Below are 121,345 nucleotides of genomic sequence, written 5' to 3'. Positions count from 1 at the left end.
GTTTGGCAGTCAGCTTGATGGTTTTTGTATTGTATTGTATTGTACTGTGTTTTATTAATTATCTCCTGTTATCCCACGTCCACGGTGAGTGAGGTTAGGTTGGAGATCTTTTGATACTGAGTAAACTTATATGTGCATACACAGAGACAAACACAAAAGAGTGGACAAGAAGCGCAATCAACCATCTTTAGATGGTTGATTTAGGTAAGGAATCAACGGTACTAGTATTTCACGTAAATAATGTTAGCACTGAAGAACTTCCAGGGAAAGAAATGTATGGTATGTTAAAGTTTTAGTGGATTTTATTAAACTTTGCATTCTTAATTTAGTTACACGATTCATCTTTTGTCCTTTAATTTCGACATTATAGCATTTTACATTCAGTTTTATTAGGTGATATTAGTATACCAGCGATAAATGCTCATCGCTAAAACAAAATCCAGCTGAACGTGTAAAGCTTATTCACTAACTTCTATTCGTCCATTGACGAAGCTCGTTTGGTTTAATTGGAAGTCTTTTTTATTGGAAGCGCGCATTTGCAGCGAATGCAACTACCACGGTGGAAGAAACACATTCAGGTGATGACTCTCCGTCCGACCCGGCGGCCACATTATGTTCGGGCACCAAGCGCGCTTCACTCGCACGGGGATAGATGGCGCCCAAGTATGGGGTCCCTCCCAAACCGTGTTTCTTCTACCGTGCTCCAGGCTTCCCTCGCACGGGGATAGATGGCGCCCATGTATGGGGTCCCTCCCAAACCGTGTCTCTTCCGCCACTGCTCCAGGCGAGCGTCATTTGATGGAGCTTTAAACAAGGGCACTCGCTCTGCACAGTTCCAGTACCCCGCATTGCAGTTGGGAACGAAGCAGTTCTTTCCCATCCTTATTGCATGCCTTCTTCTTCGGGTTAAGGCTCACCTTCGTGCACGATGGTGGCACCTGTGATCGACAAAGTACCAAAGCAAAACACGAGGCCAGCCACTGGCCACACACCACCACCACACCACCATACCGCGAAAAATGCGAGCACGCTTGCCGCCGACACCGTGGCCGCCGAGGAGGGACTAGGGAGGCTCAAGTGAGGGTGGGTGCAACTGCTAGATCGGCGATCACGGGACATGGACGCCATTTAATTGCTAAATTTTGCTGGGAGTCTATGGGGCAAAGGGTCGTTTTCTTTCCTAACTCGGGTCATAAAAGCCCATTAAGGTGCTTGAATAATTTACACAAGGTATAAATGATTATGTTTCCATAGCCACCAGTTTTGTTGCGATAGGTTAAGTATTTTTTTAACGCGAAAAATGGTAAATTCCGCCATCTTGGACGTTGCTGCTTGTCTGGCAACTTTGCTTTCTCCGCTCGACGTTTGCAATTCTCGGAGCGAGAAGGAAGCGAGAGAGGCTGCGCCAAGGCGCTCGTTGCTTGCAATGGGAGGCGAGAGGAGGAAAGGCGCATGGAGCAACAGAGTTGCAACAGAGCGGGCGCCTGCTCTCGTGCAGGCAACACTGGCGCATATCCTTTCTCGAATCCTCTCCCTCAGGCGCCGCCATTAAATTGCAAACGCTCTCCGGGTTTTGAGTTGCGCCCACCCTCACTACAGCCTCCCTAGGAGGGACCCCTTACCGCAGCGCCCTCCGCGGCGGCGCGGTACTGACTACTCCTGGTTCGAGGCTAGCTCCGAACACGATCTGTTCGCCCTCCTTTTTGTCCTCATTTTTGTTAGCGCTTTTAAATGTTATAAGTAGGGTGTGTATTTTCCGGTTTTAACCGAAAAACACCGATAAACATCCGTCGGTGACAAAAATACAAAACCGGTTAAAACCGAAAAACACCGGTGGTTGGATATTTTCGCCCTGGTTAAAACCGAAAAACACCGGTCGTTGCACGTTTCCGACCTAGCGAAACCCTTTCCCCGTAGAGGTTCGTCAAACGTGTTATCTCGTGAATCCTGCATTCTTCCAGTGTTTATACATGGCTTGCAGGTGGCGTCAGTCCGCCCTCCTTTCTGGGGGTGAAAAGCGTCTAGTTAACGCAGTGAAATCTAAGCTCTCACACGCCTTTCCCCCATCGTGTCGCCCATGGCCCCCTTTTGTGGAAAAATTAACGCAGCGGAGGGTACGCTCTCACGTGCCTTTTCCCCATTGTGTCTGGCCAAGTAATGCCGGTGCAAGCCATGAATTCAGACGTTGCTGTGGTTCCTGGAAGACACTACCAACATCCGTGTCGTACAGGGCTACTGAGCTTTCAGAACTGAGATGCGTTCCTTGTTATCTGTTTAGTTTCCATGGGCTTTTGGGGAAACGGAAAAAAAAAAAGGGTTTTGTTGGCGAGGGAGTTTTTCGCTGTATATAAAAGGACCGTTCTGTAAAAAAAATTGTAGACGTTTACCATGATGGAACTTAACCCGAGACTGGGGTAGAAACAGAAACTTAAAAGTAGAAGGGACAGAGACAAGTGAAGAAGAGAACGTCTCAAAAACGTTCTCTTCTTCACTTGTACGTTCTCTTCTTCACTTGTCTCTTCTTCTGAGACGTTCTCAGAGAACGTCTCTTCTGAGACGTTCTCTGAGACGTTCTCTTCTTCACTTGTCTCTGTCCCTTCTACTTTTAAGTTTCTGTTTCTACCCCAGTCTCGGGTTAAGTTCCATCATGGTAAATATCCACCAGCTCGCCTGCACTTAAACCGTTTTTTCATTGTAGACGTGTTTGAGAAGGCGCGTCCGTCCCGCGTCTGCGGGTTTTCTCAACCTGAGACTTGCTTCCCTTCGTCGTCACGCGGAGTAGAAGGCCACCAGGATGGGAAGTAAGCGGAAAGCTCGGGATGACTACGCTACAGATTTCATGGATGAATCGTCGTTCTGGTTCCGCGTGCCAATTGTTAATCCGTGCATAAACGTGGAGCTGCCTGAGGGATTTATGCCTTATGAAAGTATCTATTGGCTGGTCCTCCGAGACGAGAGCTAGCTGAGTGACCTAGAATCAGAGTTTCTTTGTTACCGCCAGTATGCTGTGACTAGCACCGTTGATCCAGTGTTATTTTGGAAACTTCATTTACCTGACTGGCCACTACTGTCCCAAGCCTGGCTGGACATTTTGGGATTTAGTGTGTCCAGCGAAAATGTGGAGCGTGTGTTTTCAAAATTGCGGGTTGTGAACCGCAAGGAACGTGCTGCCATGACGGATGCAAGCCTCTCGAAGTATGCTTGCATCCACTATAATAACCAAGTGTGAGAAATATATGCTTCTTCGAGAAGTGTATGAAATGTGCGAATAAAATTAGAACTCTCTGTCTGTGATCAATCGCATTTTTTTCCACCGATAATCACCGATTTTAGCCTCGTCGTGAGACGTTCCACCGAAATACACCGGTGTTTCGGAAACAAATAAACACCGAAAAACATCCGCCGATTTTTCGCACAAATAAACACCGGAAAGTACACAGCCTAGTTATAAGCAATGAACCAACTCGCCCGCTTCGCCACTTTAGCCCCGCGAGAAGAGCGGCGAGTGGCACCACCTAAATGTGTTTCTTCCGCCGTGGCAACGACGCAGCACTATACCTGCAGCATGGCGGCTGGCGTTGGTTGCCGTTGCGTACGACAGATGGAGCTTTTTTTTTTCTGAGGAGTCAACTGTTCCGTTGACAAATTCACGGGCTACGGTTGCCCCCAAGTTTCGTTACTAATCAATGTCAGCTTACACGCCTTGCACTGACGTCCCATCATCCATTTCGCACCAAAAGGGAAGAAAAGGGAAACCTGCTTTTGTATGAATTTTGAGAGACGGGTTAACCCTCTGGAGGGAGAATAGCGATGTCTGGGCAAGTCTGGGACACACAAGGGAGAGTCCCGGTGAGAAAAGAATCCTTCCTTCCTCTCTTCTCTCGTGGTTGCCGGACAGCTGACGGGATGACGTCAGGTGCAAGTAGGGTGACCACCATCCTGCTAGCGAAATGCGGGACACGCTGACCGGATTTGGGGAGGGGGGGGGGGGGGTTGTAAGGGAAGGGCGGTATTATATTTCGACTGTAACAATTGCAAAAAAAAAAAAAAAAAACTTGTGTGCAGTCAAGTTGGTGGACGTTTACCATGATGTTTTTTAAACCATGACTGGGGCGGCAGGAGGAAACATTTTTTTCCTCCTTTGCACTAGTTTTAGGTTAAAAAGCGCCATAAAAAAGCTATTCGAGGGGATTTAACAACACACGCCACGAAATGCGGCTCTGCTAACACATTTAATATCCTGTCTTGTCTGAAAGCATGTTAAATATGTCCTATAACACCCGAGACTGTGCTGGAAGAAATTGGAAACTTTTTAGTAGGAGGAGCAAACACAGAAAGGGACGTATCTTTTTGTGTGTTCGCTCTACTGAAACGTTTCCCATTTCTTCCACCAGAGTCTCAGGTATTATATGACATGATTAGCTATCACCAGCTCGCCTGCACACTCACTGTCTTTCCACATACTATACAGCTGCAAATTACACTGCGGCAATTAGGCTCAAATAATTTTCACTCTGTTATATATTATATGTTTTAATGCCACATACGTTAATAAATGTGTCTTAAGTCGAAAACATCAAATCGACTGCAGCAGAACTCAATGCATTAAAAGGATAGCAGAAGCAGTAAATCTGGACTGATGAAGGCGAGCGGGTTGAATATGAATACACAAAATTGAAAGAATAGAACACGGAGGACAAGCACAGGTTGTCCTGTGCTTGTCCTGCGTGTTTTATTCTTTTAATTTTATGTGTAAAGTAAATCTTTTACGGCTTCTTGTTCCCCCCCCCCCCCACCCCCTTTGTGGATTCTTATTTTTACCACTACGCTCCTACACAAATTTTGAACCTTATGTTGTTGTTTTTTGACCGTTGTGAGTTGCAGTCGCTTTGCCTTGTGTGATCTTCACCAAAAAATAAATAAATAAAACTTTCCACAGCAACCTTTTTGCATTGACACAGCATGACTCGAAAGCAATGACAACAATTTATTTTTGAACTTTTTGCCGAGCAATTTTCTCTCGCAATATTTTGCCACCAAGGGAAGAGAGGCACAAGGGCGCATGCGCGTCAGTTCTGCGAGAACGACGGTCGTTCCCCGCAATGCTTTGATAGAAATTGGTGTACCACCGCGATTCACACGTTTACCAGTGTTAAGAATGGAACCTTCGGCGACCTTCTTCCGAGTTTCAACGCTGCGGAAACGAGTCAAGACGAGTCCGGGACCGTCGCCCGCTTGTCGGGGCCTGCGCGAAACGAGTCCCGACGAGTCCGGGACCGTCGCCTGCGTGACGGGGCCTGCGGCAACAAGTCTCAACGCGCCCGTGACGTTAGCGGGACGTGTGTGTGTGTGTGTGGTGGTTGGTGCGCTCGGGAAAGGGAGAGAGGCATGGCCTAACTGCGGAGAACTTTGGCTACGTCGCACTGGACGGCGGACTTTGCTGCATCGCACTTGACGGCGGGTTGCTGCATCGCACTGGCTGCCCTGGCGGGGAGTGAGGGAGAAACGGACCCTATATAAGGTGGAGCGCGAGGCTGCTCCGTTGTTCTCTCGGATTTGACGACTGTATCGCAACCATGTAATTAAACCGTTCGTTACGTTACCAAGTCTCCCACCTCCACTGAACCCCTGGGTTCTTCACTTCGGCGAATGGACGTCGTCTCGAGCCAGGAAGCTTCCGGACGTGCGGCCTAAACCCCGCCTCGAACAACTGGTTGGCAGCAGTTGGGATCGGACCATGCGACATCGTGCTACATCTGTGGGTGAGCGTTTGGACTTTGCTTTGAGATTCGCCAGGCTTCAGATTATGGGTAATTAATTTTGAACTGCTGGGAATCCTTAGTGTTTTACTCGTGCGCTAGGTTTTGGTAAAACCTCGCGACAAGTTTTAGAACAAAGCCAAAGCTAAGAAGCAGCGATCATGGATCTAATGAGGTTACTGAGAACAGATTTACTCTGTTTATGTGAAGAATTGGGTGTGGAGGTGGAGCAAAAGATGAAGAAATCTGAGATCAGTAAAGCAATTTCAGAGAGCGCGGAAGCAGAGGATATTAAAATTGCGTGGGAATTACTTCAGAACGCTAAAAGTGAGGCTGCAGCAAGAGAGGAACGAGCGCAGGCTGCAGCGAAAGAGGAACGAGCGCAGGCTGCAGCGAGAGAGGAACGAGCGCAGGCTGCAGCGGCAGAGGAACGAGCGCTAAAAAGGCTAGAGCTCGAAATTGAACAACAGCGATTAAACTCGCAGAACAGTAGAGTTGGGGCTCCGGTACGAGCAAGTGAGGCCGAGTCGTATCAAATGAAGAAGCTCCTGCAGCCGTTTAAAGTTGGGGAAGACGTGGGCCTATTCTTAGTTAACTTTGAGAGGACATGTGAGAAGTTGAGCTTCGCCCCAGAAACGTGGCCGCAACGGCTTTTGACTTTGTTGCCCTGTGAGGCTGCAGAGGTTGTCGCGCGCCTTAGTACTATAGACCGACACGCGGAGCGGCTCTGTTTACCAACACGGCCCGAAGGCCGCGCATGCGCGGTAGCTATGTGGGCAAAAGCAGCCCGGCTGTCCGTGTTTTCTCCATTGCGTTCTATGGCGTGCGCTCGTTGTTGACGTTGTAGGGACGCTTGTATCTTTATTTGTGCGTCGTATTTCCTCACAAGGTATGTCGTATGCTATGCCCGACTATTTTAGCTCGTGGCTTGAGCCTGAACGGAAGCGGTATCGAAACAAACTGTGCGTGGACGGCGTTGCCTACGAGGATCCGTACGCCGTAAACAAGGCCTGCTGGACTTCCGACGTAAAGTTTCTGCCACTGAAGTCGACGGCTCACGTCGTCGTATATTTAGTCTTTTCGCCAAGCCAGTTGACGGCCGACACGGTGCAGGCGTACAAGTCTCTCGAGGTCTACGATTATTTCGAGTCGGTTTCCGCACTGCCGGCGGGATCAGCAGACTCTGGGTCTGCGGCAGTGTGTGTATTCATTAATTGATTAAATACACAGAACGTCTTCAAGTTAAGGTATGATATTTTTCATATCCTCATGACCACAAGGCATGACAAGCAGTAACGGTTTATCTTTTCAGCAGTCTTGGCGGTAACAGGTCACAAGTGACGGCGTTGTTGGTAACGCGTTACTTTTCTCAGTAGCGTATAGTGACCTACTCGTTACGTTTTCGACACACTAACAGGTAACGTACTTATGTTACTGTTTCAAGTAATGTAGTTACGTTAGTCGTTAGTACTAAGTCTTAAAGAAATTACACTTAAATTTTTTTCCGTGTTTTAGGCGTCAAGCCATGTTTTTCTTTGCGTTTTTTCTCGTGAGTATTTAGGTGAAACCGTAAAAAGAGATAAAGTAATTATGTTCAGTTTCTGCTTGAACATAATGTTTCTTGATATATGACCTGCATCGTCAAAACCGTAAAATGTGTTAAATTATAATTTAAGAAAGTAACGCAGAAGTAACGGGCATTACTTTTTATCGGTAGCGGTAACGCGTTCCTTTTTTTTTTAGGTAACGTAGCTCAGTAACGCGTGCCTTTTATTTGCAAGTAACGAGTAACGTATTTCTTGACTTTTTTTCGGTAACGCCTACAACACTGCCGTTCTGTCGCCGATCCCCTTCTGCTGGGTAGCACGGGCGTAGCGAGCTTCCGACGAGCGCTTGGTCGGTGCTTTGTGCGCGAACACCGTGGGAACAAAATCCGGGTGGTCTCGATCAGACAATGGTTTCCCTGCACATAAGCAAGCCTCGGGAGGGAGATTGAAATGGAAGCCGCATTTGCCTTCAAGAAAGTGTTTGCCGCACAAACGGTCGTTCGCGCGAGGCGACTATTATTTTCGATCCACGGATATTATCCACCTTCTATGCCTTCCAGAGTCTGCCGGGAACTTGTGGAAACTCACTCCTCTGCTTTTCTTGTACATTTAGGTGCAATTGACGGCAACACAGCTTCGCGGCATGCTGAAATGCTATGACGCCCAGGCGAAACATGCGCGCTTTTGCCCACACACCCCGGCTCCGGCGCGATCCCAGCGCCGCCGCAGCTACGTGACGTCAAGCCCGCGTGTCGGTCTATAGACGCGGACGACTACGACAAGGTGAAGTCGAGCCTTTTGAAGCGGTATCGCCTTTCTGCCGAGGCGTTCCGTCAAAGGTTTAGAAACGCACCCAAAAAGAGCAGCGAGGGCTACTCGGAATTCGCGTACACGCTTAAAACCAACTTGATAGAATGGTTGAAGAGCGAGGAAGTGTACGAAAGCCGCGACAAGGTAGTCGAGTGTGTGTGCCTCGAACAGTTCTTTCGTAGCATTCCGCAGTCAGTCAAGCTCTGGGTGCAGGATAGGGTGGGAGTCGACTCTGTCGAAAGGGCCGCTGAGCTAGCCGAAGAGTACGCGACGCGTAGAAAGCTGAGCGGAGAGGAAAGCGAACCAGGCCGGAGCGATCGCGCTGTACGTAAGCCCTTCCAACACCAACAGGGAAACGGCTCGCGAGATAAAAAGTCCGAGAAGCCCGAAACAGAAAAAAAGGTCCCCGAAAAGAAAGCAGATCACTCGAACGGAGACGAGGCGCAGAAAAACCAAAGAAAGCAGTTCGAGGCAAGGAAGCCGCTCCTGTGCTACAACTGTCAGGAGCCGGGGCACATAGCGGCCAGATGTAACAAACCGCGGGTTGTGTTCTCGTACGTGAACGGTAGTGACGAGAACCTGAAGCTTCTTCGTCCCTATCTTCACGAGCTCCAGGTAAACGGAAAGCCGTGCAGGGTGCTTCGGGACAGTGCAGCGACGATGGACGTTGTTCATCCGTCGTATGTAACTGCATCCGACTTTACTGGAGAGGTAGCTTGGATCAAGCAGGTGCTCGAAGAGCACAGTGTCTGTCTGCCTATGGCGAGAGTAAAGATAACTGGCCCGTTCGGAGAACTAGAGACAGAGGCGGCTGTCTCGCAAACAGTCCCGTCGGAGTATCCCTATTTGTTCTCTAACCGGTCAGATTTCTTGCTGCGCGAAAGGGGTCAACAGCTGGGAGAAGGACTGGTTCAGGCGTTGACGAGGTCCAAATCGCGTCAGCTTGCCCCTTTGTTGACCAGTAAGCCAGAGCCAGAAGCAGCTAACGGGGTGCAAGCACTCCCAGAGTTGGAGGCAGAGAAACGGGATGAGGGGGACCAGGTTGTAGAACAGCCCGACCTCGTAGCACCAGAAAGCGTACGAGGCCCCAACGCGTCGGCGCAGGAGGCGGAGGAAGACGGGGTCGTTGAGGGGTCTCTCTTAGCTCCGACCTCACGTAATTTTGATCGTCTGTTGCGGGTGGACCGAGCGTCTCTGACAGCCGAGCAGAAGAGCGACCCTAGCCTGTCAAGATTGCACGATACAGCCAAGGAGGGTATTGCTAGGGCCAATGTAACGGTGCATGAAAAAGACGGATTGTTGTATCGGCACTACAAGGACCGCAAAGGTAGGGTCTTAGATCAGTTGGTTGTTCCGACAAAGTACCGTGATGACCTTCTGAGTCTTTGCCACGGAAATTGCTGGTCAGGTCATCTAGGTGTGAACAAAACGAAAGAAAGGTTGCTGGGAGAGTATTACTGGCCGGGGTGCTTCAAAGACGTAGAGCGCTACGTAAAGTCGTGTGATGCATGCCAGCGAGTCGGGAAACCGGGAGAGAAATGGAAAGCTCCATTAAAACTCGTCCCGCTGATCTCGGAGCCATTTCGTCGACTTGTGATCGACACAGTTGGCCCATTGCCCAGAACTAAGTCAGGCTATAAGTACCTGCTCACCATGATCTGCCCGGCAACCAAATTTCCAGAAGCGATTCCTCTGAAGGAACTCAGCTCGTCGGAAATAGTCGACGCTCTGTTGACGGTTTTCGCGCGGATCGGATTTCCCGCGGAAATTCAGGCTGACCAGGGCACAGTTTTCACAAGCGCATTAACGACCACGTTTTTGCAGAGGTGTGGGGTGAGGCTGATACACAGTTCCGTGTATCACCCTCAGTCCAACAGCGTGGAGAAATGGCACTCTGTGCTCAAGAGAGTGTTACGCGCGTTGTGTCACGAACACAAAGAGGACTGGGAAAGCTGTCTCCCAGCAACTATGTTCGCTCTGAGAACTGTGCCTCATGAAGCCACTGGTTTCACGCTGGCCGAGTTGGTCTACGGGAGAGCCCTTCGCTCTCCGCTTCGAATGCTGAGAGAAATGTGGGAAGGGACGGGAGAAAACCAAACGGTTGTAGACTATGTGTTGGAGTTGCTGGAACGGCTAAGTGTTACGCGTGAACTAGTGGACAAAAACATGAAAGCGGCTCAAGAAACCGCTAAAGTGTACTATGACAGGAACGCACGACTCCGAACCTTTGAGGTTGGTGATCGTGTAATGATTCTTAGAACGGCGCGAAAGAACAAACTTGAAGTTCACTGGGAGGGGCCCGTAGAGGTCATTGACAAGCTGTCGCAAACTAACTATGCGCTGAAAATGCCCGGACATCGAAAACAAGTGAAAATCTATCACTGCAACCTGATGAAACCGTTCGTTGAAAGACAGGGTGTCGTTAACCTAACGTTAAACATGCCCGAGGAGCTACCTACCGAAATTCCAGAATGGAACGGAATCAGCCCAGGCGCTGAAAGCAGTGTGGATGAAATCATGGCACGTTGCGTGAACGCAGAGCTTCTTGACCAAGCGCAGGTAGATGATCTAAAAGTACTCTTAAACGAGTTTAGCGACACTTTCAGTGATCGACCGGGAAGGACAGACCTCATGACTCATGAGATAGAGCTCATTTCAACCGAGCCAGTCAGGTCCAAGGCGTACAGGGTGTCGCCTCGACAGAAGGAGATCATCGAGGCTGAGATAAAGCACATGCTGGATCTTGGGGTAATCGAGCCCGCCGAAAGCGACTACGCGTCGCCCTTGATTCTCGTCGAGGCTCCCGGTAAAGACCCCCGGCCGTGTGTGGATTACAGGAAGCTAAACGCAATCACAAAGGACCAGCTATATCCTATTCCTAACATTGAGGAGAGGTTAGAAAGGGTAAGCGCCGCGAGGTACATTTCGACACTCGATCTCGTACGCGGTTATTGGCAGGTTCCTATGTCGGAAAGTGCGAGCCGGTACGCCGCGTTCATTTCTCCGGTGGGGACTTTCCGGCCTCTCGTACTGGGCTTCGGGCTCAAGAACGCGCCATTCAGCTTCTCGAAATTGATGGACAAAGTCCTGAAAGGTATGGACGGTTTTGCGCTTCCTTATTTAGATGATGTCGCGATATTTTCCGACACGTGGGAGGAGCATATCGTCCACCTAAGAAGCGTGTTCACTAGGTTGCGTGACGCGGGGCTAACCATGAAGGCCAAAAAGTGCAATCTTGGTTGTTCCCATGTGAGTTACCTGGGTCATGTTGTTGGCCAGGGAACGAGGCGGCCTTCGGAGCTCAAGATTGCTCCTATTGCCGACTTTCCGACACCCCGGACAAAGACTGACATTCGCTCGTTCCTGGGACTCGTCGGGTATTACCAGCGCTACATACCCAACTATTCCCAGGTAGCAAGCCCCTTGACTGATGCACTCCGAAAGGGAGAGCCGGGTAACGTAGTTTGGGACGAGGCGAAGGAAAGCGCGTTTCAAAGTTTAAAGGGGGCGCTGATTTCCGGTCCCGTGCTTCGTGCACCAGATTACGACAAAGAGTTCATAGTGCAATGTGACGCTAGTGACAGAGGGCTGGGGGTGGTGTTAAGTCAGCTGGGAGATGACCAGGAAGAACATCCAATTTTGTACGCTAGTCGTAAACTAACCGTGAGAGAGGAGGCTTACTGCGCCTCTGAAAAGGAGTGCGCTTGTTTGGTGTGGGCGGCACAGAAGTTGTCGTGCTACCTGTATGGGGCGAGGTTCACCTTCGAGACCGATCATTGTCCCCTTACGTGGCTTCGCCAAATGTCGCCCAAAAATGGCCGCTTGCTCCGATGGAGTCTCACTCTCCAGCAATATAACTTCAGCGTCAGGTACAAGAAAGGTAAATTGAACGGCAATGCCGATGGGTTGAGCAGATTTTTCTGATATCACCAAAAACAGTAGGGATATGATCTCAGAGGTTTTCGTCATCCACGGGAATGAGGATCTAAGTGGGGGCACTTCGTTAAAACCCCAAAATGACCTCACAAATTGCGAAGAGTTTTTGTCTTTTTGTATTTTGTTCATAGTGACCTCTTTGGAAAAATGAGTTTTGCTTTGGCGACAGCGGGTCTCGATACCCGAAATTGTCCTAAGGTTTTAAATTGCATTGTTTTGGCAAATTTTGGTAATCCGTAATCCAGTCTGGCGGGTCTCTGGCGGATTCCGAGCGTTTGACTGCGGTGTGGCGTGGTGTTGTGGGGGATGTTTCCGCTGATGCCTCCGTTGTGAGAGGTCTGGGAGTTTGCTTAGTGCTTGCAGCATCTTCTCAAGGCCTACTCCAAGCCCACCTCTTCAGGCCAGCGATAGTATCACCGGCCATTCGAGGTTTCCCTGGCCCCGGAGGGGCTGTTAAGAATGGAACCTTCGGCGACCTTCTTCCGAGTTTCAACGCTGCGGAAACGAGTCAAGACGAGTCCGGGACCGTCGCCCGCTTGTCGGGGCCTGCGCGAAACGAGTCCCGACGAGTCCGGGACCGTCGCCTGCGTGACGGGGCCTGCGGCAACAAGTCTCAACGCGCCCGTGACGTTAGCGGGACGTGTGTGTGTGTGTGTGGTGGTTGGTGCGCTCGGGAAAGGGAGAGAGGCATGGCCTAACTGCGGAGAACTTTGGCTACGTCGCACTGGACGGCGGACTTTGCTGCATCGCACTTGACGGCGGGTTGCTGCATCGCACTGGCTGCCCTGGCGGGGAGTGAGGGAGAAACGGACCCTATATAAGGCGGAGCGCGAGGCTGCTCCGTTGTTCTCTCGGATTTGACGACTGTATCGCAACCATGTAATTAAACCGTTCGTTACGTTACCAAGTCTCCCACCTCCACTGAACCCCTGGGTTCTTCACTTCGGGGAATGGACGTCGTCTCGAGCCAGGAAGCTTCCGGACGTGCGGCCTAAACCCCGCCTCGAACACCAGTGACCTCCGCGCTTCCCCGTGCCCCGTTGTTCGGCAGCGCCATGAGTGAATTTTACGTGAAATGCGGGACATTTGGAAGATTTTGATATATCTTGCGGGACGCGGGACACGAGCCCTCAATGCGGGACAGTCCCGCGAGTCGCGGGACGGGTGGTCACCCTACGGGAGCCAGAGTTGCGCGTCTGTTTTCCACGTGCCGCCGCGCCGCTATTCGCCGAGATTCGATCACGTGAGAAGCCGGATCAAGTGTCGTGCAGGAAAGTAGACGTCGCGGGCGCCCCGGCGTACGCTCCCCTGCTCTTGAGCGCGCCGCGCGCCTCGAACGCGCGGCGCTGCTATTCGCCGAATTCAGTCACGCGAGGAGCAGACTCCGCATGCCGTGCAGGAAAGCCGGCGCTAGGGGGGTGAACGCGCAACCCTGGCGGTAGCGCCATCTATCAATACGTGCGCCAAACGCGCCCCGCCACTCGACTTAAAACTCGGTTGTCTCCTCCGCCGTCCGCCGTTGACCCAAGCAAGTTTTTTGGCCCTATTTTAAAAAAAGGTGCTACACTTTGTCATTTTACAGGATAAAACTGACCTGTGAAATACACCTTTGATGAAAAGTTTAGGTTGCTACGTGCAGGCGCCGATTTTTACGGCCCATTTTAGATCGAGCCTAGATATTTCAGTCACCCTGTTATCCACTTTGGTACCCTACACACCCTAGAATTAATCACACCATAATGAACTAAACACAAATGATAAAAAAAAAAAAAACACGGGAAATATCTGATACCTTACCACCCAGCCAATGTTACTACAGGGTGAAACAAGGAGACGGCAGGCTCTTTAAATCGACCGGAAAATTCGGTTTCTTAACCTATCGCGCTACAACTTCGTGCAGCGTTGCCCACACATGGTGCATTTTTTTGGTAAAATTTGCAAAGAGCGAACTTACCTGAGGAAAAAGTAAAGAAAGAAAAAGGCTTAGCTCCTATACATGGCTTGCATTGACGTCACATCAGCCGCCATTGCTCCGTACCGTTCTCCTGTGCCCGTAAATTTTGCAGCCTACATTTGATACCATTGAATTTGTTTTTCTGGTCAAGGCTTGCCGAGAAGTGCAGATTCGATGGTGCCAAATGTATGCCGCAGAAGGCTCCGTACAGGAACCTGGTACGGAGCAATGGCAGCTGACACGGTGCCATATGACGTCACGTGCAAGGCATGTATAGGAAGTGAGCAAGCCGGCCGTGTCGCGGCGGTCGCCTATTGTTCGCCGCGACCTGGCGGTAGCCGCCGCAGGAGCATCGGGCAGCAATGGCGACGAACAGCACGGCGGCAGTGTCCCCGTCGTGATTACGACGGAATTTCAAGCAGTTACGAGTTCGTAAAGTTCCTTCGGAAGCCGTTGCCGCCGGCTCAGAATCATCGCGAAGTAATAGCAACGAACAGCACAGAGGACAGTGGGCGACTAAGAATCCGGAAAGCTTCTTCGGTAGCCGGTGCAGAATCATCGGGGGGAAGCAGTGGCGATGAGCAGCACAGCGGACAGTGTTCCCGGGGTGATTACGACGGGGTTTAAGGCGGTTACGAATCCAGAAAGCTTCTTCCGTGGTGCCAATATGACGAAGAGAAAACTGTTTCATGAATCTGGCCGCGTGTACGACGTGAAGGAGGTCCGTTTCGACGGACAAGTGGATGTCACGGAGCGCCGTACTCTTTAAGCGCGCCCGCAAAAAAAATTTAGTTGGCGTTGAGTGAACTGCGGTAATTATGTAACGTTTATTTATGAATCAGCTTGACAATAACTGGGCGATTTCTTTTCGCGCCGTTCCGCGATTCTCTTTACTATCTTCTTGTAGGCTGATGGAAACATCCAAGGGTAGGCTTAGGAGGGCGACCGCATTCCGCTTCTCGATTCCGGTGAAGTATTTGTTGCATATTTTAGAGTTTGCCGTCGGCGTCGATGCTGTTCTATCGTCGCTAGAAGAGAAAAAAAAGTTAATTGTATTATTCGTCAGCAGCTTAAACAAAGCGCGAACTGGAAGGTAAGAAACACCACTAACCTGTATGGACGCAGAAGTCGAACTCAGGTCGCGCAGTACTCCGCCTCGTACGGCTTCGAAGGGACGATGTAGTACTTCGTGCCGTGCGCGATCTTGCCGACCACGCAGCAATTGTTGCGGCTTTCTTGGTGCGGAATAGCCATCAGGAATTACAGCGCTAACCCACTACAACGCACAATCAATGCAGCGACAGGCAGAAGATGCCCGATGCAACGGACCCGTTTGCCGCTAGGGGCGCCCTGGTCGGGGCTTGAATTAGATCCGCACGGTTCCTATAGGAAACACAGCGAAGCCACCGGTCTTCAAAAAGCACGGCGCCGTTTTGCACGGGACACAAGAGATGGCGCAATGAACGCCGCCAACGAACGAGCATACGGCGCCGAGAGCCAGCGTCTTTAGCAGACAATCTTTTCGACTCAAGCGACGCGCGTTCCACAGGCGGCGACAGCCGCAGAAACAAAAACAGGCGCGGTAACAACGAGGAACTGCAGTTCCTTGTCTGCTAAATACGGCGGCTCTCGGCGTCGTCTGCTCGTTCGTTGGAGGCAGTTGGCGTTAGGGGTGTCGCGAACCGGCCGAGGTTCGAGTCCGACCTGGTTCGACTTTTTCGAACTTTTCGTGGAAATTTCGACGAACCTTGTATTGAGGTTCGACTCGTGTGCGCATGCGCGACAGGCTGGCCAGTTGGCTTCGGATTGGATGGTAATGGCTAATGGATGAATTAAGGGCACCGCTGGTTGGTTATTTCAGTTAATACAGTACAAACAAAATTAAGTTATTAAGGTCTTTAGTGATTAGAAGTGGTTTCTTTTAATTCCAACTGTTAATAAAATAAAATAACCATTTGCATAAAAATAAATTCTCCAAACCTAGACATGCGTCTATCAAGGTCTGGCCACACTGTCCGCAAAGTCGAACCGGTCGAATCTGGTAAAAAGTTTCGAAAGTTCGTCGAACCGGTTCGACTTAGTCGAACCCCGAAAGTTCGACCTAAAAATCCGGTTCGACAAAAGTTCGCGACACCCCTAGTTGGCGTTAGGGAGGCTGTAGTGAGGGTGGGCGCAACTCAAAACCTGGAGAGCGTTTGCAATTTAATGGCGGCGCCTGAGGGAGAGGATTCGAGAAAGGATATGCGCCAGTGTTGCCTGCACGAGAGCAGGCGCCCGCTCTTTTGCAACTCTGTTGCTCCATGCGCCTTTCCTCCTCTCGCCTCCCATTGCAAGCAACGAGCGCCTTGGCGCAGCCTCTCTCGCTTCCTTCTCGCTCCGAGAATTGCAAGCGTCGAGCGGAGAAAGCAAAGTTGCCAGACAAGCAGCAACGTCCAAGATGGCGGAATTTACCATTTTTTCGCGTTAAAAAAATACTTAACCTATCGCAACAAAACTGGTGGCTATGGAAAAGTAATCATTTATACCTTGTGTAAATTATTCAAGCACCTTAATGGGCTTTTATGACCCGAGTTAGGAAAGAAAACGACCCTTTGCCCCATAGACTCCCAGCAAAATTTAGCAATTAAATGGCGTCCATGTCCCGTGATCGCCGATCTAGCAGTTGCACCCACCCTCACTTGAGCCTCCCTAGTTGGCGTCGCGACCACTTGCGCCATCTCTTGTCTTCCGTGCGAAACGGCGCCGTGTTGTTTGAAGACCGGTGGCTTCGCTGTGTTTCCATAGGAGCTAAGTCTTTTTCTTTCTTTACTTTTTCCTCAGGTAAGTTCGGTCTTTGCAAATTTTACAAAAAAAATGCACCATGTGTGGGCAACGCTGCACAAAGTCGTAGCGCGATAGGTTAAGAAACCGAATTTTCCGGTCGATTTAAAGAGCCTGCCGTCTCCTTGTTTCACCCTGTAGTGTAGATTACCTCAGTTGTGGAACTCCCGCGGAAGGGGGTACCCAACCTCACTCACTTCAATCCGCCTCCCGCCGTTCGAAGCGCCATCTAGATTTTCGTTTGCGAACTCTGTGTTCCATGGATGGATGGATGGATGGATGAATACGGCTGAGCCCTTTGGATCGGGCGGTAGCTTGCGCCACCTAGCCATTTTGTTTTACCATTTAAGCTTAGAATATTTAAATGTGAAATCTATATTCACTCCGCAGTGCAAAGAAAGTGAAGCTACGAAACCCCCTTGCCATCAGTGAATAAGAAAATACCTAGTTTTCTCTCGATTTCTGCCACCATTCACTTAATCTTTGCTTGGTAATCTCTACAGTCTTGAAATCCACTCTTCCTTCGCTGTCTCTAAAACCCAATGACTTTATTAAATCTATGTTGTCTTCGGTAGAGTACGGTGGAACGCCATCTAGACGCTGCGCCTCGAAACGTATGTATCCACTGCAGCTATCAAAGCTGCCGTCCGGCACGTCGAACGACGGAAGGCGAGTCGTGGTGAGTGAGGGGGGTATTGTAGGGTGCCTACATATCTGTCTGTTTCAGGGTGAAGACATTTATCGTTGCCATGAGTGTGTCAGCGCGTGACGCTCTCGCGCACTCGGTGCATGACTTGGGCGGTAAAATGCCGTCTATGCATTAGTCAAAGCTACGCGCTCGAGCTGAGTGACACCGGATTGCGCGCACTTCAAAAGGCATAAAAAAGTCGACTGGGCGGAAAAATGGCTGAGATATCATTACTCAAGCAAAAGTGCGCGTGTGTATGAAGCAAGGAGGTTAGAAGTACTAGGAGGGGGCACGTTGCAATATTGGTGAAGCCTAGTCATAAAAAGTTTAAACGATTTTGTGCCCAGCGTGACCGCAGATCTTTCTGGCGATTGGCGCGCGTGACATGTCACGTGTGAGATGGATGGTTGATTGTAGGACTCCTTGCAGGCTTGCGCGCGCTCCGTCCGGTAGGTTTTATCAGATCGAAGTCTAGACTGTGGTGTATTCTAGTACCCCATAGCAAGACGAAGGCTAGCTACGGTCTCGTGATGTGGTCACGTTGGCATGGTAGGTGAGGAGAGTAAGGAGGAAAATGAGGAAGAGGCGAGCGTCAAGGGAGCATGGCTTGTGAAGGCTACGCGGCCGACGTCATGCCCTCTCCTACCCTTCTATTCTCCATGGTATGAAGGCACTCTAGGGTACTGATAGTGCAAGCACCGTCTATGAGCAGTTTCGTAACTGAGCTAATCTAATAACGTTGCCACCAGCTTTGTGTCTAATAAACTCCACTATGATATTATGAAGGAATACAAAACCAAGGTTGCTATCTTTTTCTTCAACGTCGAAAAATAACTGCACTCGGAAATCTCGTGCGCTTACTTTCCCACCAAGCATTTGGGAGAGCAAATCGCTGCAATCTACGAAAAGATCCTGGCAAATTACAAGGCTAATAAAGTTATACCTAAAGAAATAACTGTCTACATTGACACCAAGCATGGTGAAACGTTCAGCTGTGCCACGGAGGGCTGTTTTCTTCAAGGTCTAAAACATATAATCAGCCTCGTCATTCGCCAAGATGGCAGTGACTGGCCCTCCCAACAGAGGTTAGTGGATAAGTTGACATTCCAGATCTCTTAGAATGTATGTATATGTTATAGACCAGAATTTTATTCCAACAAGCAGCTCGACTGACTCAAGCGGCCTAAAAACACAAGTAGACTAAAACAATGAACTGTGGGCCACAGACCAAGCGTCTGTCGTCTCAGCATGCAACACTACTTTCCAGCAATGCCGCCTTGTGGGCGACGCCCTTTTTTCGAGCTGCTATTCTAATAAAACAACCTGTCCTTGTCGAGCCCTAAAATGCGAGCTTCCTTGCAGCACAAATACAGCAGCAGAAGTTTGGGAACATGGCTGGCTTTCACCCACACACGAGGCCAGGAGAAATGCACTTTCGAAATGCAGTTGTGCACAACGAAAACAAACAAACAGCCGCCACAAAACCGTCCACTACACTAAAGATTATTGTGTGAAAATACGCGGAATAAATAACGCTCCAAGCTAACACACCGGTTTGATCGTGTAAAAATGCTCGTCACAGATTGTGGCGCATAACCCAGAGCCACCCAATGTTCCCAAATTATTGCATTTTGTAGCGTCTGCTCGAAATGAACAAATCGAGTCAAACAAGCTTTCCGATTGGTTGATTGATGTTGGCCATCTGAATTATAAGTAGTCGGAACATAAAAGGCTAACAGGTTCTGCCAGCTCTCCCCACCTCGAATTGATTAAATCGCATAATGCTGCCTTATCTAAACCATCAATTGCAGCCCTGCAACACGGTTCATTGTACCATTCATATAATACATCTAGAGACAAAGATCTGCCATCTCCACGTATTTCGGCTGCCACAGAATGGTGGAGCCTAGAGGCAGACCGGTGGTAGTACCAGTGAGCCTCGATCAGTGGCCACACTTTAACAAGTCCTTTCTCGGTTCATTCTGCAAGAGAACATCGACGTTAAGCACTGTCGTCTAAAAAGAACTAAGGCTGGCAAGCACTCGAAACAACTTCGATGCGTTGTGACAAGAAATGAACACGCGCAATGTTTCGTCTGTTTCTTTCTCCACTCTTTTGCCATTGCCACAGTCTTCATCTCGATTCCAACGATGGCAGTGCCCACAATTCACCACGCTCTGCACTTTTCTTCACGTCCTTGGTGGTTACAAAGTAAAATCCAGAAGGCTGGCACTCTGGGTACACTCTGTGGCTCTAGTATGGACCACACGTGGCGTCAGATTAATGCCCACTCGGTTCAAAAGGAACGCAAGTAATTAGACAAAGTTAATGGGAAGGGAACAGGTCCAACTTGAAGAAACACTTGTGGCAGGGGCCACGAAACAGAAGTCAAAGCACACCACAGGAACGAAAACAAAAAATGAACAAAGGAAACCAGAAGCATCACAGTCCTTGAACACGTGCTCAGTCGATGTACAGTAGTTCAAAGGAGCTTTGTCATGTACGATGTAATTGACATGCCTCTATAGTTAGTGACAAGTTAAGAAGCCAGTACAAGCTCTGCCTCCAGCACATGCTCGTTGCCATCTGCCAGGCACTGGCAGCGTCTGCAAAAAAATGTTATAAATGGCAGAAAACTGATGCTGGAGGCGGAGCACCTACTGAATTCTTAACCTGTCACCGACTATAGCTCTGCCACCTATCCAAGTGACGCTTGCTAAGTCATGTCAGCGTGTCCCAGATATCACAACCCATCCTCGTAATACCTTCGGTGATGAAGCAACGCCTGTAAAGCACCACCACCGCCGGCCACCGCCTGTTCAGAAGAAGCCACCTCGCATTCGGCGCCGACTGCAACGCTCTCCTCAGTTCCGTCTTCAGAATACAGACTCAGCGAAGTGAGGTTCACCAGATCCGTGTCGCGATCAGAGACTCCGTCCTCTTCTGACATAGAGTCGCGGTAGGCCTCGCTGCTCGTGTCGCCGGACCACGCCTGTTGCTCGAAGCTAGTTTCAACAGCCTCCGACGGCGACGTCTCGAGGGGCGTCCCGCCTTCCGCAGGCGGTAGAGGTTGCAGCGGAGCTGCACTCCTGTCGCAGGTCGTGCCGCCAGCGCGGCGGTTTTCGACTTCCTCTTGCAGCGGTTCGTCAAGCCGGATTCCAGCGATGCCTTTCTTGGGGATGGTGGCCAAGTCCCGTTTCACGCGGCGTCGGCGGGAGAGGTCGTTGCGGCGCACCTGAACCATGTGCTCAAAGTCTACGATGTAGAGGAAGCCGGCGATGAGGACTTCACACCTGCATGTCGGCAAAGCATGTGTCGAGAAATTGGTAATTAGAACATTCTTGCCGCATGCAATTAGCTATGGGCTCACAGGACCACACAGTCAAAAAAACAAGCACAGCACAGTACAGTACAGGCAGCAACAGCCAGGCAGTGCCCCATTATCGGCAGAGTGTCTCAGCATGCAATCAGTCGACTGTTGGTAAAGAATTGGCAGTGTCAGGAAGCAGTCGGCTGAAAGTCCACATGTGATCGGCTGAGCATCGACACGTGATGAGCAGAGTGCCAGCGCATAACCCGTTCAGTGTCGGCACATCATTAATACTGTCAGCATACGACCTACTGTGTCAGCATGTGATCGGCTGAGTGTCGGTACGTGATTGGCAGAGCATTGGAAAGTGATTGGCCGAGTGGCTGTCTCACCTTGGCTCCTGCTTAGCAGAGGCTGCCTCAAGCTCTGCGCTAGTGCGTTCATCGTACTGCCACCAGCCGTTGCGGCCCTCGTAGAACCACTGATAGTTGCTTTCGGAGACCTCGTCTGTCTCGGAGCCACTTTCCGACAGGAGTTCTGGTTTGTCCGTGAAGTCCGCTGGAATTTCCTGTAAGTCACGCAATACCTTCGTCAAACGCACAAAAATGAGAGGTGCAGGAATAGTGGTTTGAATCGAAAGTGCTGCATCATTCCTAGCCTTCACAGTGCAAGGAAAAGCCACAACAACCGGTTCTCCTGACAGTATTGAAGCTACGAGTGATAATGCGCTACTCGATTCAAGCCACTGTTCAGACACCCCGACACAAAAAGCAAATGGCTGATGGACGAGGAAAAATATGACACAGAGCCACAGATGCTGGCCTAACCTCAGACCAAAAAGTGTAATTACATTGGGAAACAATCCTCTTCAAAATATTTTTGAGTGGCCACTTCTAAGGAACAATGACACAGCTTTCTAATGCTGGCTAATGAGTGCCTAACAAACTCAGGCATAGTTACCTGTCGGCACATAGCACACTTCTTGCTTTGGTTAGCGATCCCTTTGACGCATAGGTAGCAGAAGATGTGACCACAAGGCAGTTTAGCTGGGTGGATGCACTTTTGCAGGCAGATGGCACATTCCAGCTTGGATTGTGGTGAGCTGTCACCCCTCGACCCACCTGCAATTAAAACGAAAGCAGAAACTGTTTCAGCACTCTGTGGGTCAGTGGCCCAATCTGGACTCAAGTGTACCAGATTAAGGACACTAGGCAAAGGTGGTACCGTAAAATACCGAGCAAATGGCCATGCAAAAGTTGGAGGTAATCACGGAAAGATGGGGGTAGTTAGGTTCAGCAGCAAAAAAGCAGAAGGGGCATACTGTAGGGTAATCCCTTGTTTGTTCCAAACAGAAATATATACAGGGATAGTTTTTTTAAGCATTTTTAAAAAAAATCCGTGAAAGCTACACTTACGTGGTTTGTGCAGGTGAGTTATACAGTCACGGGGGACATAGTACAGGGGGCTAATCGTAACGATCAGGCGACTAATTAAGTAAAATTTGTTAAATAACTTGTTAATTAGTAAAAATAGACATGAGGTTCCAATTAGAAACTCGCTGGACGTCAATGAAAACCACTAAATCAACTTTTTTTAGAACGATGTAACACAGGGGCAGCGTTTTATCAGCGTTCCGTAAAAATGCTCCATTGAAACGCGTTTCTCGGTTTCGTTTTTTTATCGGAGCGCATCGCTGCACCCGCGGTCCTGCTCCCCAGTGGCTGAGATGCCCATACATGTGTGCCCTAGTTCCCTCCATCCTACGAGGGAGGCAAGAGGGTGGCTTTGCGCCACAAACCCTGGGGAGCAGGACCGCAAGTGTGCAAAGATGCACTCCGATAAGAAACCGTAACTTAGAAATGCATTCGAAGAACGCCATAAAATGCTGCCCGTCTTGTATCTTCCTAAAGAGAGTTGATTTAGTGGTTTTCATCTATGCTTAGCAAGTTTCCAAATGGAACCATATATCTGTTTTCACTAATTAAAAAGTTAATTAACAGATTATACTTAATTAGACAACTGATCGTTACGGTTAGCCCCCTATAACATGTCCCCATAACTCGCCTGCACAAACCACGTAAGTGTAGTTTATGCAGCTTTTTTTAAACGAATCTTAAAGCTTAAAAAAAAGCACCCTGTAGAAGCAGTACAGGGGGTCTGGCAAAACCCTCGATTTTAAAAGCAGCTGCACCGCTCTCGTCAAGCCTGCTTTCTTCTGCCAGCGCTCTGGGTTCTAGCTTTGCCGCTTTGCAACGACGCACGCACTTAAAGGTTCGCTGCTTTGCACGGCTTCTCGTCATGCAAAGCAGTGGTTTGCTGGAGTGGCTGCTTGATATGTCCTTTGCCAACATTTCAAATGTTTCAAAAGTAGGTTGTGGGCGCTCATTACAACATTCGGGCACGCTTGGTATTTTACGGTAGACGTATGATGCGGCATGCCGGGTGCAGCAATGGTAACCTTCTGTCTCATTGCCATGGCAAGTAGGCAACTAGTGCTGGCCACTAATAGCTACTCGACACATTCTATTGCTCTATTAGTTCAACTGACCGTAATATCCCCATTCAACACCAATCGTCGGAGCATCTGCCATGCCACTTTCTGGGATAAATATCACCTTCCAGAAAACAGTGAAGAATTGCCGACCACTACGAAAACACCAAATGTAGATCACAAGATCAGCTTAGCCCGTTCTCCCTAAACATGGAGACCATGCATGGCCACGGGCTTGGAGGACATCCGTGACAAAGAAAAGAAGAAGAAGAGAATAAGAGGAAGCAATTTTCTGTTCACGAACAAGAACAAATGGGTCCCTGCCTGCAAAACGTGAAAACATTGCCAACCTCTGTAGAAACCTGTACCGAGACCTGTAAGGATAGCAAGAACCCATTCTCCCGGTATCACAATTCCGAGCGATGAGGTCGGAGGAAGTCAGTGATAAAGATAAGAAGATAACCTGAAAAGAGCACTGGTTTGTTCACAAACATGCCAGTCTCCCCATTTTCGTATGCATCTGTCCAATTTGCACCATATTTAACTCTTTCCGTACCACACCCACGGGCCACCAATTAACCGTCATTGATTTTTCTGTATGCCTCTAAAATTCGAATTTGGCGAGCAGGAACACCTTAAAGACCGACGACCAGTTCGCACTTTCCACTTTTCACCCGCTTCCCCCTCTCCCTCCTACCCTTTCCACCCACGCCCGCCCCTCTTGGTCCCTTCTTTCCATCCTTCGCTTCCCTCGCCCGAAGGCGTGGAAAGAAGGGTCTTCTGCCTTGCAGAATCTCGAGTCTGGTCGTCGGCCTTTAAGCCAATTTTGTGGATAGCAAAACAACTACAGCTTCAGTTTCGACTTTGTTTTATTTATCTATTTACATAAATGCCTGTATCGCCATCAGGCATATTTGGAGGGGGCGGGCTTTAAAAAAAAGTGTTCATTAAACAGAACATAACAATGCATTTCAAACACAACCACTGAAATATTCACTTATACATCAAAACCTATTTAAAGGGAAGCTGAAACACTCCTTTAAAAAAATATGATAGAAGTTGACTCTTGCGTTGGTTTATCCTGGGAATGTGAATATCACATTCGTTTTCCCCAAATATGTAACTAAACGCTACAAAACACAAAAAACCTTTGACCAGCCGTTACGTCATAAAAGGATCTTTCGGCCGCCGAGCGCGTGTTGCTCCACGGCTGCGCGTGCAATCGCAAAAAATATCAATGGGAAAATGGAGTCCATTTTTGCCCGTTTTCGGTTCCTAGTGCCCATAGAGCCCCATGTATTCGAAAACTTCGTCGACCGCCATTTTCCCATTGAAATTTTCAGAAGATCACTTATAACTTTTAGTTAAGGCATCAAATCGGGCTGAAACTTTGGCATCTGATTGTGAACTCTAGCACTACCTTTGGGCGGAGAATGAACGTCCGACGATGCCTAGTTTATTTTTGCAATAAAAAAAAACCCCTGTAAATTTCTTTTTTTGTGACACCCTGTATACATATATTTTTTTTTCTTTGTGGCTAGATCAGATGTGGTTGCGTTAAGTGTTCTTTTTTATATTGTATTCCTATTTACTGCCACCCCCCTCATGCAGGCACGTAGCCAGGATTTTGTTTCGAGGGGAGTGAGGGAGAGGGGAGGTCTGCCCATGACAAAATGCTGTATGAGGGGAGGGGGAGAGGAGGTCCCAGCAAAACGGAAGATTTTTTGGGGGGAAGGCGGGGAGGGCCGGGCCCGATGGGCCCCCCCCCCCCCCCCCCCTCCCTAGATACGTGCCAACCCTCATGTAATGTGTCCTCAAAATATGCCCCTGAGGTAAATAAATTATATGAAATTAAATGATTTTCTACAGCCTCCATGCACCAAATTAAAAATAATTTCGATATTAGAGATCCTGGAGGTCAAATGAAGAAGATTTAACTGTGTTTCGTCAAATACAAAACTGCTCCAGCTTCCCTTTAAAGGGAAACTAAAACAAATCTGTACTTGAGAAGAAAAAAAAAAATTTTTTTTTGTTTTTATTTAGTTTTTGGGATTACGAATATCAAAATTTGATGTGCACTGAAGCCCCACCTCCTTCTCAACGCATTCGGTAAGAGGACATAATCGCGACATTACGCAGAGATCTCAGCATTCCTGCGCCTTCTGCAAGCCTTACCCCAGCAGTCAAAAAGTGCTGCAGGCGTTCCCTCACAAGCGGCACGCAAAAGGCAGTTCAAACCCCTTGGTATGATGTCACACTCAGCACTTAGTTTCTCATGTTTTTTTTGTTTTTTTTTTCACGTCTAGTATATGCTTGGGTCAAATGCTTGTGATATCAGAATTCACTTGAAAAAAATACACAAGAATTCACCCTCTACCTCGTCTCTTTCAAGAACCTTTTCTGCTACCCCCCCTTCCCCCCATCCCCAGGTAACCCATTCCAATCTCCTGTAGTTCTCGGAAAAGAAGGTGTGCACTTTCTCCTATGCTGGTGAGCTACCAGAAAAAAATATCTGCGCAGCAGTCGCACTTGTCAAACATGGCGCCCTGCTGACACTGGGGACCGCTACAAACACAGCCTCAAGCACACAAACAGCAGCAGTAAGGACCGTGCATGACGTTGGATCATTTCATTTAAACTCCTACTGCGACCTTTCATCTTCAAGTGTAGAATTACGACAAGTGCTCTAAGGTGCTCAGTGGAGAGTATTGTTCCAGCTTTCTAAGACGTCCTGAGCTGGTGCACGCATTTTATGTGGGCCACAAGCCATAAAAAAGCAGCAGAATAGGAGTTAGAGCAGCACTATGAAAAACCAAGGTTTTCTGCAAAATAAAGTGTTCTGGAGGACATGCCCCTCCACATACAACAGCATCTCTCAATGGCATGATGCCACAAAGAGAGTATCAACTAGAACCTTCCCGCTAACAGAAGTGATAGTGTTGTGTGTGGGGCACACTGCATATTTCGGATTTTTAAAAGTTATATTATGACGATATAAGTAGAGTCCTGCAAATCCGCAGTAAACTGGGGGATGCGGATATCCGCGGGTCCGGACCTACATTTTAACCGAAGCGGCCCATAAACGTATGCAACCGTACAGTGTTGAATAAGTGAGTGATATTACGAAGTACATCATCGAATGTATTGCGGGAGGAAACTAGTCTCTTAGATAAAAGGGGCCAATCGGGAAGAAAATGTTTTTCTTTTGTCAAGAAAGATTTGATTCTCACCAAAGATTGCTTTAGAACGTTCCATATCGCCAAAAATGCTGTCCCTAGAAAAAGTAAACAACGCAGGAGCATTAGTCGTCCTGGGAAAGCGTGTTCTTGTTTGGCAGGGAAAGAGCGGAAAACATTCTTTGGGCCAAAAAAAAAAAAACCCAAAACGTACAAGCCACAAGAAAGTACAAGCCTGCAAGTGGCTTCTTCACCTACAAATATATTAAGGAGACTGAATTCAATCTTCTGGAGCGGTGGAACTTGAGCCAGCACGAGTTCCTCCGCAGTTCATACATGCCACCCCAGCATCAAGTGTACCAATGGAGAGGAACTCCTCCCTTGTAGGTATTATTTTAAGGAAGGTAAAGTAGCTTGAATCTGTACATGTTGACAATATTGCTTCTTCTACACACCAACCTCAACAAGTAAAACGCTGCATGAGTGCGCATTTTTTTTTCTTTTTCGATAGATGGCATCGAGTTGTTTTAAGTATGCAGTTTTAAAACTAAAACCGATAGGAGGTGTTACCACTATTGAATATTGTGATATTTTCTCAGTGGTGTGTGCCTTACCTCCCACTTTTTTATTGTTCAGAATAAATAAAACGACACAATGTTATTACTCTATCCCTTGTTAATTTTCATGTGTATAAAATATGTGTCTGCTTCAAGTGGGTTCTACAAAGCAAAGAGGAAAATAAATATTAAAATTTTCTTTCTTTTGAGCGCACCTTCTGGACGGTGTCAGTGTCAAAGACTCCCAAGAAGATCTCATAACAGCGATCATCTTTCCAGCGATGCAAGGTGTCTCTGGAAGGATCATCGCTTATTTTATAAATACGATAAAACAGGATACAACAAAAAATGACCGACCATATTCTGACACAGAGTTCTCTGTACAAAGGTAAGCAGACGGCTTATAGTATCCCATCCAGATGCTTTTTTTTTATTTTATCCAAGCTCGATTTTATGGTGTAAAATGAATGCGCGGATAGAGGGTCATACGCGGTTCTGAACTTTGCAGATGCAGTTCGGATGTGGATACGAAGTCTGCAGATATGGATCTGATACAAATATTCCAGAACATTGCAAATGCGGTTCGGACACGGATACGAAGTCTGATGCGAATTGGATGATCAAACTGTTATCCATGCAGTGCTCTAGATATAACTATACGTTTAAAATTTTTGCTCTAATCTTTTTTTTTACAAAAATGTTAAGTTCAGCATTTAAATTTAAAAAACCTTCTTGAGACATTAATAAAAAATCTTTTTTTTTTTCTTTTAATCTTTAGCGTATCGGCTACATTCTTATTTATCACAATTTAGCAATATGCCAAAACCAGTTCTTAAAGAAAAAAAAAAATGTTTTATCCATCCCACAGAAATTGTCACTTTTCCCTTGTGGTACGGAAAGAGCTAAGCTACAGTCCTCCGGTCCGATTGCTATTCCCTGCCTCCTCACGAGACTTTGCTGGTTGTCTAGACATGACGAGGAATGGCCACAAAAGCCTGAACCCAACCCGAATACAAGTCACACGTCACTTCAATGTGGACCACAAACCGGTGGATGTGCGAGACTCCCGAATATGAAATGCAGCTACAACAGCGTCGCAGCGTAAGGAAGCGTAAATGGACAATTAAGCACTCGTCCGGTGTTTAGTGACGGCTGCCAAAATACGGCCATGTGAGAATACTAAAAACGCTGCTGTTCGTCATCCTGAATGAGGAAGCGACGGAAGCTTTATTTTGCAAGGAAGTACAGACGTGTTTCACGAGTGCTTTGGACACGAAGACACCTTGGGTTTTCAGGTCAGTAGACCCTTTGTTCAGCCAGACTAGAGACATTTTAAACTTTTCATACTTGGACACCCAAAACGATTACGCCTCATGAGGAATTACAAGCAGCGAGGGTACGCACTGAATCATAATCATAATTACATGCTGTGGTGACATGAATACATTAATTGGAGCCTCGAAACCCTTGGCAGAGAAGCAGTTAGAGAATAACTTTGTGCATTGGAAAGCACTCGCGTTGGAATACTTTTGGAAGGCAAGAAGATTAGACAATGTCCGGGTCCTTTCTGAGCGCGGTAGGCTGTCACGAAGACTGAGTCAGAGCGAAACATCTCTGTGGCGGCTTATAAACCGGGGAAAAGCGTCGCATTACTCTGACAGCAAGGGCCGACACATTAAGTGGTTTTTTTAGTCGGTAAAAGGTTGAGAATTACGTAGATGCTCCGCCTCCAGCAAAGCTTGTTGCCTTTGATAAAACTTTGCCCATGGGCAGCCAAAGCGCAACGAAAAGTAGCGAGTGCATGCTGCAGGCATAGCTTCTACAAAATTCTTAGCCTGTCACTGACAACAGTTTAACCCAGGAACCAGAAGCATTCACAATATTACCGGACCTCCGAAATGATTAAGACTCCTAACGAAATATCTGACAGCATAAAAGCCCGTTCACACTCTTGCAACCGAATACGACCGAGAGAGAAGACACCTGTTGAAACCTCTAAAAAAATTTCTTAGGACAAGAGAACCCACTGGCACTCTGACGCCATCTATGCGGTGACCCTGGAACTGCATTTCACAAGAGCGAAGGTTTTGCAGGCTTTTTGAGGTCAAATGTGCGTAATAACTAAAAGGAAGGCTCGTTTATAACGTTGGCAAAAGTTTTTCGAACCAAGAAAGAAAGGACAATGCGCGAGAAAAATAAAGAATATGACGGACCGCCAAGTTTACACTGCTACCCAATAGATGGCGTCAGTGTGTCCTCTCAACAGGACAGAGTTGCAGGAATTAATGAGTATCTGTGGTAGGGAAGGAGAGGAATTAGGTTTAGAATTCAGTAGCGAAAAATCGGCAGTCATGATTTTTAACGAGGATGAAGTTGAGAGGCTGAAGATACAGAATATTACAGTTGAGAGAGCTAGTAAATACAAGTATCTAGGAGTATGGATATGTGATGGTGCAGAATATCTCAGAGACCATGAAAAGTATATAATAGGTAAGGGCAACAGAAATGCAGCTGTAATGAAAAATAGAGCACTTTGGAATTACAACAGGTATGAGGTGGTGAGAGAGATTTGGAAAGGGGTCATGGTGCCTGGCTTGACTTTTGGAAATGCAGTGCTATGCATGAAATCCGAAGTGCATGCGAGACTAGAAATAAAACAGCGCGGAGTAGGCAGACTGGCTTTGGGGGCACATTGCAAAACGCCAAACCAGGGAGTACAAGGAGACATGGGATGGGCATCATTTGAGAGCAGGGAAGCGGTGAGCAAGGTAGAATTTGAGGATAGGTTGAGGCAAATGGACGGGGAGCAATGGGCACGAAAGGTTTTCAGCTATTTATACATGAGGAGTGTAGACACAAAGTGGAGACAGCGCACTAGGAAATTAAGAGGAAAGTTTTTGGGCTATAGCGAAGATACGGAATAGCAAGTCTCAGTTAAGAAGAAAGTTAAGGCCACAGAAAGAGATCGGTGGCTAGAGGGAATGCAGACAAAGACGGCTCTGGAAAGCTATAGATTAAACAAAAGAGTTATTGCCAAAGAAAGCATTTATGACAATTCTAGGGGAAGCTCATTGCTGTTTGAGGCAAGAACGGGTGTTCTGCAAACGAGAACATACAGAGTGAAGTACCAGGAAATTGATACAGTGTGCACTGCTTGTGGAGAGGAGGACGAGACGGCTGAGCACCTGGTACTCTACTGTAAAGGGCTTCACCCTATGCCTACCGAAGACAACATAGATTTAATAAAGTCATTGGGTTTTAGAGACAGCGAAGGGAGAGTGGATTTCAAGACTGTAGAGATTACCAAGCAAAGATTAAGTGAATGGTGGCAGAAATCGAGAGAAAACTAGGTATTTTCTTATTCACTGATGGCAAGGGGGTTTCATAGCCTCACTTTCTTTGCACTGCGGAGTAAATATAGATTTCACATTTAAATATTCTAAGCTTAAATGGTAAAACAAAATGGCTAGGTGGCGTAAGCTACCGCCCGATCCAAAGGGCTCAGCCGTATTCATCCATCCATCCATCCATTGTAAGAGATATTAAGAAGTTCCAAGGCACCCCGGTTCTAAGAGGTCTCAAGTGTGTCAACGGGCCTCAAAGGGGCCCTGCGAGGACGTTTTTACTGGTTTTTAATTTGCACCGATCCTGAGCGCACTGGACATTGTAACTTAATGAAACTTTTCTTTTTTTCGAATTTCGCTTCATTTTAAAAGTTATAGGCCAATGAAAATTACAAAAACAAGCAAAAAATAACCTCCTTCATGACGCCCTTGGTTGCTTAAGTGGCTGTAAACTTGAGGAGGAGTAGTGAGCTCATTGAGCGCTCACGGCTGCCGCACTCCGTGCCAACGGCTGGAGAGGGCGCCACTAAAGCATGTTCTGGATTAGGGAGGCTGTAGTGAGGGTGGGCGCAACTCAAAACCTGGAGAGCGTTTGCAATTTAATGGCGGCGCCTGAGGGAGAGGATTCGAGAAAGGATATGCGCCAGTGTTGCCTGCACGAGAGCAGGCGCCCGCTCTGTTGCAACTCTGTTGCTCCATGCGCCTTTCCTCCTCTCGCCTCCCATTGCAAGCAACGAGCGCCTTGGCGCAGCCTCTCTCGCTTCCTTCTTGCTCGGAGAAAGCAAAGTTGCCAGACAAGCAGCAACGTCCAAGATAGCGGAATTTACCATTTTTCGCGTTAAAAAAATACTTAACCTATCGCAACAAAACTGGTGGCTATGGAAAAGTAATCATTTATACCTTGTGTAAATTATTCAAGCACCTTAATGAGCTTTTATGACCCGAGTTAGGAAAGAAAATGTCCCTTTACCCCATAGACTCCCAGCAAAATTTAGCAATTAAATGGCGTCCATGTCCCGTGATCGCCGATCTAGCAGTTGCACCCACCCTCACTTGAGCCTCCCTATTCTGGGTAGGCTATATAAAGCGAGCAGCCAGGGCAGCTCGCATTGCATTTGCTGCGCGATTGAACACTAATTCGGCATGACACTTCATTGGCCACAAACGACAGCAAACACGGGGTAAAGATCAGTTCAGAACGGGAGCCACTTTGCACTGCCAAACCACGAAACAGCCAAACCGCAAGCCACAGCTGCTCGCTGAAGGCCTTGGGAATGCTCGGAACCGGTCGGATCTTCCGGTCCATACGACCGCAGCACCGACGTGCACCCCATCCAAGACCTTTCTACGCTCGCCGCTTGTCGGTGCCTGATCTTACAACACCTTTCTAGTATGCGCCGCCTTTTCCAGCGCTTGGTGAGTATGTCAACGGGTCATTTCTTGTTTCCGTACTTTCTAGACTGCATTTGTTTCTTTTCGGATCTAAAATACTGAACAAAAACTACTTTTATATATAACTGAAACGGTGCGCGCCACTTATATTTTGTACTTCGACTAAATAGAAGCTTTTAGCGGCTCTGACCAGTTTCAAGCAGATCTAGACCCACCTATGATTAGCTTCCACCTTTACTTTGGCTTATGTGACAAAATTTGTTTACTAATAAAAGTGACGGAGCTGATAATACTGTAACTCGACTTGGGCAAGTTTGGATTACAAGCCTTTCTCGCGTGGCTACTTTGCAGCTGAAACCATACCGTCCTAGTTCAGATCGCTTTTGGTTAATTTCTCTAGACACGCCATACGCCCAGCGCATCAGAAAGTAAGTCTAACGTAATTTCAGTCGTTGGTTCTTGGCTCGCACTCAAATAGGACAGTAAAAAAACTGAAGTTGAGCAATCGGAATTATTTCACCATTAGTGGGGTAACATAGGCTACACGCTTTAAAGACAACCATATCGCCAGTAAGTCGGTACTCGAGTAACCTAATCACATACGAATTGAACAGTAACGGACAAAACGACGAAAAACAAAATGACCGCCGACAGATCCTACAACGCACATCGTAGGTGAGCCGTTCATGCGGCAAAACAAGGCCGTGGGATGTCGTACAAACGATCGCTTATCATTTGTTGCGCGATTCTCTGACGTTTCAGGGAGCTGCAAGATTCTGTACGTGAATTGCAAAAGACAAACAAACCTAACAAATGTTATCCTCGAAATGCAGAAACGCTACTTTCAGTTCGCAGTTCTCTTACCTCGAAGATGACCCTCGGTGGCAGTTTCTTTTTCCAAGTCCATGTCTGGGGGTTCCACACAAAAGAAAACAGGCTAAAGTTCCGTTGTGCGAGCGGCCAAGTTGAACCAACGGTCTTCGGTTTAAAGCTAAGGACGAAATTTAAAGAACTGCATCCCACAGGCTCTTCCGATTACACAGCATGAGCAATGGGAACACAAACAAACGGATTAAAAATCAAAAAGTTTCCTTCGTTTATTCAACTTTGACGACTGGACGAAAAGAGTCGACTCTTTTAAGACGTAAATAATTATGTGACGTCAGATTTGCTTAGGATTATGAACAAATCGAGGGTCACTCGGGGTAGGTTTTTTGAACTCGAATAAACGAACGTGATAACAGCGAGATTAAGCTAGCCACCTAGCGGTTTACAAAAGTGTTCTTTTACGTTATTTCAAGACAAATTAATTAATATGTAAATTATAATAAATTTTAGAACTTTCAAATAATTATTTTTATAGGTGTTGCAAATTATAATTGAGTGCAACGATAAAAAAAGTGAAACCGCCCCTCCTCTGGGAACGAGGCTGGCTGACCTTTCTGGCTCCTCGCCGCCATTGCTCTCGTTTCTCGGCACCTGGCAAGCACCGCGATGGCCTTCGTTTCAGCCAGAATCACGGGCGCCCTAGCCAAGCAGATCGCCCGCACGGTCACCAAGTACCCAACCAAATGCATTGGGGTAAGTTCGGTCGCCGTGCGCGCCCTATCCACCTCGAACCGCCTGTACGCCGGTGCCGGCTCAGCCGAGGTTTCGTCCATCTTAGAAGAACGCATCCTCGGCCAGACTACCACTTCCAACCTCGAAGAAACCGGCCGCGTCCTCTCCATCGGCGACGGTATCGCCCGCGTGTACGGACTGAAGAACATCCAGGCTGAGGAGATGGTGGAATTCTCCAGCGGCCTCAAGGGCATGGCGCTCAACCTCGAGCCCGACAATGTGGGTATCGTGGTCTTCGGTAACGACAAGCTCATCAGGGAAGGTGACATTGTCAAGCGTACGGGCGCTATCGTCGACGTCCCCGTCGGTCCCGAGCTTCTGGGTCGCGTGGTCGACGCCCTCGGCAACCCCATCGACGGCAAGGGACCCGTCGCGTGCAAGGGCAGGGCTCGTGTCGGAGTCAAGGCCCCAGGCATCATCCCCCGTATCTCCGTGAAGGAGCCCATGCTTACGGGCATCAAGGCCGTCGACAGCCTTGTCCCCATTGGCCGTGGCCAGCGAGAACTCATCATCGGCGACAGGCAAACTGGTAAGACCGCCATCGCCATCGACACCATCATCAACCAGAAGCACTTCAACGATGGCAGTGACGAGAAAAAGAAGCTGTACTGTATCTACGTTGCCATCGGCCAGAAGAGGAGCACAGTTGCGCAGATCCTGAAGCGCCTCACCAGCGCGGACGCAATGAAGTACACCATCATTGTGAGCGCCACCGCTTCGGACGCCGCCCCTCTGCAGTACCTGGCCCCCTACGCCGGCTGCGCCATGGGAGAGTACTTCAGGGACAACGGCATGCACGGCCTTATCATCTACGACGATCTCTCCAAGCAGGCCGTGGCCTATCGGCAGATGTCGCTGCTGCTGCGTCGTCCCCCCGGCCGCGAGGCCTATCCCGGTGACGTCTTCTACCTGCACTCCCGCCTGCTCGAGCGTGCGGCCAAGATGAATGACACCTTCGGCGGCGGCTCCCTCACCGCCCTGCCAGTCATTGAGACCCAGGCCGGAGACGTGTCCGCCTACATCCCGACCAACGTAATTTCCATCACAGATGGACAGATCTTCCTTGAGACGGAGCTCTTCTACAAGGGTATTCGGCCTGCCATTAACGTCGGCCTGTCCGTGAGCCGCGTCGGCTCCGCTGCGCAGACCAAGGCCATGAAGCAGGTTGCGGGGTCCATGAAGCTGGAGTTGGCCCAGTACCGTGAGGTTGCAGCCTTCGCCCAGTTCGGATCCGACCTTGACGCAGCGACCCAGCAACTGCTGAACAGGGGTGTCAGGCTGACGGAACTGCTCAAGCAGGGACAGTATACGCCCATGGCCATTGAGGAGCAGGTGGCGGTCATCTACACCGGAGTCCGCGGCTACCTGGACAAGTTGGACCCGTCCCAGATCAACCGCTTCGAGGCAGAGTTCCTGCCACACATCAGGTCGACACAGAAGGAGCTGCTTGCCACCATCGCCAAGGAGGGCCACATCAGTCCGGACACAGATGCCAAGCTGAAGAAGATTGTGGTCGACTTCATGGCGTCCTTTCAGGCCTGAGGCGGTTGGAAGCCAGCACCGGGGGTTGAAGGAGACCATTCCGCCGTGAAGGGGCCATCATAGGACTATATTTCGTATGGAAGTGGCTTGGGCCATGCACGGGCTCTTTGTGAATAAATAGTTTTCCCACAGTCAAACTGGCGTCCTTGCTGTATGCAACGACCTTGGGGAATGTTCAAGGTCATTCTTAGTTTTTAAGGAGTTAGTACTGCTGCAAGCGCAATGGACCTTTTTCCAGTAAGGAGTGCCCCATGACGGTTTCGCCGCCTACTACAAATGGAAGGCAACCGGACTCGCCTTCTCCCATAGGAACAGATTAGTGTAGCAAGAAAACAGTGCCCCCCAAAAATGGCGAAAGGGTGGTCAAGGTCAAGTGGAAAGGGCGTGCGCGTGCGCAGACGCTTACTGGAAAAAGGTCCATTGTATTGGTCAGTATGCAAATTACACCAAGTTTTATTTTTTTTTGCCTTTCTAGAGCATTTGTTTTGTAACAAATACTCTCAGAGTACTTGTTATAGAGAAACAAGGTGTTTTGGTTGCCCTCCACAAAACCCCCATTGTTGAAGGGATGGGTACTCAAACTGGGCTCCTATACTTCGTCTCACTAAAACCGTGCAGTACAGCCAAAGCTACAGGGAGAGGGCGTATCTGAACCTGTTCAAGAAGAGGAATAGGAGAGAGAAGCTGGGATTCCCAGCCTTTCTCTCCTCTTGAACAGGTTGGGATGCGCTCTCTCCCCTGTAGCTTTGACTGTACTGCACGGTTTTAGTGAGAGGAAGTAGAGGAATCCAGGAGTTCCCTAGAGTACCCTTAGAGTTCCCCAAACTCCAGGAGTTCCCAAACTCCGGGAGCCCCCTAGACAAGGTTCATACAGGTTTAGAAGACCAAAATGCAGGAGTTTTCAAGGACTTTCAAGGCCATGTAAAAATATCTTCAAGGAAACCATAGTGGTGTACCTGGCAGTTCTATAATAGCACATCTTCTTCAACCACGGACAAAACCAAAACTTCTTCGAATGTTGCCAGGCTCAGCAGACATACATTAAATGTATCTTAAAAGCGATACTGCAAAGTAAAACTCGCTCATTGAAAACCTACAATTTCATTGAATATAAGCTAGGTACAGTAAACAACTTAATTTTCGTGAATTTCACAAATCGCCGACAATTAGCGAAAAATAATTCCTGCGAACCAATTCCGGTAAAATGTAAAAATATTGGAGTCTATATTAAGATCCCACCGTGTCGCAAAAATTAGAACCTGTAAATTATTCCAAAAGTTTAGCTTTTACCTAAATTGTGAAATATTCAGCACGCGAAAAATAAGTAGTTTACAGTATGTGCGAATAGTAGATTTTGAGTTCAAAGCAAATAGTGGTTTTGACTGAATCTTTTCTAATTGAATATCAAACAGTTCTCCAAGCCTTTCACTACTGCACCATGCTTAAACGAAAACACAGCTGATCTCGTTAAGGTTGTTCCCAAGTTACTTGTCCATTTGTAAGCATTTTAGCAATATTTATAAATATTAAATTAAAATTACCTTAGCTTACACATGGACAAGCGACTTGGGAACATCTACAACTTGAGCTGGGTTGCATGGTGCAGTAGTGAAAGGCTTGGAAAAACTATTATATAAATATATGCCAGTTTATTTATGGACTGTGGCCTTAGAAAATATAATGCCCACATTGGGATGGCAAGTAAACGATGCATTTGACATAAAATTACACCTACAGAGATGCTAAGTTATACCTTATTGAGGAGAATTATAAATCTTTTTGCTCTATAAAAAAAAAAAAGTTCTTTGATATTGATTTAAAAACAAAATAGACAATCACAAATGAAACAAAAAAAATAGTGGGGTGTGGGTATGTTTATACAGCCTGAACTTAGCCTGCCTCAATGGGCGACTTGTCTCTCAGCTGTAGATGAGAAATGTAGGCAATGCAGTACAACCACTAGCATGGGGTCTTTAACGTGCACCATGCAGTAGTGATGCATGACCGCACGCCGGTACGATGCTCAACCAGATCGAAACAAGCAGGGGTAAGGCCCTGGGTTCTGCAGCGTGAGCTTTCGCTCCGCACGCTCCAAGCTGGTGTGCACTAGCCCACCAATTCGGTGGGCTAGTGCACCGAGCATTTTTGCTTAACATGCGCTCTTGTACAGTAGCCACAGTTTAATTTTGAGAATATTACTGAACTCATATGTTACAGAGTTTCTGTTTGTTTTTTCTAAATACACCAGGTGCGTGTGTGTACCCTTGCACTTTAAAATGCTTTTCTTTTAGTGATAGACCGAATCTGCCAAACTTCAGATTCGGCAAAGTTTGGCACATGCGGAACTTTTGAAGGAAAGTTCGGCAAACGTCTGCGTATGCGCGAGAACGCGACAAGGCCATGGATTGCAAATGGACGCCGCGCAGTAGCCATCGTACAGTGTCGTACTACCAGCGGTTACGACAAGGTGTGGAGTAGGCGACATGGTAACCGTGTGTTTGACAGCCTTTGTGAGTGCGGTTCTCTTCAATATTTTCTGCCTCAAGAACAGAAGATTGATCAGAAAGGGACGCAAAAATGGCGCAGTCCACTGCACAAGTGACAAATGATGCAGAACATTTGGGATAATATGACTTTCTTTTGATCTTTCCAGTGATGCAACGAGGTAGTTGCAACATTGACTGACAAACACTTTAAAGCACTCCTCACCATTATAGCAATCCTGTTTTTGGCTATCAAGTAGTTTGTGTCAAAACAAAATAATACATTGCACTGTATTTGCACAATCCCATTATAAATATAAGAAAACATAATGTAATTCTGGTTTATTACTCTAAGAAGACAATGCCCATGACTATTGTTGTTGAATTCCAGCATTTTCAAGGACTTGAATATGGCATTTTCAAATTTGAGGTTTTTCAAGGCTCTTAAGGACTGAACTAAAGTGGCGAAGCGGGCAAGTTGGTTCATGACCTATGAAATTGAAAGCGCTAACAAAGACCACGACAAGAAGGAAGGCGAATAGAACGAGCCCGTGCAAAACCTGCTAGAGTACCCTCAGGGGTTCTCCAAACTGTCCAAATTTCCTCGATTGTCTCCACTTCTAAGTAAAGTGGTTTTTCGATTTTAGTACCATTGTAGCTGATCTGAGCCAAGCACTCCCTTGTATATGCATTATTGTTTACAAGCCTCCTCTACCGCTTTAAGGGGCAACACTGATCCTGAACATTACAACAGTACAAACATACCGTAAAATCCCAAGATATAGCCCACCTAACAACAAGAGCAAATTGGCTGAAAATATGGAGTTGACTAACTTTCAATGTAAAATCAAGAAAAGTTTTAAAAAATTGCTATTTTTAGGTTGCATCCCTTCCAAGCTTGTTGTGGTGGTGAGGGGCAACGAAGCAAAGATGACTGTACTTCCTGGTCAGCCCCGTTCGCTTATATCCCGCTATAGTGAACTAGCCGCATTTAAGCCGAGGCAATCATTGATCCCAACAGCAGTGGGCTATCGTTCTGTGCTTAAAAAAATATAGCAAATCAAGCCAAAAATAGGGGTGGGCTATCTTTTGGGGGTGGGGCATCTCTGGATTTTACGGTAAGTTCATTATATTTTTCTATTATAGTTTTCAAGAAAATCTCAACTTCATCACAAATATTTCTGCCACTTTTCTAGAATACTGTCGAGACCGGTTATAACGCAGTCAACGGGAATCTGAAATCACTTCGCTATATCCGCGATTTCGTTATAACCGACTTCTTCGGTTATAACGAAGTGCAAAAAAGGAATGGGAAATCGTGATCGCTTCGTTGTAACCGCTATTTCGTTATAACCGACTTTGTTATAACTGGTCTCGACAGAACCCTCAAGAAAAAACATGGCACAAATTATGTCGACATGTTCTGCAGACAGTAGAAAGTGCAACAACAAAAAAATCTTTTAATTTTAGCATCATTTAAAAAAAAGTTATCACAAGTTGAATTGTTTTCACTGGTAATTAGAAAGGAGTCATTAAAGTATTTGCCAATTAAACATTTTGTGGTTATCATATTCCACATATATTAGTCTTGTTGCACTCACTGGCTTTCTTGAAAAAAAACTTTAGGATCCAAGTTCTAGGTCAGAAAGTGCCGTGGGCCAAAACCTGTGTTGCGACGAAATTATGAATTCTGAGAAAACGGGAAAAGATTTTCTACACATGCTTGCAAACAGCCTGGACATGAAGCCTCGAATAAATGTAACTATATAAATATGCACCTTCTGAGTGTTAAACTTGGAAAAAAGTTGTTTGTAACTTATAGATACAAAAATATTTTTTATTTTATTTTACTTGGGTTTTCTGGTTATCAGTCAAGGCAGGTGTGGATTCCTCGAGATTACAAAGTTTGAGAACTCCTGCACAGGGGTACAATTAAATGCTGCAGTCGCACGCTACCAGTACAGAGCAGTCGACAATTGCGTGTTCGCCTTCGTATGGATCATGACTGTACCTGTGAACAAACACCTTTCCAGAATTTGGCAAAAATACCACCAAGATAATAAAACTTCCAAACTGAACAATAGCCCATACTACTTATGGTACCTCTTCGACGGAAAAGAAACAACTCAATCGCTCGGTTTCCATGAAAACATTTTGTTTCTCGCTTTATTGTCCCGAGACAAAGAGTCTCTTGCATTAGAAAAAAACTCGAGGAGTGGCCTCGCAAATATAAGAAACTGCATCTGCACAGTTTCTTTTTAAGTTACTCCGGGGAAGTGCAGGTGGCCAGTGACGACAGAGATCATCCGTATCAGGAATTATGTGCGCTGCAGTTTGCGACTGGCTACACACGTCGATCAACTCAAGCCTCGCGTTTCGTTTTGCAGTCGAGGTACAGAGATGTCGACCGACACCTTTCATGTCACCTGTGAGAAAAGAGTAAGGAAGAAAAAAGGTACACATCAACTTCAGAATGGGCGAGTTGATTGTTCATGTTGGTGGACGTTGCAGCGCACTAAAAAAACTGTCACTCACGCTTTCACACAACTTGAAAATCGTCTCAAAATGAAGTAGAAGTGGAAGCAGAAGTTAATCACGCAATACAAAGTTGTTAGTGAGCGCCGTGGAAGAGTTTTGTTCCTTGAGTGTGTGAAAGCTTGAGTGACAGATTTTTTTAATGCGCTGCAACATTGACCAAAGTACACATCAAGTGGTGAGCACCCTATCTTTACAAACAAATGCTATGCTGGGGGAATGTCAACCCTAAATTCCCCATGCAACTTGCCTCAAATTTCGCCCTAACCACTTGTTTTAATGCAAAAGTATTAACTGCGCCATGAAGCAGAAACGGCGTTGTTCGTAACCGCGAGAAACGGCAGAGAAATTCCTTCCGCGGAAAGGCTCTTAAAACGGCTGCGACGCGGCCGGCGCGTCGGATAGTTCCAAAGAATGCCACCCCACAGTTCGGCACTGCTCCCGCACGCCACCGCAGCAGTGTACACCCGCCACTCCCCAGGCTGCCCGGCTGGCCTCCGCAGAGAATGGCGGGGCGCGCAGCTTGTAGGAATACGCTACATATATGAATGCTTTCACATTCCTACACGTAACCAGTCTTAAGCTCCTCCTGTAATTTTGTTTTTGTTTTCCCTAGCCAAGTTCAAGAAAACTTAAGAACCATTAGTGACAACAACAGTAAGGTGCACTGACTGCAACCTCCAGCGAGTTTCAAAAGAAACAAAAGGGCTCGCATCTGAAGCTTTTTTGGGGTATGTGCATGGCTGTGATGACTTATTAGCCGATTGAACAACTGATGCAGCAAAAAGAGTTTTGGGGTCTTTTACGCACGAGTCAACGGCTCTCGCATTGATTAGCCCCAGCAGTTGACATTTTCCTTTCTACATTCCTCTGACAATTTCAAGATTACACTGTTTGTATGGGCACTCTTTCTAGACCAATTAGGCTAATTTAGGTCTGGTGAAGTTAGGCTAAGTCAACTTCAATCATTTCAAGCTACCATAAAATTCCGTAAGGACGCCGTTCCCCAGAGGTCGCCCATCCCGTTTTTCTGGCTAAATATCTGTCACATAAAAATTCAGGAACATCACCCATTTCCCAATTCCTGTCGGACGTCACGCAATGTCATGGGAATTGCATTAACCGTGTGATCTGCGATACCAGTATGTCTGACAAGCAAGTTCATAGTGGGTCCCCACGTTTCTGCCCGCAATCTCCGCACGCTATATCGGCTCCCGTAGCACGCGAGTTGTTCCTGCGTGTATATTGCATCATGAAATGCGAATCTGCAGCATCGGCGATTTGCGGTATACATACCCGTGACGTGCGAGTTTGTAGCAAAATACAGCGTTTTTGTCTGCGATCTGAGCGTGTGATATCGATTCCCGTGACAGACAAGTTTGTAGCGGGTTCCCGCACGTTTATTGCACCATGAAACGTGAATCTGCTGCGTCCGCGATTTGCGGTATCCGGTTCCTTGAGATGCGAGCTTTCGGCGGGTTTTCGCAGGTTCTTCACACCGTGAAACGCAAATCTGTTGCATCCGCAACCTGTGGTATCCTTTCCCATGACACGGGAGTTCGTAGCGAATTCCCGTGTGTTTATCGTATCGTGAAACGCAAATTTGCGGTGCCCGCGATCTGCAATATCAGTTCCTCCGTCACGTGGTTTGTAGCGGGTGCCCAGGTGTTTGTTATTTATTTTTTTATAAAGGTTTGCAGCCGCATTTCTAAAGATAGCTTCCCCCATCTGTTTCACCCTTCATCTTTTCATTTTGGGTGGGCGCTCTTACGGAATTTTACGGTAGGCAAGGTTAGTCTAGGTTAGGTTAGGTCAGGCTACATCAGTTTAGGTTAGGCCAGTTTAGGCAAGGTTAGGTCAAGTTGTTAAGTTAGGTGAAGGGGAGACACTAGCTAGAGGTCAAACTTTTGAACTACTCAAGTGATCAGAGTGAAATTTGCAAGGGAGATTAAACTTCAGATGTAGGTGTAGTGTGCAAACTTTCAGCTCTCTAGGATAAATTTATATACCTGCATAAGTTGATGTGTCACTCTTCGTTAGGAATCTATGATATGCAAATGAAGCTATTAAGCACCATTTTGACTGCTTGAACATAAAGTGGGAGATATGGGACTTTGGGCTATCTAGTTTTAATAACTCAAATGTAAATATTTTAGAAGAGTTATTACCTCAAAAAATGAGATGCATATCTGTCCTATGTCAATTTTTGAAAACTTTGTTAGAAAAATGCATTTAAACATTGAACTCCTTTACTTTGTTACTGCCTCACAACGAGTTGAAAATATTTTATATCAACGTAACTATTGGGCGTATGGTTATCAAACTTAGTGTAAGGGAGTATAATTAGTTTCTAAAACTGAAAACCTCAAAATTGAAAAATTAAGTTTTTCAAAAACATTTGAAGGGTTCAAATAGTAGGCTAGTTTAGTTTACATCAAGTTAGATGCAGCTTTGCTAGACCACCTTGGGTCAGGTTGCATCAAGTTATGTTAGGTTAGTCTAGGTTTGGTTAGATTAGGTTAATTTAGTTTAGGCTAGGTTAGCCTAATCTATGCATGGCAAGGTTAGGTTAATCTAGTTCAGGCTAGGTTAGCTTAACCCACGTTAGGTTGCGTTAGGTAAGGTTACGCCACATTAGGCTGGCTGGACGCGGAGCAAGCTCACCTCGGTGATGACCCCGGCGGCCACAGTACAGCCGCCCGAGCGCAGAGTGATCCGTCCGAGCTCCTTGAACTCCTTGTACAGCTCCACGCAGACAGGCCGGCTCACCTTCAACTCGATGATGCCGCTCGTGTTCTTCGTCAGGCACCTGCCATCCGCACACAACTCTACGTCAGGCACTCTCCCATTCCAATGAAAGGACAAGGTCCAGAGCACACTCATCAGTGCCTCATGCAAGGCACCACTGGGCTCTTGCCCCCCATGTAAGGCACTTCATTGAAGTGCTTTGAGAATTATTAAAAATTAGTGCTGCCTTCCTTTGAATCGTCTGTGAGCAGAACCATGAGGGCACTGCTGGAACGGTGGGCAACCATCCTTCAAAAGATTGTTACCCACCTTCTTTTCTCACGAGAAAACCAAATGTCTTGGGTCACGTGACGCGATGTCACGTAATGTTGTTACTTGACTTCATGGTGTGACCTGACGCGATGATGTCACATGACATCACCTCACATGACCAAGTGACCTGACATCGGTCACGTGCCACGTCATACTGCAACGTTTCGCGTCACATTACAGCGTTGCGTGACATCACGGTGTAGCATGACGACAGCCCTGCCGACGATGTCGCACCGCGACACCATTGTCGTGACGTCGCCATCGAGGCTACGTGCCACAGACAAGCGGGCACCAAGAGCTGGGCCAACCGGAAGCAAATCCGCGGTGTCGCACTGACCTGGGCTTGTGTCGCACCACCTCCCCGGTGCCCTTGTGCAGCTGGGACAGGATGCGTCGCACTGAGGCCTGCTCACTGGTGCTCTGGTAGTGGAGCACCAGGGGGAAGCCCCTGGTCAGGGGCATTTCCACGTTGAACACCACCACCCGGCACTGGATGTGGGTCCCCACCCGGATGGGTGCAGAGGGGTCGCACAGGAAGCTGCCCACTGCGACCTGCGCGCCGAGGGACATGCCCCCAAGTGAGATCGGCGGCCAAGCGGCCAGGGATGCTCATCACTCGCGGAAATGCTGGCGAGTTTGTTTTACTCGAGGCTATGCCAATTAGCAAAACAATGACTGAGAACTGCAATCCTAAGTGTCTCGAGGAATTCCTTCTTTTTAGTTTTGAAGCGAAGAAAAGCTAAAAATGTTTTAACAATGTCATCAAATGGGAGGGGTCAAACTTTGTGGTCTCAGGGAACTACTGTGAGCGGGAACTGGGACCTCTCAACCCCCTTGACAGTGTTGTGATAAAGCAGTTCAAAAGTTTACTAACTTTATTAACAATAATTCTTATACTTGGAAGAAAACTGGGACTCTTTGATACAAAAGCCACACATCAATATACGGACCTACTGTAAAATCTCGAGAGATAGCCCACCTAACATCAAGAGCAAATCGGGTGAAAATATGGAGTGGGCTAACTTTCGGTGTATTATCAAGAAAAGTTTAAAAAATTGCTATTTTTATGTCGCCTCCCTCCCGGCAATGAAGCAAAGATGACTGTACTTCCCAGCCAGCAATGTTTGCTTATATCCCGCCATAGCTAACTAGCCGCATTTACGCCGAGGCCATCATTGATCCGAAGACTACTTTTACTAAAAAAGGGTTCCCTTTTGGTATTTAAAAAAATATAGCAAACCAAGCCAAAAATAGGGGTAGGCTATCTTTCAGGGGTGGGGCATCTCTCGGGATTTTACGGTAGTACTATGCTCGAACTGCGCTCAAACTAGAAAACACACTTCTTTACTAGGAGTAGAGTCCTTTGAAGAAAGCCAAAGTACTAGAGGACCCATTTGAGGACCCACAAGGCCTAAAAAATAAAAACTGAAGAGTTTGAAACAAGGTCGACTGCTCAGACTTAGAAAACTAGCCATCCCACTCCTGTTAGTATACAGTATAGACCACTTACAACGTAACCGCTTATAGTGCAGGACCGGGTATAACGCGGTTTTTTTAAACCACCGGTTCGCCTCCCATAGAACTCCATGTAATTACATACCGCTTAAAATGCAGACGCGCGAAGGGAAATACCGGTTATAGCGCGGTTTCTGGCACAGCCCGTCGACTGCGCCGACGACCGGAGCAGCGAGCACGCTTCCCTGTGCGACACTATATAACGGCGCGAGCCGCAAACGGCACTCGCGGGGCAAGGAGGTTGCTCGGAGAAGCGAAGAGAGAGGCTTCATTTGCCATAGCGACGGAAGGACGCACGCACGTGTCGTTCATGTACGTGCGTCCCTCCCCGAGATCAGTGGTCCCTCCGCTGCGTTGAAAACAAACAACCGAAACGACAGACCAATCGCAGGTCGAGAAGTGTTCGCGCGCGTTGCATGCCAATCGCGGGCTGGGCCGGCTGGGCCGGCGGCTTCTGTCCGCAAACATGGCGTCGGTTGTGGCGTTCATCTCATCGTTCCGCGTAAAAACGCTATCCTTGACAGTGAATTTTCGTTGTGTGTCGCTATGATAACCCAGCACGTACTAGAAGGGAAGATCCACCTACTCGTGCGGCGATGTCGTGGCGGCGCTCTCAAGGCGGCAGAAACGCCCGTGTCGTCGTGTTTGTTTACTTCGGCTAAAGTGGTGCTTTCTAAGCATTTGTGTTTTCGAACATCGCCCGGATTTCTTATTTGGAGCATTTCATGCCTGTGCTCAAGTTCAAGGTATTACTGGCGCGTACCGTATGAAGGATGCGAATTTTCACGCGTTTTCATCTCCGGAGAAAAGTGATTAGGTTTAGCAATCCTGAACGCTCGCAACGTCCGTCCGCAACCCGCGACGCCGTTAAAAGGCTGCGCCAGGCAAAAGCCGCTTATTTCTTTCAAAATGTGTGACACACTTGAGAGAGATGTGTACTAGTCTGGTGAAATAAAGACTTTCCTCAAACTAAGCTTTATTTTTCATCTAACATAAAATAAATTTGTTTACAAAGGTAGGTTGTCTCACGGCATGTATTTTGGCCTGAAAAATTGATGTTTTGGTTATAACGCGGTACCGCTTATAGTGCGGATTTTCGCGACTCCCGCGACATACGTTATATGCGGTCTACACTGTAATACAAAAAAAAAGCAAATGGTGGAAAAGTATACTTACATTAATGATGTCGACTCCGGACAGCGTCAGGGCCACCTGATCTCCCGCAAAGGCACGCGGGGTTGGCATGTCGTCGATCGTGATACCTGCATGCGGCAACCCAGAAGAAGAAAAAGTAGGACAGGTTTTTATGTGAGAGTCAGTGCTAACATTCTTACACAGCATTCAGAATCTAAGGGTGTGAACATCAGTCTTTAAAATGTTAAACAAGCCTAGTTCCAAACAGGTGGTACTATGCAAAGAGATTAACTTTTTCTTCTGTCCACTCACCACTGGAACAATCCTTACCAAATATAGTTACTATGAGGTATGTCACTATAGTCGGTGGCAGGTCAAGAACGAAGTGGAAGCTCCTCCCACCTTTTTCCACTTTAGTAAAGCAAACACTGGAGAGGAGGCGATCTCCTCTCCACTGAACGCTCCGCTGAAACGAAAAGGGGTGGGAGGGGCTTCAACTTCCTTCTTGACCTGTCACAAACTATAGATTTAATGTATTCATCTGTTGCTATCCTTTCTGCACTATAGATAATCAAATTCAGTCATTGTTACATTGTTACAGTAACTAAACTTCTTTTTGCAAAGCAACAAGTGCTTAGGCAAAAGGCTTCCTTAAAAAAGACAGTTTGTAGAAAAAGGTGTCTTTTACAGCACTGTCACTTCTTTAATGTTGTTCACAGTACTGCTGCTTCGTTTTTGCTCAAACACTGCAAGCACACACTCCGAACGTCTCCATGCTAACTTATATATATGCGCTTATTTATTTCGAAGCATCCTCAGGGTCTTATGAAAGGGAAAACACTGTTCCTCCAGGCACTAATTGCCCTTGACCCCAAAGTGGCTACTCCATCCATGCCCGAGAGAAAGTGGAATTAACAGATCACAAAAAAGGGGCATACCACGAGTCAGGGTTTGTCAAACTTTTCAAAATCGGAGAATGTCCGTCTCTCTCGACGGGAAGCCACACCTTTGACGCTGCCCTGTTCGCCGACCGGCATGACCAGCACGCGGTCTCCGTTGGAAATTCCGCCGGCGTCAATGCGCCCCGAGACGCAGAATCCCGACCCCATGCCCTTGAACACGTCGCTGACGCACAGACGGAACGGCTTTGACACCGGACGCTCGGGCGGCTTGAATCCGTCTGAAAAGCAACACAAAGTCGCTCGTCAGAATTCCACGAAACCAAGTTCAAACCCATTGGGAAGAAGGCACCTTCAGCACGCGAACCAACTTACCTCACCGACAATTGGCAGACACCCAAAGCAAACCTTGCTCTAACAAAACTTGCAATATATTGAAACTGTATGACCCCAAAACAACCTAGTATTACCAGCAAAATATTTCGTAGCATTTTAAAAAAAGTTCCATGTTTTCAGGATACTCTGCTACAAATTCGGGGGTCTTTTTGGCGGTTCATTTGTTTCTCAAATTGCACGTTTTTTAATGGATGGATTTTTCCAAACCTCCGGGGAACCCGACCATTGTACAAAGAGTAGCGAAAAAACGTCCCAGTACCAACAAAAGAAAGAAACCAGAAGAGTGGCACGGTTCCCAAAAAAAGCAGCAATCTTGCAGGCGCCTCGTCGGCGCAGCCGCGTTCCAAGCAGACAGAAAATAAAAGCGTAGATAAAGGTTTTCGGGGTTTTTTTCCCCGTGAAACTCGAGCATTTCCTCATTTAAGGAGAGCTCGCCTCCGGGTTTTTTTTTGGGGGGGTTTTCCCGATTCCGGTAAAACAAGCTTGGCAGTTAATTTTCGGGGTCTATCGGTATGTTGTTGGGGACGGAGAAGGATAGACAAAACGTAAAACTAAAAATAAAGGTTCAATCGGTGAACTTGTGCCGGAAACCAAAGAGAAGACGAGTGTCGAGAAAGCAAAAGCTAGCTTGGAGATGACGGCCAGCTAGCGCTAGAGTGACTCGACGAGGCCACGTCACCTTCTTATCTATTACGCTCGGTATCTCGAACATTCGAGCGTCGAACATTTGGGCTAAGAGTGAACGCCGATCTTCTAGAAGTATAGAGCAGTGTTCCCTCTCGGTCGCGCGCGCAACAATATAAAGAAAACGTGCAACCCTACTTAAAAGTTTTGCATCACTCGGAAAGACGGGAAAGCCCAAAATGTGTCGCCGTCAGTGTGCTACGCAAGCCTTGTATGCCTCGGAGCGCCACACTCGGCGGATATTCCTAGGTATGCGACATGGTACGCCTCAGCACATGAATCCCGGTACTGATGCAATAAAGCACTGCAGGAGCTAACGGATCTAAAAAAAGATAAACGCACTTACAAAAGAATGTTTGCCACAAAGTTACCCGTCGATGCAAGGGTTCCCAAACTGGGTTCCTCAAAACACGGGAGTCTCTTAAAGTACTCTCACGGGTGCCTGAAGCTCCCAAATTTCTTTGACCATCCCTGCCACTAAGTAAAAACTTTTCCCAGTCTAAGGGGCAACGCCGCTTCTAGGGCTTCTTCGCATAACTTGCAATACTACTCAAATGAAAGTTATGTAGCTTATCTGCCTTTAGAATCTGCCTACATATATGTAATTGGTTCTGACGTAACCTAATGAGTTTTGTTAAAATTGAGTTTCACTTGGAAATATTTAAAAACAAATTAAAATATTGAAATAAAAAAAAGCAGTCTCAAAATTATTTCCTGCAGGATGTAAGAAAGGCCTACCTGACGCTATATTTATACTATTAACTGGATACCTTTCACATACACCACCAGAGAAAGAAAATAGTTATAAAGATTGGATGTATACAAGTGGAGGTATGACTTCCATAAAATAGCAATGTAAGTAAATAGTTAAAATATTAGCAAATTTCACAAAATATTAGCTCATTTCACAAAAATACTTCAGGCCAAGATGATATATGCTTTTCAATCTTCAAAAATGCAATTTTAAAAATGTGCGTTTTTGGGGCCTTTCTTTCTGGAAGAGCAGTGTCTCTGCTAAAAGTCTGACCTACAGAACCCACTTCTGCAGGGCAGAAAACCAGTTCCCAGTTTCTTTCTCTCCTTTCCTTCTCGCACTCTTCTCTCCTCCTCTCCCCACAGAAGCAGGTCTCAGAGCTACCCTCCCAGAAAGGAGGCTCTCCCCCTCTCTCGAGTGGAAAGGAGGAATGAAGGGAGAGTTTCCTCCTTTCTGGCTGTTTGTCGCAGATCCGAGCCACCAATTGATGCATCACTACGAGCCAAACACTCCCCCTGATATGCATCGCTGTTCACAAGGTCTGAAGGCTCTTGCCTTTCTCTACTACACCGGGATGGAGGAGGCAGGTAAAAGTTAATCGAGATTGCAAAGGGTGAGAATTCCTGCATCAATGGACGGCTCTTCTGGATTCATGTATAAGCTGGAAGAAAACTTTGCTTAGCTGCAAGGACGGTCAAAAAAATCTGGGAGCTTGGGGAGCCCTCGAGGACCATTCTGGGAACCCCTGGGTTCCAGGGAAACGGTGTTGTACACATTCCTCCACGACAGGAATGAAAACTCGTTTCTCGTTTCATCCCAATCTTGGAACAAGTTCCCGTCACACGTTACAATGGTTTGAAAGGAACGCGCCCCCGTTACGTTAAGGTAGCGTGGGCATGTTTTCATCAAACGTAGCGCCGAATGATCCGCAGACAAAACAGAGTGGCAAAGATGTGACGTAAAACTACCTACAAGGCGGGTCGTCACGATCGCGTTTGTTACAGTTCTTTCTCTTTGGCCATCTCGGACACTTTGCCATCCCCCGAAGTCAGAGGTTGGAGCGGTCGCTAATGAAAAGCCTAAATGCCTACCACATCTGGGTGAAATTTTAAAAAGGAATGCCATTCCTCCTGTTGTACTCGAAAAATTTACGAGTTCCGGTTCCAGTTTCACCGATGCAGGACGGAACATTCCTCGATTTTACTCCTCAAAAGACATCTCTACGTGGTGAATTTGGGGCGAAGCTCTGGCAGTGCTGACACGCTCAGCCGCAGCATGCCGAGCTTTTCGTTCGTTTTCATCCATGTCAGAAAGCAAATCTGTGGCATGGAACGTGGTTATATACGCATCTGAGCATTTGACCGCAGCACCCTGTCGTCTATAAACGTTGAGTCAATGCATGCAAAGTTTAGCGCGATTATATACGCATTTGACCGCAGCGCCCTCTCCTGCATAGACGTTGAGCGGCTACATGCAACGTTTCGTCCATGACATCCCCAGCTCTTGAGTTACTACCACATCTCAGAGCCCCTTACTCGACCCGCAGTCGTGGTCGAGTGGTTAAGGCGATGGACTAGAAATCCATTGGGATCTTTCCGCACAGGTTCGAATCCTGTCGACTGCACAAACATTTTTTCTTTTTTGAAGAAGACAGACAGGATGGCAATCGATGTGAGCACGGACACCGGACGGACAAGGCTAGACCCTAAGGAGTTTCGCCCCTAATATAGTTCCGTTTGACGCTGCTAGAAACCCAGTTTGCCAGTTTGAAAACCTCCAGTCTTTCTAAAGACGCACAAAAATTTATGAGAAGAAGGCGGGACACACCGATGACATCCACCAGACAGGGGCCACTGTACCACTTGGCGAGTCCCTCGTCCTTGGGAGGCGGCTCTGTGAGGTTAACCCCCGTGAGGCCGCTGCAGGGTACGAAGGTGAAGTCCGCCTCCCGGTAGCCCGCCTGACGCAGGAAGCTCTGCAGCTTGGCCGTGATGTCCCGGTAGCGCCCTTCGTCCCACGACACATTGTCCAGCTTGTTGATGGCCACCGCCAGCTGGGAGACACCTAAGACGGCCAAAGGAGAACGTTCCACAAGTCCAGCACAGTCCAGCGACGAACTCGCTTTACCGCCAGCTTTAAGTCACATGACATTGTAATGTGACCATGTGATGTTATAATTCTTAATAGTAAATGCGAATCTTCTAGAAGTATAAAGGAGCGTTCCTTCCTGGACGTGCGTTCGACAATATTCACAATACCCTTGCAACGAGCCCTTGAGTGGCCTCTTTACTGTGCCAACAAAAGGAGATATGTGAAAAGGCCCTATAAATGCCGTGCATTTAGAATACCGTCAGGATATGCGAGAGACGGCCGAGTTTTTTCCGAGCTAGCCGTACACCATCTGTGAAGGTGTACCTACCTAGAGATCGGACGAGCAGAGTGTGCTCCCGTGTCTGCCCGCCGGCTTCGAATCCGGTCTCAAACTCTCCCCGTGTCGCATCCACAACCAAGATGGCGACATCTGCTTGGGCAGCTCCTACAAACCAGAAATGCAAGTTTAAAATTACGAACATTTCGTAAGACCGTGATGATATGCAATTCGAAAGATGCGTGACGTGCGGGCTAGCAGCTTATCCCGGCATTTTTTTCTATGATCCAAGACAACCTTTGTCCGTTCACAGCACCTCGAATATAGTGGCGTTGCCAGAAAAAAAAAAGGATGAGTTCACTCACATGGTGACCCCAGTTTTCTACGACGAGCCTTAGAGTATTTAACTTCCTGGTGAAATGTCAGACAATGAGCCTGCCTCTGCCATTGCATGTCTGCAGTATTGTCATAACCAACAACTTTGCTCAAAATCTACATTCAAGCATCTTCAAAGAGTACCCGAAGTAAATTTTCGGTTGGTATTTACCTGTCAGCGGTTGCAACAAAGCTGTGCCCGAGAAAGATTTTTTGCACTGTTCAATACCAGTGAAAAAGAATCCGAATAGGTATGTACTAGTGGCGACATGCAACAATTCCTGCCAAAGGAAGCTGCCATGACGATGCAGTCAAAGAAGACTTTGCACGCAATTCTGACACTAGCTTGTAGCTTTAAGAAGTGCTTTGGGGATGCATGCTGAGATCACTGCCTGTCTCAAGCTCACTACCAAAGAACTCTCTGAAGCAATCTCTGGGCCTATGCCATGGCAACAGCCATTTTAAGGATGAAGAGGAGAGTTATACAAATACAGTAGGCTTGCAACGACTGAAACTTGGATGTTTCATACTTCTGGAAAATTCACGCAAATTTCAAAATTTTGGTAATTCTCGCGACCCATTGAGCGTGCTTCTTTCGGAGCACCAGTGCACTGCAGTGAGACAACACTAATGGATCTCGCTTGCGCGGGCGTTGCTTCCCCGCAGTGCATCCATGCTCGGTGAGAAGCGCACTCAACGAGGCACAAGCAGGGCACACATGAGCTATGAAAACGGGCACCCTGTGGAAATTGCCATAGCAACTTGCACGGATGCTGTGACGTGGCGGCATGGCATAACTCCACTCACAGCACCCGCGCAAGTTGCTATAAAAACTTCCACGCGGTGCCTGTTCTCATCGCTGGTGTTTCCCCTGCTTAATAGTCTACATTAGACAACTTCTTGGAATGATGAACAAACATCATTTTGTTTCGAGCTGTCATGTGCTGTCCACGATAAACAACATTTTTGAGAGATAAATAAACTTATGTCATACATTTCACAAATGTTTCATGAGTTGCAGACCTGCTTATGATCAGTAGGCCTATGCAGAGGAAATCCTCAAATATCTGCTCTGTCTCACATCATATTTTGATGAATTTCTGATAATTAAACCTTTCAATAATTCAAACGAAACTTGTGGCTTCCTGGAGTTTGAACTCATGGGAGTCTACTGTATTTTATCACGACATATTTTGGAGGCCTTGAAAAAGCACTTTTTTCACGAATTGAACACTCCTCTTGAGATTCCTCTGAATTGCAAGACGTCAAAATCGCCAAAAAGATTAAATTAGGATCGGTGACCTTTAACCACAGCCGGGCTGGACAGTAGCATTCCTTACGGTCTCTGCTCTCGCCTAAAGCAGCGGGTGGTTTTCTACAGCATGGAGGCGTAACCACGCTGAATAACTCCAATTCGACCCAGGAGCGAAGAGGTCAACATGGTGAGATTGGGGCGCCTCCTTAGAACGAGGTAAAGTGCCGTAGGAGGGGGCGAGATCGTAGCGACCCCGCCGAGCTGACGGTGGGAGGGAGAGACTACACCCCAAGTGAGGGCCATCAGAAAACTCGCATTTTCATTCAAGCACAGCCGTGCCTTAAACGGATTGTCCGGTAAAACTTTGTCTTTCAGAAAACAATTAAAACAATCAAACAATTTAACAATTAACAACAATTAAAAATATTGTCATTGCTTTTAGGAATATCATCCGCACAATATCCGAATTGAGAATCCTCCACCGCACAAGTAATTCAATTTTAAACAGAGCCCAACTGCTCAGATTGCACCCGCAAAACACACGGCGTCCTAGTTGGCAGCAGTGGAAGTTTTGACGTAACGTAGTGCAAAGAGAGCCACGGCAGCCCTCGAGTGCTCAGTAAAACAACTTCGTTCTGAGAAAGACGAGACTTACGGTATTGAGAAAAGCTCAATTCTTCGACAATCTTTGTGAGCACCATCAACCCGGTTGATTAAAACCGGGAATAAGTCAACACCCATGACTCTGACGTAACCATGCCCCATGTGACGTCGCGACACGACCAGCCATGCATACTTGCCGAATTGGGCGTGAAGTTTCGTTATGATGTTCATAATTGATTCAACAAATATTGAGGTGCGAAATCTAAAAAAAGTTTATATATATATCAGGGTGTCGAACCGGAACCGAACCGGTATTTTTTCCGGAATTGAACCCGAACCCGAACCGTTATATTGTTATCGCGATGAACCCAAACCGGAACTGAACCGAAAAAAAAATAACGGTTACCGGCTCATGTCAAAACGGTTCGGCCACGCGCTGTTGACAATGAATGTGCTATCAACAGTATTTGAGCTTCGACTTTTTTTTGCGGTTTCTACACGCTAGTGGCCCCGGAAACCCAGTGGACAACGAAAGAGTTTGAAAATATTAGCGCATCATATTTTAATTTGACAACTCGGAAACACCTCCTCCGACGGTGGCGCCGCGAGGTGCCGAATGCGCGCGCATAACGGCGCTCCCTTTCACTATACGTCACATTCTCTGGGCTTCGTGATTGGCGAGAGCCGTCCCAAAAATTTTGAAGCGAAATAAAGTATATCACACGTTAACCGCCATTATTTCTCTAACAAGTCATTTTTATAGAGCTAATAAAGTTGCAGAGTAAAGTTCAAAAAGGGCGAAAACAACGCCTTGTCGCTCATGCGCGCCTCCCAGCGGCGTGCGCAACGTACTATCGCAAGCAGACGACAAGTGATCTGAGCAGACAACGCGCATCGTATTTTCACTTGTGCGCCCCCGGTCCCGGTCAACTAAAAGCAGTAAGAGGAGCCAGGGGAACCCTTATTTTCTTTTAGTGCTGTGACGGAACCCAGCTTATATCGTGCCCAACGGGAACGCTCATCAGTTTGTACCTCCTACTCCCCGAGGTGGCTCCGGTGGCGGAGTTGCGGGAGACGAGTCTTCCACGGCTGTCGAAGCGGACTGAGGCAGAGACGCGTCGCGGCGCTTGCGTGGAGTGTCCTCGTACAGCGCGACGCCCAGATCCGCACTCAAAATCCGATAATAAGCCTGGTAAATTCATCGATGATGGCAACCCGATCCCAAAGCTACGATGGTTGCAGCTAGGCCTAATGGCCGACGAGTCAACCGGGCCGACGGGCTATTAACCAAACTCGCGTCCAATTGGCCAACCGCTTTGCTCCAATCGCTAAACTGTTTCATTTTACGTCATGAAGCGCTATGTTTTGCTTATTTAAAGTTTTTTTCTGCAATATTTAATTTGCTAATAACTCACAAAATATTGCGAATTTCTGTAATATTTTTTTTTTCCTCGGTGTTCCTGCTTTCATAGAGCTCCGTTTCAGCGCGAACTTCAAACCGGTCAAAAAATTGTAGGTGGGCCCCTTTAAAGGGGTCATGAAACGCTTTTCCAACTTTTTCCTGTTTCGCTTTCCTCCTCAACTCATAAATCGCACATTCCACCAAACAGTTCAAGAAGACGAAAAGAAGCGAGGACCCTCTCGCTCGGAGAGAGCCATTGTCCCCCTAAAAGATTAGCCCGTCGCTCAAAATTCGGACAAAAGTTTCTTTCCCTACCCCGTTCACCCCTAAGCTGACAGTGCTGTGGAAGCTACGTGCTCCTTGGGCTAGCCGCACTTTTGCCAGGTGAGCGTGGCAAATATGGCTGCAGAGAATGAGGTCAGGTGATGAAACGGAGGCGGCTGATTGGTCCGGTAAGCGCGTAGCTTCCACCACAATATCAGCTTAGGGGTGAAGGGACTAAATGAGGTCCGGTTTTGTGTGACGTCAGTTTGGACCCGATGACACTTTTGGGACCGCGGATGTATCACAGTGAAAAGGCAGAGAGGTTACGAAGGGGAGGAGGTGCGAAATAGTCCGCTGTGTTTTCAAATTTTCGCACTGAAAGTCAGGCTTTTGACTTTCTACCTTTTTTCTTTTGGCCCACTGAACGACGTGCTATTAGTAAAATCCCAATCTAAAATGATTTGTCCCAACCCAAAAATCGTTTCATTGGCCCTTTAAGTGCCGTCAACTGACACACACCTCGCTTACATATTTTTCTTCTCCACTCAGTCTTAGGAATATAAACGCTGTATCCATGAATCTTGACAAATGCTGCATCCATGAATCTTGACATAGGAACCAGTATTGCGCTGGTCGCGGCTTGCACGGAAGAAAGAGAATTGGAAGGCTGTACAAAAAAAATAAAAAATAAATAAATCGCGTCACGGGATTTCATTTTCCTACAATCTTGTAAATCCTAAATGCTGCTGTGTGCTCATTTCATAACACGTTTCTAGAACGCGCGAGTTCTTGAAGCTTGCTTCCATCGGAATGAGAAAAGAAAAGGCTGTGGAGTTTGATAATAATGCATCCGGTTTCGTATAGGCACTTAGAAGCTAACATATTTGTGAGACAGCGAACTCTTCTATTTTAATATTTATCCTAATACGTCCTTCTGGCGTTGCGTTCGGTGAAGTGTTTTTCATATTCCGTATCTTGTTTAATGAAAACTTCTTTAAGGGTCTAATTTGAGTTACCGAAGGCTAGTTCAAATAAAGAAAGCTGTATTTTCTCCCCACTGTTTCTTCAATTGCTTACACGCCGAGGTGGCGGGATAGTTAGTGAGTTCTACTTGTAAGTGGGTTTGTAAGAAGGTCGCGGATTTTACAGCTACTGCGTCGGACCCAATTAGATGAAGTCCGAATGCGTAAACGTCGGTGAGGTAACCTTTGAGTGCACATAAAGAAACCATTCCTGGTAGAAATCCCTGAGCCTTACACTACGATGTATCCCGTTTCGTATGTGCTGATTTCAGATGTTTTATTTGTAATTTATTTTGATGTTGCAATTTTTCATTTATAATTTCCGAACCGGTTCATCACCCTGAACCGGTTTGCGAACCGGTTCGCGGATCGAATTAATCAAACCGGAACTGAACCGGAACAAAATTAATTTACCTGAACCGTAACCATAACCGAACCCGTATTTTTTTCGGTTTGACACACTGATATATATATAAAATATATATCACATCTGACTATAGTTAGGCCCTCTCTATGTGACCAGCACAAAAAACTTAGTAATCTCCGGATATCACCGGACAATCCCTTAAACCCTTAAAGATAGCAAAAAAATCACCGCATAGACTCTTACAGACTAGGGTGCTCAAGTTAAAAGACACCACAGAAGAGGTAGTTCGGTTCTGAACATGCAACCAATGAAAACTCGAATGACTCGGAGAAACAGGGTGACATTGGGGGCACACCTCACCGGTGATCATGTTGGGGATGAAGTCCTTGTGACCTGGCGCATCGAGGAGCACGATGCTCCGGGCCGGCGTCTCGAACTTGGCCTGTGCTACGTCCATCGTGATTCCGCGGTTCCTTTGAGAGCAAAGTGATGCCAGTTACCGTATGAAAAAAGCATTCATTCTACTACGGAAGCTTCGATGTTACAGCAAATAGACAAATAGGCGCAGCACTTTTTTTGAAGCATGAACCCCCATCCCCCACCCCCTTATCCCCGAAATTCACCCGTCCGTCCAAACATTTTCCCACTAAATTCGGCAGAGAAATCGATAAAAATAGGTTTGTCTCCGCTCTTCAAAAAGCTGCTTGATGTATTCTAAACAAATTTAAGGGGAGACCCTGGTCTTAAACATTTTTCTGATATTCCTTATCTAATTTATATTACATTTTTACAGCTACTATAAGTTACTGTGCTAAGCACAAACAAAAGCTAAATTTTTTCTGTCAGTATTATAGTTTCCAAGAAAGACTAAACTGTACCACAAATGTTTCTGAATTTGTTTCTACAGTACTCCCATAAAAATATGGCACAATGTATGTCAGCATGTTCTACAAGCAGTGAAAGTGCAACAAAGCCACCGTTACAGTTTTGGCGTCATCACAAAAAAGTTATCACAAGTTGAAATTTTTTTGCTGATAATTAGGAATGAGTCATTGAAGTCTTTGGCCATTCTAATATTTTGTAGTTAACATTCCTCAAAAAGAGTAGTCTCGTTGCACGTATTCAGGTACCGCTCTTAGATCCCAAGCTACCGGGACGAAACTTTGTGGAGTGACGAAAAATTAATTCTGAAAATATAAAAAAAGCTTTTCAAAACTTGCCCCAAAAAACAGCCTTGACATGAAACTTTGAATTGATGTAACTATATAAATGTGCACTTCCCGAGGGTAGTTCCGTGCACTTCCCGAGGGCGTCGGGCCCTTGGTGCAACTGCCCGGCGACAATGTCGACCCACCTTTCTTCCATAGTCTCGTCCAACACCCATGCATACATGAAGGATGCCTTGCCCAGCTTCTTGGAGTCCTGCTCATACTTGTGCATCTGCTTCTTTTGCACGCAGCCCAGCCTGAAAGGACGAAAGCAGACGACAGGCATGATACGTCTGTCCCTCAGCTGGGAGAGTGAATTGCCTTTTCCCTTATATCATCCCTTATTAAAGGGAGCGCCGTCGAAACTCAGACAATCATTGATTTGCCTCGAAAACTGGTTCAACACATTAATAGACACACCTGAAACGATAACCCGGATTGCAAGCCACACTAATTTTTCGTTGCAAAGTTGTTTAAGTTTCAAAATTGACTTGAGGCTGAGAGGCTCTACTACTACTGGCAACACAAAAATGTGACGTCAGATGTAATAATATAGGTCAAGGTAAAAGCATAATGGTTTGCTCGCAACAGGTTATGAGGAGTTTGATCGTGTCAAATGAATGCTGGTTAAGCTCAATGCAGCAAATAATAAAAAAAAACACGCGCAAAAAAAACATTATTCTCTAGATTGCCTGCTCAACTTACAAGTCATACGTGTGACGCTACTCCCCACTGGAGAGCGCATGAAAATTTTAACGTTGGTTTTGGTGTCACCTTCGTCTGCTATTCTCTCAATAGCTATTTTGAATTTAGAGATAATGAATAGCATGCAGGGAAGAGTAAAGCCTGGATATTCCAAAAATGTCTTTTGATTGGGTAACTCAAGAAACTGCCGGAGCTCCCCACTTTAAACGATACCGCCACCAAACAAGAGCGCTTCAGCAGGACTTCCGAGTTAACTCGGGGCTTTCGGAGGGCTGCAAAGATCACCCGTACGACGAGACAGATTGCAGTTTTAGCCGAAACTGCGTGACAAAGATGAAACGCGCAAAACAAATGTTTCATTTACCTGTACAAGAGGTGTCCCATAAGGGTGCTCTTGCCAGCGTCCACGTGACCAATCACAACCAGGTTCAAAAGGGGCTTGACTCCGCCTCGCTCCTTGGTGTATTCCGCAAGCACGTCCTTCGAAGAGGCCTTGGGTCTGGAACAAAGAAGATTGGACTACTTTAACGAGCGAATTGAATACAATAATCGGCGCATTTCCCGCACGATGCACCCAAAGTTAATGCATCCTTATGCTCAAACAATCTTGAAGAGAGTGGTGAAAAAAAGAATAACATTGAAACTAACCTTCATTTGTTGCATCTCCTCTTAGCAGCCACCTCATTTGTTTTGCTGTGGCTTTGTCTTCATTCTATATGTATTAATAACCTCTAATTTTCAACCTTATCATCGATCAGAGGCTTTTTCTATATACTGGCTTTTGCAAAAACAGCACTCGACAAAGCACTAATGTGAGCATTAGGCACTTATGAGAAGTAGCCAAATAGTTGAGGTAGTAAATTACCACTTTCGGTTCCATCCCTACCGGACTACCCCTGACAATCATTGTGTCACAGTATTTCCCAATTCCCTATTGAGGAGCCTTTTAGTATGGTTTCCACATTTCAGCTCAGAGAGTTCAACCAGAAGTTGGTATTCTATCCTAAACTCACTCACTCCTGGTTTCCCCGATACGTTATATCAGGGAATCCAGGGTCCATTATTTCATGTAACGAAATCATGATCATAACCATCACCCTCTTCCCCTCTCCCTCCCTACAGCCCACAACCCCAATCCACCTTACAACATAAATACATGTATCCAATCAATCACTCTCTCACAGCCAGTTCAAGATAAGACCTCACATTCCCTGATCCTCAAACTCATAACTAGAAGCAAAATAACAGCATTCACTCACCCTCACCAGCAATCGATCCCCAGTGCATATTTGATCAAACCAAACTCATGCCCGTCACTCAAACTCACGTGATTTCAGGGTGCACAAACTCACACTCCCTCATCAGTGCCCGACTCACACTCACCGAAACCAAACTCACACCCCTTGCTCAAACTCACGAGACTTTAGGAACAGGGATGGAACGGGGCAAAGCAGCATTGGAGCGATGTTGGGAGCTGAAAAAACTACAGTTTGAAGCAGGCTGGGAGCAGCAAAAACAAGGTCTTGGACCAAGTCGGGAGCAGCATACGAGTTTTAAGAATATTAAAATACTAGAAGCTAAATGTCACCTGGTTTTCAAAACTAAAAAAAAATATGGTGTGCAGGTAACTCCATGTGAACTTAACGATAGTTTCAAGAAACTTTATAGTTGCAAATATTTTTCACAAAATTATGCACAAACTATACAAAAGCAAAACTGCATGACAGCGTAACACGTGATAAAACCGACTTGCAAAGAGGTAAATATAAACAGGTACAAATAGCTTTCATTGCTCAGCATTGACTAGTAAGGTGTACTAAAAAATAAAAATGCAGTTACAAAAATGGTCTTTCATTTTTCAGTGACTAGAAAAAGACAATCAATGTCCTTGTACATATAAATGTATAAAACCTTGGTCAATTGCTTATAGGTACAATTCCCTTTTTCGAGATTCTGAGCCAATTTTGCATTAGCCTCTGCTAATAGCACTTGTCCAGACTTAATCTTCTCCATCTTTTTTTTTTTTTTTCAGACCCAACCAACCAATGACTGCGCATGCTCAAGTATAGTCTGCAAACAGATGATGCGCTGTTCAAGTTGTCACTCTTTTTCCTGAAGACAAGCTCTCTTCGTACTCGCTTCACCTGCATCGCTGTTCTTCCTCTTCTGCCTCTAGTCATCGTGCTTTTCGACCTCTAGCCTTACTGTGTAAACTTTATGAGACTTCTTCATAGCTTGCAGCAAGTCTGCTGTCAAAGGCACTTTCATGACAAATCGCTTCAAAGCGCAATCACGATCTGGCAGCTAGTATATTGCTCCGTCATACGCCTCACTGCTTGCTCGCCTTTGTTCTCAAGTTCTCTCCGCGGGGCTGCGGCACACCTTTGCTCCACTACTCAGCTCTTCAGATGAAGTGACTCCAGGACTTCAGAAAAGCACGGTGAGCATGGAGCAACGGCAGCTAACGTTGGCGGCAGCAACTTTCAGATACAAATTTTTGGATTCAGAACCACTGGCCTCCCATTTGGGGAGGAAGTTCCGGCGTAAATGTTTCCAACAGAAACTGAGAGACGGCTAATTTCGACGAGGCTCGTTTAAAATTTGAATTTGTGCGCACCTTGGCGCAATTTTGTTTTTATTTATACTTTTGTATCAGTGTGGCGCATGAAAAGCCATTAGGCGCACAGTGGCGCAATTGGCGCAGCAGTTCCATCCCTTTAAGAACTACAACATCGCTCACACACACCCTAACTCACCGTCAATCACTAAATAACACTCACTCAAACCAAACTCATTCCCTTCACTCAAACTAACAAGCTTTCACTACTTGCATCGCACTCACCATCAATCCCACACCTCACATCTGCTCCAACCAAACTCCTGCTCCTTACACAAACTCACGAGATTTCGGGGATTACAAATTCGCTGTCACCCTCGCTCAGCGTCAATTGCCAACTCATACTCACTCAAACAGAACTCCCATGTCTCGCTCAAACTCAGATGAGGGCTCACAACTCACTCACACTCACCATCAATCAATAAGTGACACTTGCTCAAACCGAATTTAAACTCGTGTGATTTCGTAGCCTCGAAAACTCACTCATACTCATCCTCCCTCGCCGTCGATCTCTAACTCACACTCACTAGAAACAAACTTGTGCCCCTCGCTGAAACGGACAGATTTTCGGTGCTTACAAACTCACTCTCGTGTCCGAAAGTGAGGGTAAGCATGCAAGTATCATCGAGGTACGGTCAGCCCACATATGGTTAGTCTGCTCCCAACACGTTTTCCGCAATGCAAGCAGAAATGCAGCAAACCCAAGGCTGACCCTTCGCAATGACTAAAATGAAATGAGCACGGTCCAAGGAACAAAAACGCCCGCCACGCACCTCGACGGCTTCCCAGGCGTGGCATCGGCCGCTGACGGAGCGTCTCCACTGTCCGGAGACGCCTCCTTCCTTTCCAGGTCGGGGGAGCTTCGGTTGGAGCTGTTTGCACTCGGCACTTTGAGAGCGTTGTCGGCTGCCGGGGCCCTCAGGGAGTTGTCTGTGGAGACCCTAGGAGAGGGAGTCCCAGACAATGGACCCTTTACGAAACCCCGTCGAGCAACATTGGCGGCTGCCCTATCTTGGGTAGGAGGCGTGCGATTGGACCCGAGTTCGCGCAGAACGCCGAGGCAGTCCTTTTGTCCAATACATGTTCAGGGTGCATGCCCAAACAATGGAGAACACAAATAATTGGTACAGTTGTTACTAGATGGCGCACACTTTTGAAAAGGGTCTATTTGTGCCGTGACTCGCACCCACGCAGGTAGGGCTCTTGTCGGTAAGGAGTTTGCGCACAAAACAACAGACTAATATACTCCTTCTTGCTGACCGACGTGAAATAACACGACTAACTGCCCTTCATCACCTGTACTATCATTCACCCTCAAAGAAAGAAAAATATTGCCCAGCTGCTCACCATGTCTCGGCACGCACGAACAACTCACAGAAACTTCAGCTTGCCGCTCCTAGAACTAACGCTCTCAAATTTTCTCCCTTACAGTTATTATATCAGACTGGAATTCCCTCCCCAACGACATCGTAACAGTAAAAGAGACCATTAGATTTCGTTCTGCAATTGCCGCTCTTTACAATATGTAAAAAAGAGCGGAAGGAGGAAAAGATTCCTAACTCTCGTTGACTTGTATCTGTATTGTTGTTTTCGCCCCACCTTATGTAAAGCCCCTACCGGGTGCTACAGTATAGACCACTTACAACGTAACCGCTTATAGTGCAGGACCGGGTATAACGCGGTTTTTTTAAACCACCGGTTCACCTCCCATAGAACTCCATGTAATTACATACCGCTTAAAATGCAGGCGCGCGAAGGGAAATACCGGTTATAGTGCGGTTTTTGGTACAGCCCGCCGACCGCGCCGACGACCGGAGCAGCGAGCTCGCTTCCCTGTGCGACACTAGATAACGGCGCTGGATATTAGTTTTTTCTGACACAGTTCAGTTACTGCAGGAAGTTTACTGACAATAATTTTGTGTCACGCTCACAAAACAAAATTGAGAAAATCATGCTTAAAGTTTCTCCCACGCCTTGCAATTTCGTGCCTTAAATGTAGCCTTTAAAGCTTACCATAAGATACCGGGCGAGCACCCACCCCGTTTCCACTGAAAACTTGGTTAATCAAGACATGAGCACTTATCCAATCAAATCGGGCGGTTAATGTATAATTTGCAGAGTTCCCAAGTTCGTGAAATGTTAATAGTGGGCACTTGAACGAGGTGGGCGCTTCTGCAGTATTTTACAATAAAATTCACCATGTTTCTTTTTTTTTTTTTTAATTGCTTTTATTATTGCTTGACATTGAATTGAGCATTTGAGTTTTGTGAGAAAATACTCTGGACTATGAAGTCTTCAAGCAGTCATCAGTTTTCCCATTTTTAACAGGGTAGTCCTTTCTTTTACGAAAAATCCTGCCTTTTGAACAAGCCCCACTAATATGCGTTTTGAAACAAAGACCAGATAAAAGACTTAAGAGACTTGGGACGGCTCAAGGACTCACTTGGGCTGCCGGTCGTCAAAGTCAACCGTCTGCTTCTGGCCGAAGGACTGTCGGAAGACCGGATCGGCCGTCAGCGCATCTTCCGGGTTGGTGATGCCGGACCTCTGGGCAGCCCCCAGCCTCTCCAGCGGCTTCTTTTCTGAAGGGAAACAGGACGACGCAACCCAATAACGGCGGGCATTCGAGTTACCGCGTGCACCGCAGGCGTCCTCCTCTTCCTCCGAAATGACATCCAACAGCCCTCTCTAATCTGCACAACTGCCATAACTTTTTTTAAATTTCTAGATGTTTGCAATGCTTTTTTTTGTATCGCAATTCCCTTGTGTCATTGACCATATTCTGAGTCTTGCATGTTAACCGCATATGGGGCAATCAAATATGCCATATGTGGGGCAAGTCTGGGACATATGGTACACAATATGTCATGTTAGCAATCATTTTATTTTTATTTCTCCATTGGTATTCCTATCTCATAGACATAATTTGGCTTATGCCCCAGGTTTCAAACCAGTGATATCTTCCATGCTCTGTGCACTACGGTAGACAACTTGCCTTCCATGAGCACACTCAAATAAACAATGAATTTGCCAATACAACTAATGATTATGCATGCCTCCAAGCTGGAAACATGGCATACACAATGGACTCAACACAGGAACTTGCCTATCTACGAGATTCTTAGGACAAACGCCCCTAGACGTGGGATGCAATACTTCTCACTAGGTTTTACACTATAGGTTCCCGATGCTAACTAAGAGCACCGACTTAAGCTCTACATTCAAAAGCGATAAGCGATACTGGAATATGCAGCATTCTTCAACATGTGCTCCTGGCAATATCCTTGCAATGTACCATGTCCTTCAACGTCCATTGTAGTCATCCGTCTTTATTCCATTAACTTCAAGCTAGTCCTGAAAGCGCCTTCAGTATATCAAATCAGATTTGTTACAAAGATGTTAATACAGCGGCTAGTTTTACAAGTACACGGCAATGCAACACCCATCTATCCTTAAATTGGCGGGAGCAAATATTGAAAGCATGCCTCGGTGGATCTGCGTTGCTTACGTTTTCTGCGTTGCCGAGCCGCAGTTTTTGCGGGCCTTGGCAGAAAGGACTAGTTAACGACAACTCTAAGCCAATGTTTCAAAACTGTTCCCAGTTACAAAGGATCATATACTGAAGTTAAAAGCAAGAATTTACATAAGAATGACACATATCAGAAGTTCAGATGCAGTGTGAAGCACAGCAACAAACTCTCCATCCTGGTACCTGAGGGATCGAGAGCTTTCTTCCTGCACTCAATCACGATGTCGTCCGGCGATGGAGTCGAGAAGTCAAACGCCACAATCGAGGATGTCAAATGACCTCCGTACCTCACGGAGATCAGGTCCCTGAGTTTCTTGGAAAACGGAACCACCTCAGCTTTAGTCCGACCCAAGGGAAAAAAGGCAACCACTGCACCAAACAATGACGGTGACTTTGCGGATGCAGATGCGCCCCACGAGAAGGACAGTTTGCGTTCGGGCAAAACATCTCTTTCGATACCCGATGCACTTTCTTCGAGAGCTCCCTCCAAGGTATGGTAGTCTTTTAGGTGCATCAAAGTGGCATTGTTCGTGTCCCCGCCTTTCAGTATCGAGTCCAGCTTCAGTGAACTGCCGGCCGACAAATCGTTCTGCGACAACGAATTTCCACGCAGCCCCAGAATTTGTCCGAGGTCGAGCAGTGCCGGTTTTCGCCGCGCCTTCGCAGAGCTCGTAGAAACAGATTCTCCAAGCATGTCATCTGCTTGAACAACATCTTGCAAATAAGCAAGGCCGGAATCTCCTGGCCCTTCCGCCATGCGAAGAGCGGCTGGGGGCACGTCGTTTGCCAAAGACGTTAAAAATTCCTCGAAATCATCCTTCCCTCCAGATCGACGGCTTGGCGAACCTGGTAATTCGTTGACGCCCATCGCACTCCCCAAAAGTAGGTCCAAGTCAGCTTCAAGTCGGTCCGATGTCGGCTCGTCGGAACGAACAGGCAAACCCACGACGGGGCGCATTTCCTCAGGAGTTCTTACATTCCCCGCTCCACGAAGCAAGCTATCTAAAACGTTGTCTGGTGATGTCGGTGCAACATTGCAACTCCTTGATGTCGGCCCGATGTCGGCACTCATCAGCCCATTGAAACCGACGGGCAAACCCACAGCAGGGCTTCCTGCCTCGGGAGTTTTTGTTACATTCCCCGCTCCACGAAGCAAACTCTCTAAAAAGTCGTCCGTCGACGTCGGCGCGACATCGGCACTCTTCGGCGTTGACCCGTCTGCCCCCGGACCGACGTTGGCGGTCTTCGAAACCACTTCGATGCAAGATCTTTTCCCCATTGCACCGGTCTCAAATCGACCGCACGTTGCAACCGGATGAGGCTCCTCCACGAACGCGAGCGTGCCCCGCTCTGAACCGCGCACAGTACAGTCACTTTCAGGTTCGGATCCAAAAACGGGAGCGGCACGTTGCTCCTGCCCGTCAGTTCGCCCCAACAAAGTTGCGAGGTCAAGTCCACAACCATCGGAGGGCACCGGCTCGACAGTCCGAGACGACACCCTGTTGCCGTTCGCGCCCAAGTCGGCTAAACTCGCAGCGTCACGACGCAAATTCCGTCTTTCCTGCGTATATGCGCGTTTCGACGACCCCGCCAGTGCACCGAGGTCGAAATCGACATCGGCCGACGGTTGGCTCTCGACGTCTGTGAGCTCGGGCAAAGCGAGAGCGGTGTCAGAGTCATCGCAATCCGATTCTTACCTTGCAGGTGGCATGTTCAAGTGATGAGGAAAAGCAGATGGGAGACACGAACAGGCAATGATGGGGCGATGATGTGCAATGAAGTCGTGCGGCAATCATGAAAGAAAGCAGAATGGGTGGGAAGAGGCAAGGAGAAAGAGAACAAAAAAAGCCCATAGTTAGTTTTGAAGCCACCTTTCATGACTCGCATGCCCGCACATGCAATGTGACTGTGGAAGCAAACAGCCCGTTGCAGCTTTGATTAAAGCCGGGCATACACAAATGATAAAAAGCACCAAAACGTAAAGGGTCTCAATGTTAAATAGCTACATTCTAATTTTGTTTTTCGGAGGTGCCCCTCAGTGGTCCCATGAAGAATGTTCCAGAACATCGGCATGTTATATCTAAGGTTCCGCATTTTTGGATAATTCCGAAAGGCTCCGAGAAACACTTGCCGGTGAAATTTTTGTGAATTTGTATTTATCCAATAACCTCCAAACTTCGAGATCACAGTGTTTAAAGAAAAGTAATCTACAAATAGGTTTCATACAGGGTCAGTCAGTGATCCTGAGTAGAGGCCACTCCAATTTCCTTTCAAATAACCGACTACTGACAAAACAAAAAAAAGTCTACTCTATATACCCTCAGATTTTTCATTCAGGACAATGGGTCATAGTAGTTCTGGGCCATGACAAAAGCCACTTCTCCAGTTTTCAGTTTGGACTCTACTATTTGTGCTTCTTAGAGGAAGGAGGGGGTTCTGTTTTCTAAGACTGAAAGCCATGAGCTCGTACAATTCATTGGAGAGCTGAAATCCCTTCAGCACTCCATTCTGCGCAGCAGGCAGAGTGGTGGAATAGCACGGGAAAGAAACGAGCTTCCCAGCCACTACGTTCACGAGTTTACTGATTTGAAAGTATCAACGTCTATCGAAGCAACAGTTTTTTTTAAGTTTTATCGTGGGAAGTTAGTAATATAAATGGCAAGGAGACAAACACCAAATCCACCTGGAAAAATATTATTTGATACATGCGAGCTCTTATGAACTTAGTGCGCTTTAATGCCCGAATATATCTCTTTATGTTTTGAATATTGAACAATTGGGAAGACAGCAAAATAAACTCAGAAAAGTGAAAATATTAAAAAAACAATTACGATAAACACCGTCTGAATTTCACAAAAAATAAGTTCCGAAGATACACAATCCTGGTCATATCTCACCTTCTTAGAGGTCCATCAATGTCACTAAACTACCATATAAAAACAATAAAATAAAAGCTAACATAAAAAAAAAATACTTGCCCAGATTTGCTTGGCGAGACTGACTAAACAGGATCCAAGACCTTGGCCCGCAAACAAAAAAATCAGCTACCCTTTCTTCTCGCCTCATCTTTAGTAATGCTGCAACATTAGGATATTACATTCAAGCGTCCTGACTACTTCCTTTGTTTAGCTACATTGCTGTTGACAACATAAAACAAGCCAAGATGGAAGAAAACCATGAAGCAAAAGTACCATCAGTGGCAAAATGAGTTGGAATGGTGCAGTGCCTGCTGAGAAGCACTGCACATCTTCTAAAAAGCAGACAACGACAGCTCGTGAATTTTGGAACATGCGCAAACATCTTTGGCGACACGTTGATTCATTACAAACTGCTGCACGCACAAGCTCTGTCAACTATCTCCACAGTTTGTTAGATGCCACAGCTGTACTCCGTTCACCCGAAAGCTGAGACTGCAGCCAATTCCACAAGCACAAGAGCTCGAGGTTGCTGCTTTAAAGTGCCCTTTCACAAAACGTGCACTCGGAAATGCACGTCTCAAAGCGAGAAGTGCAAGCTCGCTCACGCTTGTAGCTTTGGCTGCAGTCTCAGCTTAAGGGTGAACAGAGTATAGCACCTGTCAGTCGCCACTGAAGTTCCACGTAAACACATGTAAATGAGGAACATCTGCTTTTCGTATGTTAATTATATTTAAGTTCATCAATGTTAGTATGATTAACATAATAATGCTGATGAAGATGTAAAATCTATCGTAAATGTGTTTGTGCAGCAATGAAAACCACGCACCTCGTCTGCGTTCCCGTGGTTCCCGCTGTGGCTTTGGAGCATCCGCCTCTGCAAAAATGTGGCGTACGAAATTGGAGACATTAAAACATTTTTCTCCTCTCAATTAAAGAAAAAACATCTCAGCAGCTTCCTAACATTTCCATGTTTCAGGAACATGTTTGTTTGGGAAGCACTGAAAGCCAAATAACCTAAATCATGCTATACAGTTAGTTTATAGCTGCATTTTCAGGCTTCACGAAGCTACGTGGGACCTAAAAATATATGAGGAATGTTTTATCGAGAAATAAGGCACTTGATGTTCAAAACAAGCTGTTTACAAGGGCACATTCACCGAGGAAGAAAAGGGTCTCCACATCTTCACGACACCTTTGCACTACTTAGTTACATCGTACCATCAAAAATCAATGCACCGTTTGCAATGAAAGACCGAATAAATCCCATCCCATAAAAAACGTGTTTTTGTCAGTTATACTATGATTTGCTCGAATACACACACAGAGCTCTTTCCTGATTAATACCTGTCACATAGAGTACCTATATAGTGAGTACAGAAAGGCCAAGAGCTGAAGACCAGAAAGACCAGTAACCAAGTTTTCTACTTATTGAGACAGCAAAATAATCTTCAAAAAGCACAAACCAGCCTTGAGGCCTTGCGTTCCTTTACAATAACACGAAACCGAAAAAGACGTCAAGAACCATTTGCTATCCTCTGTAACATCTGTCATTTCCCGTTTTTTGTTTAACAGTTCCAGCCCTAGCGCCCTCGCTTGTATCGCTACTATACCCACGTTTCATTTTTTCACGTCTGTATAATGCGCACAGCCATCAAGCCACAATGGACAAAACAACCACAGCTAAAACTGCAGGGGTGTCCAACCCACCGTAAAATGGGCATGTAAAAAAATATATAAACAAATTATTAACTTAATAAATTAATTTTGATGGATGAATCAATGACTGTGCAAGAGGGAAGATATACGCATGGCCGCACCCGAGAGCAACTTGTCAAGGGCTGTCTCTGCGTTGAAGTCCCACTCCAGGGCAGCGCGGCGGAGGGTCGCCTCTGGGATTGAGTCTCCCACGACGTTCTGCATCTTCTCCAGGCACTCGTATAGCCTCACTGCAAAGGCGTCGGGTCGAGCGAGGATGAGGCAGACCGACAACATACCCGACATTAGAGTCAGCTTCCCGGGTAGCATCCCAGAGAAACGCACAACTTGGCACAGTGGCGTCGCTAGGAAGGGGGTGGGGGGAGTGGACCACCGCCCCGGATGCCGCTGATTCTGGTGACACCACTGACTTGGCACAAGCTTTGGCAATCCTAGGGGCCTAGCATGGGGGCCTAATACGGCTTTGCTGCAGGGCATTAGCTAGTGCTAGAGTACTTTGAAGTTTCTGTGGCGCTTCTTTCTGGCTCGACACAGAGTGGCCAAAGTGCCAGACTTGAGCCAAAGATGCCACATACACGAACCAAAGAACCGGCGGTGAAGCCTAACTCTGGCACTTGCTGGGCAATTTAGGCCTGACATTGCCACATGGAAACCAAACAACCAGAAGCGGAGCCCAACCCTGGCTCCTGTTTGGTGATTTAGGCCCAAAGATGCCAGGTGACAGCCAAACTACCGGCAATGCAGCCCAACTTTGACATCTGTTCGGCGACGTGGACTCTAGCCGGATGAGGTAAAGTTTGGCTACACCTTGGCTTCTTCGGGCTTTCTAAGGCTATAAATTGCCGGACAAACAGCAAATTCTGGCCCAAAGAACTGCACTTCCTGGGTTACGGCCACGTTTCGTTACCGTTGACCCCATTGATACAGACGCCACTTACTTGAGGCGCCACCTCCCGACGGGTGTGGCGAGCGGATGACGCACTCTGTTGTCTGTTCGCCACGCTCGTTGGGAGATGGCGCCACAAGTAAATGGCGTCGCCAGCTCGGTTGTCTGCGGACGCGCTCGACTTTGATTTTAGCGAGTCTTTTGTTCTCGTTTTCTAAGGGAACAGAACTGCGCCTTAAATTTCACCTGGTAAAACTGGCCTGCTCGGTGCGCGTGCGGTAAAAGTTTGAACTTTCTACGGGTGGGCGCCGATTTTTCCGGCTCGTTTTATGGTGGAAGGTTTACTTGGGACACCCTATCGATGCATCACTAACACAAAGTTTGCGGGAACGAGCCGGGTAAATATGTGCTTTTTAACTCATTTGTTATAGACATTTTTTTATTTATTTTTTTTTTTGGGGGGGGGGGGGGGGGAGTGGTCGGTATTTATATTAACTCTTGCCTAATAATAATGAGCGTTGGTCATGCCACCCTTTACGAACCATAAAGCCCGACCACGAGTGTGACTCATGCTTCAGTTTCGGCACTTGTTTGGCCCACTCTCTGGCAGACGGCAGAACCACCCTTGTTGCTCCGTGTTTGCTTGTTCGTTTTTCTTTTTAACAAAAAATAGTAAGCATTTGTAAGCACTTGAGTTAAACTAATGTGGCTTTAACAGGGAGGTCTGCTTCGGCCAACGAAGAGATACAAAAAATTATTTTTGAAGTTGATGAATGCTCGGGCATATTTGAAATCACACCCACTAAGAAAAATAAACCGATGCAGGCGTGCTAAGTATGCACAGCCAACAAGAAACGACATGGGAGTATAGACAGTGCAAGCGGCTCTCCACCTTTCTGAACGTTTTCAGAGCTATCAAACTGTGGAGTATGAATGAAGAGGCCCAGAAGATCAGACGTGCTGATTTAGAGCAAGATACAACACCTGGAAGTCAGGAAATGTTTTTCTTTTATTATAATGCAAATTGCCTGTTTAAAATAAAGTTTTGCAGTACATTCCTTTCAGAAAGAAAAATGAGTAGGCAAGGGGTTAACAATATCTAGCTGCATGCAAAGAGGCATTCAGGGGTACAAGAATCAAGGAAGGCACCAAATTCTATAAGGGCCTCTCAGTCCCTTACCTACTATGGGAGGCAATATTAATACACAGTGCATAAAGCATGTGAATCCATTCCTATTTGACCCCAAAAACAATTATGAGGTAAACTGAGTTTCCCACCTTCTGGACACTGTGGAGTCCCTTATTTTTAGCAGCCCCAATTTTTGTGAATCGGGCAGAGGGGTCATATTTGCTACCATTATATTTTGTGAATTCTAAAGGCTGGATGCACCTCTCTAGACAAAAGAAATATTTGAGCACCCTTAGAGTTTGCACCCCCAAGCTTTTTCAATTCTCTAACATTAACAGTTGTGAATACTCCATTTTGCAAAATCATTTACGAGAATCAGGGAATAAATCTTTTTATATCTTATCATTATTTCCTACATTTATTTGAAACATGAAAATCAATTCACATAAAACAAATGTATCTCCATTCCATACAATGCAGGCTTCTTATATGAAATAAGCCCACACATGCTGGATTTGGAGAAGTTGTTCTTGCACAGGCTACCAGAGACAAGGACCATTTAAACGAGGTCTATGCTCCGTTTTCTGTGCTTGGGTGACAATTAAAAGACTGCAACGTTTTTCCCCTACCGGGAGTTGAACCCTGGACCTCTGGATCATCAGCCCACTGCTCTACCAATTGAGCTATCCCAACAGAATCAAAAAGCACGACAAGGAGGCTATTATTGGTGATGCTTGCAAAAAGGAGCTGCTTTAGCAGGCATGTAGGCAATTTAGCATCACCCCTCCCCTCCTCTTTCCCTCCCTCCCTTAATGGTCATAACGAGAAATAAACCGAAAGAAAAATTGCTTTAGAGCAAGCTGATAGCTTCCATGCACTTAAATGGTCAGGTTTCCCTGCAAAATCTATTCAGTCATCCTTCCCTCGCAAAATTTGAGAAGAAAATTCTGGTGAAACATTAATTAAACTTTGCAACTGAGCAACTGTAAACAAAGAACCCTATACATAGGGTTCTTTGTTTACAGGTTTTATTTTTATTTTCACGTCCGTGACATCATTTCCTGAACTTTTGTTCAATTTAATGTCACTCTATTAAAAAATACTTTTTTCTATTTTTCTTCAAATTAGTTTAGGCTACGACCCCACAACGGAAAAGTACACAAAAGAAAACCAAGGTTAAGCCGGATGGCCCCAACAGGGAAATGGGCAAAAACCTATGAAGACTTTGGGAGCTTTGAACCCCTAAACTAGGGGGCACAAAGGAGAAGGTCAACCATAAACAAGGACACATAAAGGAACCTTCGGAACAAGATAAAACTTAGCAGACATTAAAAAAATAGTCAATGACAAAAATAAAACCAAAAACAAAGAGCCCTATCTATACATGAGTTGCACATAATATCACTGCATTGCACCAATGATCATTCCCAGTTGTCCTTGCCGAGAGCAAAAAAAACCTGCCAAAGTCAAGGTTGGACAAGTTCGCAGAAAACCGAGTTTGCGACGCTATCTACTTGTGGGGTTATCTCCTGGTGGACGCAGCGAGCAGAGAACAGAGCGCGTCGTCCGCTCACTGCACCCAGGTAGTCACATTTTATAATCATAGTGATTGCCAATTGTGCCTGCCCTGCAATAAACCCTTTTCAAAAGTGCACACCATATAGTAGCTGCTGCGCACCCTACCGGAGTCCACCATTGTTTTGGCACATACCCCGAGCATGTACGTGGAGCGCAAGTTTGTCTGTTTTGCAGGGGTCGCGGTAATGTCAGAACGCAGAATTCTGATTGGCTCTGAGTGGAAGGATAGTGGGTAGACCTCAAAGCAAGCTGCCTTGAGGTCTACCCCTTATCCCTCAATCAGAGCCAATCAGAGCTCGGTGTTCTGGAGTCACCACATCCCCGCAAAAGAAGCAGACAATTAAAAACTTGTGCCGGCTGCGTACAATCCAATTACAAGCCTCATATCCAAAAAAAGACGAACACCAATGTTTCTCAATGAGTTCTGAAAAGGGTCTATTAGGCACCAAAATGACAGCGCTCACAAGAAGTTTGAGGAATGAAGTGCCAAGGCTCCAAGCGTAGCTTCTTTGATGGCACTAGGTGAAACAAATGACTACCTTCGTCCACAGGGCTGAGGGTAGACTCGGGTCCCAGCAGGCCACCAACCTCTTCCCCTTTGGATGGGCCCTCTGCCTCCTCTTCGTCCTCATTCTCCTCCTTGAGCACGCCGGGAGACAGGAACGATGACATGGAGTGCAGCTTCTCCCTGTTGTAGAGGAACTCTTCCTCTGCGGAAGTGGAGCGGCGGAAGATGAGCTCAGCTCCTCCAGGTATGAACACCTACTGCAAAATGGACGCTCCACGAAAGCGCACCACGCTCCGATACTTTGTCGTCTACTGGCAAGCAGACGACAGAGCTGTTGTTTCCTCTGCAGAAGCAGAGTAGTAGGAGATGAGCCCCGCTCATCTGGGCACGAATGCTTTCTGTGAAATGTACGCTACATAAAACCTCATGCACATCAAAGATGCTCACCTCACTCCACTATTGCGACGCCTGCCAGCAAGCATTTGCTGCCTTCTCCGCGGAAGCGGAAGAGCAGGAGTTTCGTCCAATCGCTGCGCTGGTTACCCACAACAATTTTCCGTGTCCCTTTTAACAACCAGAGATGAGGTGAGCCCGTCCAGAAATGTGAAATGCTCCATAAAACCTTGTGCGTGCCAAGGGTGAGATGTGTGTTTTTGGCACCACACTCCACTACTGCGCCGTCTGCTAGCGAGCATCGGCTGATATATCGACCAGTCTATTAGCAGACGACACAGAGGCGGGGAACAACGCAACAAGTGCAATTCTTGTCATCGGCACGACCACGCTTTGAAGAGCATTCGGTCGGTGGCATTAATGCTGCTGCTCACATTGGCAGGGACAACTTTGCTGACTTCATTTGACACCTTGCAAGTGCTTAAAATTGTGTCCTCATTAGCTCTATGAAATAACAGTACTGGCACACATTGACTACAGAACTGCCCACGAGACGCATACTCGCCTGTGTTCGGAGAAATGCATGAGTCCTCTTCCTGTGAGCGACCATACACGTCGTAGTAGCCTTCATAGTCTGAGGAAAGGAAGCAAAAAATTTGACATGGATGGATGGATGCTAACGGCCGTACCCTTTATAACGGGAGGTACCTTGCGCCACCTAACCATTAATTTTTTTTTTTTTTTTTTTTACGGTAGCTGTATTTAGTACAATAACAAAAGGGAAAACCAGTTAGAAGTGGGTACCAATGCATTGTTATTATACCTTCCAGCTGTTCAAAAAGCTGTGACAAATCATAATCACAAAATAAATTTTAAGAAAAGAGGCGTGCGTTCATAGCGAGGAACGCGATGAGACAGCCCTCAACGCACTCAACCAAGGACAGTGCTCACTTTGCTCCTGCTTGGGGTGCGTGAATATTTTTAGTGCTGATTCCAGTAGCAGACGAGCACAACTCCATTTTGATAGAAAAAAAACAGAAAAATCAATAAAACTAAATTCGATGGTAATCTTTATTGAATAAAGATCGAGAGAAGTCTACCGTGCCAACTAACGCAACCATACTCAAGCGATCTGTGAAATTTGATCCGATGAGTCCAAGTTAGTTGGTTGACGTTAGTACGATACACTACGACACGATACGTATAAATTGACGTAAAAATGGCCCGACAATTAATCTGTTTTCACGCAACGCACACCTGAAGATATGCAGAAAATCTTACCGTCATCGTAGTTCATAGTCCGAACATTGCGATGTCGAGACATCGTGAGTGCGTCGCGTGACGGCAAGAACCGTTGCTAAAAGTTCCTAGTTTGCACAGACAAGATGAAACAAATCGCGCAAAGTCCTGAGCATTCCGAATCCAAGCTGGGACACATTGCTGCCATTTCCCGATGAATTGAAACACGCCTACACAATTCACGCCCGAAACACACACACGCTCACGCACGACGATCAACCACAGATCAAATGCGACAACACAACACCAAAATGGCGGAGCCCAGTGTGGTTAGACCGGGGAAGTCGAAAACTTTTATCCTGCTAAATACAGTGAAACTGGTTTTGTGCCTGTTCTCTTCAACAAGGGTTCTCTTGGCCACGTGCTCTTGGCAAAATAAGGTTAAAGAAAATTAGATTAAACTTTTTTTTAAATTTATTTGATAAGCCTGAGGAGCATAAAAGGTGTCATGTGTGCAATATGCGTGCCTTACGATTTGTTATGCTCGGTTACCGCACGATCGTCCGACGTTTCGCATGATGTGCGAAGTGTCTCATACTGTCGGTGGTGACGTCAGCTATATCACGTGATGCGATATAGCTGATGTCATGAGAAGTTTATCTCGCTGTTTATCGACTCCGGTGTGAAGTCATGACGTCATACACCTGCTGCACAAGCATCACTAGATTAGGTCAGTTGTGGAACTTCCACAGAGGGGAGTGATGCCGTGATGCCCCCACTCACTTCAGTCCGCCTACCGTATAGCCTACCATCATTTGAAACGCCATCTAGGTTGTCAGTGCAAAACTGTGCATTTACAGAGAGTGCGGTACGAGCTGCGCATGCAAGTCTTTTCTGCGGTAGCGCATGCGCAATTCGTATCGGAGGGCTTATCATACCGTATCGGACGTGTGATAACGGTTTCTTAAAACTTTCTATCCATTCCAGAGAATACATTGCACTTACCGTAGCAGCCACCCTCCGGTTGGCGGCATGTCGAACGACGGGACGTCGGTACCGCTCGTGCAAGCAGCGTCTATGGGCAGTTCCGTAACTGAGCTAAATCTAGTAACGTTTTGTGGTGAACTCTCCACTGATGTCATGGTCTGTCCCGTCATGCGAGATCGTGTGGGGGGACTAGGCTTCCCCATTCGAGGGCCAACCGCGGGCACCTGCAGTCAACTCCTACCGGCGACTGCCGGCAAGTGAGTCATAGAGATGGTGCCTGCAGTGTGTCTCCAACTGGTGTATTTAGCATCCCATGCTGTTCATGCATCGAAAGTGGTCCCGAAGTGGCACCAAACGACACCAGGAAAGCTGGAGTGTCACGCTGTCGGACGTCATGATCCTGGCAATTGGTCGCAGAAATGCCGGCGAAAGAGCATGTGAGTGTCACCGTCGTCGCAGCATCCCGACTCCTGGCTGCCGAAGCTTTTATCGACTGTCCAGCTGGAGAGCGACCCGCAGCAAAACGGGCATCTGCTGCATCAACCACCGCTGTTGCGACACTGCGAGGATCGCAGCCGGCAACAGCGTGACATATGACGTCGACAAGCGGAAATCGAGAGGCCATTTGGTGAATCTCGGTAGTTGCGATTAGTTATAATTACCAAGCGTGCCTTTTATATTGTGCTTTGGATGCTTACTAGTGATGCAAAATTATTGATAAATTGACTATCGATACTATCGATAGTTTTTCTAAAACTATTGATAGTCCCACAGAACTATTGATAGTACTATCAATAGTTTTTCGATAGTCTACTACCCATAATACTATCGATAGTTTTAGAGCGCAGCTCTTAGGCGCCCGTTTCCGGCTTGAGCGGCGTCGCCGTCGGCGTAACTGCGCGGTGCATTGTAGGTAAATTTCCCTGCTAAACTTAGCAGAAAAATTTTTCTGCTAAATCTAGCGGAAAAATTTCCCTGTTAAATCTAGCGGAAAAACTTTCCCGCTGAATCTAGCGGAAAAATTTACCCGCTAAATCTAGCGGAAAAACTTCCCCGCTAAATCTAGCGGGAAATTTTATCCGCTAAATCTAGCGGAAAAATTTCCCCGCTAAATCTAGCGGAAAAATTTCCCCCTATGAATCTAGCGGAAAAATTTCCCCGCTAAATCTTGCGGAAAATTTTTCACGCTAAATCTAGCGGAAAAACTTCCCCACTAAATCTAGCAGAAAAATTTCCGCTCTAAATCTAGCGGAAAAGTTTCCCCGCTAAATCTAGCGGAAAAAGTTTATCCGCTAGCGGGAAAATTTCTCAAGAGGGGTCACGTGACCTCAAGAGAGGGGGGGGGTCACGTGACCCCCACATGGACCTTCCTACCCCGAGGTCATGTGACCCCACCAATATCAAGTGACCTCGAGGGGTCACGTGACCCCCCCCCCCCCCCAAGAACACGTGACCCTCAGTACCTTTCCCTCCTCCTCCTCAAGAGCTGCGCTTTAATTCGGTGTTACAGGGAGTTGTAAACGGCTTTCATTTCTTTTTACTATTGATAGTCAAATTTCTGGCGACTATCGATACTATTGAGAGTACAATCGATAGTTTTGCACCACAGTGGTAAGTGCTTGGGCTAGTTGGTGTCCCATTTACAAAAAATAAACCGAGAAAAAGAGAAGAGGGATCGATGCAAACTACAAGTTTCGCAAAACTATCGATAGAAAACCATCGACAGTGCTATCGATAGGTTTACAATAGTTGACTATCGATAGTACTATCGATAGTCGACTATTGATAGTACTATCAATAGTTTTTCGATAGTCGACTATCGATAGTTTTTCGATAGTCGACTATCGATAGTTTTTTTAACTACCGATAGTACTCTCGATAGTTTTGCACTACTAATGCTTACACATTACCCGCTATGGACTACGGAGGTTGCCTTGACCTGCATGTGACAATTCTGTGTTATGCTCGAGTGCGACGCTTTTCACACGAAATTCAACCCTTAAAGGGCCCCTAAAAAAGATGTTTTCTTTAAACAGTCTGATTGAGACACAAGTGTCAAAAAAAAATAATTTTACGCAAAAAAAACAAAACTTTTTTGAGCAATATTGTTGCGCGCGCAGCTGACCAAGTAGGCAGCGCGCCCGTGGCCTAACGGTTTGAAATCGTTAGGCCACGGGTGCAAGTAGTAGGTCGCACTTATAGTACGGGTGCAAGTAGTAGGTGGAACAAGTAGGTCGCGCCTGCCTTCCACGCAGAAGGCCAGGGTTCGATTCCTGGCCGTGGCTACACATTTTTGTTGACTCTGTAATGTAATGTTCTGGTAAATTCGAGAACAGTCTTGCTGATTCGAGGTTAGAATGTTCTACGCACCGATCCTTCTACGCCAAATGTTCCCGAAGCCCACGTGTGTACAAAAGGGGCTCCACGTGGCAAGCTGGGGTCAGTCTTGCCCCAGTGTTCGACCTTGCTGTTACGCCGTCATCGACGCCTGCGACGCTCTATTGTTATCTTCTGTTCCCTTTTAGAGCGCAGTTCTTAGGGGCCCGTTTCCGGCTTGAGCAGCGTCGGCGTAACTGCGAGGTTACGTGATCCCCCTGACGTCACATGACCCCCCCCCCCCCCCCCCCGAAGTCACGTGACCTCAAGGAGTCACCTATCCCTCAATACGCTTCCATCCTCCTCCTGAAGAGCTGCGCTCTAATCCGGCATTACAGGGAATTGTAAACGGCTTTCATTTTTTGTTGTGGGCACAAGTTTCCCCATTGAACGCTTAGTTTACTTCAGTTTTCGTTGCCTCATCACCTGTCATTCGTGACAATATTGACGGCGCGAGATGAGATTTAGTTGGCAGTCACCTCCTTTCCACTTGGTTTTCTCAGAATTTTGGGTGCATGGAGCAGAGGTGGATCAGCTTCGTTTTTACGTTCAGGTGGAAAGACCGAATGACCATCTCGTTGAGCGAATGACCATTCAGTGATGTCATAACTTAGCGCACAAAATTTCTAATAAATCTCTTACCGTCATTATTGTTGCAAAAAAATATTTTGTGTAATTAGTTTTTTGTTACGCATGTCCCAACCAGACTGTTTAAAAAAACTTTTTTTTCTTTTTAGGGGTTTTTTAATTAGACTTTGTTACAATTAAAAAAAAAAAAAAAGTGTAACAGCCTTGATATACTGTCGAGACCAGTTATAACAAAGTCGGTTATAATGAAATAGCAGCTACAGCAAAGCGATCACGATTTCCCATCCTGGTTTGCACTTTTTAATGCATTTGTGTCTGTTCTTAGTGAAGGAAATGGAGCAGCTCCCGCAGATAAAGCGAAGAGAAATTTTGTGATATATTACAAGAAGAATAAAATTCTGAAAGTTTACCAAGTCTTACATCACCGCACTTTGCTGCCACGGCCAAGAAGCCACCCAGAACAAGCTACAGAAGATGCTGGAAAGGCCGCTGGCGGCAGTCTCAGTAACCTCGTCAGCTCCCAGCTCATCTGGGAAGCGGCTTTACTGCATCACACGTGGAGAAGCCGTCATAGCATGCCAATAGGGGCATTCGGAGCGCTAGTGATAACGTACCGGTTTAGATGATGGGGAGAGCCTAGATTTAAGAAAGGGAGCAGCAAGTATATCTGCATTTGATTGTTGCGTGGACAGTGTGGCGACGAAACTGGGGGTAGAAGCAGACACATTGGCAGAAGGTGAACGCTTTTGAGTTTTGACTCCTTGCATGCTGCAGCTCGTTTTGATAACGCGGCCCACAAGCCACGTGACCCCGACCAGGCAGTTGCCCCATCTTTTAAATCTAGGCTCTAGTATATACCGACGACAGACAACCTTAAGCGCAAGCTCAGTGCCGTGCGCGCTTCGTTTGCTTTGTGATCCGTGTCGGCGTTTGGTTGGTGAGGTTACTCTTGCGCGAAAGTCTCCTTTGTTCAAGCACCGATTCGGCGAATCATCGCCATTCAACAATGGGAGTTCCGGCACCGCGGCGCCGGCACTTCAACGGGGAAGAAGACAAAGACAATCTCCTCGAATCAAAAGTGTGCCATCCTCGACAGGGTGCACATAAACGTAAAGAATGCTGTCCACCGTCGGCGTCCTCCACAGGGTTGTGGCTGCTGTAGACATGGTCCGTACGTAACGAAAACATTCTTCGATCAGAGCTTCTCGCAGTTGGCGAGAAGCTGCTCCGATCTAGCAGAAGGCGCGTGCAGGGAAGCCTTGACCGCTCTCTGCAGGCTCGATAAACATGTGACATCCCATGTTATCTTTTTTTTTTTTCATGTTATTTGTACGCGTTTATATATAACGAAGAAGCGGATATAGCGAAGCGATTTCCGGTTTGAAGGTGAACATTTGAGAGAAGTCTCTCTGGTTGGGGAGCAACAATAATAATAAATACCAACCAAATCCTCATATAAAGGCAAAACTGTACGTTTCGAGACCAGCTCGGTCTCTTTTTCAGGGGTTGACTGCGGCTATGGCCGTTGAGGAGCAGTAATCTGTTTCCATTGACTTCTCTATAACCAGTGTCGACAGTATACCGTGGTCTTTAGTGCACCCTTTTCCCCTGTCCACTAATGCTCCCCCCCTTCCCCGAATATTTGTTTTCTTCTATCACGAGCTTGAAGTGCTGTTGTCTCGAGCAGTTCTTGAAACATTCTTGTGATTGAGCAAAATAAAATTTATTGTACAACCTCCTGCTAAAACAGCTTCCTGGAGAGGTCACATGAATTCGTCTGAATCATAGTCTGCCTCCTGCAAAGAAAGAGAACAAACTTAGATTTGAACGTTTCACTGCTTACTAGCCATACTACCGTACATCATCAAAAATGATCACAGAACTCACCTTGTTTGATTTCATATTTTCTTCTTTCATCAGGTTGTTGTAGCTCCTAAAATACAAAAAGAAAAAGAGATGTTACAACAAATGCTCACATGAATCCATCCCACAAAACCATCACTCCATGTCCTAAAGGCAATGGTTAATCTGTGCTGCAAGTTAGCTTTCTCATTTCTTAAAATATTGTTCCACACAACGGATGAAAACAAAGTATTAAAGAATCAATGAAGAAAGCACACTGCTTTCAAATGTCTTTAGAGCTAGCCCCAAATAAGTGGACGTAACTCTTATCCAAGTGCTGCGATCGCAAACTATGTATAATGTGTTTAAAGTTAAAGCCAGGATCACACGAAAATCCAAGAATTCCTTACGATCCTCATGGCTCTATAAAGAACCCACCCTAATAAAGGATGTCTCAATGTCTATGCATCAACCTTAGAATGGTGACATCAAACAATTTTGTATCATGACGTCTCTTTCTCTTCACAGCTCTGGAGCATCTGAATGCGCGCCTCTCGGCTCAAACAGTAATGGGTGGTGTTTTGCCACCACTTTGTCGCACCCCATTTCTTTGCCTGTTTCCTGTCGCTGCATGCCATCGGCATCAGATGATACAAAGAATGTCGCCGCCTTAACAAGGAACATACTGAAGCACCATAGCCTGCTCACATAAAGTGTATGACGTTAAGCCACCACTCCGCCCAACCGGAATGTCACGTGACAGGCTCAAAGCCACAGATTGGTTAAGATAGCTCGTAGCATCCGCTGGGGTACATTCTAAGGTGAAATCAAGAAAATTAAAAGAGGATCTATAGGCGGATACCTAGGGAATGCGTTAGCATGACCCTTGAGAAACGCCATACACGTCCCCCTTCGGGAAAGGCTAGAGCTGACCCCTTCACTTCTCTGTTCTGGCTTTCTCTTTTGCTTCCTCTATTATTTGCTGCCTCTTTTTGGCTTCATTAGAAGGTCAGCATTAGCGTTTCCCAAAGGGGGACGTGTGTGGAGTTTCCCAAGGGTCACGCTAATACATTCCCTAAGGATCTAACAATGGATCGTCCTTCCATTTTTTCCGGCCTTGGGGGTTCTCGTTCGTCTGCCTGCACGGTTACCAACGGCATCCGCCGCTCGACGCTACTTTCGCTGCTCACCAGTTTCGGCAGCCCGCCTCCTTCGTTCACAATCCGTCTCCTTTTGCCACCTACTTGGACCAGCGCTGGCACTTGGTTCACACTCCATTTTGTAGCACAAACCAAGGCCTATGTGCCCTGCGCACTTACAAGCTCGGACTCGCCCAAGCATCCGCACGTGCTTGGGCTTCCGCCCCGTGATGTCGCCTCCCTCTTGCCACTGTCCTTCACTACTCTCCTCCTCTCAACATGGCGTGCTTCCCTTTCCAGTGTTTTGTCCACAGACAGACGCCGCCAGCATTTCCCTGTCATGCGGGCACTAATGCTAACTCATTAATAGTTACCGCTAGTCACTAACTACCGTAAAATACAGAGGAAGTGCTCACCCCGTTTTCACTGAAAACTAGGTTAATCTAGATATGGGCGCTTGTTGCACAAGTTCTGGAAATGATAACGGCGGGCGCTCGTACGAAGTGTACTTCAAGGTGAGCTGCACCTATCGGTACTCCGCCGTCCAATTTTCTCACGGGCAGTGCCGTTTCAGTGCCCGATGCAGAGCAGGCGCCATTGGCAATCGTTACGACTAAATAAAACAGCAGCTTCCCGAGTCTCAGAGTTGGGAAGCTCGGGCGACGTCGCTTGATTCCGTCGCTTACCCTTTCCAAGCTTTCCGGAGGACGGAAAACGTTTTCCTGTGATTTCGCATAGAGCTCCCACTGACGGGCAATTATTTCGAGCACAAAGATGGCCGCAATGTCATTACTTTGAAGCATAGCTTACTTAGTGGCCCCAGTCAATGCCACCTAAAAGACAAGGCCTGCGCGCGACGTCATCGTCAGTGGGCCACCGACCCGTCCCGAGGCGGCAAACATGCAGAAGCTCGCATGAGGCGCCGCAAAGCGGCCAACACGTCCGTCTCAGCGGCAACATACCACACGCGAGCTAGGCCGCGGACCTTGACTTCTAGGTGGTACTGCTCTAGCACCGGAGAAGAAGCGCCCCGCCGCCACCCACCGACCTCTGCTTGGCTTGCTCCTCCTTCTCCTTCTGCTCCTGCTTCTCCCGCTCCTTCTGCTCCCGGAGTATCTGCTTCTTGTCCTCCCGCTCCCTGCGGTCGCGCTCCTCCCGCTCCGCCCTGAAGTCCGGCTGCCGCTCCTCCTTGGTCTTCATCAGCCGGTTGACGATCTCGTTGATCCTCTTCTCCACCCGCATGGTGCGGACCTGTGGGGAAGCGAACAATCCTTGGGACGGAGGGTACGACTCTCTCGCTTCGGGCCCGTTCACATGCTTTTGATATATCATATCACTTGATAAGATATGATAAAATATCATATCACTTGTGTTTGCTTTGGACCGAGTTTTTGTCATCCCTTACGAGAGAGCACGCTGGTGCCATCTCTGAAGAGACCCTTGAACCGCATTTCATTAGAGCGAAGGTTTTGCGGCACTTGCAAGATCAAACACACATGCTATCTACAAGAAATGGTTGTTTATAACATGATAGAAGTTTTTCGAGATGAAGAAGAAAGAATGATGCACAAAAACCCCGAAAGATGTGGATATGCCACGTGGTCCTCAGCTTCTTGATTAATGGCATTAGTGTGTCCTCTCGTAAGAAATCTTAAAAGGATTTAAGGCACATGGTCGTAAGCAGTCACGAGTGAGTGCACGAGCCCTAAGCCTTTCACACCTCGGAAAGCTTAGCTAGCTTTCTCACCAGAACTGGCACGAAGAAGACTAGACCAAAAGTTTGTCGGCATCCGCGCACAACGGTGACAATGTGATGACGCCAGCGTCATGAACAGTCTACAACTATGCGAAGTACAACGCAGCACTATCTGATGCAGCCTACAACTACGAAGCGTCTCCGAAAAAGATGATTTATAAAGCGTTTTTTTTTTTTAATTGCAAAAATAAATCCCGCCTTGTTGAATGGCCAATCACTTTTCGCCCATATGTAGCGCAAGTGTTTCGAGTCGGATGCTACCGTTTCAGAACAAACTGTTATCTTATTCGTGAGTTATCAGCAATTTTCGGAAATTTTCGACGGTAAAATGGTGGCAGACAATGCCCACAGATACGCGGGACTGAATGGTGCAAACTGCCAACACTGGGTTCCTATTTTCCGTCGAAAGTTTCCAAAAATCACTTAACATTTGAATGAGGTAACGGTTACTTACGGAACTTTGGCATCCGGTCCACACCGCTAGGGCTACGTTTGGGCAAAGACTGAGCGTTCGGCGATGCATAATGCATTTTTATTAAAACGCCGTAAACTTTCTTAGGGGGGTCACACTGTATAGGCAATATGGAAACTATGAGGTACACACATATAATGAAAGAACTAGTCGGGTAACTTATAAATTATGAACAGACATTTCCGCTTATTGCAGGCAACATGGCGTAACTTCTGGCGTTGAGGATGGTTACGAGCTACTGTCGTCATAAGATTGAACGTTGAAATGAATTCGGCGTCGCAACACACCCAGACATCCGATTTGCGGATGCATTAGCAGCTCTGTCGGCAACCTCTTCCAACATGCGTACGCACTTCGGACGTCCAGACTTCCGGCGTGGCTCGCGAGCCACATTCTATTCTTAAATTACTCTTCCGCCACCGTTCTTTGTTTCTTTTAATAAAAAAAAAAAAAAGCCAAGTGTATGGGTTACCTCTCTCTGCTTGTGGAAGCCAATCTGTCCCACTTCCATGCCGGCCGTCTTTTTCAGGTTTCCCCACATGGTGTAGACAATGTCGATCGAGTTCATCTTGTTGCCTGGACGGACGGCACAGCACAAAACAAGAGAATGAACTTTAGTAGGGTACGTTGTTGGGCTAGTTGGTTCATCTTAGTAAAATATAAAATAGCGCAACAGAAAAACAAGGACAAGAAGTATACAGGACAGGCGCTAACTTTCAACTAGTTTTATTCAGGAAAATTGAACACATACCATATACACACGACAGGCAAAGCAGCACCATGATTAATTTTTCACCCGATCACTCAAAAACTGAAATTCATTACAATGAAGAATAATAGAAGTGTCGCTGACACATGCCGTCCCACTTTTTTTGATAAAGAAAGCTTCCAATAGCTCTCGAGTGACCGTCTCTCGGCTTCTTTCTAGTATCCGTATCTGCTGAAGTCGCGGAACACAGCCACACGTATTACAATGTATTGGCAAATGCGAGCCATATTTATTTTTTACTGATAATGCGTGCTCCCGTGCTCAGTCATTGATGCACCGCCCCGTCTGGCCAATGTATACCTTTCCACAACTCAGTGGGATTTCGTAGACCACACCCACTGTGCAGTTCACGTAAGGGGTGACGTGTTTCTTATCACACGATGCTTTTGCCTTCTCATCAGAGATGCGGGCGCACAACCCAGCCAACTTCTTTGGGGCAGAGAATACAATGGGAACATCATACTTGCTTGCAACTTTCTTCAGATTGTGACCAACCTTGTGGATGTACGGAATGACTTCTGGTCTTTTTGTTCTCTGCCTCGTTGAAACCTTTCTTTTCAACCCCTTCATTTTTTGTAGGGCGGTCTCCGCCACAGAAACCAAGACCGAACACGGGAAGCCAGCCAATTCCAGTCTAGAAATTTGATATTTAAAACTAGCATCTGCCTGATGGTCACAAGACTTCAGCAGTGCAGACTCCAAGCACGAAGTTGCAATAGCCCTCTTAATGGTCTTTGAATGAGCTGAATCAAAAGAAAGTAACTCTTTCCGCGCGTGAGGTCGATACATCCAGCACACACGTCGTTCGTTGATGGTAATGTTAATATCTAAAAATTGCAAATGATTGTTGTCAGGAAGCTCATGAGTAAAAAGTAAACCTTTCCCATGTTGTTCAAAAGTCGACAGAATACTTTGTACTGTATCACAGTGCGTCACAGAGGTGCTAGTTTTTAAAAGTACAAGAAAATCGTCCACGTGTCTAAAAACCTTAAGAACAATGTCGGCGTCTAAAACATGATTCAATTCACGATCAACAGCGAACAAAAAAATGTTACAAATCACCGGAGCGACGCATGGCCCAATACAAATGACCTTGCGCTGGATAAACAGCTTGTCATCGAATGACACAAATGTGCAGTGTGTTAAATTTTCCTGAATAAAACTACTTGAAGGTTAGCGTCTGTCCTGTATACTTCTTGTCCTTGTCTTTCTGTAGCGCTATTTTATATGTTTTACTAAGAGAATGAACACGTGCGAGTGCGGTCGTAGCCTCAAGGCTAGCTACCGCACTTGCGACTTCTCGTGACAGAGTTTTCGTGATCTCTTTCGTGATTTTGTTTGCGACATGTATCCTTTGTTCGAGGGCATTTTCAACACCTCCCTTCATTGGCCACCAGAAGGCCACCACACAAGCCAGGCACTAAAATGATGGTTGTGATCAAGGTGGCCAGACTGAATTTTGGGAAGTGTCTATTGCAAGTGTGTGAACAGGCCTTTAGAGGTTCATTGTGAAGCAGGCCAGAATCAAGAGTCTTTCTGGCTAGTTAGCATATAAACAAAAAATTATGGCACCAGAAGTTTCTATAATTATTGAATATTTTTTTTTAATCCCGAGAACCATTTGAAGTGCGACATGCCCACTCTTGAGAGTGATGATGAGCAGGTATCCGTTTGCTCTGATCGACGCAAGACAGACGGGCATCCACCCTAGCGTTTGCCAGAGTGTCTTGACGTCTGTCTGTCCCACGTCAGTCATTCTTGAAGTGAATGGGAGGCTGCAAATCAATATTCTGAAAGCAATGTGAGCAATTGTGCTGGTATGTTTTTAAGGCTACTGTTTCATTCCTTAAAGGGAAGCTGAAACACTTCTTGAAAAAAAACGAGTTAGAGGTGAATTCTGGCGTATTTTTATCCTGTGAATCTGAATATCACTTTTGTTTTCCCTGAAGATGCAACTAAAAGCGAGAAAAAGCGAAAAAACATTCGACCAGTCGTGACGTCATACTAGGATCTTCGGGCCGCCAAGCGCGTATCGCTCGTGTGGGCAGCGCGTGCAACGGCAAGCTTGCCAGGTATATTTCCCCGCACTGACACCAGTCGTGATGTCTCTTTCTGACCTTTCTGAAAATAGCAAGAGTGCGCGTGCATAGCTTTGACAGGCGCTGAAGATGCGCGAGAGCAGAGATTCCGAAAGCTCCTAGTGTGACGTCACGCCCCGGGAAGGAGGGGCTTCGGCGGAACTTTAAAAATTAATTTCTGAAGCCTCCGTGCACCAAATTGAAAAATAATCTTGATATTCCTGATCCTGGAGGTAGAATGAAGGCCATTGAAATGTTTTTTCTCAAATAGAGAACCGCTTCAGTTTCCCTTTAAGGGGAGACGCGGGTCTTAAAATATCAAAAAATCGCGAAAAATGCCATTTTTCAAAATTACCGATTTTGAGGTCTACATAGTCCAGAGTATGTCCTCACAAAATATAAACGCTCAATTCGATCTCTAAATAAGAAAATAATGACAATTTGTAAGCGTTGACAGACCCGACTTGAAGCCTAAACTCTGAAATGTCAACAAAGTTCAAGCCGTCTGAGCTCTGCAACGGCTCAACTGATTGCAGCCATCTTGGTCTTGTTCGAAAGCTGGTTTCCCGCGCTTATTTTTTCCGCACTCCAAAGCGGCGTACCCCTCAAAGCCATGGCGTCATCGATGCCGGACGAAAGGCCTTCACCAGCGCAAGAAAGGCGCTGATTGGGCAAAGCGCGCGCTCCTCCGAGGCGCAGCTCTCTCATTGGCGAAGACGCGCGCTTCCTCTCCTGGCTTCCCCGGCGCGACGTCCAAGTCGCTCTGCGGGCTCCCGCGTCGTCTGCTTTCCCTCACTTTGCCGTTCGAGACGCACGTTACATTCGGATTTCCCCACTTTCTCTATCAATATTTTCAGTGTTTTCTTTGTGCTTCCTAGTATTTCGTATGTTCCCTGTCTTCTTAGCATCGTTCGTGTAAATATTTTGATACCTCCTCTTTGTTTAGCTTTGCTTTTTCCTTTCTGCGCCGTTGTTCTTTGTTTCGTTCTGCGCACTTCGATGGTTGGGGACGCCGGTTTGAAACTCAACACGCAGATACTAAACAGAAAGAGGAGACGTGCCTAGACCTCCGCATCGACAAAAACATTCCGCTTCGCCGATGCGGCCGATGCGCAAGTCACTCTACCGCTGGTGGAAGCGACTGGATCAAGTTCGTATTCGACAACTTCGCCGAAGCCTAGGGGAAAAAAAAAAAACAGCTAAAAAAGCCCTCAGGGCTAACCAATTGTTGCATATGGGGCTGCTTTCCCTACCCGTGTCTCTTTTTTAGTATGCAATTCTAACCAAAGGCGTCCCTTCAAAACATTGTTACTTATGCATATCCAAATTTCGAAGCCTATTACCCCAGCTTTGTTTTTTTCGGCATAGGCTTTTGATTCACTTGCGCTCAACCGATTTTCATAAACTCTGTACAATTTTCTTTGGAATGAACTAGACTGCAAGCTAAAGCTACTTTTATTATGATATTTACGTATATAGAACTGGCATTTCATTATTAGACATTCTTATAGCCTCTATTATATGACTTCTGTTCACTTTAATTCTTTTACATGATTATATTGTGCTAAAGAAATAAAAATAGCTTTAGCTTGTATGGCATTTCTTCAGGAAATAAATGATACCTTTTTTGCAATAAAATTTCAATAGGTTTTTTTTTAAACCCATGATCAAATTAGCTAATTAATATTTTATACTGTTGATAACTTTTGACAAAGAAGAGATATCTGAAATCTGATTGCAGTTATGGAATCAGCATAGTAAACTGCACGCCTATGCGAAAGATCACAGACATACCAATAAACAAAAAATATTCTTGGATAACCCACTTCCTCCCAGTCTGATTTCATCAACATTTCACTAATTCTTTACTTTTTTCGTATTATTTTCTAATGTTCCCATGAACGGATTACGTAATTTTTTATGTCAAGTTCTTCAGGAAGACTTACACTACACTTTGATGGCAATTATTGTTTATCATTCTTCACACAATTTTCTATGTTCAATGTCAAAACTTTAACTTCGATTTTCTCATCTTCGTGTTTTTTGTCAACATGCTTAGCCTTACGGGGGTTTTCATGAGGTTTTTATCGTAGCATTCTGGAAACTTTGATACCGTTTTATTCAGAAAGGACTGGACTACGGAGTAAAGCTATTTTTTTTTACAGTCTAGAGTTCCAAAAAAAAATTATGATAAATAATGTGACCTCATTAATGTCATAATTGGCATAATTAGCCAATTTTTATATAATATTGTCATTTTGTGAAAATATAAATAGCTTTATAATGCATGGCAGACCTTTAGCTATGCATCTACATTAATAAAAAAAATAATTTTTGTTGGAAATGGCCTTAACGACCCGTAAGAAATTACCAAATTAGGCAACGCTATTTTTAATAACTTGAGAACTACTTGAGATATTTTAAAACTGATTTCATATTTAAATTGAGGAACAAGAAGCACATATGCACAGTGATTTTCATTAGAATAGCTGCAAAAATAAAAAAAGTCAATTTTAGAACCAGCGTCTCGCCTTAATCTATAAGATCAAAAGAAGAAAGAAAAATTGTTGAGATAAATGGGCCCATACCACATGAGCAAATGATGTTTGAGCGAATGACATTTGAGCGAATCGACGTTTGAGTGAATGACGCATCACTCGGGCGCGTGTTAATCCACCAGCCCCCCTCCGTTCACGCCGCTCTGAGGCGACAGCATCATGCGGCTTATTACAAAAGTGTTAACCCACCCGGCCATTACACGACAGCCAACCATTCACTAAAGTGTCTTTCAGTGAAAAGTCAGGGGCAGGACTTTGTTCGCTAAAACGTTGCTTGGCCAACTGAGTGCCATCCAGATTGGGTAAATTAAGTATTGAGTGAATGTTCAAAATACCTTGAATGCTGTTAGCCTTTACAAGCTGGGCACAGTCTTCAAGCACGCTTGATGGGATGTCGTCTAGAGTTTGGTTCTGAAAAAGAAAAAAGGCCACTTGGGGTTTCCAACAAGGTAGTGAACCGGTGATGAATAACTATCCTTCAAGGTATCATACCTCGAAATGGCCCCCTACTTTTCAGCTTAGCAAACATACAGTCAAAGAAATACATGAGCAGCTTCGGACAAAGGAACTTCAGCACACCAATAGTAAAGTTCATTGTTTTACGGCAGTGGTTTTTGATTACCGTATTTTCTGGGCTATAGTTTGCAGACTATACATGTTTAAAAGTTGAAATCTTAGGCTGTGCGGACTATCTATGCGTGCAGACTCTACAGGAAATTTGTTTTTCGAGGTCGCTCATTACGACGAGACATGACGGATTTCGTGAATGAAAGAGTATGTTATGATAATTTAATATAATACAAGCTTTTTTTGTGAGCTAAGTGAGCAGACATCTGTCAAGGTGTGCCGTGTACGAAAAGACTTTTGTGTCGACTAAGTACCAGGTGCCGACTATACCCGGCATGCGGACTATAGCTAAGCAAACACTTTTATTTTTGACCCAAAATATGCCCCTGCTGACTACGCACCGGGTGTGGACAATAGCCCGGAAAATACAGTACAATCATCACTTCAGTATGTAAACAAACTGCTCGTGGGAGATTAAGTTTTTTTATGCTCATAAACGGAAGAAATATCAGACAAAAAGTTATGACGTTTCTTCTGTGTATGACTTTAAGAGGAATGCCCAACTTGGGCAAAGATCTGGCAAACATAAGGGCCCAACTTTAAAAGCTTACATTGCTTGGCATGACTGATGAGCGAGGATTTTGCAATCTCTGAAAATAAACTCTGATTTGAGAACCACTCCTTTAGGATGTTAGGCAGACTTTCTAATCTCAAAGATTGCACCCTTTTTCATTTTGCTTTACTCCTGTCTACAATGAGGAGATATTCAAGTGCACTGGGCCTCATCCAGGGGTGAGATATTTGTGTGGCCAGGTTTGCACAACCATTTCCCATTTGAAATAATTAAAGTTACAGCAAAAATATATGTTTTTCAGAGTATGTGTTTCTACTGACGGCCCCTCCCTGAACTCACATGCATAATAGCACACATAATTGATGATCTCTTTCTATATACAATTCAGCAAATTCTAAGAAATTTTGACGGAACAACTCAATCCGAAACCACCGCACTTATGACCGTTCCTTTGGGGACCCCTCTGGAACACTATTGTCTAGATCAAAGCAAACTAAAGAAGACTTACACCATAGTCTGCTTACCACTATGCCAGGGGTTCTCAAACTGGGTTCCGGGGAACACAGGGGTTCCACGAGCTGGTCTCATGGGTTCCGCGAACATCCAAATTGCAACCCCCCTCACGCCGCAGGCTGCGCGGCAGGACCATGCAAAGCGCCTTCATCTCACTTTGTATTGACATCACGATTGATATGGTGGGGATATATGGAAAGCAACAGAAGCAAAAATGCCTACAATTGTGCATTTGTTGCTTCTTGGTCGGCAAATGTGGAGGGGGGCGAGAAGGAGGGGGAGGGGGAGGGGAGGAGAGGGGAGAGAGGGTTTCGTGGCAGTTTTTGAGGCTTCCTGGGGTTCCGTGAGACCAAAAAGTTTGAGAACACCTGCATTAAGCTAACAGTGCGGTGGAAGCTACATGCTCGTGGGGCCAATCATGCGTCCATCTCTCGGCACATGATCTTGCTCCTGCCCATACGCAAGCACCGAGGGTGGGGCCGGGTGACAAAAGGAAGGCGGCCGATTGGTCCGGCGATGGCATAGCTTCCACCGCACTCCCAGCTTAGGAGCAAATGGAGAATGATGTCGCTTGACCGTCCACTTCATTTCTGACCAATTCATAAGACAGAAAACCGTAGACTGAACTAAAAGGACGAGAATGAGTGGCGAACGATTAAAGACAAGCAGAAGAGGTTGATTATTTGCATAGAGGCACGGCAGACCAAAGGCTGCTTCACACACTTAAAACCGCTTACGACCGTGCACCTTAAAACACCTTAAACTCCCTTATGACGAGAGAACGCAGTGGCACTATCTACCGGGTAGCCGTGGAACCTTTGGCGTTTTCATACATTTCTAATTTTTTTCGTGTGTCATTCCTTCTTTGAAAAAAAACAGTGAGTGCGCAGGCGAGCTAGTGGAAGTTGGTCATGATGTAGAATACCCGAGACAGTGGTAAAAGCTGGGAAACTTGGTCGAAGAAAAAAAACGGGGGAACAGAATGTCTCAAAAAAAGTAACCAGCCTTCCTAGGCAAGAGTACGGAGTACCACACCGTACACACACAACCTCCAACACACAAATACATACACACATGCTTACACAGGCACATACAACAACAACAACAAACTCCACTGACACACCTTACGCATTCTTTTCCGCTGTCTTTTTTTCTTCGACCAAGTTTCCCAGCTTTCACCACAGTCTCGGGTATTCTACATCACGATTCCTTTTTTCTTGGCTCAAAAAACTTTTGACAATGTTATAAATGACCGGTTCTCCTATATAGGACATACATTTGATCTCGCAAATATCACCTCATAGGTGGCGCCGGCGTGCCACACTTTTTCTTGTCGTGAGAGCTAGCGAGAGCTCGGTCGTAAGCAAACAGAAGCGTGTGAACGGGCCTCGAAGGAAGAACAAAGAAATCTCTCTCACGGGTTGTAGACGCAGGTAGACGTGAGCAGACGACACCTTGTCCACGTGAAACCAGACGTCTTCGGGCCATCCCCACTTGATGAGATCCTCGTCTTTAGAAATGAAAAATTTCAAAGAATCACTCCGGGTGCAAAGTTGTCATGAGGCGGCAATAGGTTCACGATTCCCCTTGGCATTCGCAATGAAGTGAGGGAGATAACTACGGTTATGTGCGAGGTGAGAACGGAAGGGAGGTCTTTCAGTTGTGCCGCTTCCAGCATGACCTTGCTAGCTTGGATAACACTTCGGCACCTAGTGAACTCAGAGTGGGCAGCCGTTCACGCTCTGTTCTGAGAGAATAAGAACTTCCTGCTTTTCTCATCCTGTCAGTAACTATAAAAAGACGCACAAGCCTAAAATGCAACTCCCAGGTTTGAGCTGCACGTGTCCGAAACTCTGGCTTTGTTGGTCCCTTTTTGGCGACTGGTGTTGTGTCAGGAACCAAATGGTGACAAAATGTAAGGAGATAATAGTTGTAGAGTTATTATAGGGTGTTTTCACTGACGTAATTTCGTCCACCATTTTGTTGTTGCGATCTGTCTGGCGTGTGCCAAACTCGAGCATTTCAAGGATTTACATGCCTTCTCAAATACGTAGAGCACCGCCGACATATTTCAACCGGTTATGATGTAATCCTTCAATGTAGTAAATTTGTTTGAAAAAAAACAAAAAACTAACAACAAAATGGCGGATTGACGTCATGTGAAAACAACCCATAATGTACACTGGAGGTTCAACTGGCACTAAAGTGCGGCTTCAAATTGAAGCAGACCCAACCAGTCTCGAACTGACTTCTGGTAATGCATTTTCATGGTAAAAAGTGAGCGCATCTTCTCCCTGCACTCAAATATAAAAGCAAATATTGCGAATAATTTGTATGTACCAGATAGCTTAAAACATTTCTCAGTCACATGGGCAAAAATATTAGTTAGTTACTGCATTTTTCGTTCAAATTTGTGCTAGCTTCCCACAATGACGGCGACACTCACATTCGCCGATGCTTTTCGCCAGCATTTCTACGCCCAACCATGAGGATCGCGACATCCGACAGCATGACATTCACCCTTTTGCGACGTCGCTTGTTGCCTTCGGGACCGCTTTCGACGCGCAGGCGGGATAGGAAGCCAAACACACCAGTCGCCTTCCGGGCGGTTCAACAATACATGGCTTGCACGCGTTGTCAGTCCGTCCCTCTTTCCGGTAGAGCCCTTCTATGCTGAAAGAAGCGCTAAGCCCTCTTTCGCTCGAGAATCTCTCACTCTTTCCTTCTCTCCACGAGTCACCCCTTCTCTCGCGTCGATGCTGATGCCTGCTAGGCTGCCCTTCTACCGAGCACAGCAACAGGTGACCGCCGGCAAACATTCTCGATAGGTCGGTGTTTTCTGTGCAACTTCGACTCGCGGTTTTCGTGTTTTCGCTAGGATATGAGTTGCCAGTGTGCCCGACATCTTGGCTACTCGGTATCTTTCCACTGATTCACGTCTGGAGCGGGTTCTCGAGTTTTGTCGAGGCTTCGGCTGTGCGTCTGCTCGGATGCAATCTTCCGCTTTATAAGCATTTATACAATAAAACTTAACTGCGACATGGATCATCCTACAATGTTGTTTCCTTTTCAGCAGTGGCAGCCAAGGCGATATCCGGGCACACGTTTCTGTTATAGAATATGAAGCTGTGATCCTACACAATGAACGAAGCAAGGCACACCGTAGTTTCCGTGCTGCCGACTCAATCGTTTTTAAAGCAGTCGACGGCAAACGTCATCACTTCTTGTACCTTTTTGTTTCTGCCTTTACACGCCGAAGTGACAACGAGATGAAAAAAATGTGAATGAACGTCTTGTAAACAGGCAGAAGTGATTTAGCGTCGCCACATCATAACAGAAATTCAACGATGTTTCTAAAAGCAAAACACGCGACATACCCTCTACCGATAAAAAAAAAGCTTCGATGGGGCCACCCGCATCGTAGTAGGTATACGTATGCATGCCATCGAAGAATGTGAACGCCGGAACACAGAAGGGCGCAAACAGCAGACGGACGCTTCCCCAATCAGGGGTAATGGAAAGGAGAACTTTGAAGAGCAGGAGTAGGATTTTTTTCTAGAGGGTGATAGAGCGTCAGAAAATCGATCAATGGCGCTACTTTCAGTATAGACGGGCTTTACTTTCTGTTGGCCAGAAGTGCCTCACCAACTTGGCGGACGCTACCCTCTCGCGCGTCCTTTCCCCAATTATGTCTGACCAAGTGACGTCAGTGCAAGCTATGTATAGAAGTTTGCAAGCAGCCATGCTTTCGAGAGCAAGTCTCACCACCGTGGATAGAAAACATTAGTGTGGGTGCCAGCCTGGAAATTGTGGGTACACCTCAGCAAAGCTTGACTATCAGACGGTCTACCTACACCAGGAACGAGATGGCGGCGCCCAGAGGCCTTACTTGCAAAAAAAAAAAAAGAAGCAAAACAAGGCTACAGTGAGTTGTGGCGCCCATAAATACTTGGATATGAAACAAAAATGAACTTACTTTCGAACTTATCAAGACCCATGAAGATCAGGGCTGGGGGTGAGACCACTAAAACATATGTACAGAAGGAAGACTGTAAGACGCTAATCTATACGTAAATAAAAAAAATTCAACATTTAAATTATGTAGTAATTTTGAGCTTTTACGATAACTGACGAACATACAACATAGTTAGTCGCAGAGCTTTAAGAAAATACAGAAAAAGACACATTAGACACATTGACAGTGATGTGCCCTACAGCTTGTTTCTGTCCCTGGGTATTTTTTTTTTTTTTTTCAAAATGAATTAATTTTTTTAATTACCCACTTTGCAGTCGTTTCTGACAGTGAGGTCGTGGGGCTACATCATGTCTGGTTGGGACGTTAACCATATTTTCCACAGAATTACAAAATCAATTTATAATAATCTGCTAGAACATTGAGCTTGGATTATTTGCTTAATTTTTGGCAAATTTACCTGTGCTTTTGAAGTAAAATACCATGCCTGTATCACTCCAGGGCCCAAAGGCCGTGACGATCCACGCATGCACGCAAACTACACAAACCAAATGTCCAGAAAAACCGGATTCAGATGGATTGCTACGGAACAACTTCTGGATTCATAAATTCAACGAAAAGGCTTTATCGTTGATAAACTTATATAATACTACCTAAAGAGCAAAACAATCACGTTTCACAAATAAGATGCCACTAAAGAAAAGCTAAATTAGTCACATAAGTATACAGGTGGTAACTTATATGTGGCAACTTTACACCATCCCCATCCCATCGTCAAGCCAGTCGAGCAACCATGTTAAACGGTGGCTATTTTTTGCAAAGGCGCGAAAAACCAATGGCTGAATTTTTTTTCGGTTACATGTCATTTTCGACGTACACGGAGCTTTTCCGTTTTCACTACCGATCGTCCCCGTGACGTCCATTTTTGCAACCTCCGATCGCGAAGCCCAACGACAAGAAGGTAAGCTATTGCTCCACCAGCAAACCGCCTCGCGGCCTCGCTACGGCGTTCTTATTTGCTCGCACGCGCTCCCACCCGGGACAGATTGTCGTGGCACTCACCCCTCAGCACTGACTCATGGAAGAAGTGACTTCGCTTCCCCAAAACGCAGATTCTCCGATGCCCTCGCCGGCTGTCGGGATGGCGCAAGACCCGAAGCGAGCCTCGACGCACCAGTGCAACTCGTTTTATTCCTCTAAAACCACGTACTTGACGCCGCTCGAGCGAAAGCGGCTCCGCGCCCTCGAAAACGAACTGCCTGCCGCCACCGATCGGGTCGAATCGCCCGCCAAGAAGGTCAAGCTGGCCAAGCTTCGCTCGCGAAAGTCACCGCCGACGCGCAACGAGGTCAAGGCTGCGGCGACGAAGTCGAAGAAACGGCCCTCGGCAACTAAGATCAATAAAAAGCAAACCCTGGCGTCCAGAGCGCGCCCCAGCTCAGTGATCGTTCCTCTGTCCGAAAGTCACTCGAGCACCGCTTCCAACGTCGTCGCCGGCGACGACGACAAGTTGCCGTCGAAGCCGGTGCGCAAGTTTTTCTCGTCAGGCCTGCGGGTTCCGAATCGGGGTGCGAGCGCTACGGCGGTTTCTTGGAACGGGAAATTCGACCTCAAGTTTAAGCGGGCGTTCGCTGCGACCAAGTCGGCCGGTGGCATGGACGTGGGCGCTAAGAAGCCCGTAGTCATGACCGTGCCATTCAAGCATCATCAGCAGGACCAGAAACCCGAAAATGCGGTCAACAGAAAGCCGCCCGACCTGGTCCCCAGCGCTACTGTACCTGAGCGGAAGACTCCCGACGCTGCCAGTGTACCGGAGTGCCTTGAGGATGAGTCATCACCTTCCCTGGGAAAATCTAGAATTGTGACTCCCCAGCTTGAACCAGGTGGTAGACTTGAGACGGCAGATGATCAAAAACCAGATGATGTCGTAGCAGACAATGGTCTCATATCTGTCTATGAGCCTGAAGCAGATGTCAAGCTCAAAGAGAAGTGCAAGGCGAAAGGAGACGGCAAGCTCGGAGAAGATGGCAAGCTCCCAGAATATTGCAAGGTCAAAGAGGACAGTATGCTCAAGAAAGATGGCAAACTCGGAGAAGATTACAAGGACAAAGAAGATACCATGCTCAAGAAAGATGCCAAGCTCGGAGAAGAGAGTAAGCTTAAAGACAGCAAGCTTAGAGCAGACAGTGTACTCAAATCTGTCAGTGAGCGGAAAGCAGACAGCATACTCAAAGCAGCGAGTGAGCGGAAAGCAGGCAGCAGCCAAATCAAAGATAGCCGTGGTGGCCGGACTAGTGCAAACTACAGCCAGACTGAAGCGGATGACAAGGTTGGCTGTTCCTCCTTCAAGGTGACCACAGTCTCTGACGACAAGCCATCGTGCTCCAAAGCACTCATATTCATCTCGGCTGAAAAGGAGAACCAGAAATCGGCCTGCGGAGCAGATGACACAAGTCAAGTGGCCGTTTCTCGAGCTAGCATCAACGGCCCACACGGAGAAGTGGAAAACCTGAAAGGGCAGTGCTGCCAAGAAGAGACACCCTTCGAAGACATTCTTCCACTGCCTGAAGTAAACCTGACACCTTCTAAGCAGGCAGCAGGGACCAGGAACCCTCTGATGGCGATGTTCAGTGACAACAGGAATTCTGGAGGATTGCCTCTCTACCCTGTCTTCTCCACGCCGGTTCATGCTCAGAGCCGGATGGGAACCAGATCTAGAATCAAGGCTTCGCCCATCGCCTTCCAGAAGAAGTTTCTGGTCAATACCTCAGATCCGTCGCAGCTCATCATTGATGCTGGGCAGAAGCACTTCGGGCCGATTGCCTGCAGCACGTGCGGTATGGTGTACAGTGCGGGAGAGATGGAGGACGAGAAACTTCATTCCAGGTTCCACCAGGGTTTCATGGGTGTTCTCAAGTTTCCTGTAAGTTGCATTACACTGGTCCATCTCTTGCTTGCGAGTTGCATAGCATGGGTGTAGGGTTGCTTTACCTGAGGGTTGCAGAACATTGACTGTGGCTATGCTCTATCTCAAGATGTGCCTAACACTGGCTCAAGTTGTCTTTTATCTCAGAGGTTGCATAACTTTGGCTTGGGCTGCATATCTTAAGAACATTGCTCAAGCTATTTGCCTCAAGAGTAGCTTGGCATTGGCTTGGGACATGCTTCTGAAGAGTTGCATGAAAGTGGGTCAGCTATGCCCACCTCTGCATCAGGGTTGCTTAACATTATTTTAGGCTAGCTGTCACGGGAGTGGCAGGACATTGACACAGGCCACCATAATTGCTCAAGTAGTAGCCACACTTTTTATGAACAGGACTTTTGCATCTACTTTCCTGTAGAGTACAGATACAGCCAATCATCACGTTCTGCATAAAAATAAAAAAATGGCAAAGATGTTACCTTTGTCCCGTATATCACTGCCTTTTTTCTGCTGATCGCGGTGATCCACTATCCCGTGCTCTTCGAGAAAGTAGACGCACAGGCCTTGTTTAAAAGAAGTGCGGCTATTGCTCGAGCAAATATGTTATATGTCTCAGCAGTTGCATAAGAGTGACCAATCTGTTTGTACATCTCAAAAGTTGCATAACATTTGCTCAATCTGGGTAAACCAGCAATCTCATAACATTGGCTGAATCTGTACCCAAGAGTTGAATAACATTGGCCCACCTATGTCCTCAAGAGTTGCATAGAAGTGGCCCAACTATGCTCAAGAATTGTATAACAGTGGCTCTGGCTTCAAAAACACTATCGTGTAATGCATCTGAGAAGCTACGTAACTTTAAGTGAAATTGCGCTCCACCTCTGGGGTTGCCAGCATTAGCCCACGCTATGCCTCACCCCTAGAGTTCTGCGCAGTATTCTCAAGGTCTCAGATGCAAGCACTGGGATTTAAAAATTAGGCATTTCTCGCATGGGTATGCATTGGGTAGAACTCAGAAACCCCAAAATGCCGGCTAATGTTTAATTTAAAAAGACCAGTTTTTTCTGCGCGAAATGTCGGCTGCAGTTCTGAGGCTTCTGGGTTTAGGTATGGTACTTGCAAAGCATCTCCAACTGTTGTGTATGTTGTGTCCTCATTAGTGTCCCCTCAATTTCAATCTGATGCTATCACGCTTGCCCAACATGGTCCCGGTGGTTGCAGAGCAGCGAAGGTAAATGTGCCGGGCGACTGCTCTGCCGTAGGTCACTCTGCAGCCTGGCAAACCATGGAAGGTTTAGCTTTGGCAGCCAGGAGTCGAGACGTTGGTATAACGACGACACTTACATTCACCCTTCTCTTTTTTGTCCTCTGAAATCCTACAACCGACTGCCAGCAGCACGACGTAATTTGTTTCCGCTTTGTGCCCCCTTTGGTTGCATAGCCATACAGGACGCTACACACAGCAGTCGAAGACGTGTTCCGGACACCGTGGCTTCGGGAGTGGGGACATTTTGCAAGTTTATTATTACTGGGCTAGGTGGCGCAAGCTACCACCCAACACAAAGGGTGCAGCCGTTAGGATCCGTCCAGTAGATGTCGGATGGGAGTTGCACTATAGTCGGCGACCGAATGAGAACGGCAGAGTGTGTCTTTCGAATGCTTGGCCTCCGGCGCGTGCTCCATGCCTCGCATTGTGCCTTGGCTGTGCACACGCGCCCGAGGTGGACGAGTCGTCGAAGCGTCATCGGAGGTAGGACGCTTGCGCCGGAGGCGGAACAACTGGAGCTCCTCCTCGCCGTTCTCTTCCTGTTGGCGACTAGAGTCGAAGGGTTACGGTCGACGCTCTGTCATCTTTGCCAGGGATGGAAGAAGCAGCGTGAGGTGGGCATCTACTACGACGGCAAGATCATCATGGTCTCCTTCTCGGACCCCAAGTTTATGCTGAAGAAGATGGAGGAGATCGGCCAGATGGTGGACAGGCGAGTCGTCCGTTTTCAGTTCTGCCCTTTTGTCGTACGGTCCACGTTGCACTGTGCAAAACATAGAGACGGATAATCGCGGCGAAAAACAACAGGATCCCGACAAATGACGAAACTCGAAATATAATTGGATCTGAGAAAGATGACGTAGGTGTGAAAGAGCAGCAATTGAAACGTCATGCTTGTTGCCTCTGCACGTGTCACTTTTTTTTTATCTATGTAATTGTGTTTTGAGCTTTGTCAGTCGCTTGGACCCTGATATTGTTTGCCGCGATTGGCTATCTAGAGTTCTGCATGAAAGATAGCTCGCATACCTTTCTTTAAAGTGCAGGCAAGACCTTAGGGACCACTCACATTTCGCCCATCATCGCTGTCTGATGTGTCTTCGTCGTCTCGTCTGCCTTTTTGAGACAAAGTACTGTATTCCTGGGTGTGTTCCCCAAGCTCTGAGGATTGCGGTAATTTGATTTAGGGTCCTTGGCTGCATAAAATCTGTAGTAGAGGCTCTGCCTCCAGGGTGAGCTTTCTATCTTGGATGACGCTTGGGGGCACGCACAGCCACAGCCACCGGAAAGCAACTAGTGCATGCGGGAGGCAGAGATTTGCCTGCACGTCACATGTCGCAACCGGCGTGAAGCCGACGATGCTAACCGACCTGGCCACGGTTCACATTTGCAAAGGTTGAATGTTGGACCGTCATTCTGTTTTTCGTCGCCGCTGGGAATGGCATATTTCTTCGAGGCAGGCATGTTCGTTGTGAACAGTTACGACTGTATTGCCCCTCACATCGTTTATGTCGGCGCAGGAACCTCGGCATCCTGGAAGCCGTCGACGGGATTCGTCCGCCGCGGATGTACTTCGTGTTTGTGTCCAACGACAAGAAGGTTCTGGGATTCCTGGTTGCTCAGCAGATTAAGGAGGTGAGTTCAACCCGGCCTTTTCGGCACACGGAACGAAACGGCCTCGCCTTGGCAATACGATGCAATTTCGACCCAGCCTCATTTCTGGAGACGTGAATTGTGCCTGCCGTAAAGTACCGAGCATGTCGCAGTAAGCGCTCACCCCCTTCTCTTAAAATATTCAAAGTTTAGGTGACAGACGGACATATCAAGCGCTCATCTTGGAAAACGCTGAACACACCGAGCCGATTGATGTGTTCTTCTGCGTCGGCTGCTTCTTCGAGAAGCCTGTGCAGAACGGTCAAGCTTTATGCGCATGCATTGGTGCAAAGCGTTGGAGCTTGATACAAGGACTCCGGTGTAAAGCAGGCTTGACAGGAGCATCGCGGCCGCTTAAAAATTTAGAGCTTTCGCCAGACTGCCGAACTACTCCGTTCTGTCGGTTCAAACGAGGGCCCACCCCGCCACATGTTTTTCTGCTCTTGAACCTCCGAACAAGTGTCCAACCTCCCCCTTTTTTTTGTTGTAATTTTGTTTGACCTTTGCATGTGCACTTTGTTGGTAATTTACTGCAAATTACATAATGCACCACAGAAACGTCTGCTGCACCCTGTGGCAGCCTTGTGCTGAGAGCTGCACCAACTTCGATGCTACAAAAAGAGGAGTTGAGTTTCTTGATGCCTGCTTGGTGCAGCTAAGACACTCTTTGCAACAATACATGGCTTGCATTGCCCTCACTTTAGCTGCCATTGTAGTAATCCTCCTCCCGAATTCGTACGCTCCTACCGAGTTTGCGTCTGCTGCAGCGCTCACGTTGAGCGAGCAGCTTCGCTTTTCTCGGCAAAAACAGTTGCGCGGATGCCAGGTGCGTAGCTTCTACGTGGTGCGAGGATGCCACGTAGAAGCTATCTATAGGACATGTCCTTGCGCTGCATTGTTGGGGACGGCCCTTCACCTATGATAACTAGAAAGCCCTTGCACAAACCTGTTTCACGGGCACTTGCTCGGGCAGTCTCGGAAACCTATGTCTTTAAAAGCGCAAATGCAGCAAATACTCTTTATGTGACCCTCAGAGTATTACTTAAATTTCTGCCATGTGGATCCCCCTTTTTTTTTTGGTTCCTCACTGTTTTACATGAAGAGCTTCCACTGCATGTTTTTCTTTTAATGGGGGAGAATATATTTTGCTCTAAATTACCCAAACTCCGAAAAAGCATGTTGCGAGTGTATTCACGTCTGCGGCGGTAACTACTAAAAGTAAAAACCCCACGACAAATGGTGCTTTGCGTGCATGTTTGTCAGTGCCTTCTTTAGATTATTTACTTTGAGTTTTTTATACTTATATAAGGTGAGCATGTACCTACATTCCCAGCGTTCTCCCCGGTGTTCAAGCAATTTAGCGAAAGATTTACTGGGGGTCGTTGCTTTGCGTGGCAAAGGCCGGTTCACACGTTTCCGTTCGAGTGTTATCGAGTGCAATCATTTGCATTTCTTTCTAACCGCTTTCGACAAGAGACTGGCAAGCTAATGCCGTCTGTCGGGCAACCCTGGAACGCCCGTGACCTGCGTATATATTTTTATGCGTAACTCTTGCTGGCAGGCTCAAAGTAATTCTGATTATGTTGTAATCGACTATTCATCATAAATAGTGCACAGCTTGGATCTTACGATTACTGCAAAACCTTCAGTCTACTTCTGCACGCACGGGAGGACTCCCAGGATTACCCGAAAGCGGTGCCGGTATGCTCTCTGTTTCTCGAGAGAACTTAGATTTAGGAGAGGAGCAATTTTACTGTGCAGCTCAAACTGTGTGTGTTTAGGAGCAACTCAAACTGTGCAGAGCTTTTACAGTTTAATGGTAGACACCCCATGCACGAATTGGTCGCAAGTGTGTGTGCATGAGCAGCCGCATGGAGAGGAGAAGGGCGGGTGGAGCGGCTGAGCAGAGGTCGGAGACGCTTGCAGGCCATCGGTGCTTGCAGCTCCTCCTCTCAGCACACTGTCATTAATTTAAACTCCAGAAAGCCGCAAATTTCGTTTTAATTATCGAAAGTTTGAATTGTCAAAAATTCATCTACCTAAATATGATGCAAGATAAAATTATGGTAAGCTGTATGGACGGCTACACATACAGAGCAGACGTTTGATGATTCTCTCTACGCAGCCAGGCCTTCTAATCATGAGCACGTGTGTCTCACATGAAACATTGGTGGAATGTATAACATAAGTTTATTCATCCCTCATGAAGTGTTGTTTATTGTAAGTGGTTTAGACTAGTGATGGACCAAATCTGCCGAATGTCAGATTTGGCGAAGATTTGTTAAAAATTCGGCAAATATATGCGCATGCTCAAGAACGCGACAGGGCCATCGATTGCAAATAAACGCCCGTGCAGTCATACGGTTCCCATGAAACAGTGTAGTGCTACCAGCGGTTAGGGTGAGGTGCGGAGCAAGCGACACAGTAACTGTGCATTTGTGAGCCTTTGAGAGTGTGGTTCTCTTTCTTTTTTTCTGCCTCAAGAACAGAAAATTGGCCAGGAATTGGCGCAGCACTGCACAAGTGACAAATGGTGCGGTACATTCTGGTTAACATGATTTTCGTTTGGCCTTTACAGTGATGCAACAAGGTAATTACAAGGTTGACTGACAGGTACTCAAAGCACTCTTTGCAGTTAAAACAATTCTCTTTTTTGGCTCAGAAGTAGTTCGTACCAAAACAAAATAACATTGCTTTTTAATTAGCGTTATTTTGCGGCTTTCATTTATCTGCATAAAACTGAGCAGAACTATCATGCTCGACGTTGTACATCCGAAATTCCTAACTCTTACCATCTTCCTAAACATTTGTGTGTCTCCTAACATTAGAGACTGGCATTTTAAAAGTTAACAATGGACGTACAGTTTCAAACAAAGCTGGCATCAAGTGACTCAAATTAAAAAAAAAAACATGCATATTTATAATAACATCAGCAACCGTTGCATTCCTTTTCGCGTACAAGACGGTGACCTGCAGAAAACGTAAAAACCCAGTGTTATGCGGAGAGCAAGTTGTCTGCTTCTTTGGAGGGGTTGCGGTGACGTCAGAACGATGCCGAGTTCTGATTGGCTTTGATGGGAAGGATAGTGGGTAGACCTCAATGCTGGATGCCATATCTCGTTCAAATGGTCACCCGGCATTACGGACGAAAGTTTCGGTGACAGATATTTCGCCATGCAGGGGGATTCACCCATTATTTTTTTAAACCAGCCAATAAGAGCTCGGCATTCTGACATCATCACAATTCCTATGCAAGAACCAGACAAACTTGCACTCCGCATTGCCTTTATTTTAACAATGTCCACGGACTTGCAGGTATGTGCTGATGAGGCCTCAAAACCGAAACTTGCGTATTGCGACTGTGCCCGCTACTACCCAGTTTTGTTGCATCACTTCTGCAAGAAGTCACTATTAAAATTGCCAGTAAAGACAAAAATGACACCAATACAATGATCTTGTAGAATATGACCCTATTTAGTTGTAATTCTGTCAATATGCATTACACATTGCATTTAAGTTAAGGAAGAAAAAAAATATTTTTTTGCCAGGAAAAGCTAAATATCAACTTTAAAGGGGCACTCAGGTGAATTTTGAGATTTTCTATTTATTGTCATGGCTCTAGCTACGGGCTCTAAGCATCCTAAAAAACCCGAAATCACATTTAAGGGGTGGCTGATTTCCCTATTAAAAGTCCAATCAAAGATGGTGCCGCGCCCCTCTTTCTGCATTGTGGCGCAAAACACCAGAGGGCGCCACCGAACAGGAAGGCAGCCGGGGGAAGGCACGCGACAGCCAGTCACAAATGACGGCTTCCCGGCAAACTAATTTTTCGAAGGCGCGCATATTTGAAAATTTAGTACGCGGAGAAGCTGTCACCCGTGATTGGCGATCGCGTGCCCTCCCTGCTGCCTTCCTGTCTGGTGGCACCCCCTGGTGTTTTGCGCCGTGGCAGAGTAAGGGGGGCGTGGCACAATCTTTGATTGGATTTTTAGTAGAAAAATTGTTCGCCCTTGAGTGTAATTTCAGGTTTCTTAGGATGCTTAGAGCCCATAGACTGAGTTATGACGGTAAATAGACAATTTCGGTTCGGCCCATCACTAATTTAGACTGAACGTAACACCTCAAAACAAAATTAAGTTTGTTTATCCCGCAAAAAAGGTGTCTATGGTGGACTATTAAGCAGGGTACACATGAGCGATGCAAACGGGCTCCGCTCAGCAGCTTCCACAGCAACTTGCGTGGATGCTGTGACGTGGACCTACGCCGTGCCGCCACGTCACACGTGTAGGTCGTTATACGTAGCTTGCATTGATGTCGCATCAACCGCCACTGTTCCGTACCATGCTCCTGTGCTCATACGTTCTGCAGTATACATCGGCGCTATCGAATTTGTCCTTTTCGGAAAGGGCTGGCGAGAAGAACAAATTCGATGGTATGAAATGTATAACGAAAAAATAGTCAGAGTGCAGGCGAGCTGGTGTAAGTTGAACATGATTGTAAACCTGAGACTGGGGCAGAAAGAGAACACAACAGAAGGTAGTAAAAGAGGAGGCAACGTCTCTGTAGTAAAAGAGGAGACGTTGCCTCCTCTTTTACTACCTTCTGTTGTGTTCTCTTTCTGCCCCAGTCTCAGGTTTACAATCATGTTCATGAAATGTATGCTGCAGAATGTACAAGCAAGGATGCATGGTACAGAGCAATGACGGTTGGTACGGCGCCATATGACGTCACGTGCAAGGCATATATAGAAACAGCCACGCGACTCCCGTTTTTATCGCCCATACGCATACCGTAGAATACCGTGCATCCGCCCATTCTACACTGCGCAACCATTGCCAAATTTGTAAGATCCGAAAAAACACGGATAATACATTTATATTTAAAATTGATGACCGGTCAAGCGCCCATCCCCCTTTTTTTCGCGATTATCTCAAAATTTTAAGTGGGTGCTTGCCCGGTATTTTACGGTACATAGGTAAATTACTCCCAAAATGTAATTTAATTACAAATACTTTATTTCAAAAGTAGTTTAACTACAATTATTACTATGTGAAAAGTAATTAATTAAAATTACAAATTACTTTTAAAAAGTAATGCATTTACTTTCCAATTACTTGTTTCTGAGAGTGACCCTACTCCGGCCATATAACTTTAAACGAGTTGTATGAAATGCATCACATTTGTTCATTCCTTGCCCCAATGTTTGAGGAGGCTTAATCGTCGCTGCATAAATGTCATGTATTGTACTTTCCTTTTATGAATTTCATTAAATTCAATGAAGTACTACGTTCTTGAATTTTTAATAAATAATAATTAATTAGTTCATATGCTGGAAAACGTCAGTCGCTAAAGAAAAAAATTGGGTTGACAGACTTTTGTTAGCCAGACAAATAGAAATGCGACAGTCAGTCATACATGAATATTTTACTACTGTTAATATAAAACTAAAACCCAGACGCACTAATACAACCTCATTCCCATACAAACATCATGTTATTGGTGGCAATATTCACAGGTGCAAGGTCAGTCTCCGAAATGCTTATTCAAATAATATCCAAGGTAAAACCAACAAGAAAATAAACTTGAAAATAATACAAATATGTGACAGTACTGGAAGAAGGACGTAAAGAACTGGCAAAAAAGAAGAAAGAAAAATAGCTTCATAGACAGTTAAAGTCCCCAACTGAAAGCTGCAGCTCAATTATTTTTCTTTCAGTATTTTGGCATGTTTACGCTATTGTTATCTGCTCGCACTACAGACGGTGCTACGCGGCACCGTTGAGGTAGGCTCCAAAGACGATTGTCTCTCAGCCCGCAGTTTAAGCAACAAAAAAACAAACAACACGGCTCTATTTTTGTTGTGCGTGCATGTCTATGTGTGCCACCAGGCGCTAGGCCACTTGTGCGAGTACTGAGGCTTTCAGGGAGGTTCAGTTGGCGCCGCCAAGTCTCGCAAAAGTAATGCGGAGGGCAAGTTCGTCTGCTTCTTGCGCAGGGGGTAGCGGTGACGTCAGAACGCCGAGCCCTGATTGGCTGATCGCGACCCCCTATTGAGCGTCGTCTGCTCCTTTGCAACGTCGTCTGCATCTGTCTTACCCTTCCCGCGACTTCCGGAAGGGCAGAGGCGAGATTCACGAAACAATCTTACGCCAAAAATGTGCGTAAGACAAAACTTCAGAACAAATTCGTATTCACGAAACAAAATTTTTTTAAGTTTTGCGCAGGTTACGACGAAATCCTCCGACAGCTCCGAAGCTGTCTTACGCACTGATCACAGCATGGCCGACAGCGTCGCGGTCGCGACGACCCTCGGACGTTTATTTTTCTATGTGCGCTTCACACGCGTCCCGACTTCAAGCAGCAAGAAAAAAAGTAAAAAGACTTGAAACAGACCACGACGAACAACAACGCTGGATCCACAAGCACCCGGGAAAAGCTCCGACGACCACGATTCTACCGAACGCGAGCACGGCAGTTAGGCCTAGCAGGCACTCCGCGACTCGGCGACCGTTTTCCCACGACCGGCTGGCGTGCTGAATGGAATATGCCGCGCGACCCTTGTGAACCCTTCACGTATTATACTTTGATCGCTGACCTCAATTTTAGATTAAGGGGTCAATTTCTTCCTCTTGTTATCTCCTTGTTTCCCGAGGCAATGGTGACTCTCGCCGGTAAAAAAGCGGTGAATCTCCGACAGACGCAGGAAAGGTAAAGCAGCCATCGCTTTGACTTGCAGACGTAAAGCTGGCGACGTGAACTGCGCCAACCCGACGACGCCGTTAAAGAATGAGGGGTCTCGCCGCACACGAAAGGAGGGAAAAAGTATTTCGGAGGGAACTTGCGGACACTAACCACCCTCACTCTCGGTTCTTAGCAAACAAACCTCGGCGCCTCGGGACACCTCGCCAGTGAGTCCTTTGATTTCTCTCCTTGATGGGCGTCTGCTAGTTAGACGAAAACAACGTACCGCTCGAGTTATTTCGTCTGCCCTCTTTGAAAGGCGAAGTCGAGCTCGCTCGACTTCCGAAAGTCGCAGGAAAGGTAAGACAGACGCAGACGACGTTGCGAGCAGACGACGTTGCAAAGGAGCAGACGACGCTCAGATAGGGGGTCGCGATCAGCCAATCAGGGCTCGGCGTTCTGACGTCACGGCTACTTCATTTCTCATGCGCAGAAGACTAAAATCAGCCCACTTGCGAGGCGTATTGTAATTGTGCCAGAAGTTTGGCGATTACTCACGCTACAAAGTAATTAAATTACTATTCCTTTAACACAAAGTAATTATGTACAATTAGAAATCACGAAACAAAGGAGATAAATTACAGTGATTCAATTACTGTAATTCAATTACTACCCATGTGTCTCCCGCTTTAGCTCCGTCGAGCCTGCATAACAAGCACCGCTGCTCTGCGGAGAAACAACACCCGCGGATGTGAGCTTCGCAGGGGTTGCTTCTCCGCAGCGCCCGGAAAGAAGCGTGCTCAACGGAGCCACGAGAAAAAAAAGTGAATTACATGAAAACGCCGTTCGAATTGAGCAGCTTATAAAGACATTAAAAACATAATGGGACCAGCAAAATTTCAAAATTCGTTTGAATTGCACAGAGGTGCGAAATATCCGAGTTCAAATTATCGCGAGCATACTGTGTTACAAACACGTCCCACAAACCATGTGATCCCGATTGAGCAGTTGGAACCGCTCCGAAATCTAGGGACACTATAGTGTTTTCCTGTTGTAAGTGGTTGCGAGGAAATGCAACGCGCCCGATCGCACAAACGCCGCCTAGAGTCGAGGCCGGTGCACTCCTCCCGTGATGTCACCGCAGGAGGCGATCAAATCAAGCCGGGCGCCTTGAGATAGCGCTGATATGAAGGCATCGCGCATGAATATACTATCATAGAAACAGGTTTTTATTGATACAAACATAGTTTATAATCTATAAATTATGTAGTTTAGAAATAACAAATGTTCTGTAGTCGTTGACAACTCAAGAAGGAAGGGCGAATGAAAAGAAGAGGGGAGAGGAGGAAATAGACGCAACGCTGGCGAGGGGAGGACGAAATCCGCCCCCCTCGCTAGCGTTGACTCCGCTTCCTCCTCTCCTATTTTCCTTTTTCTCGCCCTACCTTCTTATCCTTCAACATGCTATAATAGTAGTAGTGGCGCCGCGGAAGAGCTATAATTTTCATAAATAGGCGTGACACTGAATTATGCGACATGGCAAAACATTTCATAGTAGCAATGTAATGCACACAGAGCCAAATGCTCACGAAAAGTATTGCCTACTAAAGCAATTATATGTTCCTGAGGAATTCTGAATTCTGTTTCAAGATGAAACAGCATAAAAGTTACTTTATTGGTGGGAAGAAAGTTTACGGCAAATAAAAGTAGGGAAACATCTTCGAAAGAGTTCCATATCTACCTCAATCTTCCACATTTATTTTTTAATTAATCCAAGTCAATTCAGTTAGTTCAGTTCCTTATGGCTTTACTACTCAGGTACTTGTGAACGCTCATTATTTTTATCACTTATCGCCAACACCATATTTTTTTAGTCCAATGGCTATCTTGCACCGAAACAGATGCATCAGCAGAACAGCAAGCATTCCTGAGCTATAGCGATTCCGACGAGAGACGGAGGTCTTCACAAAGAAAGAAGTGCGAACGCGTGATTTTATCGCGTAGTGTCCCATACGACAAAAAAAAAACGCATAAAGAGTTCTTACGTTTTAAAGTTATCCACGCAGCCTAGTCACCGCCATAAGTAAATTTGGGTACTACAACCCTAGACAACGTCCGATTGATGCCTCTCGACATCGCTCGAGAGAGACTTCGTGCAGTCTGGAGCCACAGTCGAAACAGAACGCAAAAGCCATAGCATAAAAGGTCACAGACAAACCTGCACACAGAAACGCCGCATAACGGAAAGCACTTTTGGAAGCCTGCAGCACGTTACGTAATTGGAGACGTCGTTGTCATGCTTGAGCTTGCCGGTGACTTTTATGCTATCCTCCTCTTCTGCAGCGTCTCGATGTTCTTTGTAGACACTCAAATCTCACAAACACACGAAAGGGCACCCAGAAAGGAAAGATTGAATACCTTGAGTAAACACCCATGTGGTTTCAGTCAGTTTCACCTTTTAAGCCCAATGGCGGCGGCAACCAGCTGTCGGCCTCTGGGTCAGGGCGGTAGTTTTGTTTCTTTCGTTGTAGAGAATATACAAACCCGAAATCCCAACCTCAAATAAAATAATGATATAGCATGCTTTTTATTATAAAAATACAAACTTATGCAAAAGGGTAAACTTAAAATTATATTTAGCAACATTCTGAATACGGCACTATGACTACCGCGGCATTTGGATGGGCGGCTGTCCAGAATGAAAGAACAGCTCAGAAGTGGAGAAGCCCAACTTCCAAAATTGCCTCTTCCTCTTGACGTTGGTGACGTCACGCCTCCAAGCGATATCGCCTTGACCCTTGGTGGTGTTGATCCCACGCATACACAAATGTTTGAACCAGCCTCGAGACACAGCCTGTGTTGGCTATGGTCGGTTGCGCGGTCTACACGCGAGCACTGACATCTGCTGCCTCCTTTTTTTTCGGTGTGTGCAGGCTTACAGGGTCATCCCCAGCGAGTCGCGAGAGATCACGCACAACTACCTGTGTGAGAGCACTCCTGTCCCCGCAACCTGCGGGGTCAGCCGGATCTGGACAGCACCCTTCTACCGTCGCAAGAGGGTCGCCACGCGCCTCCTGGACCGCCTCAGGTGACCGCTCCCCTTTCGCCCCATGTACGATCGGTGCGCGACGCACGCCCAATAGACTGTTGCACCGAGGGCTTCCCGGGCGGTGCCGTTTTGTTCGACTGTAGCGCCATCTGCATACTACAGTCGAACCCCGCTACAGCGAAATTGAAGGTGCATTCACAAAAAAAATTTGTTGTGGCAAAAATTTTGTTGTAAAATTCACAAAAAAAGGTCATACCTGAACTGGTAAAGTACAAAAATCTGTACACACCATGTGTACGTAGCCTTGTCGAGCTCTTTGTGCGCTGAGTGTGTCAGTTTCTTTAGCTTGGCCGACGTCCCCGATGCAAGAGCCTTTTCGATTGCATCTTTCGACTTTAGGATCATCGACAAACAACCCGGAGAAATTCCTGACTTTTTCGCGGTGGCAACTTTCTTCTGTCCAATTGCAACTTTGGCCGGGATGCGAGCTTTATCGTCTAAATATAAAAATTTGGATAGTCTGCAGCAGAGGATTATCAAGCCAAAAACTAAGCTGCAACCAACATTGGTGCAACAGCAAAGGAAGGCCAGAAATGCCAGCCTCATTGCCGCCGCCATAGAGTAATGGCGGCCTGCACGCCGGGTCAACGTTGCACTCGTTGCGCTCGGGTTCCGGGGTTTTTCAGTTACTAGTGGCAGTTTCTGGTGGTTCAACACACAATTTAAACTGTACAGTACACATATTTTATGTGCCAAAATGCACCAAAGTGCTCGGAGGTTTGTTTTTCGTACAGAAAATTTATCTTTCGAACTTCGAATTGCTCTGTAAAATTTCGTTCAAGCGGGACGGCACAAGAAACTGTGTACGCTGTAGTGAGAATTTTTATGCATTGACCCCTATGGACCATTGATGGGGAACCGAAAAATGTTCGTTGAAGCGGCATTCGTTGAAGTGGTGTTCGACTGTACAGGGTTTGAATGAAATTCGAACACTGGAGCACATGGCCGTCGACGCGTACTGCGCTGGAAACTGATGAAACTGCGGGTGGAGAGTAGGGCACTGCGAGGGTGTGCGTCCTACTCCAATGTGTTTGAACCTCACCCAGCACAAACCAAGCTTAGAAGCTGCGCCAGTAGTGTTTCTGAAGTTGCGCCACTGATAGCCTTTCATTCTTACTCGATGGTACATTCGGGCGTTTTAAAGGATTCGGCAGGGTAAAGCAGGGTGCCAGAACTGCCTGAACATCGCGGCTTTATTTCCCCTTCTCCTCTCGCTCAAGTGGAATGGCTTATGGGGAGAGAGAGAGAAGAAAGTATGTACAATCGCATGGTGGGGCTTGATGTCTGTACCCATATGGTCATTGCTGCGAGGGGATACTGAAGGCGCTTTTAAAGGAGCCGTGTAGCAATATTGGGTCGGAAAGTTTCTGAAATAACACAAGCTTATTATCATTATGTGATTAGACATAATGATTTTAGGGGAAGTCTCCAAAGTGGAGAAGATATACAAAAGAACAAACTAACTTCTTTCGGTCTAGCTTTCTTGCATCTGGTTTCACCAATGTAAGAAGCGCTCCAGTGGCGTAGCTGGGGGGAGAGGCTTGTGGGGCTTCAGCCCCCACCCCTTCCGGAATCCAGCCGACCCTACAATATACACATGCATTTTGACACCCCTCCACCCCCCAAATATTCCTAACTACGCCACTGACGAGGTGGGGTCAGCGGAAGCTGTTGGAATCCAGCAGAGTGGATGCGTGCGTCAAGTTCTAAGTAAATTTTGTCCCAATAAAATGAATATTAGGTGCGAAATATCCTATTCACGTGCTCAGTAGGGTTTTATTCATTCGTGGTGCAACTAACCGTTGCACGCATTTACAGGGTGTCCGGAATAAAAATGTTTCACTGCAAAAAATAATAATGCTCAAGTTTCTACCCAAAAATGTATTGTAAGATACTGGGGGAGCAGTGCCCACCCCGCTTTTACTGAAAATTGGGTTAATCTAAACATGGGTGCTTGTCTGTTCCAATCGGGCACTTAACGTATAGCTAGCAGAATTCCCAAGTTTGGAAAATGTTAATAGTGAGTGCTTGATAAGTTTCTGAGCTTGCCATTCCTGGTTCAATAGCTATAAGCGATTTTCAGAAGTAACGAAATGGGGGCCCGCTCCTGGTACCCGATATCATTCATCTCCGCACATTCGTGGGCGTCGTCGGCTGCCCTTTCCTCGTTGAATGTTTTCGGAAATCCCTTTCAACGTTTGAAGCAGACAACGACCAGGTCTGAGACTTGGGCATCTGGTCAGAACTGCTAGCACCCCATTTGGGCAGAGACCTGGTATGCATATTTTTTATTTGGGCAAAGAAACTCTACATTTTATTCCAGGCAGACACCCTGTACTTGAGCTTAAATTTAATTTAATATAAAAACAAGTACAGAGTTGCGAATTTGTCTACTGTCAAGTTCTGAATGAACGCCCTTCCTGAAAGATTGCTGTGTCTTACTATGCCTTGCTGGTTTTTGCCCCATTTCTTCTAGGACAAACTTTTCCTACGGCTGCCTCGTCGAACTGAACGAGCTGGCATTCTCGGACCCTACCATGATGGGTCGAAGCTTTGCTGCGGCGTACACCCGAAACGACCGTTTTCTCGTCTTCCGATGAGGCCGAAGTCGACGACCTCTTGTAACATCTGACAATGCGGACTGTGCACGTAACTTATTATCGCTCGGGACTCGAGTTGCGTGAGCAAAGGGCAGCTTCTTTTATGTAGAGTGACTACAATGAATCTTGGCGCCGCAAAACGTGCTGAAAAAATCGGCTCCTTCACATAGAAAGCCCAAACTTTCATTGAATGGGCATTTAGCTGGAGCATTTTATCTAGTGAGATTGTAAGGCATAGCACCATTCCTGTGAAAAATGGGGCCAGCAAACTTGCCAGGGTCAAAGGCAGACATGTTTTGCAGACGACTGAGTTTCCAATGGCTGCAAAATGTGGTGCCATCTTTCGATAAGTGCAGCGAGCGGACGCCGCACTCTTCCATCTGCTCGCTGCTTTTATTCGAAGGTGGCACCACAGGCTAGCTAGGTCCGCCAATGCATCTGCCATTGACCCTGACAAGTTTTGTTACTCGTTTTTCACAGCAAGGGAGCTACATCTTGAAATTTCACCAGGTAAAATGCACTAGCTAAATGCACATTCAGTGAAAAATTGAACTTTTTATGTGCAGGCACCCATTTTTCTGGTTCGTTTTATGGTGCTAAGATACATTGGAGACACATAGTTTTTTTACGTCTAGTCAGGACTAAGAGTTCCACTGCTGCCTTTTGTGTATTGTCTTGGAATGCAAGCGTCTATGGTGGAAAGCTCTACACCTGCAAATGAGTATATGACGATTTGCTTTTTTTTCTTTTTGACCATGTGAAGTTGACTTGGTGCGCCACTTCGGAAATAATAAAGGTCTTCCTTTCGTTCTCACTGATCCCTCCTGTCCAGTGATCAAACATTTGGAACTTTGTCGATGGGTGTTTTTTACTTGAAGCAGTTGTCAGATTATTTCTGCCTGAACTTCTTGTCTATGCAGAGCGTAAGTTTGTCTGCTTCTTGTGCACAAGTTGCGGTGACGTTGGAACACGGAGCTCCAACTGGCTCAAGTGGAAGGATGGTGGTTAGACCTCCATGCAGCATGCATTAAGGTCTACCCGCTATCCTTTAATCAAGTCCAATCAGGACTCGGTGTTGTGACGTTACTGCAACCCTTGCGCAAGAAGACGAACTTGCACTCCGCATAGAAATTTAAAGATGACGACTTCCTTTGGATTGTTCTTGCCCACGCCCCTGAAGGATGTGCCCCCCTTTGTATTTGCTACGAAAGAACTGGGACACTTTTTATAAGCCAACACTGCTCGCAAACAAATCCGCATCTGCCCACACCCGGCGTGGGCATTGTGCGTGCGCAGAACTCAAATTCGTGTGAAGCAAAGCATCTGTTTCGCACAAAGTATTAACTGGATTAACTTGAAGTATTTAACTGGATTAACCTCCATCACATGAATAGGCTTTTGTGTCAGTTTTGTGGTGTGCATTAAGTCGTTCTGCCGACGAGACAATCTCTTGTTCCGAGGCAGGTGCCCTGGGCAAAGTTCAGTTCAGCTCTCCGAATTGCAAACATGCGTTTTCCCACGGACAGTGAAAGGAGGTTAAAGTCTAACTTTATCCTCGCGGGCTTTCAAAGCACCACGTGTTGTGGACGTACATTACACATCCTGTGTGAAATCGCCGCGTAGGCTGAGGCTAGACAAAAACAAGCTGGGCTAGCCAACACTTGCCAGTTTAAAAGTGATATGTCCTCAAATGACATTAATGCATAATCCTTAAGGTAGGACGGAGGTCTGTGCGTCCTTGACTGCTGCTGATCTATAGCGTTGTCCTCGAAGTTGATGACCACTCCATGGCTTTCTGTCCATGGAGTGGTCATCAACCGACACATGGACGAGGACACATCCATGTTGGATGTGTCCTCGTCTTCACGTTTGTCGCTTTCATCCGAGTGACCAGAGAGTGCTCGGCCGATGCGGGTGTCGGATAACTCCGGTGCCTCTGGCGCGCGTAAATTGTGTCGGCGGAGTTGCTCGATGCTTGCTTTTCTTTTGTTTTGTCATTCCTTTATGGAATGCGGCCTTTTGATGATCACAGTGTTTGGGGTTGGAGAGGACTTCATCTTGAGTGGGCCCTCGAGAAACTGGTCTGTCATGCTCGATCTCATTCCGATGCAGTAAACGGAGCCACCGATCTTGAACCTCAGAGTCTTGCTGCTCGCGTCGTACCAGCTTTTGGCCAAAGCTGGAGAGTTTTCCAATTTGGCTTTCGCGTCACGCAACTGTCCCGACAACTTGAGGAGTCTGGTTGTCTCATCTAGGTCAGCTTCAACTCTTCCGATGTTGAGCTGTTCGGGAAGGTTCGGGACGTAACCGTGCACGAGCTTGAGGGGCCTGAAGTGTGATGAACACTGTTTCAAAACGTTGACAGAGGAAACTGCCTTGGATAAAACCATCCCCCAATTCTCGTGACGTTTGACGAGTTTTTCAAATATATTCTTCAGTGTCCATACCATCCGTTCGACAAGACCGTTGGTTTGAGGCCAGTAGGGTGGTTGAGTCACGTGCACGATTCCCAGTCTGTACAGAGCAGCAGTCTGTGGCGTACGAGGACGCTTTCATTGCTGCGTTCGTGTTATGCACGCGCATTTTCTGGCTGGCCACAATTGCGAGCGAGCTCCGACTGGTCTGTAATTTTCGTAAACAGTGGAAATGTGCAAATGAAGTAAAATATTGACATATCAGCAACTTGAAACTTGTCTAGGACATAAAAATACAAGGTTGCGACTATATACTGATTATAAACGATAACAGCAAGACTGCTTTGAGACACTTGTTCCTATTGCACTATGAAAAGCTCAATCAATCATTCACTTGTTTCTGTGACTGTACCTGCGGATATTGACAAGTAATACATTTAGAGCTCTGAAGGGATCCGAGGTCATTTATATTTGGGCCCGCTCTTCCGAGTTTTCCGGAGCAAAGGTGCTGGACTTAGGGCAATAAAATGTCAATTTGCAATGATGTAATAGTGTGGTAACATCTTTTGTTCACATTGTCCACAATTGATCAGTTCTCAGTAAGTTTACAAAAAATAAACTGCCCTCCCCTCTGAAGTAGTGCATGGATGTGTAAACTTCAAAACTACAAGATCAGCTGCATGAAAAAGTAAGCAGCTTCACAATGTTTCGTTGCACGCTAGTAAAAAAAAAAGTCAATTTTTAGGTTTTCATGCCTAGCATTGTATTTAGCTACAATTATTTAAATTCAAAGGCCATTTTTTATGCAAAGTGAAAATTGGGATTTTTTAGTGGCCAAACCTGTGGAAGGCATGTGGCACGCCTTGGCGGAGGACAGGATTAATTTTAACCACGCGGAGGTCTTTTGATGTGCAACTGAAATCTATTGCAGACACCTGATTTGGGGTTCAAACCTGACCTGAAAATCGGAAAGCCGGCGCTTTGCCAGGGGCTCCATCTTATATTCAGCTGTTTCCAGGATTGAAAATTGCCACGTCTAGCACATTCAGAATTTCACTAAGCATAGTAGCTATCTCAATGGCATTGCGACAACCTCTGTGGGGCCACTGAAATTGTGTACTCTTCAAAATTAAATGCATTAGTGTGCTCACGATATCGGGAAGGATAACTCAAATGAAGCGGAGAAGGACAAAAATGGAGCAATGTTTATTCTACAAGCTACAAATGTAGACAAAGGACAATATGATACATCATTCATCAGTAGGTTTTATCAGACATTATATTAAAAATGTGACATCAATAACAAGACTAGAGGGCAAAGTGTATCGCACAAACTTAGAAAATGTTGGGATTAACAAGTTCTAAATAACTGAATCGCATAGAAAAATGTATTGTCTCTTCACAAAACTACATTTCACTGAAAGCCTGTTTTCATTGGCTGTGCATTCCCAACAAATAAGCTCTACGATGCTTCAATCTTTTTCGTGGCGGAAACATCCACTCAACGTTCTGGTGTCACAAAATGCACGACTTTGCGGCATCTTATGCCAACATATGCAATGCGCCGCTTACGATTGCTTTTCACAAACGCACATGCGACAGAAGAAACGTCGCTCTCCGCACTAGTATGCACTCCTCTGCTTGATGTCGGTTACTTTCAAGTAGGAGCAAATCTTCAGCCAACACTCGTAGTTGAGGGAGTCGATCTGCGTGCAGTTGCGCCGCCTCCTGGGCCAGCAGACGACTGGGCCTTTCGAGACGGCTGCAATCGCAAACAGGTTCGCTGTGATGTACCGGCGTGCATTTAGCATCAGCTGCTTCACTGCCTTGGCCCCAGCAACCTTGACAATGAGAGCAGCAAAGGAATCCGTGCAGCACAGCTGCTCGTAAACCTCCGCCGGAAACCGCTTCGTTCCGAAGACACCAGGGTCCATGGCAAACTCCACGGCCCGGCTGAGGAGAGACACGTTCCTCCTCAAAACCTCGTTCACCGCGAAGATGGCGTCTGCACACTCGGACTTGTCCCAAACTCGGAGGGATGTGAGGACGCGGTTCTCCCTCATCCCCTGCGCGATGACCTCGAGCTCTTCCTTAGGTGCGTTAATGGTTCCGAAGTGAACCAAAGTGGTGTTCTTTTGTAGCATATCCAGGAAGGCCTGTGTGATCGGTGGCTTGTTGGAGACGTACTCGACGTCGAAGTGTGTCACGCTGTGGTTGTCCCCGAGACCGTTCATCACAGTGGCCATCACCAGTGGCTCCGAACTTGCCGTGTTCAGCAGGACGCGTTTCAGGGTCTTGGTGGTCGCCAACATTCTGGACAGTCGACGAGCCGCAGAGCCATCGATGCAAGTCTCCACCTCTATGCACAACGTCTCCAGGCACGGGGTGCTGCAGAGCGCTGCAAACAGTTCTTTCAGGCAGCTTGCATCGAAGTCCACCAATGATTCAAGGTGGACAGAGGTGATCCGGTTGGCGTGGCTCTTAATGTTCCTTGAGAGAGCAAAGACCCCGTGGGCGTCATAGCTCAGCCGCACACGGTCATAGACAGCGGCACGCTGCAGCGACCGCGACAGGTCAGGAATAGCGTCGTCGTCGATGTCAACGTAACCCAGCATCAGCTCAGTTAGGGTGTCGTTTCTGGTGAGGGCATCAACCAGAAGGATGACGCCTTCCGCTCCGATGTCGTTCCGTTCAAGGTTGAGTCGCCGCAGGGTTTGGTTGAATGTGAGCGACCGTGCCAGTGCCATGGTGGTTACATCGTCGAAGCGGTTGTGCTTCAGGTCGATGTCCTGCAGCGAAGTGTTGACTTCAAGCAGGTTTGCGAAGGCCCTAGCGATGCCGTGGCCCACGTTGCAGGCAACAAGGCTTAACGTTGTCAGAGTGTTGTTGGCGGCAAGTGCGTCCATCAGTGCGGCACCAGAAACCGGTGTCAGGCAGCACGCGTGCAGCACAAGCGTTCGCAGGCTATGGTTGATGGCAATAGGCGCAACGATAGAAACGACCTGCGTCTCACTGAAGTTCTCTATGCTCTTGAGTGAAAGTTCCTCTAGTTCGGACAACCCGTTGCCAAGCAACTTCCCGATTGCCTCTGCACCAATGTCGCCAAGCGAATTGTCCGTGGACCTCAGGACCCGGAGCTTCAAGTTCTTGCAGAGTCCTTGCATCACTTTGTCCGCTGCCGTAGGAGACATATCATTCTCCAGTAACTCGACAGTCCTCAGAGTCCGACTTCGAGCAAACATGTCCGCGAGACGTGCGGCCAGCTGCGGCTGGACGATCAACCTGTCGGCGCTCAGTGTCTCCAGTGTGGTCATTTTGCATAGGGCGTAGGCCAATGCGTGCTGTGCTTTCATAGACAGTTCCCAGCAAGAAAGCTTCAGGTGACACAGACCCCGGTTGCAGGAGAGTGCGTCACTCAGCACCGTCGGGTACCCCTGCGCCAGTGCGCTGTTGGAGAAGTCGGCAGTCTTGATGCACCTATGGCCCTTGAGCAGGAGGTGGAAGAGAATGCACGCATCAAAGACCCAGGAGTCTCTCAGGTTGACAAATACAAGGGTCTCCAGAGAGCTAATGGCCAGACGCTTGGGCTCGACCTCCTTAATCTCAATTTCTACATGCTGTAGGACAGCGTTGAAGGCAGTTGCCTCATAGAGAATCCAACAGCCCTTAGGGTCTCCGTGGGTGCATGGTGCCTGCATGTCCACGCCGTGTCTCTGGAACTGGTCCTGCAGTCTCTGGAGCCGAGTGACCAGGTCGTCGACGGGTGGAAGATCTGGGCAGTTGTGCTGCAGGTGCAAGGCATAGAGACGGTGGTTTCGGCCCCTGGTTCTGGGTGGATTATCAGCTGGGTAGCCAGGGTTTGTGGTTTGGTGGGGCTTGAAGCCTGTGGGTCGGCTGGACAGTCCATGCCTTGGGTGCCACGAACGGGAGCCATGCTGCAGAAACCGCCACCGGAAGAAAAAGAAACAAAAATTACAGATGGCAAATATACAGGAATGCGGGACATTCTCTTCGGAAAAGATCATGGAAGACAGTCTATGTATGATGTGTGTGATAAACAACACACAAAGGACACAACTAACAGCGTTTTTCTACGGAGTGGGTCTGGATTATACATGTCTTCTCCGCAACAAGTAGCTAATGGTTTCACAAATTACTTCCGAGAGTGCTACTCTTCAGATATAATCCTTGGTGCTACCTCGTCTAAAAATATTGTTTGCGATGACGCTTTGAATATCACTCGCGTGGATACGGTTGAAATCTTAGAAGCGATAAAGAAACTGAAGCCAAAGTTTTCAGTGGGTGTTGACCAGATACCGAGCTTTATCGTTAAGGGCTGCGGACAGTTATTTACGCCTGTTTTGGAGCACATTTTTAACCTTTCTTTGCGACTGTGTATATTCCCGTCTCTGTGGAAAATTTTGATTGTCACTTCTGAGGTAGACAACTACAAACCGGTTCTCGTTGGTGGGCCCCTTCTCGTGGCCCACCGCGACAACCACTGTAAAGCTGCACCCGGAGCAGCAGCAGCCCCCCCCCCCCCCCCTTCCCCCGCTTCTGCCTCTTGGGATCCGTGACGTCTAAGGTACAGTAGCACAAATCACTACGATATACCCTCCGCGAGATCATCTAGCATGCAACGTCATTGCAGTGCATTAAAAAGAAAAAAAGGGGCAGTATATGTAAAGCGAGAACGTCGTTCTTAATGACGTCATGTCGTGTGGTCGCGGCGTACAACCTCCAGAAGATATAAACGCATCGAGTACAAAGCACATGAGTCAGTTTGACGGAATTCACGCTCAACACTGCCATGTTAGCGTAATTTAACGAGATTTGTTGGCACAAAGAAATTTAAGAGTTATAATTATAATGCAATTAAATGCAAAGGTGCAAGCGAGCTGGACAAGAATGACGAAAGTAATCCCTGGAGAAGGGGAACAAGAGGGACAAAGGACAAACATGTTTGTCCTTTGTCCCTCTTGTTCCCCTTCTCCAGGGATTACTTTCGTCAAATTTAAGAGCATGGACAGGCGCTTATGTCTTTAGCCTTTATTTTCTTTTTTTGGCTGTGGAGAGCCACGGCACCACGGAAAGGCAGCAGCCCTTATCATAGAGGCCCGCGGTGCCGCTTCTCATGCTCTCCTACGCCAACGCCCTTAAAACATGCATTAACAAAAAAGAATACTTAGCAGCATCCCGCACAATACGACAAAGACAGCGCGATGTCGTCGTCAAAATCCCGAAGCTCGACGGAGAATCGCAGCCTTCGATGTCAATCAACCGGTCGTTTACCTCCATTGTGATGATCCGGATGTGCAGTCCCTTCCAAAGATGTCTCGTCCACGACCTACGACCGGGTCGTGGTCTCGTCACTAAAAAAATGGCCCCCGACTTGAAGTAATTCGTAGAAGCCCGGACTGCGGGGACGTCGTTGTGGCAGCCGTGTGATATCAACGGAGGCGTTGGTGATATGAAGGGGGACTGGGAGTTGCCGGGAGACAAACGGCGGTCAGCGATCGTGAGCGACGGACGCCGCCCACGTTGCTGGAACGGCTGGAGTCACTGGAGGACTGAGTCAGGCTCACGCAGACTGAGTCGCTCGCTCAGTGCAGGCCAGGGCTACAGCTACAGTGGCTACAGCCACCATACCACCCTGGGACCCTGGTGCAGGCTCAGTGGAGTCGCCACAGTCGCCAGTCGCTGGGACCACAGCAACCACAGCTCCAAAGATGGTGGCGTACTGGGTAGTTGCAAACAAATCAAACAAATATATATGTTTGATATGTTTCAATTTGTGCTGTTTTCTCATATTGGAGTACAGGAGGGTTAAAAAAAAAAACACAACAACATGCAGATGCGTAAAAATTTGGCATGTTTTTATAAGGTAGTAAGGTTCTTCGGACAAAAAGCGCTTAAACTCGAATTCCTCAAACAGAAACCGAAACTTGGCGCTACCCGATAAGCCGTCGCCTTTGCGCGTGATTCGTCTCGTTACCGGGGGTATCGGAACCGCCCGGTGGC

At 46.7% G+C, this 121,345-nt stretch overlaps 7 protein-coding genes across 9 annotated transcripts; 3 read left to right on the top strand and 4 right to left on the bottom strand.

Moving 5' to 3' along the window:
- The first annotated feature begins 8,287 nt into the window (after nt 1-8,287).
- LOC121048362 lies at nt 8,288-12,040 on the top strand. Its single transcript, XM_040504601.2, has one exon. The coding sequence runs from the start codon at nt 8,777-8,779 to the stop codon at nt 12,038-12,040; it is 3,264 nt and encodes a 1,087-aa protein (XP_040360535.1). The 5' UTR covers nt 8,288-8,776.
- A 6,587-nt stretch (nt 12,041-18,627) lies between these two features.
- Nucleotides 18,628-32,874, bottom strand: LOC115310744 (E3 ubiquitin-protein ligase RNF146). The gene is made up of 4 exons (XM_029969229.4): nt 32,649-32,874; nt 21,785-21,945; nt 21,217-21,392; nt 18,628-20,807 (listed from the first exon to the last, which is right to left on the bottom strand). The coding sequence occupies exons 1-4, from the start codon at nt 32,689-32,691 to the stop codon at nt 20,258-20,260; spliced, it is 930 nt and encodes a 309-aa protein (XP_029825089.2). The 5' UTR covers nt 32,692-32,874; the 3' UTR covers nt 18,628-20,257.
- Nucleotides 32,875-33,195: 321 nt separating this feature from the next.
- LOC8039213 (ATP synthase subunit alpha, mitochondrial) lies at nt 33,196-35,083 on the top strand. Its single transcript, XM_002413221.4, has one exon. It carries the CDS (start codon nt 33,279-33,281, stop codon nt 34,944-34,946), a length of 1,668 nt encoding a protein of 555 aa, XP_002413266.1. The 5' UTR covers nt 33,196-33,278; the 3' UTR covers nt 34,947-35,083.
- A 4,484-nt stretch (nt 35,084-39,567) lies between these two features.
- Nucleotides 39,568-75,093, bottom strand: LOC115310741 (HBS1-like protein). Of its 2 annotated transcripts, XM_040220617.3 has the most exons (18): nt 74,531-74,815; nt 73,815-73,883; nt 72,888-73,058; nt 68,857-68,985; nt 67,866-67,913; nt 64,305-65,813; nt 63,036-63,174; nt 61,366-61,533; nt 58,340-58,474; nt 57,417-57,527; nt 56,423-56,535; nt 50,826-50,942; nt 50,234-50,470; nt 46,680-46,853; nt 45,716-45,801; nt 43,362-43,576; nt 42,629-42,773; nt 39,568-39,855 (listed from the first exon to the last, which is right to left on the bottom strand). In XM_040220617.3, exons 1-18 carry the CDS (start codon nt 74,571-74,573, stop codon nt 39,847-39,849), a joined length of 3,618 nt encoding a protein of 1,205 aa, XP_040076551.1. In that variant the 5' UTR covers nt 74,574-74,815; the 3' UTR covers nt 39,568-39,846. The 2 variants fall into 2 exon arrangements, with proteins under 2 accessions (XP_040076551.1, XP_040076552.1); XM_040220618.2 differs by lacking the exon at nt 64,305-65,813 and having other exon boundaries at nt 74,531-75,093.
- Nucleotides 75,094-80,140: 5,047 nt separating this feature from the next.
- LOC115323808 (coiled-coil domain-containing protein 25) lies at nt 80,141-95,240 on the bottom strand. Its single transcript, XM_029984201.3, has 8 exons — nt 95,141-95,240; nt 94,684-94,731; nt 92,126-92,217; nt 89,389-89,464; nt 84,121-84,224; nt 82,469-82,671; nt 80,327-80,372; nt 80,141-80,235 (listed from the first exon to the last, which is right to left on the bottom strand). Exons 1-8 carry the CDS (start codon nt 95,163-95,165, stop codon nt 80,203-80,205), a joined length of 627 nt encoding a protein of 208 aa, XP_029840061.1. The 5' UTR covers nt 95,166-95,240; the 3' UTR covers nt 80,141-80,202.
- Nucleotides 95,241-95,468: 228 nt separating this feature from the next.
- On the top strand, nt 95,469-113,724 carry LOC8039219 (N-acetyltransferase ESCO2). 2 transcript variants are annotated; one of them, XM_040220616.3, is made up of 6 exons: nt 95,469-95,641; nt 95,793-97,603; nt 99,464-99,582; nt 100,388-100,502; nt 110,135-110,289; nt 112,787-113,724. In XM_040220616.3, the coding sequence occupies exons 2-6, from the start codon at nt 95,801-95,803 to the stop codon at nt 112,908-112,910; spliced, it is 2,316 nt and encodes a 771-aa protein (XP_040076550.1). In that variant the 5' UTR covers nt 95,469-95,641; nt 95,793-95,800; the 3' UTR covers nt 112,911-113,724. The 2 variants fall into 2 exon arrangements, with proteins under 2 accessions (XP_040076550.1, XP_040076549.1); XM_040220615.3 differs by having other exon boundaries at nt 95,469-97,603.
- A 2,791-nt stretch (nt 113,725-116,515) lies between these two features.
- On the bottom strand, nt 116,516-121,055 carry LOC8039216. The gene is made up of 2 exons (XM_029984203.3): nt 120,617-121,055; nt 116,516-119,259 (listed from the first exon to the last, which is right to left on the bottom strand). The coding sequence occupies exons 1-2, from the start codon at nt 120,620-120,622 to the stop codon at nt 116,947-116,949; spliced, it is 2,319 nt and encodes a 772-aa protein (XP_029840063.2). The 5' UTR covers nt 120,623-121,055; the 3' UTR covers nt 116,516-116,946.
- Between the last annotated feature and the right edge of the window lie 290 nt (nt 121,056-121,345).

This window comes from Ixodes scapularis, unplaced genomic scaffold (genome assembly GCF_016920785.2).
Source record: "Ixodes scapularis isolate PalLabHiFi unplaced genomic scaffold, ASM1692078v2 PGA_scaffold8__174_contigs__length_109621045, whole genome shotgun sequence".
In the NCBI taxonomy this organism is placed as follows: Eukaryota; Metazoa; Arthropoda; class Arachnida; order Ixodida; family Ixodidae; genus Ixodes; species Ixodes scapularis.
This window is presented reverse-complemented; position numbering and strand designations above follow the sequence as displayed.

What these genes read in the sequence shown, in the direction of transcription:
- LOC121048362 (XM_040504601.2), top strand. Translation starts at nt 8,777, where the DNA reads ATGGACGTTGTTCATCCGTCGTATGTAACTGCATCCGACTTTACTGGA.
- LOC115310744 (XM_029969229.4), bottom strand. Translation starts at nt 32,691, where the DNA reads ATGGACTTGGAAAAAGAAACTGCCACCGAGGGTCATCTTCGAG. An exon ending in CACCGAGGGTCATCTTCGAG is followed by an intron (nt 21,946 to 32,648) that starts GTAAGAGAACTG and finishes TTTTAATTGCAG; the next exon opens with GTGGGTCGAGGGGTGACAGC. An exon ending in AGTGTGCTATGTGCCGACAG is followed by an intron (nt 21,393 to 21,784) that starts GTAACTATGCCT and finishes CGTGACTTACAG; the next exon opens with GAAATTCCAGCGGACTTCAC.
- LOC8039213 (XM_002413221.4), top strand. Translation starts at nt 33,279, where the DNA reads ATGGCCTTCGTTTCAGCCAGAATCACGGGCGCCCTAGCCAAGCAGATC.
- LOC115310741 (XM_040220617.3), bottom strand. Translation starts at nt 74,573, where the DNA reads ATGTCTCGACATCGCAATGTTCGGACTATGAACTACGATGACG. An exon ending in GACTATGAACTACGATGACG is followed by an intron (nt 73,884 to 74,530) that starts GTAAGATTTTCT and finishes TCCTTTCCTCAG; the next exon opens with ACTATGAAGGCTACTACGAC. An exon ending in CGAACAGGGCAGCGTCAAAG is followed by an intron (nt 45,802 to 46,679) that starts GTGTGGCTTCCC and finishes TGCCGCATGCAG; the next exon opens with GTATCACGATCGACGACATG.
- LOC115323808 (XM_029984201.3), bottom strand. Translation starts at nt 95,165, where the DNA reads ATGGTATTTTACTTCAAAAGCACAG. An exon ending in ATTTTACTTCAAAAGCACAG is followed by an intron (nt 94,732 to 95,140) that starts GTAAATTTGCCA and finishes CATATGTTTTAG; the next exon opens with TGGTCTCACCCCCAGCCCTG. An exon ending in GCTTCCACAAGCAGAGAGAG is followed by an intron (nt 82,672 to 84,120) that starts GTAACCCATACA and finishes GCTTCCCCACAG; the next exon opens with GTCCGCACCATGCGGGTGGA.
- LOC8039219 (XM_040220615.3), top strand. Translation starts at nt 95,759, where the DNA reads ATGGAAGAAGTGACTTCGCTTCCCCAAAACGCAGATTCTCCGATGCCC. An exon ending in TGGGTGTTCTCAAGTTTCCT is followed by an intron (nt 97,604 to 99,463) that starts GTAAGTTGCATT and finishes CATCTTTGCCAG; the next exon opens with GGATGGAAGAAGCAGCGTGA. An exon ending in ATCGGCCAGATGGTGGACAG is followed by an intron (nt 99,583 to 100,387) that starts GCGAGTCGTCCG and finishes ATGTCGGCGCAG; the next exon opens with GAACCTCGGCATCCTGGAAG.